The 142423-nt window shown below is 38.5% G+C and overlaps 1 long non-coding RNA gene across 1 annotated transcript; it reads right to left on the bottom strand.

The window, feature by feature from the left end:
• Positions 1 to 29610: 29610 nt before the first annotated feature.
• Positions 29611 to 114182, bottom strand: LOC145984441 (uncharacterized). Its single transcript, XR_014441313.1, has 3 exons — positions 114134 to 114182; positions 61091 to 61263; positions 29611 to 29750 (listed from the first exon to the last, which is right to left on the bottom strand). It is a non-coding gene; the product is annotated as an uncharacterized LOC145984441 (long non-coding RNA).
• Between the last annotated feature and the right edge of the window lie 28241 nt (positions 114183 to 142423).

Genomic DNA, 142423 nt, shown 5'->3' with positions numbered 1-142423 from the left:
ACATTTTTAAGAGAAATTCAATTTATGTACAACACAATTTGATTTATGAAAGTAGAAGTAATTGAAATTCTATTAAATTGTTTTATTATTTGAAGGAAAACGCATTCATTGTAATTGATGATACGAAAATACTGACATTTGTTTTACAAAATATTTTGTTATGAATTTCTCATTACATCGGTTCCCTTTTTGATCAGGTTTCAAATTCAAATCCTTCACGGATAATATAATACAGACAAGATTTCCCATTCAACACCAAACACCTATACTCTATCCTGGGAATCTCTGGAGCAATCCCGCGCATAACGGAAAAGAAGGGGAGAAAGCGAGCAAAGCAGTACACGCTGATGCAAACAGCTGGTAACTGCAGTCCCTTTTGCCCGTCCACGCAATCCCGTTTCGTGGCAAAATTTCATTGTTCGAGCCCCTCTTGGGCAGAGACTTACTTTCGTTCGCTTGCTCCATAGGTTCCCGGGATAGAGTATAGTACTCTGTGCTTGGTTGTAATGGTCTTGAGCGGAATGGAAATTACGAAGAATACGCGAGTCTGCTCACTTTATTTTTCGAGAGATAAATATATATATTACCATGAAAGTAAAGTTTTAAATTGTACTTTATAAATAAAACTTTTTTTTTCGAAATGTCATGAATCGTCTTACCCAATGATTGATTGATTGATTGATTTAGTTTATTTTACTTCGCGTTTTGTGCCTCTTGGCTATTTTGCGAAGATGGGGATGAGTGATGAAATTGATGAATGGACATTCACAAACAACCAAGCCCGACCGGGATTCGAACCCGGTACCCTTGGCGTCGCAGCGCGATGTGCTAACCACTCGGCCACAGGGTCGGGCATCTTACCCAATGCATCCATGCATTAAGTATGTGTGAAATTTGGAACAGGTGCAAGTCGATTAAGAGAGAAGATGAAAATAGTTTGAGAATGAATTAATGTCAAATGTAACCAGAATGGATATTTCGTTCAGTACGATGTTCTTTTTCAGTGAGGATAGCCTGGTCATGAAATCGTGAATTGAAAATTATTATTAAACCAGTCTTCCTCTTTCGAGAAAGAACTGCAACGATATGTTCGCAATTTTCTCCTGCCCCAACTTTCCAAGTACAGTCCAATTCCTTTATTTTCAAATAATTTGCGAGAAGCCGTTACAACATGAGGTGCATATGATCCAGCACTGCTTTGAAGAACCAGTGCGTATACATTAGTTTCGTCTGCGTTTTCCGTGTTATTTTTGCCTATCATAATTAAATACTTCGTTCTGAGCACAGCTTCACACTTCGTTAGAGTTCCTGTAATTCACATCGGATTCGCAATATTTAAAAATATCGCGTAATTTGAACGTTTCTCTACCATACCAGCCATGACAACACGCTGCTATTTCGTACTACTGCTGAGTGTAAACTACAGCGCCTGTAGTGTAAACAAAGATTTATCCTACATAGAGCGGCCATATTGGAAGCGACACTAGCGCTCAGGTGGATATTTTATTCGCGAATAGTTACTATGTAAAAGCACAAGTGTCTTAAAATTCCAGTACAAAAACGAGCGCTCCATTTCTTCAGATGCATTATGTCCGAAGAGTGGCAGCATTGATTATACGTAATTCAGCCACTCGGTGGAGGGCTTCTCCATTAAAATGACAGGCAGGGACACGAAGGTGGGATCCTCCGCCTCCACTCACCGCTCGCTCTTTATTCACCCTCTCACTCAGTGTCTTCTTTCTTCTTTGCTTAGATCTTCTTTCTTCATAAAAAAACTGAGTGCGGTTTTGACGTTCGTGTCCTGGTAAGAAGGGATATTACTTTAGGAGTGGGTTAGAAGGATTCCACTGTTGTCTCCTCTTGAAATATGATTGAGAATAGAATAAGACGAGTATAAGTGAAACTTGAGTCTTGGTACCTTTATGAAAACCAAGACGTATGAACTTTCGTGTTGGTTCTTTATAAGTTTGTTGAGTATATATAATATAATAAGAGAAAGATTATATATAAAATACAATTAGATGATAAACAAAGATAAGCAAAAAGATGTATATATATATATATATATATATATATATATATATATATATATATATACATTTATGTAGGAATATAATAATAGGTTATATGGGTACTGGGATGATGAACTATCCAGTATAATTAGGTGTTCCGTATTTGGTATCTCCTTCTTTCTTCAGCCTGGAGGTGTCGGTGGGAATCTCTGACAATTTGGATTCATTCCATTCCAGTCGGTCTCTTTCTGAGTTTAGTTATGTAGTATCTTCTTCTATTTATGGAAGTAGGTCCATCCTCATAGAACTTGATATTACCATCAGGATCCACCTCTTCTGAGTCCAAAGATTCAGGGTCAGTCCTCTCATGTCTTCTTGTAGATGTTCTTAGTTCAGCTGTGACTCTTCTCTCTGTCACTGGTTTCCCAGGATTTGGTTGGTTATTTTCGGGCACCCTTCTTCAGGTTCTGTATTCAAGCTCTTCATTGCTTGAAATTATTTCAGCCAACTTATTTACTATACAAAATATTGTTCGAGCAGTCATTGTTAGATGCAGTACATCCTGTCGAAGATTAGCCCTCAATTTCCTGATCCGGGTATCCTGGAATTTTGTGCAATGAATCAAGGCATGTTCAGGTGTATCTAATGTTTTGCAAGTTGGACACTGGTCGTCCGTGCCAAGTCCAAATCTCTTTAAATAAGTTCTGTAAGGACCGTGTCTCGTAATGTAGTGTGTTAGTCCCTTTGTGGGTTTTATATAAGATTTGGATGATCGAACTTGGGCCTTTGGTATGTATTCCTTGGTGTGATGTTCTCTCCACTCTGCATACCAGGCACTTTGGAGGTGTTGATCAATGTCTTCCAGGGAATATATGTTGATTCCTAGAAGTTGCTCTATCTTCCCATATTCCCTTTTCCTCTACCAATACCTGGCTGCAATTCTTTGGATTTCCATATCAAGGGGTAAAACTCCAGCTATGACTATGACTGCTAAGGTGGCTGTTGTTCTGAAAGCTCCCAAGATACGCAAAAGTACATTCCGTTGAGCTGCCCGAAGTCGTTGTCTTATTTGCTTGTTGATAGTGAGCATTTCCTATGCAGACGCGGCTTAACTTACAGTAGGTACGAATACTGATTTGTAATAATTCATCGCAGTTGCAAATGGGATTTTATATGCGGAATTTCCCATACTCAATATGGTATGCATGGCAGTCTTTGCCTTGGACAGAGCCTTAGTTATGTGAGCTCTTAGACTTAGCTGTTCCTCCATTGTAACTCCTAGGTATTTAATTTCCTTGACAAACCTTATTGAGCGTTGTAAAAGCCTGACAGTTGGAGCTCTTTGTAATTTCCCTTTGAGTAGGATCTGATATGTCCTTTCTTTCGCTATTTCAAGCTTAGATTCCAATGTCCAATGACAAAGCGACACTGCTGCCAATAGTCAATGACTGAACACTTGAACAGTATTGTTCATTGCCGATACATTGGTTCTGACCAGGGGTGGCGCCAGGCTGTCGCGAAGGGGTGCTCGCGCACCCCTCAATTTTCTTCCGCACCCCATTCAGCACCCTCTATCCAAAACCTATATTCTACCAAAAGTATTACCTCTTACAGTGCCATATTATGTCATGTCGTTGTCATATTGAGGGCCGAATGTTACGTTCTGAAGTGAGACTACTGTTATTATTTACAACAGGCAAGCATTGATCCTCCTCTCAAGGAGACTCCGCATTTAAATTCCTGTACTCTCGGCACTCTATAAGCCGGCCCCTCCGTAGCGGAGTTGTTAGCACATCGCGCTACGATGCCAGGGGTTCAGGATTCGAATCCTGACCAGGTCATGGACGTTTTCGAGTGTCCATTCATCAATTTCATCATGTCATCACTCATTCCCATCTTCGCAAATTAGCCAAAGTGGCACAAAAGGCGAAGTAAAATAAAGCAAATAAAAAAAATCGGCAGTTTATAAAGATCAGCGGCCCTGGTCTTTCTTTCTTTAGAATTGTTAAGAATAGTTTCTTCTTGTGTTTCAAGTAGTCTGTTTGTGTTTTTCGATAAATGTATAGCTATAGCTCAGTGTCAGTTGTTGTATGTTTTCCTTTGCACTGTTGATACACGGTTTTGTTGTCCACCTACTTGTTCCTCTTTTCTTCAAGTCGCAGTGGAACAAAAATTTCAGTTGGTTTCAAGTATCATCAGATCGTTCTCGGGAAATTATTTAACGCGAGTTGTATCATGACGGTAGTTTCCTTGATATTTCGGCCTATTTATTCTAGTAAACGTATAATTTCAGACATTTTCAAAGACTTTTACGAAGAGGCCAGAAATTCGCGAAAAAATATTATTGTTCGTTGCTGGGGCCATTGCGGCCCTGCTGCGCACTCAGCGTGACACCACAGCATCTGGGCAGACGGAAGGTATGCTATGTATTATGTAAAACGAATTCATATGAAAAGAGAGGTAACAAAGCAACGGAACATTTTCAGAAAAGTGAAGCAGTTAAAAAAGAGTGAATTGAAAATTACATGAAAGTGACTACACGATTTCGTATTTATTGCGTTGTTTTTCAAATTGCAGAACTTTAGGTTGCATAGTAGCCATTTATTTCTTTTACCCAAAGTACACAAACTGAACACTCAGCAGTTGTTGTCACCTACACAACGTATTTAACATTTGATTAACTGAATTTTGTACCTCAATTGGCTGTACTTTGTAATCAAGGGATCCCGGGTTCGATACCCGGTGGAGGGACAAAGTGGTTCGAATTTCACTTTAAACTGTAGATCCAGTCTCGATCAGCCTACATGTGCATAAAGTGGACTTTGGACGTCAATTTAAAATTGTACATTTTGGTCATGGTCAGTTATGTTAACTATGAAAAGAGCGTTGCAAGAACATGGTAACTTCAGACTGAAGGATTTTTTTTTAAAGAGAGGGAGTAACACTATTAGGGGGGGGGGTAATATACCTCGACCCTTGTCCATGGAAAAATGCCTTACCTTGCTTGCCTCCATGGAAAAAATCCTCCAGTCGTCCACATATGTCATTGGCCTCCCTTGAACAAATTGTTCTTCTCAAATTTCCAAACGTTGTTATTGTGCTAAAATCAGGCAAAAATGAAGCAAATCGCTATTATTCTTCAGTTTCATTAGCATATTATCATAGATACCTACTAAAAGTTGATTGATAGGCTATTTGATTTAAGGACATGCATGTTTCATGTTTCCTTTATTTTCAACGTCGCACCCCCTAAATTTCATTCCGCACCCCCTCAGCACCCCTAGATGATTAATCCTGGCGCCGCCGCTGATTCTGACTGACAAGAATTTATTGTTTCAAGAATACCTTTCTGGAATTACAATTATTTTCGTCACAATATTTTGTTCACAAATTTTTAAATAACAATACGTTTAGAACACTCGGATTTACACCACATTTTCTTCAATAAAAAAAAGTACGCGTAGTTTTTAATTTCCTGCAGTAAACGACGTTTACTTCAGTTAATATATATTTTGCAAAATTATGTATTTATCCTACTTTGACGTTGCTTTTCTGTAATCATAACTACGAGAACACATAGTTAATTTAGTATTCTCTTCTATTGCGTCACTTTTCTTGCCACTTTCGGATAATCTCGACAATGAAGATGAGTGACGATAAGCAGTGTTCGAAATAGGGGTGCACGCGAGTAACAACTACAATCAGCATCATTTATGTCTCACCAGAGAGTATAGTATTCTCAGTGGTTGGTATCACCCAACCCAGGCCCGTAGCCAGGATTTTATTTTTGGAGGGCTCATCCCTTATCAGCAGCCGCCATCTAAAGGTGAAAAAGGGGGCTAGAGGCCCTGAAGATGAATTTTTCAGAATATTACAAATTATTATACAATATATTTAATTCTGCTAATGAAGTAAAATTAATTACAATTATTCACTATTTAAATCAGATATTTGTAGGATTTCGGGGGACTTCAGCCCCCTTAGCCCTCCCCCTGGCTACGTACCTGGCCCAACCTGCCTCGTTGTGCACATAGGTAACTAGCGTTGCTCACGAGAGGAGTCGAGATTTTGATCTGCCCCCTCTCGTCTCGTGTATACGAAATTTCGTCTCGTGCAGGAGAGACATTAATGTTAACCGTATAAGCATCCCCATCTGTCTCCTAAGGATGGAGCAAGCACCCCCACCTAACAATGAAATAAGCCAGTGGCGAAGCGTCCTATGAGGCCAGGAGGCCGGGCCTACCCACGTCATCATTACTCTTTTAAAGGTACCTTACCTTATTTCGTCAAAACATACGTAATGAAATGCAAAAGTTTTCAATTTTCATTTATGATAATTAGTACAAAAACTTTCTAACCCTGTCCAGTATAGGAATTTTCTACGACGTGAGGCACATCTGCTGAGGCCTCTTCTCTCCACATTTTGTAGTATGGTCGTACATGCGGGAAGCCTAATCTTACGAGTATTGTACGTATGCTTATAACGTGCTAATGAGGCCGGCCTCACGGTGTTACCCACTAGGACGAATAAAAAGAATATCAGCAACACTGCATTTCCGTCAGTGTTGTAAATTTGTGGTATACCAGCATTTTATATAAACATTAGCCTGCTTTCGTGCAGAAATATTTGCATTTCATTGTACATTCTCCATATTTTGTACAAAACTTAGGTTTTTCTCCTTTTCATCGACAAGAGTAAGCAAAATGGAAAATTACGGAGTACTGTAGTTCTGACTGCGTTTTCTGGTCGGAGTGCTGATGGTCTTGTCGATTCACCCAACACCGTAGCGTAAACAGAAAGTCTAAAAACACTTATATTTGTAAAGTAAGTCTTCATACCAAATTACATGTATGTAAAATAAAATGCTAGTTACACCCTCTATTGACAAAGTAGTTTTACTTTTACTGGATATAGAATAATTTATTTTTATCGTGAACGGGGATTCCCTTGCTTATTCGCTGTCTGTGAAAACTTGCCCTGCCATAACGCTACAAGGCAGCGTGGCTCGCGACCGCTAGGTTCGTGGTGGTAGAGCTTTGTTTGGGATTCGTGTGGTGCGCAGCGATCAGATTTATGCAAGAAAGTGCCTGATTGGACTGAAATACAAGATCAATTGAGGTCTTAATTGAATGAAGATGTAATCATCGGTAAGGTAGGACCCACTTTTGTTCTTTCATGTTTCCTTCATATAACAATCATTTCTAAAATGTTTTCAACTCTATTTCCTTTGCAAGTAGCAGTGGTAAGTGACAGCAAAACATGAAAAATTTACAAGTTGTTGAAACGTTATTTAATGTGTTAACACTGTCGTCGAATAGATATTGCAAGCAGACATTTTTTTCTTATGCAGCCTACACAAGCGAAGGGTTATACCGTTTCGTTTACCCTGAAGAGGTAACAAGAGGAGAGGGCTGTAAGATTACAATGCAAGGGAAGACTTTTCGGGGTTTAGGACCAAGAGTATTACGGGGTTATTCTCGTGGGCCATGTCCAGCGGAACAGGCCAGTGTTGTCACATTGGATTGGCAGAAAAGAGCTAAATCGCGCCTAAAAATTGGGATTCTATTTCTCTCAAGCAACTAGATTTATTATAACCTGTTTATATGTTATATAGTAACCTGTCGTGTTGCCATCATAGTAGGGTCCAAAACAAGGATGTTATGTTCTATTATCACGTAAAGGTGTCCACTCACACGAGGGGCAGAACAAACTACAATGTGACGCTTTGTATTCACACTGAATGAGAGAGGTCACCTTTACCTTTGTATTTTCTTGAAAGCTTCTGGCCCGTAGTGGTCATCCTAACACGTTAGGAAACCAGGTGACCGGATTGTGGTCATGTCAATCGTTTCATGATCCTCTTCAAATCATTAATTCCATTCTCCATACATTCTCATCGTCACGATTAACCTAGAACAGAACAAATAAGACGAAAATAACCAAAATTTAAATTATGTTTATTTGCACATACAGGTGTCAGAAATTAATTTATCTGCAAAGCCAAGGCTGGATTTAATTACAACCATTACTTTGGTTAGACAACAGATAACAATGGTGTTTTCCTCGGTGCGAGGAAGTCTTGCTCCTAAAAACTAAGTTGGCAACAGTAGTTCGTACCAAATTGACAGTCGCTGAAAGTGCGCATTTCTGTCGTCTGCTCACGGCACATGCCGACCCGAAAATGATGGGGTTCTTCTTTCCCTTTTCACCTCAATTACAAAATAAATAAATAAATTTAGAAAAAGTGATGAAAAATTGACAACAGGGTTCGACCACTATTCGTTGGATTTTCGCGATGTCTCATGATTGGTAGTTCTTTCTAGAGGCATGTGCATAAATCACTCTCAGGTTTTTTAAAAAAGCAAAATGGAAATGAACAAAAATCTAGATCGGTGTAATCTGGTGGGCCGGAGGAGATAACGTCTAACAGACATACGTACTGATGGCACTGGCAAGTAAAGAAGTGACTTGGAGAGACGTTGAACCACTCTCCATGACATACCCCAGCCCCCTTTTACACATTCAAGCAACTAATGGATATTATCGCACTTTTATGCCTACCCTGCTAGCAACTCTACCCTTCGCCACTGGAAATAACATTCACAAAGAGGAACAGTCTACCCAAGTCGAGTGTCAAACCTGAAACATTTGTTTATTAATATGATTGGTACCCGGAATGGGTTTGTGAAAATCGAGACGAGACCGAGATGGGCTTGTACTAATCGAGACGAGAACGAGAACAGAACCTATGAGACACACCTCTAGAAAATCGAGGAGAGACTGAGATTCTCGATCTCGTTCGAGACTTTGTTACGATATTTTTAAAAAAATAATGTAAACCGAATTTCTTATACTTTACTAGGCGATTTCCTCAGATAAATCAGGAATTTTGTGTAATAATTAATAATTACTACAGCGTCAGTTTATTCGTTGTAATTCTGAATCGGAGGTTTGGTTTGCAAATATAATCAGAATAATATCCCGTTTTTTTCGAAGGCTGGTAGCGTTGACATGAGACGTCAAACAAAAATAGCCATTAAGAAAAGTTGTCTTAATAACTTCTATGCATTCTGAAAGTTTGTACTGTGTCCCAATATTTTTCTTTAAACTTGAGACGAGAACGAGAATTGCCCTTCGAAATCGAGGCGAGAGCGTTAATGAGACATTTACAATTGAACACGAGACAAATATTAACAACTCGAAACGAGTCCGAGACTGCCATGTCTCGTCTTGTCTCGGTACCATCCCTACTGGTGAAGTTGTGAACCGACCAAACCAACGCGCTAATGTGATGAGCAGCTTTTTCGCTGTACAAAATTGAAAATATATCGTACGATTTCAGCATGTGATCACATACACATTATTTCATTGTAGTCATTATACATAATCTAAATATTGAGATTTTCTATGCAACTGATGTAGTCTTCTACATTCTATTTTTCTTAACTGCACAAAAATATTTTATCATAATTTATAATGAATGTCTACACAGAAAGGAAACAAACTGAAATTGCCTGGAAAGAAAAGGAAAATTGGCTTTTTCAATAAAGGGAAGAAAATGAAAAGATTAATACCGTACTTTTATCTCATTCTTATTTTGCACTACAGGTTAAATTTCGATAAATATATGCTTAAAGTTTATTTTTGAACATTTGGTCAGCATCCAATTTCAGAAACTATTTTTCGCATGACCCACACTGGGGAGATCTCACGTGGACAGCAGGGAGAATAATAGAAGAATGCTCATTTCAAAGCATAATTTCTCTTCCACTATTGATCTTTGATCCATTATTTTAATCTGTACAGATCGTTCACGCTGTCTCTCCGTAGGCTACACGTAAACTGAACGCTCGAAGAGCAGACAACAAACCGGCTACGCATACATGGCGTCATCAACATGGCGGATCGTGTTTTGAGCGCAACTCTGGCCTCGCAACTTTATAAGTCTCATCTCTGAACACAGATAAACGCGGGAATTTGCAGGGGTAATTTTTCCAGGGTGTAGTTTTATAAATTACCGTAAAAAAATTGAGTGGAAATGTCCATTTTCCTTTAATCTTCTAGTTCAGGGGTTTCCAACTGGCGGCCCGCGGGCCGCATGCGGCCCGCGATGCATTTCTTGCGGCCCGCGAAGCCAGTTTGCAAAATACATTGATTTTATGTATTTTTATTAAAATACGTTCTATTTTTAGTGAAGGAACAGTTTCAGAGTATGGACTTCCTTAAACAACTGGCGTATATAACAGATATCACAGGTCATCTGAACGAACTGCACTTGAAAATGCAGGGAAGAAACCAGCTGGTGTCAGATCTAATGGGAAACATAAATGGGTTTCGTAATAAACGGAAGATTTTCAACGTTACTTTGGAGAGGAATAACCTGGTTCATTTTCCAAACTGTCGGCGGCTAGCAGAAGATGAAGAAACACTGGACTTTTCTGAATTCAGTGTAGATATTAAAGAAATTATGGATGAATGTGACTCCAGATTAAAAGATTTTTGAAAAACCTAAAAGCATCATCCAGCTATTTAGCTATCCTCTTGGCGTTAACATCGAAGAACAAGAAGCTTCTCTCCAACTTAAATTGTATGATCTGCAAGACGATGTGTTCCTTCAAACTAGCCAAGGAAAGGGGCCAGAGGTTTTCAAATACCTTTCAAACGAACGCTTTCCAAACCTTCGTAGTTTTGGGCAAAGAATGACGTCGATGTTCGGCAGCACATACACGTCTGAAAGGGTTTTTTCTTCAATGAAGTTCATGAAGAACCGCTACAGAAGTCGATTAAAAGATTCTTCACTGCTTCACCTTCTGAGACTTTCAAATACAGAAATTGAAGTGGACATTCCAACTTTAATAAACGAAGCAGATCGGCCTCAATTTTCACATTGAACACATACTATGAAGGATTCTTATTTGCATGGTGTGTTTTTCATTTCTTTCAATTCATCCATAAGTATTGGGTTTTTGTGAAATAAATTGTAATTATACAATTTTGATTTGTGATTCCATTGTTTTTAATGCCTCATTTTAGAAATTTAGGTCATGCGAAAGTAGGCACTACATTCTCAGTTCAGTACTTACAATTTTTGTAATTTTTAATCCCCCTCCCCCAAATGCGGCCCGCCAATCAACTGCTGCATATAATTTTGGCCCTCGGACCTTTTGAAGTTGGAAACCACTGTTCTAGTTGCTCTAAGCTTTACATCGGAGCGCAAAGCGGTGTGCTATTCAGACATCACAGCATGCAAACAAGTGATTCTTTGGGGCGCAACCACAAATTTTTGTCTCGCGTCGCCAGAAATTTTTGTAGTTGGTTTCAGGCCAACGATGAAACTCGAATAGTAATAATAATAACGATAATTATTATTATCATGCTGTGGCGCGTCTGACTACCATGCTAAAGGTCCCGGGTTCGATCCCCGGCCGGTTCAAATCCGGGAACTTTTCTAACGTTGGAAGCGGCCCCGGCGCCCGCCCAGTGTCGAATAACATGGGTACCTGGGGGGAACCCTGGGGGGTAAAGGCGATCAGGGGCGTGATGCTGATCACATCACCCCCACTCACGACCGGATCAAGAAAGTGTGGGGCGTTACCCCCACACCCCCTATACGCCTTCATGGCGTGGTGCTATGCACAGGGGAGCACTTTACCTTTTTACCTTTATTATCATCATGCTAATGCTCATTATTATAAAATAACTAGCGTGAACTAATAAAAACGATTTTATACCAAGTTTAATACTATCATCATTTTGGTGATAGTTAATATTATATCCTTGGAGAGACTATTCTACGCAATCCACTAGATCCAGAACAATTGTCTTTTATTATTTTTTGGGCACTTCATACAATAAGTGGACTGAAATGCACAGTTATTCTATTTTGTTATTAACTTTTACACAATTCGATCAAGAAAAAACTTTAAAAGCTAGGGAAAAATTTCACCCATAGTGTCTACATATTGCGTGACCTAGCACATATAACTCTAATTTTTCAAATTTTGAAAATTGTGAAACCATTTATTCTTTGGTAGAATTTGAAACTATAAACTGGTTCCTTGTACCTGTATTTCTAACTCATTTTTTTTTATTTAATGCGATTTTTACTTCGTTATTCTGTTTGAAAAATGACTATACCCTGTCCCAGCTAACTGTAGAGCAGGGCCGCGCATATCGCCAGAGGAGGAGGAGGAAAATCGAGTGGTGAAAGCGCAGCGTTGTCAACCGTACGGTCCAGACTTTAGTCCGTACGCTAATGCACGGCTTGTCAAAATTCGCTCTTGCAGTTTTATTCCTAATATTTCCCTAAGAAATTCTTAAACCAATCGGACGGACCTGGAGACAAAAATATGGTCCGTTTTCCATGTTCGTTCGGTATTATCCTTTTCAACAGTTTGCAACGCTTACAGATTTCCTCGAGGCAATCGAGTAACTCCCGTCGCCCATTACACAATCCCGTTTGTCTCACTATTCATTGGTGGAGCCGTCTCGCGTCACTACTTTCGCAGAGACTTGTTCTCGTTCACCTGGTCTACAGTTAGCTGGTACGGAGTTTAATTGAACTTTATTTCGGTCGATGAAAGTAACCTCTAGGTAGGATCGTGGGAGAGAGACTGGCTGTCGGGAGATAGGCCCAGGCCCTTTCGAGAGCGGTCGAGCCATGGGTTATTATTAAAAAGAACCTATGTACTAATAGCTCAATGCAAAAAGTTTACATTATTTGCAAACATCATTTTCCTTTCAAAAGGATTAAAGGGGTCAGTGGGAGATAGTCGTAAGCCACACGATGCAGTTTTGAGATGCAGCCGATTGAATGTTTCGCGTTCACCCATAAATCAGCATCGTAAATTATGAACGCAGGATTGAGATGAATATACCCGTGAGTGGTGAACTCGGTTCCTGCAAATTCAAGACGGTATTTTCCAATTTTCATTTCTATTTGGGCCGACACCTCCATGGTGGAGTGGTTAGCACATCGAGCTGCAACGCCAGGTATCCCGAGTTCGAATCCCGGCTAGGCATGGATGTTTGTGAGTGTCCATTCATCAATTTAATCACATCATCACTCATCGAGGATAGCTAAAAATGGCAGAAAAGCGAATTAAAATAAACCAAATCAATCAATCATTTCTATTGGGTTATTTAACGCCGCTTTTCTACCTCTTGGATTAACTGCAACGATGATTGTTTGATTTGCTTTATTTTAGTTCGTTTTTTTGTGCCACTTTTGGCTAATTTGCGAAGATGGGGATGAGAGGTGATATGATGAAATTGATTGATTGAATTGGTGTTTTAAGTCCACTTTATGCACAGTAAGGCTAATTGGGACTGGACCTACAGTTTAAAGTGAGATCCGAACCACTATATGCCTCCACCGGGTATGCAACATGCTACCGTAACACTAAATTGTGTCCGTATTTAAAGTTTTTTTAATACATGTATATAAACTAACTAACTCTCTAGCCTTCTTAAACCCAAGGTTCATGGCTGCAGCAATACAGCCCTTCCATCTGGCCCTATCTTGAGCAAGATCTATATACTCTTTTCCATCCCTACCGATTTCCTTTAGGCCCATCTCAACGTTGTCCCTCCATCTTCGACTTGGTTTTCCTACTAGTCTCTTACCATCAGGTTTCCAAACAAGAATCCTGTAAACTCCTCTTTCCTCTCCCATTCGTGCCACATGACCTACCCACCTAAGTCTTCTTGATTTAATTATTCTAATAATATCTGGACATGAATACAAATTATGTAGTTCTAAATTATTTAACATTCTCCACTCACCTGTCTCCTCATCCCTTGTAGGTCCAAATATTTTCCTAAGGATCTTATTTTCAAATACTCTCAATTTGTGTTCCTCTCTCAATGTAAGGGACCAAGTTTCACACCCATATAATACTACAGGCAAAATTACTGTTTTGTATATTTTAACTTTTAGTTTCTTAGATATTAAACGAGAAGACAAAAGTTTATGAAGAGAGAAGTAACATGCATTTCCTGAATTAAGCCTACTTTTTATTTCCTCTTCAATGTATTTTTCATTTGTTAATATTAATCCTAAGTATTTGAATTTGGAAACTGGTTCAAACGAGTTGTTATCAATAATTAGATTTTGATTATTACCTAACACTTGGTTTCGGCCTGTAAGCATATATTTAGTTTTCTCTTTGTTAACTTCCAAACCTATCTCTTTAGCAGTTTTGAAAAATATTTTAGCATTATTCTTAATTGTATTTATCATCCCCTAATAAGTCTACATCATCTGCATATGGTAACAACTGAGTCACACCATTTAATTTTAGTCCTTCTTTAGTTTCTTTTACCTTCCTAACAGCATATTCTAAGGCAAAATTAAAGAGCAATGGAGATAATGCATCTCCTTGTATTAACCCATCATGAATTGTAAATTTGTCAGACACATTAATACCCACACGAATTTTACTTTCTGTTTCACTGGTGCATACTTTTATCATACTAACAAGCTTCTTAGGTATTCCAAACTCAACTAATATATTATATAATTTATCTCTTTTGACCGAATCATATGCTTTTTTGATATCAATGAATAGCTGATGGACATTTGATTATATTCCCACTTTTTTTCAAGTGTGTGCCTGATGTGAAAAATTTGATCTGTAGTTGATCTGTTACGTTTAAATCCACATTGATAATTACCTATAATTTCATTAGCATATGAGGTTAGTCTTGTTAAAAGAATGTTAGATAATATTTTATATGTTGTTGAGAGTAGAGAAATTCCACGGTAATTATTGCAGTTCATTTTATCACCTTTTTTAAAACACAGGAACAATCATGGATTCTCTCCACTGTTGAGGGATTTCTTCCTTATTCCATATTAAACAAATTAATTTATGAATTTGACATATTAACGAATTTCCACCATATTTAATTAATTAACTCAGCTGGTATTAAATCAATGCCAGGTGCTTTGTTATTCTTTAGCCTTTTAAAAGCATCTTTAACTTCAGTCAAGTAAGGTTCTGCTGTGTGTACTTCATTTACTTCTGATTTATCTCCTACATGAACATTTAAAAGGTCATTAAAGTAGTTCTTCCATCTATTTAGAATATCGCTTGGGTCAGCTGGAAATGACCGTCTTTATCTTTTATCAAGTTTACTTTAGGTTGCCACCCCTTTCTAAATTCATTTACACCTTTATATAAATCTCTGATATTTTTGTTTTTGCTGTTTGTTTCAATTTCGTTAAATTTGCTTTTCAAGTAATCTCTTTTTTAATTCTAAACGTGCGGTTAACTTCTCGCTTTATTATATTATAATTGCTTAGATTTGTATCATCAGAGTTATTTAACCACCTAAGTTTAGCCTGATTTCTTATTTCTATTAGATTATGACATTCATTATGAAACCATGGCTTACTTTTCTTGGTTTATGGTATCCTATACTTTTTTTAGCTGCTGATTCTATTGCATTAAGTATGTGCTTCCAATTCTTATTTACGTAGATTTCCGTCCAAGGTTGGTGAGGGCAATTCCCCCCCTGTGGTTGAGCCACTGTTCGTAGGTAATCAGAGGGCCACTGCTAAAGCGGTCACCTCACCGGATGCAAGGTCGTCTGAGCTGTAGGGTAAAATTTTTATTTTGTAAAATGGAGGACCAGCAGCAGATTTTGGAGTGGGAGTCTCCCAAGTTCGGAAAAGATCCGGTGTTGTCCTCTCATAAAGCTCTGGGGCTCACCCAGCCTCAAATCCATGGCTACCTGGGACAATATACCGAGCAATATGTCGTAACATTTCCCGTCGACAAGCGCAGGAAGGTCTTAAGGTTAAGGTGGCGACCTGCACCGTCTTCTTTGTTTCATCTGATACAAAATGGCGTCTGGCATTACGTAGCCATCTTGATTTCCCTCGGTTCTACTGTAGGCAATTCAATTGCCTTATCCTTGAAGGTTTGAAAGTTCGTGGCGATATTTCACCCGGATGGTTCATTTCATTGTCCAAGTGTGAGAAAACACACCATGAACAGCTGACATGAGAGATAGTCTTATACAACAAGAAATAAATATTAACAATAATACCGCCTGCTTAAGGCACTTCTTACTAATGAATCGCGTTTGGTGTAGATATTTACTTGCTTTTCACGATAGATACCTCATATTAAGTTCATGTCATCAGGGAATTGTAACCATCAGTATATTATGCACAACATTAACTGTGGACGGAGATAGTCAAATCACAAGCCACAGCGAACATAACTACAATTGTTGTTCATTCATTACAGTTACCGAAGGTTCCTTACACCCTGAACTGCTAGTTGACGGGTGCAAGGAATCCTCACTATCACTATAAAAAAATCTGACTCATAATTTGCGTCACTATAGTCACCAAAGTGCATGTTTTCCAACAATGCTCGTTCTGCCGACGTAGCATTCCACTTTTGGATACCTCTTGCTTCTCTGCCAGTCAGAGTTATGTTATCGGTGCCCCCATCTCCGTGTGGCTTATGATAACACGGCCCTGCATTAAAAAATAATAATAATAAAATAAAAAATAAATAAATTGATGATTTCAAATCAATAGGTGATTCTGGAAGTATTTTGAATGCTGATCACGGAATTGACATCCATTTTTCCCATCACGTCTGGATTTCTCACAATTTCATAACCAAAATTCTCATATTCGCCATTCCATTCCATTTATTGTAGAACGATTGATTGATTTGGTGTTTTAAGTCCACTTTATGCACAGCAAGGCTAATCGGGACCAGACATACAGTTTAAAGTAGGATCCGAACAACTATGTGCCCTCACAGGGTATCGAGCCCGGGACCCCTTGATTACAGGGCAAAGACGCTACCACTGCGCCATCAGGGAGGCACTTATTACAGAATTCAACAAAATAAAATTATGCAAGGGAAATTTCGGTTGTTTTCAAACCAATAGATGATTCTGGATGTATTTTGAACGTTGATCACAACACCACATCCATCTTCCCCCATCACGTCATTATATTTCACAGTTGCACAATCAAAAATTCTCATATTCGCAATTTCATTACACCTATTACAGAACGAAACAACAATAAATTTATGCAAGGGAAATTTCGGTTGTCTACAAACCAATTGGTGATTCTGAAAGAATTTGGAAGCAGATCACGCACACGATATCCATCCCCCCCCCCCCCCATCATGTCAGGATTTTTCACAATTTCACAAGCAAAATTCTCATATTTGCCATTTCATTACGCCTATTACAGAACGCAACAAAGGAAATCTATACAAGTAAAATTTCGGTTGTTTACAACCTATTAGGTGATTCAGAAAATATTTTGAATGCTGGTCACAGAAATGAAATGACTTTCTTTCCATCACGTCAGAGTTTTCCCCTTGGTCAGGAATGTTCTCTACATAGGGTTACCAGACGTCCGGTCTTTCCCGGACATGTCCTACATTTTAGCCTTATGTCCGGCGTCCGGGAGGAATTCGGAAAATATCATAAATGTCCTACATTTTGAGCGTCACATAATATTAATTAGGAAAATACGTAACAGAAAAGTATCATGCAAGTTACAAGTCTATGGACTTGATTCAGTCATTGCCCAAAAAGAAAGAAAAAGTTTGTCCTGCTGTTACACATACGGGAAAACGGAAGCAATTAAAGAACAAAGTTTTGGGACCACTTTCTGCTAACGTCACTGTTCAATGCCTGAGCAGAATTTCTTGCATTAGGGTTTATACTGATGGAACAAGGTGTTGCCCATTCTTATTCAATATTCAATATAACTTGATTGTAAAGCAGGGGTATAGAGAACAAAGTTATGCAGGATGTCTGCCAGTCAAGAAAGTCATGGAAGTCAATAAAAAATAAAGAAATCAACAAGTAGGTCAAGAAAGTCAATAAAAAGGCAACAAATTATTCTTGTGGTCAAGAATTCTTGCTATCAAAATGACTGATTGGTTGATTTAGTTTATTTTACTTCACTTTTTTCTGTCCCTTTGGCTAATCGCGAAGATGAGGATGAATGGTTTTACGATAAGATGGATAAAGGGATAATCACAAACATATAGGGACAACCGATACAAGCCCCACATAAGATTATACTGGCTGTGAGTCCAGACGCCAAAGCCTCGCTTGCTGCCAAACACAGTTCAGGATACATTAATACGAGAAAGCAGATCTAATTCTCTTCTTAATTTCAGCTTCAGTTTTTATCTTAATTGGCCCTTTGGTAGGGGTTTTCATTAAATAAATATTTATTTTCTTAATTACTAATTTCCAACTTTACCTAAGTAGGGGTCGAATAAATAAAAGTTACAAAAAACGGAAAGAATGTCTAGAAAAGTCCAGAATTCTGGATGTGTTATTTTGGTAGACACCCTGTTATTGATCTAGAAACTACCCAAGATGAAACTTCTGGAACCATTTTAAATTACGGTAATTGCTGAATATTTGTTTGCCATTACAGGTCATAATTCAAATGTTGAGAGAGTTCATTCATTACAATCAACACACTCAAGAGACTCACGAGAGAAATTATTTTCTTCATAAAGTCTGTAAAATGTTTGGTACTGGTTCCTATAATTTCAAAGAGTTCGACTGTTTGACTAAACACGAAATTTTGATAAAAAATGTCTTCTCTGCGAAGTATCACTTAAATCATGTATTGATTAGTATGATTGCAAGTTTTGAAATTTTGCATTTAAAAATTCATTAAGAATTCATTTTTTAAAAAACTGAAAAGTGTCATTTTACAACTACTTTCTAACGTGTTCTATAGAAATATGTATTATTTATTGAGAATCTTTTGTGTCCTACATTTTGACTTAATGTCCTACATTTTGGGACAGCATGTCCTACATTTCCCTTACAGCGATCTGGTAACCCTCTATCTCTACATCACTAAATTCACTCAACCCACCATATTAGAACATTGAGTATTGGATATTTTGTGAATGAAATTTTCATGAGGAGTTTCGAAATTAGAACTTACGTAATCAAGTCCATACAATTTCCATGCCAATGTGTCTTCTGGAAGTAGAAGGTGGTATTCTACATGATTTAAAGTTCAAAATTCAAGTATTTATATTGTAGAAAACCAATATTTTGCCAACACTAAACAGAGCCATCTATTGGGTAAATGATGGAACTACACCATCTTATTGTGAAATTAAGGCAGCTAATATATTGCTGTTTTCTGAAAAAACTAGATGTGATGGGTAAAAATGGATTTAATTTTTGGAATCAGGATGCTGAAATTATTCAGAGAAAACAGTCATCTGCGAGACATCCAAACCCATGCAGACAGGTCTAATCAGGTAGTAAAGAAAATATTTATTCCTTTATAAATAGCACAGAACTCCTTCACAACATCGCAAGTATAATTATTATCTTGTACTCTGCCCAGATAGGATTCCCCAGTTGTTTTCAATTCAAGTGGCAAACTTGCTACGCGTCCCTGGAACTTTGGAAGTTACGTCAGAGCGATCGTTTGTTGTGTTGGGTTGCATACATACAGGTTAGATATTCAGCACTCATAGGTACGAGCTTTCGCGGTAATGTTTAAGAGGCAAAGTTGCTTGTTTATATAATTTATAATCTACCAGCACTCAACCGTTTTTTAAGTTAGTTGTTTTAGGACACCCTGCATGTATACATATTACATGGGGGAGCGAGGAGAGACGTGTGTGCCCATCCGGTGGAATATTTCTGGGGCCGCTCCTGAATGTGACACAAGCTACGACACAAATAATAAATTAGAATATAGCAAAAATATATTCAAAATCACTCGATTGAAAAATATTAAAAATATGAAACATAGAAGAGTACAGAATCACCATGTAACATAATTCGTGACTAAATACGCTGGAATAAAACATGCAATTACATAAATTCCTGCCTCTAAATAAAATTAATACTTGTATATTTAAATGTTTAAAATTTATAAATTTAATCCTTAAACGCATGAATTATTTTTGTCATTTTTTTCTTGTTTTGAGTTTAATATCTGTTGTTATGTACTATTAAGTGATTTGGAATCATTTTTTGAAAATTTTAATTCTCCGTTTTCAAATTTTGCCCTGTTACCATATGGTAACGCTATGCGTTCACCCATACAAATTGATTTATTATTGAAAACTTCGAATTTTTTGAATTAACTTTAAAATTACTTTCAAAATTTGATTATTTTTTAAAATAATACAAATATTATAGATCGATTGTACATTAATCTCACATTTTCGGAGCTAAAGGAGCTCAGGTATCTATTTAGTACGTAATGATTACTCTATATTCACATATTGTTTATCGTTCTTGAATATTCACTTGTCATAGAAACTTTGTATTGAGTTGAATTGAAGTTTTTAAGTCCACTTTATGCACAGAATAGCTAATCGGGACTAGACCTACAATTTTAAGTTAGATCGAAACAAATGTGCCATGTACCTCCACCGTGTATCGAACCCAGGACCCCTTGATTGCAAGGCGATGACGTTACCACTACGCCATCGGGGAGGCCCTTGTCATAGAAACGTATGACACATGGAACGTGAAGTCCAACCACATATTTCATAAGTCCAATGCGAACACTACTGGTGGACCACCAGCATACCACACATCTTTTAAAACCTTCATTTGTGTTGTAATGGGCCGCCAAGCTCCCGCAAGTCCAACACGAAATGATGTCATATAGTTTTGAGCGATATCCATCCAAATTCAAGCTGGGAGAACTTTTGTCTCGGGAAATGCATGTAGCATATGGATGAGAGTAGCTGCAGTCTTTCTAAATTTGTTCTCAATGTCAATGGAATCTTCATATCCTCTTGCGTTGATATATATCAAAACGAAAGAGGTATCCACGGAAGGTTTTCAAGCACCAGGCAGGCTTTGTAACCAAATCTTATAGGTTTACCTGTAATAAATAGCTTGCACGAATGTTTTCCATAATACGGGATCACAGACTCAAGAAGGCTGAGCTACTGAACAGGCACAAAATGTTCCATGAAATGGTCATCTATTATTACTATTATTTTAATATATTTATTATTATTATTTATATTATTATTAAAATAAAATATAAATTATAAGCAATATAAATAAATAAACTACGCAAAATACGAGAAAATCCTTTACAACTTAAATATCTTGCTTTACGTGCAATAATAAAATAATAAATAAAGTAATTGTTGAAAAGGCCTTTAGCTACTGTATCTGCATAGCGTTACCATATGGTAACGCCATTGTTATGAGCAAAATTCGAGCAAGTGATGCAAATTCTTGAACAGAAAACTTCATAAGTTTTTAATTACATGTGTTTACTAAATCCAGAAGACATTCAGAACTACATAATGAAAGACAATCAGAAAAAACACACTATATTTTCTCTCCAGTGTATGACATATTGAATGAAAAAATCGAAGGTCAAAACAAATACATCCTCTCGCAACAATGCCATTACCTGGACCGAAACAAATGGTCTCAAATGCAAGCTTTATGCTTCCTAGAGCGAATTCAGGCACTGGGTTTGCCAACACACTCAATACAGACAATCCTCTAGCACGAAAGTGTGCGAATCTTGAGCGTTACCATATGGTAACGCTATGCGTTTAAGGATTTATCTAATATTACTATTAATAAAACAAAAATATTTTGCATCGCCATCACTTTATTTGACATAAAATACGACGAAACATTTTTCATTTTTTATCGGGCGGCATCTTCTCCTCACATTTTGCCTCTCTTCTTAAAATATGCCGAAGTCATCAAATGATTGGATGACTGGGCCATCCTGAAAATGAAGAAATTCAAAATGAGCATAATAACGGGTTTTAAATAGGTAATGGATTTCCAAATGTAATAAATATGAACATTTTTTTAATTAATTAAAGGCGCATAGGTTTTAAATGAGGAGAAGAAAAGTCCTCATGCCCTACGAACGGAAACTAGAATAGAAAATACAGTCTTGAAATTACAGAATAAATTAAATGAACCTATGCATGTCTTTCTAATGTCAATACAACAGTAAAATATACAAAATCAATCAACCAGTCAATGGTGGAGGACGACATTATCGGAACAAAACGGATGGAAATTTGATTAATTGGTTGATTTGGTTTATTTTAGTTTGCATTGTTTTCGGCTAATGTGGAATGTGTGATGAAGTGATGAAATTGAAGGGACATTCACAAAGAACACCCATGTTCAGGCCGGGATCGAACCCGGGACCCTGGCATCGCAATGCACTGTGCTATCCACTCCACCACGAAGGCAGGCAAAACGGATGGAAAATTTGCTATTGCCTGCATAGACAAAAGATGTGTGAGAACATTCAGATACTTGTGTGGACACTGCAATGCCCAGGGTGTCTAGAAAATTGCCACACTTGCTGAAAAATGAGTGAGCTGCTTTTCTTTAGTCTTCCATCAGACATGGCCGTAGGCAGGAAAAATTTTCGGGGGTGGTTCATTCATAATTATTCCCAGGGCGTCGCCAGAAATTTGAATAATAGAAATAATAATAATAATTGTACAATAATAATTAAAATTTCATAATAATAAAACAATTTTATTCCATAATAATAATACTAATAATTATTATTATTATATTATTGTTATATCCTTGAGGGGGCTTACTCAATCCAGCAGATGAGTGAATATCCAGCATAAGTTTCTTTTTGTTTATTTTTACGTTTCATACAGTGTGTACTGTAATGCACAATTATTTTACTTCGTCATTAAACTTTAGATACCTTCAAGAAAAAACTTTAAAAGTTAGATGGAAATTTTAGTCATAAAGTTTTTGTTGTTTGACTTTAAAATTAAATTTTTGGAATTTTGAAAAGTGTGGAACCAGTTATTCTCTTTAAAAGCTTAGCCTGGTGCATGGATTGTAACCTCAATCGCCAACGTAATGCGCTACGAAACTGGAGGTACTAGGTTTGAACTCCTATCAAGGGGGATTTATTTTCGACTTTATCGGACGGGGAATTTAAAAGCCAGAAAGGGAATTTTGGGACGATCATAAGGGAATCTTTAGTCTATATTCCTTGTGACGCAGGAACAACACTGGAAAGATGACATCAGAAGTGATAATGGAGGGGTCGCCGGTGGGATGCGATTCCGAGAATAAATCCTGTTTCACTCAACTTTCAGAATTCCAAATGTATGAAAATTGTAGCTCGATCGTTTCAACATTGTCTCCTTGTATTTTTGTGATGCTTCGAAAAAAAATTGAAAATTTGTTACAGATTTTGGTTTCTGAACATCCATTAATGCAACATATCAGAAGTTTCGGGGGGGGGGGGTTTGAACCCTAGAAACCCCCCCTCTAAATACGGCCATGCCATCAGAATATCCCTAACTGCATTGGAACCTCATGTGAGGTTGTGGCCTTTTTAGGCATTTGTAGGCCCTATATATTGAAAAATCTATAAATATGCTTCTCCATTATGTATATTTGACCATTCACATAAATACATTTTGTGAACGACATTTTACTTTTTTTTTTAAATTCATGCATAAAAGGGTTAAAATCTGATGGGCCGTGGAATGGTTAAAATTCTACTTATCACCTATCATATATGGTCATTCGATGGCCGGGCAAAACAAGAGGTCGCACTCTTTCCATATTGTCGTCGATTTTCGAAGTTTAAGATCTTCCAGCACTGAGTTCATCTTTAGCAGATTAACTGTTCTCTGAAAATCCCTTGTGGCACTTGAACACTTGTAACCTCGACAAAACATGCTCCCCAAAGAAAAGCATAGGCGTAGTTTTGCCCGTCCACTTGCAAAAGGGGGGGGGGGGGGCTAGCTGACGCTAACTTTATTAATGCTTTTATCCATTACAAAAATCATAACGGGCATTTTCCTTGGTGATCCTCACATGAATGTTCTCCAAAAGAAATGGAATTAAAAGGCATAAATACGCTATTATAGATGGTTGCAAATTTATTAAAGAACACATTTCATCTTTAGAATAAGGAAGGTATAATTTTAATATGTGAAGGTATTCCTGAGTTTATGGTACTGAGCAAGTTATAATGTTGAAAGGCATTTAAAAGCACAATCTACATAGGCAATGGAATAGTAAAAAATTAAATTTTCTGAATTTCTTTGCAACGAAACTTCGCATTTTCCTAATTTTACTACAACTGAGAACCACTTGCGACTAGATTCGTGAAGAAACTTTAAGTTGAACTTAGAAAGGAGAGAGTTGGTTTCCTATCTTAATAACCTTATAAACGTTTACAAAGAGCTCCCCAGAATACTACTTAGTAGGCTCTAATTAGTTTCAATTCATTTAAACCTCACATACAAATTTTCTATTTTACCAATATACTATGCATACTTATAATTGGACGTTAATTGCTTAATCAAGGCCGCCGGCAGGATTCTTCTCAGGGGTGCTGCAGTACTTATAGTGTAGGAAAGGTGGGATGAGGGTGATGTTTTCCCCCAGTTAAGAGCATTTTCATATAGCATCCCCACTGTCACGTTATCCAGTGACGTATAAAATCACAGTTCGATATTTATCATTTTGTTTATTTAATCATATTATGACTTGTGTAAAGTGTGAAGTTTGGTTAATGTAATCTGAATATTTCCAATACATATATGATAAAATTTATATTCGAACAAGACATCGGGAGGTGGGGAACAGGTTTTCTGAGTCACAGCACGAACCGTCAACACGGCAAAGTACATGACATTTTTGCAACCGAAGCGGCTCGTCTCGGAGGAAAGATGGACTTATTTTCGTCAGCACCAACAGAGAATTCGCCGCGGGAGGGCAAGCTGCTTTTCATCAGAGCTGCACAGCAGACCACAGATTCCCAGATAAACGCCAGGCAGGCGAGAACTTAATTCCCCACACCAACCACAAAATAAAATTATGCAAGGGAAATTTCGGTTGTTTTCAAACCAATAGATGATTCTGGATGTATTTTGAACGTTGATCACAACACCACATCCATCTTCCCCCATCACGTCATTATATTTCACAGTTGCACAATCAAAAATTCTCATATTCGCAATTTCATTACACCTATTACTGAACGAAACAACAATAAATTTATGCAAGGGAAATTTCGGTTGTCTACAAACCAATTGGTGATTCTGAAAGAATTTGGAAGCAGATCACGCACACGATATCCATCCCCCCCCCCCCCCCATCATGTCAGGATTTTTCACAATTTCACAAGCAAAATTCTCATATTTGCCATTTCATTACGCCTATTACAGAACGCAACAAAGGAAATCTATACAAGTAAAATTTCGGTTGTTTACAACCTATTAGGTGATTCAGAAAATATTTTGAATGCTGGTCACAGAAATGAAATGACTTTCTTTCCATCACGTCAGAGTTTTCCCCTTGGTCAGGAATGTTCTCTACATAGGGTTACCAGACGTCCGGTCTTTCCCGGACATGTCCTACATTTTAGCCTTATGTCCGGCGTCCGGGAGGAATTCGGAAAATATCATAAATGTCCTACATTTTGAGCGTCACATAATATTAATTAGGAAAATACGTAACAGAAAAGTATCATGCAAGTTACAAGTCTATGGACTTGATTCAGTCATTGCCCAAAAAGAAAGAAAAAGTTTGTCCTGCTGTTACACATACGGGAAAACGGAAGCAATTAAAGAACAAAGTTTTGGGACCACTTTCTGCTAACGTCACTGTTCAATGCCTGAGCAGAATTTCTTGCATTAGGGTTTATACTGATGGAACAAGGTGTTGCCCATTCTTATTCAATATTCAATATAACTTGATTGTAAAGCAGGGGTATAGAGAACAAAGTTATGCAGGATGTCTGCCAGTCAAGAAAGTCATGGAAGTCAATAAAAAATAAAGAAATCAACAAGTAGGTCAAGAAAGTCAATAAAAAGGCAACAAATTATTCTTGTGGTCAAGAATTCTTGCTATCAAAATGACTGATTGGTTGATTTAGTTTATTTTACTTCACTTTTTTCTGTCCCTTTGGCTAATCGCGAAGATGAGGATGAATGGTTTTACGATAAGATGGATAAAGGGATAATCACAAACATATAGGGACAACCGATACAAGCCCCACATAAGATTATACTGGCTGTGAGTCCAGACGCCAAAGCCTCGCTTGCTGCCAAACACAGTTCAGGATACATTAATACGAGAAAGCAGATCTAATTCTCTTCTTAATTTCAGCTTCAGTTTTTATCTTAATTGGCCCTTTGGTAGGGGTTTTCATTAAATAAATATTTATTTTCTTAATTACTAATTTCCAACTTTACCTAAGTAGGGGTCGAATAAATAAAAGTTACAAAAAACGGAAAGAATGTCTAGAAAAGTCCAGAATTCTGGATGTGTTATTTTGGTAGACACCCTGTTATTGATCTAGAAACTACCCAAGATGAAACTTCTGGAACCATTTTAAATTACGGTAATTGCTGAATATTTGTTTGCCATTACAGGTCATAATTCAAATGTTGAGAGAGTTCATTCATTACAATCAACACACTCAAGAGACTCACGAGAGAAATTATTTTCTTCATAAAGTCTGTAAAATGTTTGGTACTGGTTCCTATAATTTCAAAGAGTTCGACTGTTTGACTAAACACGAAATTTTGATAAAAAATGTCTTCTCTGCGAAGTATCACTTAAATCATGTATTGATTAGTATGATTGCAAGTTTTGAAATTTTGCATTTAAAAATTCATTAAGAATTCATTTTTTAAAAAACTGAAAAGTGTCATTTTACAACTACTTTCTAACGTGTTCTATAGAAATATGTATTATTTATTGAGAATCTTTTGTGTCCTACATTTTGACTTAATGTCCTACATTTTGGGACAGCATGTCCTACATTTCCCTTACAGCGATCTGGTAACCCTCTATCTCTACATCACTAAATTCACTCAACCCACCATATTAGAACATTGAGTATTGGATATTTTGTGAATGAAATTTTCATGAGGAGTTTCGAAATTAGAACTTACGTAATCAAGTCCATACAATTTCCATGCCAATGTGTCTTCTGGAAGTAGAAGGTGGTATTCTACATGATTTAAAGTTCAAAATTCAAGTATTTATGTTGTAGAAAACCAATATTTTGCCAACACTAAACAGAGCCATCTATTGGGTAAATGATGGAACTACACCATCTTATTGTGAAATTAAGGCAGCTAATATATTGCTGTTTTCTGAAAAAACTAGATGTGATGGGTAAAAATGGATTTAATTTTTGGAATCAGGATGCTGAAATTATTCAGAGAAAACAGTCATCTGCGAGACATCCAAACCCATGCAGACAGGTCTAATCAGGTAGTAAAGAAAATATTTATTCCTTTATAAATAGCACAGAACTCCTTCACAACATCGCAAGTATAATTATTATCTTGTACTCTGCCCAGATAGGATTCCCCAGTTGTTTTCAATTCAAGTGGCAAACTTGCTACGCGTCCCTGGAACTTTGGAAGTTACGTCAGAGCGATCGTTTGTTGTGTTGGGTTGCATACATACAGGTTAGATATTCAGCACTCATAGGTACGAGCTTTCGCGGTAATGTTTAAGAGGCAAAGTTGCTTGTTTATATAATTTATAATCTACCAGCACTCAACCGTTTTTTAAGTTAGTTGTTTTAGGACACCCTGCATGTATACATATTACATGGGGGAGCGAGGAGAGACGTGTGTGCCCATCCGGTGGAATATTTCTGGGGCCGCTCCTGAATGTGACACAAGCTACGACACAAATAATAAATTAGAATATAGCAAAAATATATTCAAAATCACTCGATTGAAAAATATTAAAAATATGAAACATAGAAGAGTACAGAATCACCATGTAACATAATTCGTGACTAAATACGCTGGAATAAAACATGCAATTACATAAATTCCTGCCTCTAAATAAAATTAATACTTGTATATTTAAATGTTTAAAATTTATAAATTTAATCCTTAAACGCATGAATTATTTTTGTCATTTTTTTCTTGTTTTGAGTTTAATATCTGTTGTTATGTACTATTAAGTGATTTGGAATCATTTTTTGAAAATTTTAATTCTCCGTTTTCAAATTTTGCCCTGTTACCATATGGTAACGCTATGCGTTCACCCATACAAATTGATTTATTATTGAAAACTTCGAATTTTTTGAATTAACTTTAAAATTACTTTCAAAATTTGATTATTTTTTAAAATAATACAAATATTATAGATCGATTGTACATTAATCTCACATTTTCGGAGCTAAAGGAGCTCAGGTATCTATTTAGTACGTAATGATTACTCTATATTCACATATTGTTTATCGTTCTTGAATATTCACTTGTCATAGAAACTTTGTATTGAGTTGAATTGAAGTTTTTAAGTCCACTTTATGCACAGAATAGCTAATCGGGACTAGACCTACAATTTTAAGTTAGATCGAAACAAATGTGCCATGTACCTCCACCGTGTATCGAACCCAGGACCCCTTGATTGCAAGGCGATGACGTTACCACTACGCCATCGGGGAGGCCCTTGTCATAGAAACGTATGACACATGGAACGTGAAGTCCAACCACATATTTCATAAGTCCAATGCGAACACTACTGGTGGACCACCAGCATACCACACATCTTTTAAAACCTTCATTTGTGTTGTAATGGGCCGCCAAGCTCCCGCAAGTCCAACACGAAATGATGTCATATAGTTTTGAGCGATATCCATCCAAATTCAAGCTGGGAGAACTTTTGTCTCGGGAAATGCATGTAGCATATGGATGAGAGTAGCTGCAGTCTTTCTAAATTTGTTCTCAATGTCAATGGAATCTTCATATCCTCTTGCGTTGATATATATCAAAACGAAAGAGGTATCCACGGAAGGTTTTCAAGCACCAGGCAGGCTTTGTAACCAAATCTTATAGGTTTACCTGTAATAAATAGCTTGCACGAATGTTTTCCATAATACGGGATCACAGACTCAAGAAGGCTGAGCTACTGAACAGGCACAAAATGTTCCATGAAATGGTCATCTATTATTACTATTATTTTAATATATTTATTATTATTATTTATATTATTATTAAAATAAAATATAAATTATAAGCAATATAAATAAATAAACTACGCAAAATACGAGAAAATCCTTTACAACTTAAATATCTTGCTTTACGTGCAATAATAAAATAATAAATAAAGTAATTGTTGAAAAGGCCTTTAGCTACTGTATCTGCATAGCGTTACCATATGGTAACGCCATTGTTATGAGCAAAATTCGAGCAAGTGATGCAAATTCTTGAACAGAAAACTTCATAAGTTTTTAATTACATGTGTTTACTAAATCCAGAAGACATTCAGAACTACATAATGAAAGACAATCAGAAAAAACACACTATATTTTCTCTCCAGTGTATGACATATTGAATGAAAAAATCGAAGGTCAAAACAAATACATCCTCTCGCAACAATGCCATTACCTGGACCGAAACAAATGGTCTCAAATGCAAGCTTTATGCTTCCTAGAGCGAATTCAGGCACTGGGTTTGCCAACACACTCAATACAGACAATCCTCTAGCACGAAAGTGTGCGAATCTTGAGCGTTACCATATGGTAACGCTATGCGTTTAAGGATTTATCTAATATTACTATTAATAAAACAAAAATATTTTGCATCGCCATCACTTTATTTGACATAAAATACGACGAAACATTTTTCATTTTTTATCGGGCGGCATCTTCTCCTCACATTTTGCCTCTCTTCTTAAAATATGCCGAAGTCATCAAATGATTGGATGACTGGGCCATCCTGAAAATGAAGAAATTCAAAATGAGCATAATAACGGGTTTTAAATAGGTAATGGATTTCCAAATGTAATAAATATGAACATTTTTTTAATTAATTAAAGGCGCATAGGTTTTAAATGAGGAGAAGAAAAGTCCTCATGCCCTACGAACGGAAACTAGAATAGAAAATACAGTCTTGAAATTACAGAATAAATTAAATGAACCTATGCATGTCTTTCTAATGTCAATACAACAGTAAAATATACAAAATCAATCAACCAGTCAATGGTGGAGGACGACATTATCGGAACAAAACGGATGGAAATTTGATTAATTGGTTGATTTGGTTTATTTTAGTTTGCATTGTTTTCGGCTAATGTGGAATGTGTGATGAAGTGATGAAATTGAAGGGACATTCACAAAGAACACCCATGTTCAGGCCGGGATCGAACCCGGGACCCTGGCATCGCAATGCACTGTGCTATCCACTCCACCACGAAGGCAGGCAAAACGGATGGAAAATTTGCTATTGCCTGCATAGACAAAAGATGTGTGAGAACATTCAGATACTTGTGTGGACACTGCAATGCCCAGGGTGTCTAGAAAATTGCCACACTTGCTGAAAAATGAGTGAGCTGCTTTTCTTTAGTCTTCCATCAGACATGGCCGTAGGCAGGAAAAATTTTCGGGGGTGGTTCATTCATAATTATTCCCAGGGCGTCGCCAGAAATTTGAATAATAGAAATAATAATAATAATTGTACAATAATAATTAAAATTTCATAATAATAAAACAATTTTATTCCATAATAATAATACTAATAATTATTATTATTATATTATTGTTATATCCTTGAGGGGGCTTACTCAATCCAGCAGATGAGTGAATATCCAGCATAAGTTTCTTTTTGTTTATTTTTACGTTTCATACAGTGTGTACTGTAATGCACAATTATTTTACTTCGTCATTAAACTTTAGATACCTTCAAGAAAAAACTTTAAAAGTTAGATGGAAATTTTAGTCATAAAGTTTTTGTTGTTTGACTTTAAAATTAAATTTTTGGAATTTTGAAAAGTGTGGAACCAGTTATTCTCTTTAAAAGCTTAGCCTGGTGCATGGATTGTAACCTCAATCGCCAACGTAATGCGCTACGAAACTGGAGGTACTAGGTTTGAACTCCTATCAAGGGGGATTTATTTTCGACTTTATCGGACGGGGAATTTAAAAGCCAGAAAGGGAATTTTGGGACGATCATAAGGGAATCTTTAGTCTATATTCCTTGTGACGCAGGAACAACACTGGAAAGATGACATCAGAAGTGATAATGGAGGGGTCGCCGGTGGGATGCGATTCCGAGAATAAATCCTGTTTCACTCAACTTTCAGAATTCCAAATGTATGAAAATTGTAGCTCGATCGTTTCAACATTGTCTCCTTGTATTTTTGTGATGCTTCGAAAAAAAATTGAAAATTTGTTACAGATTTTGGTTTCTGAACATCCATTAATGCAACATATCAGAAGTTTCGGGGGGGGGGGGTTTGAACCCTAGAAACCCCCCCTCTAAATACGGCCATGCCATCAGAATATCCCTAACTGCATTGGAACCTCATGTGAGGTTGTGGCCTTTTTAGGCATTTGTAGGCCCTATATATTGAAAAATCTATAAATATGCTTCTCCATTATGTATATTTGACCATTCACATAAATACATTTTGTGAACGACATTTTACTTTTTTTTTTAAATTCATGCATAAAAGGGTTAAAATCTGATGGGCCGTGGAATGGTTAAAATTCTACTTATCACCTATCATATATGGTCATTCGATGGCCGGGCAAAACAAGAGGTCGCACTCTTTCCATATTGTCGTCGATTTTCGAAGTTTAAGATCTTCCAGCACTGAGTTCATCTTTAGCAGATTAACTGTTCTCTGAAAATCCCTTGTGGCACTTGAACACTTGTAACCTCGACAAAACATGCTCCCCAAAGAAAAGCATAGGCGTAGTTTTGCCCGTCCACTTGCAAAAGGGGGGGGGGGGGGCTAGCTGACGCTAACTTTATTAATGCTTTTATCCATTACAAAAATCATAACGGGCATTTTCCTTGGTGATCCTCACATGAATGTTCTCCAAAAGAAATGGAATTAAAAGGCATAAATACGCTATTATAGATGGTTGCAAATTTATTAAAGAACACATTTCATCTTTAGAATAAGGAAGGTATAATTTTAATATGTGAAGGTATTCCTGAGTTTATGGTACTGAGCAAGTTATAATGTTGAAAGGCATTTAAAAGCACAATCTACATAGGCAATGGAATAGTAAAAAATTAAATTTTCTGAATTTCTTTGCAACGAAACTTCGCATTTTCCTAATTTTACTACAACTGAGAACCACTTGCGACTAGATTCGTGAAGAAACTTTAAGTTGAACTTAGAAAGGAGAGAGTTGGTTTCCTATCTTAATAACCTTATAAACGTTTACAAAGAGCTACCCAGAATACTACTTAGTAGGCTCTAATTAGTTTCAATTCATTTAAACCTCACATACAAATTTTCTATTTTACCAATATACTATGCATACTTATAATTGGACGTTAATTGCTTAATCAAGGCCGCCGGCAGGATTCTTCTCAGGGGTGCTGCAGTACTTATAGTGTAGGAAAGGTGGGATGAGGGTGATGTTTTCCCCCAGTTAAGAGCATTTTCATATAGCATCCCCACTGTCACGTTATCCAGTGACGTATAAAATCACAGTTCGATATTTATCATTTTGTTTATTTAATCATATTATGACTTGTGTAAAGTGTGAAGTTTGGTTAATGTAATCTGAATATTTCCAATACATATATGATAAAATTTATATTCGAACAAGACATCGGGAGGTGGGGAACAGGTTTTCTGAGTCACAGCACGAACCGTCAACACGGCAAAGTACATGACATTTTTGCAACCGAAGCGGCTCGTCTCGGAGGAAAGATGGACTTATTTTCGTCAGCACCAACAGAGAATTCGCCGCGGGAGGGCAAGCTGCTTTTCATCAGAGCTGCACAGCAGACCACAGATTCCCAGATAAACGCCAGGCAGGCGAGAACTTAATTCCCCACACCAACCTGAATACACGCTCTTTGACCGCGTTTCGAGACAATACGGCCGATGCTGTTGCACCTCGCCCAAAAACAGAAGCCAAGCCATCTTAACGTCTTTTCAACTGACATTTTTGAATCTCATATAAATCTGCAGGACTTCGCCCATCTAGTGTCGAATAACATGGGTACCTGGGGGAAACCCTGGGGGGTAAAGGCGGTCAGGGGCGTGATGCTGATCACATCACCCCCACTCACGACCGGATCAAGAAAGTGTGGGGCGTTACCCCCACACCCCCTATACGCCTTCATGGCGTGGTGCTAAGCACAGGGGAGAGCTTTACCTTCTTTTTTACCTTTTTCGAGTTTGCCACACAGTTTGTCAGGATTTTTGTAGAGAGAGCATCTCCACGCTAGAGTCCCGTGAACTTATTGTTTTGTTTTCGCGGACTTCATTTTATTTGCGGACCGTCAGCAAGTGACTGCATCTGAATTGATCAGTGTGTGCTTTGTCCTGTGAAACCATTCGCGGTGATTTGTTTTTATGAAACAGGAACTATCATAACCATGGGAGGCTAACACGATAGAGAAAAGGGGCCGTCGCCCTTCCCTGAAACCCGCAACGACTCTGCGCCACCACCATCCGGCGAAGCCAGCCGACGCCAACGCGAGCACCACCGACGCACAATGCCGCGAAGCCAACCAACGCCCGACGCCAAGAAGGATAATTCCAGATCGACGCCCGACAGAAGCCCGATACCCGAGAGAGAGCTAGAGAGAGATGATTCCAGGACGACGCTTGATAGATAATAATATATAATAATAATAATATCGTCTCTATTGAGAGGGCGTGTTTCGGCCTCGCGGGCCGTTCTTACAACAAACCCTTAAAAAAAAACATATTACAATTGACACTTTAACACGTCTTGAAAATCATTGTTGCAGTAGAAAGAGTAAAAATAAAAAATAAAAATGAAACATTCATACCTATAATGTAAAACAATTAATGTACCGAAGGTACAGACTTAAATCTAAAACCACAATTAGAATAGAATTATTACAGCTAATACTACAAAAAACCAATACCTCATTCCTATTCATTACAGAAAAGACAAATCCAGACACTATTGTTTGGACAGTAGATGCTTCTTTAGATTTAATTTGTGAGTTTCAGGGTGGAGCTCCCCTGAGGTCAGTGGTGGGGGGAGGCCATTCCATTCTTTTATTGCGGTGACTATGAAAGAGTTTCCATAGAATGTTGTTCTGTGTACAGGAATCGTGAATTGGGTTTTTTGACGAAGATTAATTTGTTTTCCTCTCTTCCTGTACGGAGCAATTTTATCATATAAATATCTTGGTTCCTTATTGTACAGGATCCTGTACAATAACGACAATGCCAAAAATGTTCTCCTGTTCTTCACGTTTAACCAATTAAGTTCCTGTAAGTACGGGGAAATATGTTCTCTTCTTTTGACATTCAGTATAAATCTTATGCAACTGTTTTGAAGTTTTTGTAGCTTGTGATTTAGGGCACTGTTGATATTCATAAATACGGGAGAAGCATAATCAATTGTTGGCATTACAAGTGTGTTGACTAGGTGAGTTTTCGTTTCTTTCCTTAGCATATGTTTGAATGGAAAAAGTGATTTCAGTTTGGCTATCGAGTTTTTAATTATATGTGTGACATGAGAACCCCAATGTAGATTCTCGTCCAATGTTATGCCAAGGTTGCGTGCTGTTTCTACTTTCTGTATTTTGGAATTATTCAGTGCAGGGAGGGGGAGTTTTAATTGTTCTAACTTTTTGAGGTTACTCGTTGTGCCTAAAGTTAAAATGTAAGACTTGGATGAATTTAATTTGAGTGCATTACATTCAGACCATTTAGATATTGAATTGAGGTCCTGTTGCAATGCTTCTAGGGCCATTGCACTGTTTCTTAATGGTGTTTGTATATATATTTGTGTGTCATTCGCATACTGGTGGCATTTGCAGTGTTTTAGTGCATCATTAAAATCTTTGATGTATAGGGAAAATAGGATAGGTCCTAGAATACTTCCTTGTGGTACTCCTTGTTTGATATCAAGCCATTTAGACATGCACGATTTATTATCATGTACTAATTTTACACATTGTTGCCTGTTCGTTAGATAAGACCGAAACCATAACAATTCTTTATTTTTTATGCCGATAGATTTCAATTTCTCTGCCAAGAGGTTGTGATTTATGGAGTCAAATGCCTTGGTATAATCAAGGAGTACCAGGAATGAAATTTTACCATGATAAATGATGCCCGAACCACAAGAAAGATTCCGGACCGACGCGTGAGAAAGTACATCCGACGCTCCTGAGAAGAAGGGATACGCGACGTCCTGTGAAAGTGAAAGCGTCTATCGTCGCAACCACCCTTCGTCGCGGTCGACCTCAAAGGAACATTTTCGCCGCAAAGGAACCTTGTGCAAATCCCCTCATCCAGGAAAGATGAAGGATCCCACGATGTAGCAGTCTGGGTAGAGTATTCTTCAGCTGGTTCATGTCCATGTACTCATATATTGTTTGTATCAACGCCGTACCATAAAAGCCGAAGCCTCATTGATTTGCAAAGTGACACAGGAACTCCGAACCTAACTTCCGTGTCTGATATTTTTGAGTAATGTTATATAAAAGGTCATTTCATGTTCATATGTAATAATTTGATTGTCTGCATTTAGAGTTAGAAGCTCCTTTCTATTACGTTAATTTTCCGTGTAACTTGTCAAAGTGTGATCCATTTCTTGTGTAAGTAACCGCCCAGTCGCGTCAATTAGCTTGTCAAAGGTCGACTGATTAATCTTTTAATTTGTTGAAAGCGTATGTTATATTGCAAGGTCGTGCGAGTGTAGTATTCTTTATTGCATAGTGTTTTTATTGAAATGTTTGCTCGCGCCGACGATTAATTTGTGTATTCCGGCAGCTGGAGCCGATTAAGTTCTGCATCACTATGTAATGGTGTAATCGTTCTCAATGAACGAGAGAGGCTTGTGTGTATTGCCCCCGTCCGAGAAACTTAGTAAATGTCGTGCTTACGACTTTGATGCGTATGTTCATTCGAATGAAAGGTTTAACTACGCCGACCTAACTGTTTCAGATAATTGCTTTCCGAGGGCTAGCGCATATTTGATTTAAATGAGCACAGGAGCGGGCAGACTAATGACCTAAATTCACGTAAATGTTTAAACAAAAAGGAAGTGGTACGTTGATTAGATCCAAGATTTGTATGTATATTTCCATGTGAGATACTCAAGGAGTGAGACTGAGTGAGAGAAAGAGAGAGTGAATCAGGGGGACCTGTAGGATGTTTGTTATTCCAATATTTTCTTTGATACAATATATTCATATTTTACCGTCCGTCCGAGTTATCATTTGATGTTTTCAGGTATCAGGTATAATGCTATTTGTGTTTTGTTATTGTTCGAGTCGACACAACTAAGGTAAAGCCAAAAGTGTAATATTTCAAGGTATTTTATCTCCGCCTCGCACTAGTACGACAACAATGACCGTCTCAGTACCCGAACTAAAAACCTGGATCGTTTGCAATCACACGACTGGCATCCCCTACCTATTGTGACATCTGGCCCCGTGCCGGGGAATGAAAGATATGTCATCCGGGGGCCGGGAATGTGATTAATTACACCACCACTAGGATAATTTGCATAGGCACTTAATCTGCTGTCTTTCACGGCACCCCTCGTCCATGTTTTCACGTTACAATTTCAAAATGTTAATTGTGTGAAGTCTCTACACATATCTCCACCCCTCTGTGGGTGCCCTTGTGCTTAATATCTAATCGAACAGAAACCAATGCCATTCTAAGCTTCGTTGATTCAGATTATAGTCCAGTACCGCCTATTGGCAAATCCGAAACCAAATGAGAATGAACAACAACATATAAGTTTGGCCAACATTTAATGAGCAGCCATGTATAAAAAAGAAGTTAGCGAAATAATGTGTATTTTTATATGTAGATACATATGGGACTCTGAAATTAAGTGCACTAAACTGGAACACTTCAGGTATTATGACGCTTTCGGATCTTAAGGAATGTCAATTGAAGAAGTGAATTAAGGAAATGAAGAATTACGGACTATTACAAAATTGAGAACCTCGCGACTTACTGAATTATCGCGAAAGGTCTCTACTCTTGGTTTCTATGTAGGCTTAATGATAAATTCATTTTCTTATTAAAAAAATTACCATTTGTGCCTGAAAAGAAGGTTTGAATGAAACAAAATATTAAACAAAGAAGATGCGCTAATAAACGATGGCATGAAGGATGTAGAAAGTTGCTATCAAGGCGAAATATTATTTAATTATCCTGAAAACTAGACTCGTAAATGAGGATCGTTGACTAAATAACTTTTATATAACCCTGACAAAGTGACTTCAAAAGATAACCGATTATGACATTCGAAGCAGGTTTTATGTGATCACTTTGCCTATGCATTCTTTAAATTTCTTTTTTGAAATTCAATAGTCTAAACTTGTTTGCTCGAACCTCACTTTTACTATTAATAAACTCTCTATTAAAAAGAATGGTCATTCTATCGTCTGTGCTTCAATTTCACAAACAGTATGAGCAGAACATCAAAGAATGATTCTCCGATACTTTCCAATCTCCAAAAGATGATTAAGATTTCTTCCTGTAATGCAACCCCCCAGGGGTTACTATTGGTAAGTACGTGGAGTGGCGCCCACGGGAACCCGAGCTCCAAAGGCGGAAGAAGATGGATCTCAACAGCGGCAGAGGCGGAAAACCCAGAGGAGAAACACCTCTAAAGAAACCTCGATCCATCTGGCTCCGGATGGTAGCACCACAGACCATTTTATCCATTTCACCATGTGTTAGTGAGTAAGCAATTACTTTATAAATATACAGGGAATATGTAATCATAATTTTGTTTTCTCGGAATGATTCTCTACATGAGCTTCTCATCTCTTCTCTCTCTATATAAAAATGGATGTTTGTGTGTATGTATGTGTGTATGTTTGTTCCGGCATAACTCTCGAAATTCTGAAGCGATTTCAACCAAACTTGGAACACGTATCACTTGCAATCTCGAAAGAAATACTGTGGGTGTAAGACACCCCTGGCACCCCTAGGGGTGGGGGTGGGAGGTGGTTGACATGTAAAAATAATCGAAAATGACCGATATTAGTGTGGAATCCATAGTTTTCGGGATCGCTCCTAATGCCGTTCAACTCCAAGTTCATCACCTATCAGGATGGGGGCTGAGAGAGGGTGAAAATTAAAATGTCAAAAATGACTAAGATTAGTGTCGAATCCATAGTTTTTGGAATCGCTAAGCTAATTGTTGACATTCACGATGACCAAACTTGGTACACATATGACTTACAATCTGAATTTAAATACTGTAGACACCCCTGGCACGCATGGGGGTGGGGGTGGGAAGGGGTGACATGTAAAAATAATCGAAAACGACCGATATTAGTGTGTAATCCATAGTTTTCGGGGTCGATAAGATGAATAGGGGACACTCCCAATGCCGTTAAACTCCAAGACACCCCTGGAGGTGGGGGTTAGAACGAGGTGACATGTAAAACGACCGACATTAGTGTGGAATCCATAGTTTTGGGGGTCGCTAAGATGAATAGTGACACATCATAATGCCATTCAACTCCAAGACACCCCTGGCACCCTTGGGGTGGAGGTGGGAAGGGGTGACATGTAAAATAATCGAAAACGACTGATATTAGTGTGAAATCGATAGTTGTTGGGGTCGCTAAGATGAATAGTGACTCTTCCAATGCCGTTCGACTCCAAGACACCCCCGGCACCCCTATGGGTGTGGTGGAAAGGGGGTGACATGCAAAACTACCGATATTAGTGAGATATTAGTGTGGAATCCATAGTTTTCGGGGTCGCTAAGATGAATAGTGACACTCCCAATGCCGTTCAACTCCATGACACCTCTGGCACCCCTAGGAGTGGGGGTGAGAAGGGGTGACATGTAAAACGACCGATATTAGTGTGGAATACATAGTTTTCGGGGTCCCTAATATGAATAGTAACACTCCCAATGCCGTTCAACTCCAAGACATCCCTGGCACCCCTGGGGGTGGGGGTGGAAAGGTGGTGACATGTAAAACGACCGATATTAGTGTGGCATCCATAGTTTTCGGGGTCACTGAGATGAATAGTGACACTCCCAATGCCGTTGAATTTATTCTTGCTCTTGGAAGTGGAACTAAAAATGTTGTTCATAAATTGTTGTTAAATTTACATTATAGTGAATTTGTAAAAGATATTACTTCATAATTTGTTTACTGTACTTATACTTTTAAATACCTGTAAATAAAATTAGTTACATTTACGCTATAGTTATAATTCATTAAACACACGGGCAACGCCGGGTAATCAGCTAGTCGGTATTATAAAAATCCTAAAATAGGTTCGAAAAACCCTAAAATAGGTTCTAAAAATCCTGAAATAGGTCCTAAAAATCTTAAGTTAGGCTCGAAAAATCCTGAAGTAGGTTAAAAAGAAACTTAAAATAGTTCAAAATTTCTGAATACTGCTGATTAGGTAGTCACCGGCAATGAAAATGGGACACCTATATCCTGATACACGCACTATCTTGCATAACGTTATGTGTGTCGCCTAACCCTACCGCGATGGCATTACTTAACATTGGAAATTTGCTATTAAAATCCACTCTTCGCCGTATAGTTAGGCAACAATCTGTTTTCATGTTATCCACAGTCAAACTCCACAATTTTGTCTGTGAGGAACATTTTATATGCTGAAAATAATCTTTCAACAAAAACATAGTCAGTGGTGCAAACTTCAATGCTGAACTGTTAGTTTGCAAGGCGTGAATGCCACAAAGCACGAAAGTGACGGAAATGTGAGCAAGACCACACAGAGGAAATATACGGTTTCACCCGGAAATAATTGCAACACAAATACTTATTGTGCCAGATTGTGCGGAATGGTATAGTGAATAATATATTAAAAATCTGCCATCCAAATGTTTGGGGAAAATCCGCCATCTTGGAAAATGCCGGCAAAAATTCAACTTAATAATTAAAAGAATATAATATCTCGAAAACTGTGCATTGTACACAAAAAGTGAAGATAACCAAAATGAAAGAACAGAAAATTTTCTAAATTACTTTTTTATTTGATAGAGCTACAACAAATCTTAATTGAATTAGAAAGATTCAAATATTTTCCTTAATTTTTAGAATTAGCGTAAAAGTTTATTTCTGACACAAAAAACAGCAAATGTATAAGAAACTATGTAATTTACGTCCCAAAGTCACTGAACCAAATTCATAGCTTATGATTTCCTCTAGAGATTGGGTTTCGTCTCGTGCCTTTAGATTCAGGGGTTGAGGAGATATGTAGTTTAATGCAGAGTCATATGTTTCCCTAAATTTGCGTGTTCCATCTCCTATGATATTGGTTGGTTTATTGAGTGATTTGCTTTATTTTACTTCACTTTTGTGCCACTTTTGGCTAATTTGCGAAGATGGGAATGAGTGATGAAATGATGAAATTGATGAATGGATACTCACAAACATCCATGCCCAAGCCGGGATTCGAATCAGACCCCCCTGGCGTCGTAGCGCGATTATTATATTGATGAGAACGTAATACATTGTTTTATGCAGTGTTTCGTTCACGAGGCGTTTGTTACTTACATGTTGTTTTTGTTGTTTAAGAATGTATGCACACAGTGGCGGCGATTAGGTGTCTTAAGTGAGCAGCGGGGGGGGGGGGAGGGGGCAAGGATAGTTTACTTTCTACTGACTGCAATTAGAGAGAAGCGTATTGAAAATGGAATTCGGGCAGATGATTTTGGGTCAAATCCACTGGTAGACAAGGCTTAGCATTAAGATACCATAGTGCGGGGACAAAAAGTGTGAATAGGGGGGAGTACTCCCCATGCCCCCATCCCTAATCACCGCCACTGTCAATACATTGAACTAATATGATATGCTAAAATACGGTTCTAAACCAGGTTACTTTGCCTTAGAGTCCATTGCAGAATTTTTCGTAGATACCTGGTGCCAACGTGTTAAATTTCATCATTTCCTTGTAGCACAGGTGTTGCCCCTGATGTACCAAAAGGAGAAGATTCGCGTAACTGATTCAAGATGTAAACCCCACTTCCCAATACGCTCGGCTTTAATGAAATTCCGACGAATATCATCCTAATGTATTGCAGCCAAGAGCAGCAGTATCCTGTTATCTTTCAGAGTTGAACCAAATGTAGATAGAGATTCTTCAGCACGTCAGAGCTTGAACTTACATTTGTGGTTACTTCTGAATTGAGCAGGCCAACGATTTATTGAACGTATCTGAGAAATATGCTCATTTGCAATGCACTATGCTATTTCAAGATCAAGTAGCGTGAAGAGTGCTGCATAAACTATGAAATGACCCCTTGTGCATCTGGCTATGGCTTTTTCGGATTGATTTGATTTGTTTGGTGTGGAAATCTAGAGGTGCAGTTCAACCCCCAAAACAGAAATGGGAAGTTTGTTGAATACATTAGTTACTATTAGCATTAGAAGGCTAATGTGAGGGATGACTTCTTATCATACATTTTAGTCCGATGAGAAAGGCCGGAAAAAATGCAGATAGATTTCTCAAAATTCAATGCGCTGTTCTATTTTAGAGGACGACACATTTCAAGAAGGGAGAAGAAAAACCGATTTCCAATAATAAACGCGATTTATAGTGCTATGCATTTGCACTCAAAACACTGACTGTATCGAATACATTTTGAGAGTGTAAGGAATTAAGCTCGTAGTAATTTTAGGACATTTATTGCACCACAATTTTTCGATAAAAATTTAAAATATTATGCGTAGTTTAGGAGGTGAGATAATAATTATCCAGCTCGTTGACCGAGCGCCTTAAGATTTCCAAGTTCTCGGGTTTGACATGGGTCTTTCTTGTGAATATATCTTCATCAATCGCGATTATCTGAAACTGGCAACGCTAAATAACAAAAATAAAATACAACCTAGGGCAAATATTTTAAATTAACTATGTGTAAATACAAATACAAATATCTTCAGCAAATTTAGAGCTTTTAAGATGGAATCGGTTATATATACGTTCATCAACTGATCTCGTATTCGTTTGAGTGAATTCGGCTAATGTTCACGGTGGCGAACTTTAAATCTACAAAACCTATTTTCTTAAATATACTCAGCAGTTTTCATGTGAGGTGTGTTTTTCTTAGATGTTACTATTGTATGCAATAACATGTCCATGTATTTTATGAAAATTGTGTAGAGATACTACTCAATAAATGTTCATTCTCATGAAAACAAGGACGCCGACCTCCGAGGCGGAGTGGTTAGCACAGAACGCTATGACGACAGGGATCCCTGATTCGGATCTAGTTCTGGGCATGGTTGTTCGTTGTTTCACTTCATCATTTGATTTGATTTGATTTTTTGTTATTTAGCGTCGCTTTTGTGCCACTTTTGACTAATCAGGACGATGATTGATTTGGTTTGTTTCACTTCGCATTTCTGCCACTTTTGGCTAATCGCGAGGATGAAGATTAAATATGATGAAATTGATTAAGAACACCTACGCTCAGACCAGGAGAGATTCAAACCTAGGACAACTGGCATCGTAGCACACTCTGATAACCATTCTGCCACGGAGGTCGGCTTAATCTTTCATTCATCCTCATCTTTGCGATTACCCTTAAGAGGCAGAAAAGTAGTGTTGACCACGAAACGAGACCAGACGAGACTTTTGTCTGTTTCGTCTCACCTCGTGTCTCGTCTAGAAACAAGACGAGATGTCTCGTCTCGTAGAAGTAATACAGGATATCACACCAAGGGAAGTTAAAAGTGGGAGATATCACAAAATGTTATTTCCGAAAATGATTTCAATCTGAATACAATTTGCTCACTGTATAGTGAGAATAAATAAGGTTCCTTAGTCATAAGGCCATTAGTATTTAAAATACAGTTTGTTAATTACCAGTAACTCGGTAGTTTAAGGAATCTAACTTGTTGTTTTTCTGGCTTCCATGCACTGTTTATCCATCCTACACTGTGGGAGCTTTCAGACCGAAGCAACACGTGACGAGTCACAAGCGACATGGGGCGTTTGCGCCCAAAAGGCTGTGAAATAAATCATATTTCTAGCGACGAGAGCCCCTTTAGATAAGCAAGTATTCGTCACGTATGCACTACCATCAAATCGAGGCGACACGATACACGATACTGAGAAAACGGCTGAATCCGAGCGACAAGCGACACCATGCTCCTACAGTTCGAAAGGTTGCATTTATTACCAAGAATCCATTTCCAAGCGACAGGTGTCGTTCCTTGCTTGTCGCGTGTATTTTGTATCTTGGGTCTGAAAGCTTCTTAGCAACACGCAACCTCTTTGTAGCTCTTTCATGCGATGTAATAATTTGAACAGCTTTTGTGCCCCCCCCGCGCCGCCGCTAATAAAATTAAGAACGCTTAATGAAATTGGTATGTATCAGTGCAGTGTCCAACGTCCAACACACTGGAATGAGAACCAGTTCAGTCCTATTATAACTTCGTTATTTCGACCAACACTGCAGAAATCATGTATATGTTTTTTCGGGTTACTGTCGAATTTTATATGGTTCAGCAGATTCTAATGGCGTTTAGAATTCAGAATATACCAATAAAAATGACTGCTCTACCACTTTGATAGTCTAACGCCGTTCACTAGATTCAAAACAAGTGTAGGGTACGATACAGGGTTCCAAATCTTGGTGATGGAGGCACAAGGAGGGTTTCCCCCACCAGAAATCTTGACCTAAAAAATCTCCCCCACCGAAAATTTTCGGGGCGGGTTAGTTTTAGTTATAACAAAACATATTAGTTTTGACTTCAAATATACTTTACTAAGGATAATATGGAAAACACACACAAAGTAGTGTGGGTATGAGTGTTGGATTATTCCTCTCTCTCCCTCCCTCTCTCTCTCTCTCTCTCTCTCTCTCTCTCTCTCTCTCTCTCTCTCTCTCTCTCTCTCTCTCTCTCTCTCTCTCTCTTTCAAGAGATCATTAACAGATCTATACCAACAAAGCATGCACAGTAAAAGTGAAACGAGAATGCAATATCCTAATCAATTGATTTACGCTAATAGAGAGCAAAAACTAAAGAAAAGCTTGTTCACAATAAAACAATTTTAACTATTTTTGTAATTTATTGACACCTTGAACCAGTTAGTAAAGGAGTTATATATACCTTGTTTGAGTTGGTGTTTTAAGTCCACTTTATGCACAGTAAGGCTAATTGCGGCTGAACCTAGAGTAGTGGCGTAGCGCAGCCTTCTGTGGCCCCCCGTAAGTAGAATATTGGGGCCTCTTCAGTGGAAACGTAACGAGAATACTAAACGTATTGACAACGCTAGAAGGAATGGAATTCTGTTGATTCGAAGCAGGTGTTGACCTCAACTTATTGACTTTCTTATTTCAATTCATTATCATCACGTTGTGCAAAACAAACTGAATGATAATAATGATGGACACTTTGTTTATTGTTTCTTTGGCCGTTAGATGATTTTTTTTCAGAAAATACCCTTCCTTCCCAATTTATGTTACAGACATATACATAAGTGCAGTAGATTCTGGAAACAAAAGTAGTATATGAATCTCTAATAATAACTGGGAGAGAATATTGAAAACATTTGCTTTTACTTCAACACTGTGGCGCAGACAGGATTCTTTCTTGGAGGAGGGAGGACTTCATGCGGCCAAATATTTAGTGCATCAACTATTGTACGTATTTTTTGCTTGATAATTAACAAAACAAATAGGCTCTTACAAACCCAGATATTTTTTTAAAAAAATGTTGTTTTGGAGAATTGCTTATTTGATAGTTAAAACTTCTATTTTGGATTTTGAGATGGGTAGGACTTCAACCCCAAAAGCTATACTTGACTACGCCAGCTCAACGTCGCCATCTGTCAGTCGGCATCACAAGGTTACTCAGTGGAAAGCCTAGCGTAAGGGCAGTGCTCCAAATGGGAGGACGCTATCACCAGTTAAAAAACTTTCATGTGAGCATCGTAGATCATAATAAAATCATAACACACTGGACAAGATTCGGTTCGACAGAAATGTTTACAAATTTTCAATATGGGAGAAAATGAATTTCACAGAATCCCCCAAAATAATATACTCTGTGCGACAGAAGAGTGCGGCCCTCAGAGCAAGATAATAACTGCCCTCTGTGTAAAACGTTCTACTGAGTTATTGTGCCCCTGAAGAGTTTAACGTTTACAAGAAAAATCAACTACATTGTCACAGTATAGCAAAAAAAATTGAGAATGACGTGTAGCTTGCGTTAGGTGTGGATTAAGTGGGAATCCTTTTACTTGAATATGAAAAATCTTGGGGGCCCTTGGAAATATTTGGTGGGAAGCTCCATTCTAAATAACACCCGCAAAACGAATAACACGAATGGCAAAAGTTGAGCAACTGACTGTTCCTGAATCATAATTTTAATTATGCCATTTAGGTACACTCTATAAGCCTGTCCTGCGACAAACAATGTATAAATGTATGAGATGAGATCTCCCCCCCACCCCCTTAGTGATAACCATCTGCTAGCAAGAAAGTTCATTCAGCATTTCGGAGGGGACCTACATGTGAAGTCGCTCGACGCATCTGCTTATCATCGCAGTCATCGTATTACTAAATTCTACCGAGAACCAACTCGATCACTTCCTACAATTTTAAAAATAATAATGATGAAAAAAAGAGGTGACACGGTCGGGCCAGGTTCAACCATACGATATTAATAGCCATAATAATATATTTATCTCAATACAAATTGAGAATGAGCAACATGAGACTGTATATTGGTATACGCGTGATACCTCCCAGGCCACGGGAAAACATTAAGATTTGCAGTAAATAGAAACAAAAACACAGAACTTACGTTTTAACATATGAATTCAGAATCTATTTATCTTGATTATGCAATTTAAAAAGAACCAAAGTTGTACATCATAACGAAACTCACAAATACAAATCACAGTAACAGCACAATTTTTCTTTCGTGCACTTCCATTAATTTCGTAACTTTCAGCACAAGATTCATATCTATCAGGCGGGATGGTGTACTTCAACAGTCTGTTCATACGTCCGGGAAGGACATGTCAATCGCCCCCTTCATTGGGAAACAAAATCGTCGACGACTCGTGGAAGCACTCACAGTCTAGGAGATTTTGGATTCAACCTTCTAAAAGTATCTTCCTCATGTCTGGAGAACAATTAAAAATCTTCAGATTGTCGAAATTCACCTTGGAAACTTCCTTGCTAGTTTTTGTGTCCAATAACACTGCTGTGTTGAATTTAACTTGGGTAGCTATAAACGGTCCTGTCCACAAATAAAACAACTTGAAAATGGTTAGTTTAACAGCTGAACTTGGACGATGACTTCTTAGCAGCACCAGGTCATCCTCCTTCAACTGCAAAGCATGGCACTTCTGCTTCAGTTTCCGCCTCTGCACACCATATCGTTCCCTTAACTGCACTTGAACAACCTTACTCTGCCAGTCTTTCTCACCGTCTTCTGACTCAGGCCATGGAAAATCTCATAGCACTTGTGGTGGAACTGAATGGCGGAAAAACAATTCAATGGGTGAATATCCTGTAACTTCAGAAAGAGAATTGTTAATTAACCAGGCAACTTCATAAAGATGCTTGGACCAAATCTAGTGATCGTGCTGGCAATAAACCCTAAGTAAACGAGTTCTCTCTTGGCAGGCTCTCTCCACTAGATTTCCTTGAGGGTGGTAGGGCGTCGTACATACATGTTTCATTCCCATGGATTCAATTAAACTCTGCCATGACCGGGAAGTGAACTGGGATCCTTTATCCGACAAAATTAGTTTAACAGCTGGATAATGGGCGAAATATCTCTCCTTCATTAAGCGAAATATCTCAGCGGTACTAGCCTTCCTCACAGGATAAACTGTGACGAACCTGGAGAAAACCTCTATAAGGCTGAGAATATAATAGTACCCTGAAGAAGGCGGTAACTTTCCAATAAGGTCAATAGAAGCATCTCATGATGTTCCTTTCCACTCATGTGGAGCTTTTCCTTCATGATACCTAACTTGTCAGGCTTCACTTTTGCACAAATCAGGCAATCACGGATATAGATAGAAATATCAGGTTTCATTTTTTTTCCAACAATATAGGGATTGCAATTGCCTATAACACTTTCCCACACCAAAATGACCACCGTCATCATGAATTTTTTTCAGCAGCTCGGGACATCTGGAATTCGGAACACACAATTTGTACTGTGGAGCCACCCCACTGTAACTTCTAAACAGCAATCCATGATGAAGTTTAAAGGACTTCCGTAACCTGGTCATGCATGCATCTTCGTTTTCAGTACACTGCTGTAGTTTAGCAATCATTTCACTGCAAAAATAATCTTTAGCCTCGGCTTCTTTCCAATCACTCACTTCTTCTTCTTCACCTTCTTCCCAGAAAAAAATGTATGTGGTAATGCAGACAATCAGACTCCAGCTTGCTCTCAGTATCTGCCTTCACAGGATATCTAAATAACGTATCAGGAATAATATTTTCCTTTCCACTAACATACACTATTTGGATTTGATCCATATGATTGGATTTTCAAAGACCAACGAGTCAATCGACTATTCCAATTTTTACTATTTTGCAGCCACTGTAGTCCTTTATGATCAGTTCATTGTTACGTAACTTTCGGCTAGCATATTGGATAACAAAAATATCATGTCCATCTGTCTGGAACAAAACGCAACCAAGCCCTTTTCCACATGCATCTGACTGTAGACAAAATTCTTTAGTAAAATCTGGTTGCGATAACGCAGGTGCACTAACCAAATCAAGTTTCATCAATTCGAAAGCTTCATTTTTTGCTTCTGTCCATTGAAATTCCACATTTTTGGACAAAAGATAAGTAAGTGGTTGCACTTTCACTGCAAAATTTTCAATGTACTTTCTCGAAGTCCCAAAAATTTCCTAACGTCTTTTCTATTTCTAGGTCTAGGAAAATTTAAAATGGCGTCGTTTTTCTTAGGATCAGTTCGGATGGAATCCCCAGAAACAATATGGCCTAAATATAATATTTCCGACTTAACTAAGTCACATTTCTTGAACTTCACCGTCATTCCAACTTCTTCTAGTCTGGTCAAAACATAATTAATGTGCCGGAAATGTTTCTGCAAATCACAATCGAACAGTAATAAATCGTTAATATACTGGGTCACAAATGAATTAGTTTCGGGGCCAAATATAGAATGCATAGCCGAAACAAAAACAAACTGCGTTAGCTATTCCGAAAGGCATTTTTGTAAACATCTACTGTCTTCCTTTATACGAAAATGCAGTGTATGACTGGCATTCTTGCTTTACAGGAATCTGCAGATACCCGGATACCAAATCAAAACTAGTGAAGTTTTTGGCACCTTTAAATTTCTGAAGTGTTTCGTCTATTGGTTCAACAGAACTTCTAGGAACAATAACAAACTTGTTCAAAAACCGAAAATCTACACACGGACGTACAGACCCATCCGGTTTGTCCACAACAATTAGCGGGTTCAAGTACGGAGAGTTACAAGGCACAATTATTCCCCAATCTTTCCATTTTTGCAGCTCAGCCTCCAGTTTTTTCCACTGGAATCGAGTACGGTCTTTGACTCACTGGAACGTTACTAAAAAAGGTAAAAAAGTTAAAGTGCTCCCCTGTGCTTAGCACCACGCCATGAAGGCGTATAGGGGGTGTGGGGGTAACGCCCCACACTTTCTTGATCCGGTCGTGAGTGGGGGTGATGTGATCAGCATCACGCCCCTGACCGCCTTTACCCCCCAGGGTTTCCCTCAGGTACCCATGTTATTCGACGCTGGTGGGCGCCGGGACCGCTTCCAACGTTAGAAAAGTTCCCGGATTTGAGCCGGCCGGGGATCGAACCCGGGACCTTGAGCATGGTAGTCAGACGCGTTACCGACTGAGCCACCGCGGCCACTGGAACGTTACTGGACAAATGAATATCACAAACTAAGTTCGTGGCAGTGCCAGACCTCTCTAAAAACACTTTATTATGAGTAATAAATATCTTAAATAATTCGGCTCTTTAAACCTTAGTCAATAATTCACTGGAGTCAATCTTCTCTCTTATATCCTTAGCGGTGTAGCCCATTTATCGTAGCGACCTTCAATCCTCCGGACGCTCATCTGCTTCTCAACGGAATCATCATAATCTAGCTTTTGCTCAATTGGCTCTCCATCCACCATTAAATACAACTTTTTATGCTTGAGATTGATCTCTGCTTCATAATTCTGCAGGAACAAATAACCCAATAATAAGTCTGAAGGCAAATCCTTCACAACAAAAATTTCTAAAGGTATGGTGCTCTCAGCAATTTCCAGCACGATTCTGCGGTTTCCAACAACTAAAGTTTGACTTTTTCCAGCGAAATCAATAAGTCGCACCTCTGGAGTAGCTTGTAACATGGCCCCTGGCAAATTTTGCTTTATTTTCTTCCAAATATCTAGACTCAGAACAGATATTTCAGCTGTAGTGTCCACTATACAAGTGATATCAACATTTGCTACACGTGCCTTGAACTCAGGCGCTCTTCCAAAGTTTTTAGACTGACTAGCCTGACACAAATTGTAAAGAAACTCACTCTCTTCATGATTAATAACAAACACCAGCTTCAGTTCATTATTTACAGACTGGGAAATATTTTCTGCAGGCCCCAGTTCTATCAGAGACCGCCTGACATCAGAAGGGGACGTTTCTATGCCAGGTGTGGGGTAAAATCCCACACCTGGTCGAGATTTGCTCCATTCTCCCAGCAAAAATTTCTGGTCAGCTCGACGTTCTGTTGCTACTCGTAACTAGGCACTGCAGCATCTGTTTGTAAGCCACTGCTCGTCACTTGCAATCGTGCAGAGCTACGACCTTCCCTCAAAGGTTCACTGTGCTCCGGTGAAGATAAACAGTTCTCAGTTCGTGGTTTCTCACAAGGTTCGTATCTGGTAGCAGCATGCTCACGTCTCTGCCTATTTTGGCTTTGTTGACGATAACGATTGCAGTTTCTATATGAACCTGTAGAGCGATTTTCACGGTAATTATTCTGCCTCTGGACCATACGAACCCTCGGGTTTCTGTTTACCGAGTTGCCTGGAATATCTCGATTGTTCTGGTGAGTTGGATTCTCCTTCCTCCACGCAGTTCGCCAAGCATCCTCTCTTTCGGTTGCTCGTGTCTCTTAACAAAATCTGCAAACAAATCAACAGTTCAGTTACGGGAGCGTGGGCCATACACAATTGCTTCACTCTATAAGGCAATTGGCCGATTATGAGATTTACCACCTCCTGCTCTGTGCAGTGGCTACTCAGGTTTTTGTAAGCAGAGTATACAGACCAAACATATTCTTCCAAACTATTGTGATTGTTTTTGTTGTACCGTTTGGCCCTAACAGATGCCAACTCACTTTCTTTTGCCTCTGAAGAAGCAAATCGCCTCTTAAACGCCCTACGGAAATCTGAATATGTGTGGAAATCATTCTTATGAGAGTAGAACGAGTTGAAGAGACGGTGGCGGAAATACTTAAAGGCACAGAGGGTCCTAGAGAGAATGCTGAAGAGTGGAAAAATGATATGAAATCCAAACAAGGGAAGCTTTCTTCAGACATGCGTAATCTTTGTGACGAAATGGCTCAAATTTGAACCACTTTAAGCAAGTTGCCACTCTCCGGTGAATCCGAGTTACCGCGGGTGGACCAGCTGGGCTCGCCTTTTCGAAGGTTGCTGTCTCCTAGTCGTTCTGAGGTCTCTTCGGGGCAACGAAACCGTAAAAAAAAAAAAAAAAAAAAAAAAAGACGCCACAGAGAGATCGTTTCCAGTTCTTCAGGCAGCGAGTCGACTTTATCGGAAAAGAGAAAAGAAAGAAAATCTCGAACCAATGCTACGGCTGGCGGGATGACTCCCCGGATGGCTGACCTGAATTCCATGTGAAAATTCGATGGAAATATTATAGCCACTTCGGCTGAGATTTATCTGAAGGAATTAGATACCAACATTGAGATCCTTCCGATCCCGCATAGATACAGGCCGGAGATATTCCTCGTTTGCTAACGGGCATGGCTTATCATTGGTCATGCAAAGTCTTGTCTCATCTCGATACCAGCAAAAAAAAAAAAAAAAAAGTTAATTTATCCCTAGTACAGACTTCAGGATTAGTAATCCATTTTTTTATTTATTAAAGTTAATGTTTATAAAATTCCTAAATTCGAATTAAGAATTTACAATGAGTTTGTAGTATCATATATTGAAGAACATTAATATGACATAGCGAAGCATTCATTTAATAGTATTTACTTCTAGAACAACATTTCGTTCCTTTCACTCCGAAAATGTGTTTTGGCAAAACTATAAAGATAATTGTGGAGCACGATGCGTAACATACACAACAACGTCTCAATCAGCTGTGCATTGAGCATGCCTACCGAAATGATAGACGAAGCAGTAAACGATTTTTTAAGATATGAGCCTAGAATGAAGTGCTTTGGCAAAGTGATGAGAACATTTTCTAAGTATAAAGATGAAGTAAATATTTGTTCCAGGACGCTCATTATTTTGCTCTCTGATACTAATAAATTATACGTAGTTAAATGTATTATGGTTATATTTCTGTGTGTGTGTGTAATAAAAAGAACATTACATTCTGCTGCTTACTGCTTGTCTCAAGTGCTGTGACATCAAACGTTCGGAGTTAAAACTGCATGGAAATATTTTTTATTAACATTCTACCGTCAATTTCGTTGTTCTTCATTCAAGTCGTGATTAAGGTTAGAGAAGTATATAATCTCAAAATAAATAAGGATTATATGATGATGATATTTATTACTTTATTACTGGACACATGGCAGATCAAAAACATGGTGCATTTTTGCATTACCAACAGTTCTTCCAGTTGGAGATCATCCAACCAATCACGGGGTGAAGTGTGGTCAGCACGACGAAACCTCAATCGTTGGTGTAGGTTTCCATGACCGGGTCGTTACTCACTCGTAGCAACCCAATTTCTTCACGACGGTGCGGTCCCATTCACTGGCCGAAATCTCAGGAGAAAAGTTGTTACGCTTCCTCCCACGAGACTCGAACCAGCACACGTCCCATGTTCCAAACCATAAGCCTGACCTTAGACTGCGGAACTCATAATAGCATTACTCCTCCAATTAGTCAAAAGTGACAGAAAAACTAACTAAAATAAATCAAGTCAATCAAACATTGGTTTGTTGCAATCAAAGGCAATTATGGAAATAATAAATAATAAAAACTCAAAATAAAACAAAAATACAACAAGAAGAGGAGGAATTTAAATTAATTTATCGCCTACATCGTTCATGGTATTTCGGGATAAACTGGAAAATTCGATGGCGTTTTTAAAGGGGGAGGGCGAATGCTCCCAATATTTCAAATCAAAATATTTTTTCCTTGTAATTTTATTTTTAAAATGCAGTCTAGTATCTTCCTTGACCAAATATCGCGGAATCAGATTTAGGCTAATTCGTCGTGTGAGATGCAGAGGTAAGTAACTGCAATTTATCATATTTACAGGAGAGAGAAAATAACGTATTCTTAGGAATATGCCTGACTCTTAAAAAAAATCAGTAAATTGGAGATAAGTGACTCAACCTTACTGTTAAGAATTAGAAGTGGAGATATGTCGTTCTGACTCAAAATAGAGCTTTTAAGAGGAGTTTATTTAAACGAAACTGAAAACCGCATTCTTTAAGGTTACGTTCATCTGGTTCTCATACGACGAACTGATATAATAAAACTTAATACATGTTTTAATTTTCACCTCGCAACTGTTTATAATATTGTGACACAAAGAGATTCAGGCCTAAATAATGGAATAGCAAAAGCAACCACTAAAAAATATATTTAAAGGCTGCTAACATTACCCAGACGAAAAAAATAACGGAAAGTAGAAGAGCAACCACAATTTTTTGTTCGGGGGGGCAAGTATCAGGATAAACGTACCAATAATAATAACAATAACAACAACATCAACAATAGCATTAATAATAATAATAATAATAATAACAATAAAACATTATTATTATTAGTAGTAGCAGTAGCAGTAGTATCAAAGACGTTATTATCGTAAATTACGCAAAAGAGGGGTAGAGGTCGGTGCTGAAGTATTTGGGTTGGAACAAACGATTTGAAATATATTTTTTTCAAAACACTCAATTTCACATTAATAGTGGAAAACAAGCACACAAAACTGTATTTTTGAAAGAGAGAAAATGCATGATAAATACGTTCAGAATATAATTATTATTTTACATGTAACATGCAGGCCCGTAGCTAGAACTGACCTCAAGGGGGGTGGGGCTAATGGGTTATCAGGGGGGCTTTGTGAACCAAGTCCATTTTTCAAAACTTTAATAGTATTAAATGAAGGTAGAGTATGTGTGTCGGGCGTCATTAAGTAATTTAAAATATAAAATTTACAAATATCATACAGATACTACAGTCTTTTTTCTATATCTTCTAAAACAACTCTTGAAGTGACAATGACTGCTACTGACACCATCCGTTAATACAAACTCCATACTATTTGTGATGATACAGATATTTATATCATACATGCTAAAATATACAATTTTCACTTCAATCACAGTGCCTACCGTACATTCCACCCCCGGCCAAAGCAATAAAACTTGAGATCTGTTGACATTTGACCAGTGGCGTACGCAAGGGGGGGTTACGGGGTTTAAACCCCCCCCTTGAGCTTGTGAAATGTTATAAAAATGCTGTGAAAAAAATAATTAATTGGCCAACTTACCACAGTCAAAGATCTAGGACAATACTATTACTATCACTACTACTAATAATAATAAAAATAATAATAATTTGAAATATTATTTCCATGCAGCACGGAGAAAAGCACAGCATTCCAAACACATGCGTCTTTCAGAGAGAAAGCCTTGAAAATTAACAAGTTTTCTTGAAAACAAAATATGAGAGCAACTATGATTTAAAAGAGAGAAAACTTGTTTTGTATCTCAGTTGCAACAATGTTCAATACACTGGCGTACGCAGGATTTTTTTTTTCGGGATGGGCTGAAATAGTAAATGTGGACAGCACATGCCTTCGTTTTGGAGGGCAGGATGCATAATGAAATATTTCGTATTTTTCGAGCTTTTCAGTCTATTAAAATTGTATTCAAAGACAAAAATGGTAATGGGGACTCACTTTAAAAGAGGTTTCGCATTTACACATTTTGATTTTTTAAAGTTCTTAACGGATTTTTATTTGAAAATTCTGATTTTCTCAAAATTTCGGTAGGAGCTGTAATCCCACCAGCCACCCCTCGTTGTAAGCTGCTAATGTATAGACAAAGGATAGGCGGACAAGAACAGTCACCAGTCCGCCGCCTTCCCATTGTTTACCGCAGCATGTTTGAATGTCTCTCTTTTAAAATGTCTCACCTTGTTGACTAGACATTTATTCAAATGACAATAAGCTTAACTATTGTAAAATGTTTTGTTGGTAAAAACAGAGAGACAATCCAGATGTGAATTATCGGGGACATTTATGAGGGGAAGAAGCCGGAAAAATTCCAACCAATTCCGGGAATCGAACCCGGATCTCCCGAGTGGTTGTCAGACGCTGTACCAGCCACACCACCACAGCTCCTTGGATGAGTTCCATACTTTGATTATTTTAATTTATTTTAATATATTTTCTTGTTTTTATGGATTTTCTTCACACTTAAAATGTCTCACCTCGTTGACCAGACAATTATTTCGTAACAAAGAAACAAAAAAATGCTTCCAGAATTTGATAAAAATCGAATGACTAGAAAGTGATATTGCTCTGTTGCTTTCGTAAATACTATATTTATGTACATCTCTAGTACTTAATAGTAGTAGTGGTATTAGTAGTAATTCAGCTAATTAATTAATTATAAGTATTATTAATTAATTGTGATTATTATTATTTAATTAAAGTATAATAAAATAATGATAATGTGAATTTGGAGAAAGTTTTTGAAATAACCCCCCCCTTGATAAAATCCTGCGTACGCTACTGCATTTGACGCAGATGCGGAAGGAATGCGGATAATGACATCAAAGTCCCAGATTTCTGTCAAACGAGAGGCTGCAACAGGGGCAGGGAAGTTACAGATAAAGAAGGATTCCTATGAAAGAACTTTCTAAAGTCTAGAGAATCTTCTAAACACTTGCCGCTGCATAGACTTCTGCTCATAAACAAGATGAACGAACGAAGTTGTGAACAAAATAATATATTCTGTCTACATTTTCACTCTTCATCTCAAAGAAATTAGAATACAAAATAGTTTTACCTAATGTGAAGGGGGCTGGCGGAAGTGCCAGAGGGGGCTGGCGACCCTGTCAGGGGGGGATGAGACCCCTGGCCCCTGCCAGGCTACGGGCCTGGAAACATGTGTAACTTTCATATAGATCATATGTTTTACACATATGCAATATGGAGCGACTTAAAATAAGAAAATGCACCTGCAACTTTCTAACACTAAATTGTGTACCTAGGTGTGTATTCAAAGTCTCTAACATTATGCATACAACATATAGTATTTAAATACATTACATAATCGATTCATCTACCTCACAATAAAGCAACAGCAAAAATTATATAAATTGTCTCTAATGTGCACGCTCCATTTCCTCCAAACAATTGTTCATGCGTTTATGACAAAATCAATGAAGAGAAGTCTTTCTTCTCTCTCTGATAATTAATTTACAATGCATTACAGAATACAAACACAAAAATTGCGAGCGAAGCGAGCAAGAAAATATTTAGATCCAATTTTATGCAAACTGAAAACAATATTGATTTAATAGGGTGCAAATAATTTCACGGTGCGCCATGGCATTCTGTCTTTTAATTATTTTTTTTTCATTTAGGTCATCGTTTCTCAACCTATGGGGCGTGGGTCCCGAGGGGGCGTCTGATGGGTCGCGAAGTTGGGCTCGAAAATTTATTTACTGTGTCTTAAAAACCTATTGTCGGGCTTAGGCGCTGAATGATCTAAATTTTATATCGTCCAGAGCCCAGGCCCGACCCCCTCCGCGCACTAAAGATAACACTGAGAAAAGCGAAGCGAGCAAGATAATTTTACGAAATATATTTCTATTTGCATAAAATTTGAAATCGAGGGGAACAATTGCCCCTCTGTGCCCCCTGCAGGTACTCTTGGCCGTCAATATTTGCCTCCCTAGAATCAATTTCCGTCCAGGGTTGGGGGGCAATGCTCCCCTCTGCTCCCCCTGGGGTTGCGCCACTGACGGAGAGAGTCAGTTAATCGGATTAGTGATTGTCATCACGGACTCACATTTAGAGCTGCCGGGTTCTAAATTGATTCAACGGGATATTTTTCCTGTGATGTACTAAGGTAATTGAATGGGGCTGTTATTTACATTCCTGAAAACTTGTCGCTCTTCCTACTATCGCAAAATTTTATTGTAGAAATTAAAAAATAATGAACAGTTTACCTTCGTCATGTAGTGCAGTAATGTAACTTTAGGGTCTACTCAAGAATTATTTTCTGAAACCTCCACTGCAGATAACTTCACTTTTTCGTAACCAACAACAAATTACCAGTCCTTTACATTACTTGCAAGGAACATTAGTTCGACAACATTAGCGAACACGTTAGGTGAGTAAACCAAGTTGGAATAGACAACCTGCGTATTGGACAGTTTATCAAGTATATCGCCCATCACCAATGCAGGAGGGAAGTACGTTGGCGCGCATTCGCCATCGTTTATCGGTTCTGCTTTACTAAGCCCCGCGACAGGTTAACTTTGCAGCAGGTTTTATGTATCAATCCACTCTAGAGCGGCACTCAGCATCCCTGCTCCAGTCTCACCTTAACCGCTGAGCTGTTCATATCACAGACAGTGAGAAAATCCGCAGTATTGCAGCGGAACTATATTCTGCGCGCACGTTTGGGTCTATATATGCGAAAAGTTGCTGCAAGGTTAACCTGTCGCGGGGCTTAGAGCCAAGATGTTGGTTCCGTGTGAATGAAATGTCGCAGGGTATCCGACCCCCACACGTGACTGGTGCAATGTGTGGTTCAGATGCATTTCACGATTTCAGTTTAGTTAAAAGAAATCGTTCACGTTCTGACTTCGCTGCATATTTCTTCAATTGATTTGTTAATTCTTGCCTTTCACGTGAAACCTTCTCAGGTTTTACACAGAGTTGCAGAGCCACTGATGTCCACCAGGGCCGGTGGAAAGGGGGAGGGTCGAACTGTGCCACTGCCCAGAGTGGCAAAATTTGAAGAGAAGAAAAAATAAGCCTATTGAAACTTGAAATTTATAATATTATATTATATAACTTGGAAGTTAATATATGCCAACCCACCGTTTCGAAGGAACATATCAGTAGTCTCACTTTAAAACCACTGAGTGCCACAAGGTTGGGAAAGCAGATTCGATGTCTTAACTCCGTTGAGATATCATGTGGGAGAGGTCTATAATGCGCTCCTTCAAATAATTGGCGACAATAAAACTGTCCAAAGGATCGCACATGAAGCTCAGTATATTGCAAACCAGTTGTGTGGCTCTACATTTCTTTGGTCACTACACTAGTTATCTGGTATGACTTTTTACTCCAAGTAATGTAATCAGCAAATATGTTCAAAACATTAATCTACGATGTGTTAGATGCTGTTAGATAATTTCTTGCAAACATATCAGCGCTTTGTAAAAAGCAGGAGTGATGAGAAAAAATTCAAAGTTTCTTAGACGCCACTTGGCAGCCTGGCAGGGCCTCCCTCCCACCACTCGTGGAGGCGGCGACCTGTGAGTCCCGGTTGATGTGAGAGAATTGGCATCAAATTTAGATATAGATGATCCAAAGATAGGCAACACTGTACAGGGCCGAAATCGAAAGAAGAAGCAGTTTCAGTATGATGAAACTGTTGAAGATCCACAAAAACGGTACGAAGTTGATATTTATTACCAGGTCCTATACGATTATTTTAGCTCTAAGAGAAAGATTTGAGCAGCTTAAACATCATAGTGAATTTTCAATTTATTTTATGATATTAGTAAGCATCTCTTGTCAGAAAAGTGTAGAGAACTCCCGGAATGTTAACACATGAAGGCTACTGAATTAAAAGATGAACTAAAAGTGTTTTCGGCTATAATAAAACAATTACACCAAATGAGATCTTAAACTGATAAAGGGTCATGATTTTGCACCTAATGTGAGTGTAGAACTTCGAATTTATTAACTTTGTCGGTAACCGTGGCAAGTGGCGATCAAAGGTTTGTTTTTCTAATTAAGGCTAACAAAAATACTATCTTCGGCCAATCATATCTGAAACACGCTTGTTTCTATTTTATGCAAGATAGCATTATACGAAAAATAATATTACATGCAAAGGTAACGTTCTCTGTGATAGCACCATGAAATGAAGGCACATTTAGAGCAGGGTTTCTCAACCTTTTTAGGCCTGCGCCCCCCTTTGCGTCCACATATTAGTCCATTTTGATGTACAAAAATTCTACTATGCTGTTAGGGTTAATAAATCTAACTCAAAGAATATTTTATAATGTTTTTATTATTACAGATATTAAAAAATACTAATACTTGTTTTCTTGATACAAGATACATTTTCATTAATTAAAAAAAAATGCTTAATAGCCTACATTACAAAGGATTCTGCCCTCACTACAGTTAAAATTTCAAGCTACATCATTTGGTTTTATTTCTTAAGAACACAATTAATGAGAGGGCTGACACTGTTTTTCTTTCACAAGTTTTTGAATGTTTGGTTCCAACTGCGATAATGCACACCTCAGATAACTTTCAACATCCAGCCGTGCTCGGTATTTTGATTTGATGTAAGCCAGTGTAGAAAACCCAGACCCGCATAGATACGTTGAGGAAAACTGCACCAACAACCTTGCAGCTTCCGTAGCAACTTGTGGATACACAGGAAAATAGCTTAACCAAAGATCTTGAACAGTCATGTTTGGGAACTCCGCTTTTGCTTGAGAATCACATTTTAGGTCGATTGCCTGCTCCTGAAGGGAATCAGGAAGCAAATCCACTTCTATTTTGAACGGATCTCGTGTCAACTGAAATTGCCAGCTATCTGAAGAAATATCTGGAAAGTAGTGTCCAATTTCGGTTTTCAAGGATGCCAAATGTTCTGAAATCAAGTTCTTCAATTCACTTTTTGAATTTAGTGTAAGATTTTGTGTGTCATCAAGAAGCTCGTTGAGACGTGGGAAGGACTTAAAGTTGGGTTCTGAAAAAAACTCGCGTGGTTTGTCTTTGAAGCCGGAATGATTGGTAGTCAAATGGCGTTCTAAAAGCCCTGGTCGCATTGCGTCATTACTCAGAACATTGTGACAAATAACACACTGAGGTAAATGACAATCATTCTTCTCAATGTACGTAAAACCGAATCTTATATACTCATCACTGTACCGTCTTTTCTTTGGTAACGATTTAGCCATTTTTAGCACTACTACGCACGACAATCACTTGGAACACAATAACAAACCTCAATCGTCTTTTCTGTGCAGTGTAGCCACCAACCGGTAGTAAAATTACCCTAGACACGGCAAAAGTTTTCCCTAGGAACACTGCTCGTCTGCTTCCAACAGAGTTGCAGAGGGATCTAGCGATAGCAGGGCAGACTATTTAGGTAAGTATAGGGCAGTGCAAATAAGACGTGTGTGTGAATGCAGTTACATCTAGCGGTGACAGAGAGAACTATTTGCAGAAGTTTCTTTTCTGAGACCTACATAAGGGGTTTGTATTTGTAACATCTTTCTTTGGGGGGGGGGGGCGTTAATTCACGTATATTTTTCATTGCTCACCACGCTTCCCCTGAAATTCTCCGCCTCCCCAGGGGGGCGCACCCCCAGGTTGAGAACCCCTGATTTAGAGGATGTGGGGATAGGGCCACACACATTCTCGATCTCGGTCATTTTGGAGGTGATATGATCAGCACCACTCTCCGGCCGCCTTTACCTAGGAGGGTTGCCTCCAGGTACCCATTAATTTGAGGCTGGATAAACCTCAGAGCCGCTTTATGCGGGGACAACGCAGGAAAGAATTCAGACCTCAGATCATTGCTGCGTAATGACGGGAAGGGGAGAGGGGTTCGAAAGAGAGCGGCATCTGCCGCCACCGCCCATGGCGGCAAAATGACTAGCGCCGGCCCTGTGTAAGGTGGGTGTCTATCGCATGCTTAATATGCTTCTCTACTAATCAAGGAAATGCTATATCTTAACTGGTGTGTTACACTTAGTACAATGTCTGTGACTGAATGTATAAATTTGGGGCGAGGTATTTGCATACAGCATTCTGCAGCATTTAATAGGTACTCCAACTCAATTCATACTCGACGTTGGATTGGCAAAAATGGATCATGTTATTAACTTTCTAAGTGATTTTACATCATAAACCTGGGTTGCTTTTGTGGGTGATATGTCGAACACCAAGTATACCAAACTCGTGTGAATTATAATTTGAAATAAAGAATAGAAGACGTCATTGTCATTACGTTACATCCCGTAATTCTTGATCCGTAAGCAAGAGAACGGTAGTCGATAGGCACATAACTCAGATTGAGACGTATGATTGCACTCTAAGAAAATTCGTCGATTCTTCCTAAAACTAGTGTCTATTCATCTAGAATACATAATGTCATCACACTTCCAAGTTAAATATCATAAACATACGATATACATAAACATAACAGACAAAAGCCTCACGACACAAACGTGCTAATTGAACTCAACATCCGATAATTCAATTGTGATTTTTGACGAGAATATTACACGTCAAGTATGTTTTTTAAATGATTGATTTAGTTTATTTTACTTCGCGTTTTGTGCCTCTTGGCTAATTTGCGAAGATGGGGATGAATGATGAAATCGATGAATGGACATTCACAAACAACCAAGCCCGAGAGGGATTCGAACCCGGGACCCTTAGACGTCAAGTATGGATAGAGGGTGAATGAAAGTATGGATGGAATGTACCTACGTTTTACAAAAGGTGAAATAATAAAAATAGAAATTGAGTTGATGTATCGTATCACCTAAACCACATTGCCATTGTCAATTAGATTCCCATTAGGTTGTAAACAAGAAAACAACTTTCATGCACACCAAATATATTAGTTAACGGAGCCAATTAAATTCGTAACACTTACAAATGTGCTGTTGGCATTCGTATACATCATCTTGCGGACGTAGATCTGCAGGGCCACAATTATCAGGGCCAGGAGAAAGATGATGGTGAAGAAGAATGCCATAATCATAGCCTCAGCTCTGCTGGTATTTCCTTCTTCCATGTGCGGGTCGACACGTGCACCCGCAGCTTCATCTGAAAATATAAATGCAATATATATATTGAAGTGTGACTTAATTTAAGCTAGGGAATCTTAGAGTCACAAGAGATGTAACTAATTATGCAATGCGAGAGGTTTCATTTTATAATGTTGATTTGCCTTATTTGTCAAGGAGAAGAAAGAAGACGAATGACGACAGAGCTGAGTTCTCTCCACACTTACCTAGATCCGACCGTGTTATTAATCGATGTAATGTCCTTGGTTGAAGGTGCAACCTACTGAGGTGTCTCGCACCCATAGGCGCCGACTCCATGGGGCATGGGGGGCTCGAACCCCCCCCCCCAATGTTAATGATGTGGGGGCAGAGCCCCTCAAATAATTTTGCTTAAGAGGATCTAATGTATTATTTTGCTTCTCTTGTAAAGTTTACTCTGAATTGTGCAACATGAACTTAACTTTAAATACACATTTGAAATGTTCTAGACCATCAACTTTGGGGGGCTGAGACCGCTAAACCATCAACTTTGGGGGGGGGGGCTATGACCGGAGACAGCAAAACACATGACTTATTACTATATATTAAGTATCTAATTATGAGTATTGTTAACATTTTTACTAAAAAGAGTTTCAAAATAACGAAGTGATATGACAATTACACCAGTATGTTGTTTAGTGAATTCTGAACAATTTAAGGTCGTAAACACGACTTTCAGGCAATATTGATATGTACGATATTTACTTATCCTCGAAATCTCTTCCTTGAGTCCAAAGAATAAGGGGAAAATAATTCTAAAGTCTTTGAGTTTATTTGACACTGGCTTGCAGTAAAGTACGCAAGGAAAGCTTATGAAAAGTCTGTATTGCGAAAGCGGAAACGGCTATGATCAAAGACATTATTGCTAAAGCACAGCGTGCTGTGTGTTTTTTTATTATTACAAAATTAAATTTAAAAAGTAAAATATTGTAGCAAGAACAAAGAAGTAAAACTAATTTTACTGCGATTTGTGTTAGCATTTATGTAAATAATTAAATAAAACTGTTAAATATTGTAAATATTCGTTATTTTTATGGGTACGTCAACACTAAGGTTATTTGCACCCGTCACATGTCCTTTCTCTACAAGTCTGTTGCGGACATTAAAACACACCCATACCCTCGCCGGGACTCGAACCCGAGACATCCGGATCAAAGCGAGTTCAGTCGACCACCCAACACGCTCGGCTACCGAGGCCGGCATAAAACTGTTATGTTGGCCTGTTAATGTAAATACATAGCCTACTTTTAAATAAAAATGTTAATTGTTATCTAAAAAACAAATGAGCAGATAAAAAAGACATAAGGAGACTTTGAAACATTTTCTAAACGTTTTTCATGTTACATTTCATTTGCATGAGGAATATAATATAATAGCTGCTTAAAAACTGCTATACGAAGACGTAATTTTTGTTTTTAAAAAAGGGTGGGAGTGAGTCATTTATTCATTTATTTCAGTGATCAGAGCCCCCCCCCCAATAATTTTGACAAGTCGACGCCCCTGCTCGCACATTAAGTTATACGCGCCTCGAACTATTACGATCCCGCACTCACTGTAACTCGAAGAATTATTAATACCAACTGAACCTGAGTATTCCCTTGCAGGATGTTTATACTCCTTTCCATAACCTTTGTTCTTACCTCTCGATGACAGGACAAAGCCTCTATCCTGTACGGAAAATCCCCAGAGGAAACGAGGCTGGAATTACATACACAGCGGTATGCAGCTTGAAACAATGAAGCTATTCTGTGTGGAATGCGACATTGTCAATGAGTGGTCGGATCGTTGGTTAGAAGTGGAGAGATTGGAAAGCATTACTTTTACAGATTCGGCTCTGCATCTCTCTTCAATATATACACTGGTCAAAAAAATTAGGGGAGCAAGCAAGAAATCCCAAAACCAAAGTTGGTAAGTCAAAAGTAGCAATGTATTTTGATTAGGTGAGTGTGTCCTCAACCAGTACAATACATGTCTATTGAGTCATTAGCACAACAGAGTTCTAGGGGTGATTTCTGCAAGGTACTGCACAAAATCAGGAGAACAGCACGGTGATAAGACAACAGAAATGGACAGATACGCAACAGATCCATACCTCTAATAAGGTGTGTGGTCGCCATGAACTGCTATGACAGCTGCACATCTGTTTTGCATGGAACCAATAAGGTTATCAACGACAGCCTGCGGGATATTCACCCATTCCTCCAGAAGGGCCATTTCCAACTGTTGCAGAGTTGTAGGCGGCGCTGGCCGAGCAGCAATGCGTCTTCCGAGTGTGTCCCACACATGTTCAATGGGATTCAAGTCTGGGGAGGACGCTGGCCATACCATTCGTTCGATACCCTCATCCCGTAGTATGGCGTCAACCAGACGTGCTCGGTGAGGTCGGGCATTATCGTCCACAAAAATGAAACGATCACTGATATCTGCAGCCATTGGGACAACATGAGGCCTGAGGATCTCATCCCGGTACCGTAAGGCTGTGAAAGTACCGTTCCGGTTGGTCCGAGTACGTCGACCAACACTGATCCCTGCCCATACCATTAAGCCACCGCCACCATACTGAGACACTTCGCGCACATGTGCGGGATAATTGCGAGTCCCACGTTCCCTCCAGATAAGAATGCGTCGATTATCTGACTGGAGACTGAAACGCGACTCATCCGAGAAGAGAACTGAACTCCACTCTCCATGTCCCCACTCACGATGTTCCACAGCCCACTGTCTGCGGGCCCTACGGTGTTGGGCATGCAGAGGGACACACACCATTGGTCTTCTTGCATAAATACCCCTTTCCCGCAGGCGATTTCGTACAGTTTGGCCCGAGACTCTTCGTCCTGTTGCCAAAACAAGGCCGCGTTGCAAGTCAGTTGCAGTTTGCTGCCTATTCCTGCGAGCCGACAATGCTAAGTACCGGTCTTCCCTAACTGTTGTTGACCGTGGGTGACCTTGCCCAGGCCTCCTTCGTACTGTACCTGTCTGTTGAAATCGTGTCCACAACCTGGTAATGACACTGCGTGACACACCAAGGGCTGCAGCCACCTCACGTTGTGTTTGCCCTGCTTCCATCCTCCCAATGGCTCTCCATGCGCTAGATTCCCCTAAATCGTGTTGTTCTGCCATCGTTCCTATTCAACACTACTCAACTGAATCCCACCTGCACTTACGGTCTGCCAGCACCAAACAACCGGTGTTCCCAAATGACCTCGTGATTGCTCCTCATATCACAAATTCTGCCACGTGCCTTATGGTGTCACTAGAGAGCTCTTCATGCTGATTATTCATCACAGATGAATTGTACTGGTTGAGGACACACTCAATTCATCAACATATATTGCTACTTTTGACTTTCCAACTTTGGTTTTGGGATTTCTTGCTTGCTCCCCTAATTGTTTTGACCAGTGTATATATATAGAAGTAGGGTTAGGTAAGTTAATTTGGTGACAGAGGTTATTTGGTGATCATTCTTCTGGCTCGCGCTGCTCATCTTCACAAATGCATCATCATGTGCTTCATGTGCATCTGCTAATTCCCTTCCTCTGAAAAAATATCAGTAACTACTCAGAAAACGTAGAAGGAAATTGTATTCTTGTGTACATGCTTTGTAAATTTTAATGAAAGCTCTTAAATGTTAGTTACTTTCCAACAGTCGTCATGCCATTCTGTTCGTAAAGATTTATGTTGTTTTTGAGAAAAAATCAGATATCTGTTTGAGTACAGATCTTATGGTATTCCAGAGAAATTTAAGGTGTTTTCCTTAATGTATTGCGATTGAAAACAGCGTATTTGGAAGAGGTGTAAATACATGAAGGTGTTGTTAGATTGTAAAATTGTTTACTATGGTGTTCCTAATGGTGTTCACGATGGCTTACACCATTAGGAGCTATCGAATCTGGTGCGTACTTATTTCAAACTTACTATCACCAATTTACCTACTCCCGTATCACCAAATAACCTATCGAATATCACCAAATTACAAAACGAAAAGAAACTCTGCACAAAAAGGAAACTGTATCGACAACATACGAGAGGCGACATAGCAGAGGCTGCAAAATAAGCCACCGATGATTGACGAAGACATGAGTGCATAGCAAGCAGCCAAATTACAGAACATTTTCTGGTCGTAGCTGATACAGTGGAGAGAAGTAGTTCAGGTGAGTTTATCATAAGATGCTTGAACAAGGGTAATAGACTACATGTTTCAGATGGTCAGTGTTTTCTGGTTTCTTTTCTTTTTTTTACAACTTGTGTCAGAGTAATTAATGTGTTAGGTATATATGTGTCTCGCTCCTGCATTATATCATTACTTCAATGGCGTATTTAGAACACTGTCCAGTTCCCCTCAGTTGTCCAGAGTCACCCCAGTAAATCCCGTGACACTCTGAGACTTAAAACTGATGTTCAAGATCTGGAATTTTCCCCCTTCAAAAAGTTTATTTCTCAGTCAGTACACCAGGATTTTCGTGATAGTGTAATGCTGGCACTCAATACCAAGAAGTAATATTTGTACTCACCTCCCCAACTTAATGATCGCTCCCCTTCACTAGAATTCAAGAAAGTCAAGAGTTGTATTTTGCTCTCCCCCATGCAAAGTTTAATGCTTACTCCACCCACCAGATTTTACGTGACAATTTGATTGATTGATTGAGTTCGTGACATACCGTTTAAAGTGGGATCCGAACCACTATGTGCCTGTCTCTCCACAGCTACTAAAGATTGTGTCCTCTTCCGACAGGAAAAAGTGCTAGAAGAAACCATGAACAAGCAGCATGGCCGCAAGCACACAGGATTTTAAAAATGCTTTCTTTAGATCCAAATTTTTGCAAACTGAAAACAATATTGCTTTAATATGGCGCAAAAAATTAATGGGGTTCATGACATTCTCTTTTACATATTTCTTTCATTTAGATCGTTCGGCGCCCAGGGCCAACTCCTGATAAAATTTTAACCTTTAGGACGCCGCGCCGTCTGACGAAAGTAAGCCCAGTGTCGCTGAGGCTTTGAGCGCGAAATTTGAATTCGTATACATAATGGAGAAAAATCGTAATAAATCTGGCACTATAGAACCAATCTACTTCGGATAACTTTTGTTTTGCAGGTAATACATCGGTGCATGCAACCATGTAAAATTTGGATGCCCCAACCGCGGGGGGGGGGGGGGTTACGGGCGGGGGCTGCTTCCCCCGAATTTCAATGAAAAAAACATAAAAATAAGGAGTTTGCCCCCTATTCTCCAACTACTTTGGGGAGAAAACCGGAACTTTTGCTTTTTTTTCAAAGAATTGACCTTCCGCAACAGAATGAAACTTGATTCATGTTCGTGGGTACAATACAAGTTGAATAATAAGGCAAAACGTAAAACTCGAGCGAATTTTAGCCAATTTGCATTAGGAAACGATTGTGCAACGATTGTGCGTTAGGGAAATCGATGAGCTGTTATATGATACGAACTGTTTTTCCTAACAGAGGAGTGTTGGGAGCCTTTGCAATCGTTTGTTTTGTCTCTACTTCTGTCTACTTTGTCTCTTAGACTCACGCTTCTGCCGCCTCTGGCTATCGTCCAGCTTCATTGCATTTCTAACATAGACGCGACAGAAAGCTGACACCGCCAAACCTCTTCCAATACACCCTCTCCTTGACCCCCCTGCCACTACTTGCGGCTAGATCACCAGGTCTAAACACAAAGAAGAATGTGTGCCTTATCAGTACTAAATCACAGCGTTGGAAGCTTGAAGGAAAACAGCATCGTAAATACCAAGCATTCATTGTGTCTGTCAAGAGCCAACACGTGTTTGGGCAAACACGTGACATGTGCCGAGAAAGGAGGGGGGATTTGGAATTCTCGTAAACACATGTTCCCGAACCGAACTGTCAGTGTTTCAACCTCAATATACAAATATAAATGTGGCAAACCCTCGGTAATTGTATCTAAAGCTGTTTGTTCCATATATGCAACCGCGGCTGACAGGGACATACTTTTTTTGTTCCACATATGGAACGGCGGGGGACTAAAGGATAAATCTGTGCACCCGCAGGTACTCTTGGCCGTCTGGAAGAAATAATGCAAGAAGGAAGTGAAAACTAACACCATCTTGAATATCCTTTTATCATGCTACTCTTAGATTCTGCTAGTCTTGCTTTCTTTTACTTCAATGTTTGCTCCCTTGCCCCCTAGAATTGATTTTCGTCCAAGATTGGGGGGCAATGTCCCCCTCCCCCTGTGGTCGCGCCACTGCACCCTTTCCTCCTTAGTTTCTTTGAACTTTCATCGGGTTGAAAATTCTTCACTTTCTTTGAGAGTATAATATCGTTTAATAACGGTGATAAGATTCCTCTTCTACACGAAATTTCTAGATGAAAGTATAGGCGTAACTAGTCGAGGGTAAGGGGGCACTTGCCTCTCCAAACTTTTCAGGCTACTACATCTAAAAGTTAATGATACTTTTGTTAACCTCTTGGGATCTGAGTAGCAAGGTATTGAAGTGTACATTTTTATGATTGTGCAAATGTAAGCTATTCAGCAAAATAGTTCTGGACGCTATTTTTATGGGATAGAACACTTATTAATTCTGCCCTCCCCCAAGTTAAGTTCCAAGTTTGATCATGCCTCCAAAGGTAAGTCCCAACTTTATTCTGACCCTCAAAGTTAAGTCCAAAATTTGATTCTGCGTCCCCCACTTCAATGTCAAGTCTCTAGTTTGATTTTGAACCTGCCCCAAAGTTAAGTCCCAAGTTTGATTCTACCCCCCAAAACTAAGTCCCAAGTTTGACTCTATCCCCCAAAACTAGGTCCCAAGTTTGATTCTACCCCCCCCCCCCCAAGCTAAGTCCCAAGTTTGATTCTGCCCCCACCTCAAAGTCAAGTCTATAGTTTGATTCTGCCCCCTCCCCCAAAGTTAAGCCCCAAGTTTGATTGTGCCACTCCCTCCAAAGTTAAGTCTCAAGTTTCATTCTGCCCCCCCCCAAGATAAGTTCCAAGTTGGATTCTGCCCATTCCCCCCAAAGTTAAGCCTCAAAATCGATTTTTGCCCCACCAAAGTTAGGTCCCAAGTTACGCCCATGGGTGAAAGTATAATAATATAGAGGCGTGGACGTCTGAAGGGGGGCAAAGATGGCAACACCTCCCCTTTAGAAAACTAATATCAACCAAAAAGTATATATTTGACACGTATAATTTGATTTCAGTCATAGTGATTTGCATTAATTATTATAACGCTGATGCAGGAATGCGATAATTTCAAATTCAAATGGTGTCTTTTGATAGGGGCAACACTATTATCGGTGTAATATGCTCCATAAAAAGAATACTTTGCTTCTCCCTCCGTTGAAAAAAATATTCGGATGTCCATGATTAGGGGGGACAATTACCCCTCTTTGCCACCCGTGCGCACGCCTATGAGTGGAAGATATCTAAAATGTATTTCGCACTTCATGTATGGGAAAAATTATGATTCTCAACGTGATACGGCACATTCTGCACTTGTCGTGCAGAGGGAAAGGGTAGCCACGGATCCAGGTGACAAAATTGGAGTCCTGTTAAATGTATATTGTAGGCTGAGAAATTTTGTAAAAATTTCTTGCTCGCTGTTCTCCCAACACGTTCGTTTCGGCTTTATTTTTGGTTTGCTTTATTTTACTTCGCTTTTTGTACCAATTTTGGCTAATTTGCAAAGATGGGAATGAGTGATTATATGATCAAATTGATGAATGGACCCTCACAAACATCCATGCCCAGGTCGGGATTCGAATCCGGGACCTTTGGCGTCACGGGGGCCGGCTCATTTCTGCAAGTCACGTCAAGTTTATAAGTATAAGTATAAGTATAAGTATAAGTATAAGTGCTTAGGACTTAAAACAGTACTTATATGTGTTTTGATAATGATGATGTGTTGTACAATTTGTAACGACCCTGCGTGGTCGAAAGAAAAAATGAAGCAAAATATTTGGGTCTCATTTTAGATCATAAACTGACTTTTGAAAGACAGATCGCAGAGGCTGCAATAAGAACAAAAAATACACTACATGCACTATACAGGCTCTTTCAAGCTAATGGGATATCACAAGAAACAAAACTTCATTTATATAAAATGATTATTCGACCAACTATGACATATGCAACCTGGAAGCATGCAGCCCAGGACCACCTAAACAAACTGCAAAAAGTGCAAAATGAAGCAGCAAGAATCATAACAGGAATGAGTAAGAAAACAAGAATAAATATACTACATACTCAATTGGGACTCGAAATGTTCGAGGATTACATAGATAGAAATGGAAAAAAGAGATGGGAAAGAAATCAAGCACATGAGAACGAAATAATAAGAAACATTGGAAAAACAGTCACACATAGAACCATGTATAACAGGCCCAGACCTTAATTTTTTTTTAAATATATAATAATAATAATTAAAACAAAAAGGAGCGTAATCAAAGCTCTCAAAAGAAGATAATAAAACAATGAAATAAGAACAAAATTTCTTAAAATCTCAAAATACGAAAAGAGACAATGGTCAGACCTGATACTCTCCGATAATTAGAATTACCGCTACGCTCCGGAGCTCACAGACGTCGTTCCGATGTCGGTGAAGAAACACCTTGACCCTAGCTCTCCGCAGAGGTAGAAGAAAGAACGAAATTGTATGCGACGCTTTATGCCCAAACGATGGAACAGGGAGAAAGAAGCCTAAAACGTCGACAAATTAGCGAAGAAGACGATTCTACCAATAGCGAGTGCGACAACGCTGATTCTTCAGCGTCACGCCGAAATGGTACGACTCAAGGTGTTCAACCTGAAGACACTCCAACTGAGAAGACATACAGACCCCCCTGTATTTCCGCATTTGGTACGACAAGCGTTTTGATAGCTACTCAACTAGATTATCTCCTCAAGGGCAGAGCTACTTTTACTTAAGATTACAAACCAACTGTAACGAGGACCTGGAAAAAATAAGAGCTTTCTGCGACCAAACAGGCTACGAATATGCACTAGAAATGCAAAGGAATAATAGACCATTAAAAGTTGTAATCCGATTTTTATCAAGTGACGCAATAAAAGATGATATTGTAGAAGCTCTACAGGATGATGGTTTCACTGTAGAAACAGTTAACCAAATGTACAGAAAGGTCAAACAAACCCAAGACAAAATATACCATCCACTCTTCCAAGTTTGACTAAAGAGGGCGGAAAATGTTGCAAGAATATACGATGTGAGAAATATATATGAATTTCCATGTAAAATTAAGCCATACCGCTCAATTGGTGCAATGCAGTGTAGGAACTGTCAAAGGATCGGCCACAACCAACAACCAGCAACAGCCAATCGGCCAACAAGACTAAGTACAAACGACGTGAATATACACGGCCCAATCAGAGGCCAGCTCTACGCCGGACGGATCTTCCACGACCTCCAGCAACACGTCAAGTCTCTCGCCCAGCGGCAGTTCCGACTACGCAACAAGCTTCACTGCTAGACATTCTTCAACAACTTTCCCAGCCAGACGTTCTCCCAGGGCTCATCACGCTTCTAAAGGGATTACAGCAGATCCGAAAGGCATCGGACTCCACACAATGGCAACAGGTGATTCTACACTTGGCTGACGCATTCAAACCTTAATGTTTGTTGTGTTATTGTTTTGTCACCTTTTTATGTGAACACTAGCTATTTCCCGATTTGCGACTGTTTCAACTGGTCAATTATATCGCCTTGAGAACTAGGATAGGTAAAGCCTACTACCCAAATTCTCATATTATATTCTTTTGTTATGTTATGTAATAAAACATTATCAATGCAAGGTTTTAACTAATTGTTGGTACTTGAATAAAGATTAACGACGAGGTTGAAAGCCGAGGCTTCTTCAAAGCCAAGGTGAGTATAAAAAAAAGCCCAGAGCTCAGTCGACTGCCAGATGCCGACTGCGAAAGAGCTGGTTCCAAGATCTAATATGGATACCTCCCCGGCCAGGTTTCAATAGCCAAGCAGCTAGAAGGAAGGAAGGAGAAAAAGAAGAGAAGCAGATAACATATAGTGGAACCACGAGCAAAACAACCTGCGCAGACCCGCGACTCCTGTGCACCGTACCCCCGCGAGTAGGGGAGGGGGAGAGTGGACCATGCTTCCTTATGGCCCGAGGTGGAGGGAAGAAGGGAAAGCTGCGCGGGGACTTTTCGTCCCAAGGTTTTTTTCCTTGTGGTCGATCTATACCAACCAGGTCTTCCCAATACGAGCTTGGACGGTTTCCCTTAGGTCGTAGAGGCCTAAGCCCAAGTCACCTAGCCTTTGTACCTCGCCGTCTCTTGCTACTGTCTGGACATACCAACGGATCTGTCCGTTCCCTTGCAGTAGTCCGAGTGACCCCGCGGCCTCCACGTGCGTCCCCTCACCCTCCGAGATCGCAGTCGCCCTCGCCCTCCGAGATCGCTAGGTTGAAATCGCCACATATTAATAAATTATGCAATTATATCTCAGACGTTTGCACATCGTAGCACATGAAAGCACACTATTTATTTTAATAAGCACACAAATATTAATCAACTTATTAATGAGTTTATTGTGGCGATTCTGGCTTGATATCAAGATAAAATCGCCACAAATCAAAAAAATGTTTTTGAGTAACTAAATTGTACTTGAGCTTAGACATTCGTCAGCACACGAAAGCACACTATTTATTTTAATTAAAACGCAAATATTAACTAAGATATTAATGAACTCTGGCTTGATATGAAGATAAAATCGCTAAAATAAAAAAATATGTTTTTTTAGCAACAAAATTGTACTATCTATTAGGCCTTCGTTAGCACACTGTTTACTTTAATAAAAACACAAATATTATCCAAGATATTAATGAACTAATCATGGCGACTCTGGCTTGATATCAAGATAAAATCGCCACAAAGAAATTGAGAATCTATATTGTATTATCTTTTAGGCATTTGTCAGTTCACGAAAGCACACTACTTATTTTAATTATAATGCGAACCATGATATTAATGAACTCCGGCATGATATGAAGATGAAATCGCTATAAGAAAAAAATCCTTTGAGCAAATAGATTGTATTATCTCTTAGGCATTCCTTAGCACATGAAGCACACTATTTATTTTAATAAAAACGCAAATATTAACTAAGATATTAATGAACTCTGGCATGATATCAAGTTAAAATCGCTACAAGTCAAAAAATTACTTTTGAGCAACAAATTGTACTTTGTGTTAGGCATTCGTTAGCACACGAAAGCACACTGTTCATTTGAATTAGAACACAAATAGTATTCAACATCTATGGCAGTAATACCTGAATCTTCATGATTTTGGCGTGATATCAAGGTAAATTTGCTGCAAATCATTTTTTTTAGCAAAAAACTGTAAATATAGAAATTTTACCAATTTGATAAAATCTACCAATAGCGACAATTCTTTTCTAGCACTGGAAAAATAACGTATGGTGAACACTGATCTAAATTAATGCTACGTTATGTTTCTACTCGGATAGGCTAATCGACGCTGGACCTGCAGTTAAAAGTGGAAACAACCCATCTACAGTGAGTTTTTAACTGACAACAAACCTGAGACCCTTTTATAACGAAGCCACAGTATTGCCACCATAACATTTGGTACAGTTTTTTTTTTTTTTTTTTTTTGCTACGTACAGTAGGATGCACAAGTATTTCTATGCAAATTTCCATAATTCTCCTATGGCATCCTACTTAATTTTTTAGATTTGATTTCTACTTATGTTGCTCTATAGGTACACAAATCAACGTAAGAACAAAACACATTTTACAATTCATGAGGCTCGCATTATACAGAGTGATCAAAAAGTCACGCAACCCATGGAGGGACTATAAAAGATGTTGGAAATGGCCACCATTCAGTTCCTCACACTTTTTGATCCATCTGTATAAAACAAGTAGAACAAACATTATGATGGACAAAATTTGCTGGGTAATAATTATTCATCCCACTTATCAAACCTGCACAAAAGTTTCTCAATTTTATTAAATAGGAACAAAAACAAACGCAGTGTATTTTAGGTATTTAATACATTCTTTCATTGCAGTTTATGCAAAATGGATTTAATATGCACAATGAAATTTCAATATATCGGAACCTTAAATTTTCATGTTAATTTTAACCATCATAGGCACACATTTTTTTTAAAAAGGCATGAAGTATCAAAGTAAGTAACATATTACCCAGGTAAATATGATTTAATAATCGACAACAGAAATTTTGACTTACGTTGTTAAATTTATTATTTACAAAACTAATTTCATTTCTTTAATTAGGATAAATTAAGCCTATAGTGTGTCTATATATCAAATTTGAAAAATACAGAGTACAGGAGTACAAAAATTCTTAGTGACATTTTACAACGAATGAAAGCATAATTCAACTTCAGAGAATACTTTAAGTCTTGCTTCACAAAACATTTATAACAAACAATAAATGGACAAATAACACTTTTCTACACACATTTTGTTACTGAAATGAAAGTAGCCATTCTTTACTAATCTGAGAATGATGAACACGGAAATGATATTAAAAAAGTTCGATTGGCTTTCGTTTTGGCGTAACGGCAGGGAGATGGGAGAGAGGGGACACATTCCAGAGACCCAGCTCAACTGAAGTATATATGGCAATACTGCTGACGGCCTGGCACGTGGCATTCTAGTCTATCACGTCATCTCTTGCTGTTACAGATCGCCTGAACATTCGCCAGTTTCCATTTAGTTCTGCAGTGTTTCCAGAGTAATGTTTGAGTTTGTATATGCAATATATAGAGCTTCGTATCAACACAGGTCGCTTGACAAAGTAGCATTCTAGTAGCGTCGTCGCCTTCTAATCAAGGGGTCCCAGGTTCGATACCCGGTGGAGGCACATAGTGGTTCGGATCCCACTTTAAACTGTAGGTCCAGTCCCGATTAGCCTTGCTGTGCATAAAGTGAAAACACCAAATCAATCAATCAACAACGTAGCATTCCAACAACAGCACTCCATTCCGACATCGGCATGTCATGTATTCAGGTGGATGATGTGAAGCTACTACTTCCTACAGACAAAGAATTTCTTCCACTTCTCTAAACAAAAGGGGTACCTGACTGTGTGCCATGACAAAGGCTTGTTTGAATCGATGTATATATCACATAAGACCGAGGACTGGAGACTTTTTATTGATTCCTCCTAGCTGTCTTAAAAGAGTTTTGCTGTACAACGGTAATTTCGTAACTTCAGTTCATGATGTTAATGTAGTCGACGTTAACGAAACATGAAAACATGAAAGAAATTATTCGGTGATGATGAGCGAACTGCATGGAATGCATTTCGACAAGTGTGTCATAGTTTTCTGGGGAATGGGAGAGCAAAAAACTATGAAGAACTCGTGGAGAATCTTCTGACGTCTTACGGGAAGACGGATGGGAATTCAACATTCATGGTATTACTTAATTGCTTTTTTCTTAGTGCTTTAGTGTTGGTGGTTTCTATTGTTCACGGAATCTACGTATTTTAGTAAAGAAAGAGTACTATCTCCTGCACAACAGAAAAAAACGGTCTTGTCGAGGATTCAATAACCATTTATTTCAAGGGCCTTTTTTGTGCGGTTGGGGGAGGGGCGACAGTGTTTAAAGTGGAGGAAACAAACTGCTTTCCCCAGTTAAGGCTCGGCTGGACCTTTGGAATGTGAATGGGCGATTTTTTTCAAAATTTACTCTCCATTCGAAAAATGTATTGGATATTTCAAAATATGAAAAATTGCATGCACTTAGAATTCCTTCTAGAGCATTGACGTGAATTTTCGTGTAGTTTTCTTTCACTGTTATCTAGATATTATCAATAGTTTAATAGACTTACGTAATCGCGAAACTATTGAGAATATCATATTTTGAAATATCCAAGACATTTTTCAAATGTAGAGGAAATTTTGAAAATAATCGCCCATTCGCATTCCAAAGGTTCAATCTGAGCGAGGATTGTCATAACGCATCACCAGCACTAAGTTAGTATTTTGCATGGACGCTTAATCTGTCTTTCATGGCCCATCTCACCTATGTTTTCACGCTAATTTCAAAATTTGAATTGTATTAATTCTTCCCAGATATCTCGGGAGAGGACAAGTGTCCCCCTGTGTCCTCCTTTTCCGGGTGCTCTTAATATATCTATCAAGTTATGCCCGCGTTGCTTATGAATAATTGTTATGTAATATGAATTATGATTATCTTGAAAATAAGAGCCAATGCATTGCTTATTGGTAAAATGAATTATGTCGTAATTTCAAATTAAGAGCCAATCTTAGAAAATGAAGGGCATATTCGTGTTCAGGAAATCAATTTCAGTAAGAAACAGCTACTTACCTTTCTCTAACAGAAGAAAAATGAAAATTTGTAGAACAATATAAAATAAGAGTGTACGATGATTACCTGTACAGAAATGTAGAGAACAGTGAAATTGTAATAAAGCAATGGTTAACATCTCATAAAACGACACACACTCCTGAAAAGAATGTAATACATTTTTCAGTACATGGAAGGAACAAGTTATAGAGAATAAATAAAATAAAATAAAAACAAGTCAATTTTACAGAAGAAAACATTGAATTAGACAAAATTACGAATAGTTTATTTATGGTCGGAATACTATGAACATAAATTACCTTACAATAATGTATTTCGAAAATAGAACAAATATTATATCATATAAAGAATACATAACCTAGGTAACTTCAAAACATAACAGTATCAAGCATATATGTTATGTATACACTGCTAAGGATGAAATAAGTTGGATACCTCATATGATACATACATTTAAGAGACAGAGAAGACAAGAATACGGAACATTGGTACTAATGAACTTTTTTCTACATTGTCTACTAATTCTATTTATATTTTTACAAAAATTAGAGGATTCATTGATACATTTTAAATTAATGTTTGGATATTTAACGTCTTGTTTTCTACCTGTAGGTTAATCGTGACGATGGGATAAGTACATGATTATAGAAATGAAGACAATCAAACAAATATCTGTCTCCCATAGTTCAAGTCCAGGGCACCTCACCTATACATCGGATTCAGATTTCAAGTAAAACTCTAATTGCAGTCCTAATTATCGTTTTTTATGATTTGAGCAACTTTTTTTATTAGAAATATTTATTTTCGCTACATTTTGTGTGTACCAATACTAACGTGGGTGAAAAGTTGACATTAATGACGGGAGATGTCATGAGGGGTGCATCATAGACCTTGGGAATATTTGTCACCAAACCATGTATGTGACCCGAGGGCAACTCGTTCCAACAATAATGTGCCTAGCTAACATTCCAATGATGTTGAAAAATGTAATAAATAGAAGTGAGAAAAATAGATGGACAATAAAATTAAACATTCTGTTCTTATCTGGCTTTAAATTTTAGTTTAACATTTTAATTTAAATGAATGAATACGTCAAATCAGAGGCGTAACATACAGCCCTAAGACTAAGGGGGTCCAGAAAAAAAGTAAAAATTATTGTCGTATTTCTCACATGAAACATTTACTCAAAAATTGACGATGACATTCTGGTACATTTTTATGCATTTATTCTCCACCTCCAGCTGCCACAGAGCAAGGTGTGAGGCATTTAAATGATTGCCTTGTTTTCAACTCAAAGAGAAAGGGGAGGGGATAAGTAAATATTTGTTTTCTGTTGAATATATAAATGTCAAAGAAAGCTAAGTTATAATCTATACAAATTCACAAGTAGAGGTTCCATTTGTATAATTATTAAAGTAATTGTAGCCCTAACCAGCCATTCAAAGTAAATACTTAAATTTCTTGGAAGAATCTAACTATACATAGGAGCCACAAATTTGTTTCTTGCGGGCGCGTACATGACGATTTTGTTACGCCACTAGGCCAAATATTTTATGTTAGAAGAACATTTCAGACGTATACAACAAAAAACGAGATCGACAATTATTTCTAAGTCCTGATATCACGACTGGTACATGAATGTGCAACAAAGTGAAAATGGCTACATTAATAAAAAAATTAATAAAAAATAAAAAAAAAGTCAAATTTGCTGTACCTATTGAGTATACCAAAGATTCCACGCGTACGGAGCAAATGTTTATCGTTTTAAGGTTTGTTGATATTGCAACCGACTGTGTTGAAGAGCCCTAGGCAGAATTGTGGTTTAGTGTTCCCTTTCCCCTATTAACCACCGAAGTTGTATGTGAGTTCTTAGATATTTTCTTCTTATGTCATGGTTTGTGATATTTCTATCCTTCACATTTTGAAATGAGTAAACAAAGAAATACTCGTTAAAAATACTACAGGATACATTTAAAGATTCGTAGCTTGCAATTCTGATTAAAAAAAGTTTAGGATATTTAAGGATATTTCAGTTACATCTTAGTGCCTGAAGAACATTTTCAGAAATGTACTACTATTGCTTTGGTTAAATAAGTGTGCTACACTGTAGTACAGCTGTGTGTTACAATAATATACCTCTACCAAGTGTAAATTTTCCGTCGCGTATTATTAAATATCATTCTTGTCAGTAATTCATTATTATTATATAAATTTGATACTCTGCTGACGTATCTCTGAAGACTTTGTGTATAAATTCACATTGAGATTTCAAATTTAAAGAACAGAATGTATAATCTTGCCCACGATCTCGAGATATGTTTTTACGCCACTGCATGCAAAGATCGCTTACATTGCAAATAATTAAACGTATGGCACGTGGGAGCCTTCGAAGAATAAACACAAAAGATGCAGCAAGTAGGCCAAAGACGTAGCCATGCATGGACTCACCGACTCACAGCACCTGCTGAAACTTTTAAAAAATAACGCTCCTGGCGCAAACACAAGAGGCGTTCTTTATGGATTTGGGAGTGTTGAATTCGAAAGTGAAATTGACTTGTGTTGATTCGCTCTTGTCATATATCCTTTAAATTTTTCTACATTACGGGCGCACGTAGGATCTTTTTCAAGTAGGACACAATTTTTGATGAATAATTTTGAGGAAGGAAGTAGGCAAGTACACAACAGAAAAGAATAAAGAACTAAAGTTATCCCCTGTGAACTCTACCGTGTCATTAAAACGGTGAATAGAGGTATGTACATATTCTCGGCCTCGGCCATAGTGGATGTGATGTTATCACTACCAAGCTTCAACAGTCTTTAACCAATTGCTTAGAAGCTGATCTCACTTAAAATCACCGTTATCCCGTGACAGTAAGATACCATACCGAATGAACAACCACAACTGCACCAGAAAGAACCACCACTGGGTTGAACTCATATATAAACCTCAACAAACAACGCAACGCAAACAAACTGCACACAGACACACATATATCTGTGGTCAGAATGCATACATTATTAAAGATAAAGCATAAAGTTAAACTTCATAGAATACATTACAAAAAATAAATGTTTTTGTTAAAGTTATAAATGATCCATTAGACAAAATAGAATATATGAGTGATATGTACAAAGTAATAATTAGATGAGATGAAGCATGTAGGTAACCTTCAAGGAATACATTACAAAAAAAAATGTCGCATACATAAGATTTCAAAAGGAGCTTCAAATAATACTTCACAAAGCTAAAGCACATAGATAATGTTCAACTCACATAATACAAAAATAAAGCAAATAGGCTACCTTGAAAATACATTACAATAGATAAACATCATTGGATAATTTTCAAACAATACATTGCAAAGAATAAACCATTTCTATTATATTAATTAAAATATTATCTAAATTCTATGCTATCATTAGGGGACAGCACATCCTCCATGTTAACACCTTTGTTAGCTATATATACAGTATTGTGTGTGCTGCGAGATTATACTCTCACGAAAGTTTGACATCTTCATGACAGACACCCAATATGATTAATATCACATACTACATGATATTAAAAAATTGAGCAATTACTTACAAATTTTACAAAGTAATAATTTCGTATTATTTTTTTCCATACAAATATTGTTTTCTACGAACTGTTAAAATGATTAATAGTAATAAAAATCAACATGTACATTATTTTTGTAAGTTGATATTTCAAATTAATTTTAAAGCTTAGAGTGAGCTTGTATGTTCGCAAGAGATTATTAATTTCGAAACACATAATTTATGTATACATTTTCAAATCGTTGCTAGGTCACTAGTGGAAGATGGGTCGCGATTTAGCATTTTGAAATATTTGAGATAGGTTGAAAATTTTAAACAAAAAAGGTGAAGTGAAACGTCCAATAGATTTTCGACTTTCAAACAACGTCATAGCAAATATTTTTTGGTCTCTTCCACAAATTTCGAATTAGCACAAAAAACTGATCATTTCTGTATACTTCCATTCATTTCTGCATACTGTATTCATTTATGTTTTCTTGTATTCAGCAAATCTGAATCACACGACAGCATGAAGAAACTATGGAATCCCCGGGAAGGGGGTTAGTGGTATCACTCGATCCGTCTGTATTAATTGAACTTTTATAGGTATTCCTTCCCACCCAGAGGGACACCACATATGCTGAAAATACCACTCATACCATGCGTTTACGTCGGCTGGTATTATTCATTCTTTCAATTTTTTATCCGCTTCGAAACGACTAGTCCGTTACGAACTTATACTCATCCTGTACATTACTGTACATATTTTATTTGTATCATATATCATAATCAACAATGCATGAATGCGCCGGATTCATGAAGCTCTAGGCACTTTACAAGTTTTTAATACTGCGCATTTCCCTGGACTGTATATAACAAACAGTGTGGAAACATTTGTTCGCGGGCTCTTAATTTTTCCGCTTAAGTCATCGTATGATTCCCATTGGCCATCTTTCCTATGGCAGTGCACTACATAATGTCCCAAGGATGTTTTATCTACGGGACTAAAAAAGTCAATTACGCTCCTTAATTGCCAGTTTTTCCCTTTAAGTTAAAAATATTTTGGGATGTTGTGCAAATTTAATACTGCTTCTCCGTCAGTGGTAAAACCAGTGAAAATAGTGGACTCTGTTGCAGAAGTTGGAGGAATAACTTCCAGAAACAATAAACAGATATTCAATTGGCATATTGTCTTCGTCACTCCACTGCATAGAAAGTTTGCTGTTCCAGTTGCAGACACATCATGATGGTACGAAGATTCAGGAATATCTTTAACAGCATCATACGTCAATGGACAGTAACAAGCTGCGTAACGATCACTTCTGAGATTCAGTAACGCATGTGCAAGGTTAGTACCGTCGTTATTTTCTAAAAGAGAAATTCCTACTGGAATGGTAGGAAATATTTTCTGTCTGTCCTTTGCTGAACAATACTCCGAATTGCAGTTTGTAATCTCTGTAACTGTAGGAAAATGGACTTACAACTTACAAGAAAGTTTTTATTACATGAATGACGTTGATTCAGCAGTCTATTTTAGTTATTTTCGACGGATGCAAAGATATTGTAAAAGGCTGCTCAAGAACAAGCATGCATCTCAATTTGTACGTCAATCTCCCCACATTCGTTGTTAACAGTTGTTTGATGAGTTCCCCTATCGGTGTACTTAAAGCATCAACCCTATTTTTAAATACATCATTTTCGCAGTAAATAATAGCAAGGACCTGAACTAAGGACTCCAACGCACATGTGTTTTGTAAATAATACTGTTTTTTTCTATCGTTGCAGGTATACACACATTACCATTCTTCAAAACAGAAATTTTGCATGAGCTATTTTTATTCAAAGGGTCTCTAACTAACCACTCTGCTTTTGGATACAAATATGAATATCTAGCCCGTTTCTTTACAATTGTTTGACCTAATCCTCTCCAATTTTCTGTGGCTGTTGCGTCCTTATTGACATCCAAAGAGAGTCAAGATGATTCTGACATCCCTTCCTTGATACTGCTGTCATTTTGCGAGTTCATTGCACTGTTGTTAGGTGTTGTATCTTGCGATGGCACTGTAGCAGAATTGCCTATTATAACTTTGCTTTGTGTGTTGGATACCATACGTTTCTTTAATGGCAATACACTGTTGTCGGTTTGAATCACATCTGCTTCACTTGTATCGTGGCATGCCTCTTCTCGTACATTATACCTAAATTAACTATTATCCTTGACACATTCCACGCATATTCTTTGTTGCCCATACCCTTCCTCAGTTGCATTTGTTTAAGGTTCTGTTGTGATTGAGCAGCCTTCAAGTATATGAACTGCTTTTCCGCAAAAAATACAGTGATGGGCTCCTGTTGGATAATCGCCTCTTCAACAAGCAGGACAATTTATGTGGTTGTTTGTTTCATGTGTTAATTGTTGGTCTGAAGTGCACTGAAGTTCAAATTCTTTAACGTGTGTTGCTGGTGGTCCATTATCAGGCATTGCCAAAGGAGTGTTTTCCTTTTCATGCATGGCTGTAACTAGTGGCTGCAATATAGCTTGTGTTAAATTCATTTGTCCGCTAATTGACGAAATGTGGATGCGTAGAAAGTCATCCACTCTTAATGGCATGTCCTGTTTCTTTAGATAACTGTTCTTCAGAGTTTTAAATTAGGACTCTACGTCTGCACTCGATGCACGAAGATTTCCGTAGCCAAAATAGTTCATCATCCTTGACCATAAAGGCATGCTTGGAAGAATGTTCATTAGATGTTTTTCTAATGCTGGTAATTAAATGGGTTTATTCTATTCCCATCTTCAACACGGATTGTCTTCCCGAAGTTGTTTTTTTTTTTCCTCAAGCCATCCTATATTCTGATTTGCTACACATCCATTCAGTTCGCGAAAATCAACATTCTCGTCCTGTTCATTATTCAGTGGGCCTATTTGATACAACTCTTCAGGATCCTGGACTTTATGATTGATGTTAGTTGACATGACTGATCTTAGATATTTCTCTGCTCTTTCAGCTGCAACTGTCTCTCCTCTGTCGTTCCATCCGTTCGTTAATTTCCTGTAAGGAGCGGAAAAGTATAATTTGGCCCAGGCACCTCACAAAATTCCTTCATCATTTTTGTAGTAGTTTTAAAACACTCCCATAAACAAATAATTTTCATTAAGTGAGCAATGTCAATCCTAATAAATGTACCTGAGTTTTGTGTGGAATTTTGGTTGTAACTCCAGTCCAAATACGAAGATAGATCGGGGAATTTCGTAAAACTTCGAATGCATCCTCCTAATAATGCTACTGAAAAGTCACAAACTACCACCTTTGGAGGATGTATTCCAGATCGTACGCATTCTGTAAGCCAGTGTGTTATGGCTGATGTGCTATGCCTCTCAGACAGCATTTGTACCACAGGGACGGAACTGCTACCACTCACGGTTAGCACACCCTGATAAAGACATATGTGCCCTGACTTGTTGCTGAATGGACGATCCAATTTTCTAACAATGCCACCTGTTGCGTCCAGGCTGAGTTTTGTATGATCTGTTGTATTCACACTATTGTAAACTACAATTTGTTCATGACTCCAATAATGTACAAAAAATGTATCCAATCCTACGTCGTGAAATGTTGAACAATATTCTGGAGTGTATTTGGAAATTTGAATGGCAGAGATCGGTTCGACATGTAGCCTTCCTTTGTTCGCAGTCTCAGATTTTAACTGCCGAAGGACTTGCGCGCTGTATAGATGAGGCGGTTCAACATCACCAAATACCATCTCTTTGGCAGTCATTGCGTTTCGGAAACTGTATACTGAATTGTGTTCCAGTTTTTGTCCAATTCTTTTCCTTTCTTCTCCATATAACCTTCTTTTGCTTGAGTTTGATTACATTTTGGGTTAAGGAGCACGTCGCACTGAATCTTGACATCTGAAAAAGAAGTAGAGGGCAGTTCGTGGAGGATTATTTTTAAATTTCCACCACAATAATCACAACTGGCATAGGTGCTTACGTGTGGAGAAATATCTTCCCGTACCTTGGTACCTTTGAAATTCCACGGACATGATTTTTTTAACATCTTCCACAGACACCTGCTTATAACGTCAGTCCATCCACTTTTCAACTTCAAGTCATCTCTTGATATGCACAAAGGTCTCTGGACATCCGTACGTTTATGTACAATTGGCACTGGCGAAATATCGTTCCATTCTTCCGCAGTCAGATGAAAATTAACATTTTCATGTTCATATCAGGTGTGTCACAGCAGGACCAATAACTCAGACTGAAAGCACACGACCATTTAATGGCAGAATCAACCAGACGCCCATGAAAGGACTAGAGAGACTGTGGTGCCATCTCCAATGACGTAACCATGCTTCTCATACTTGATTCTATACACTCTAGCGTAGCATGTTCGAGCGTGGGAGACTCGAACGAGTATCAGCGAACGAAAGTGGTCCCATGCAGTACTCTAGTATAAGAAAAAGTTTTTGTATGAACTAAAAACAAACATGGATAAAAGACAGCTCTGAAGGCGCTTGAAAAACTTTTCAACGTGTATCGATGGTCTCTATGGAATTGATAAAAGAACAATAAATGTTTATGCATTACAGACGATTTAGGGGGTAATTATAACTTATTCATGAAGAAGCGTTTTTAAAAAATTACGGGGTGTACTGGCAACATTGATTGGGTCAGAGGGCAGTATCAGGTGTGCCTGACATCTGGTTATGATAGTCAGTGTCCAGATGAAAGAAAATATTTGAAATTTATTGTACAAAAAAATAGGTAGGTTAGTTTCTCATACAATAAATTTCAAATATTTCTTTCATTTGGACATTCTTTTATCAATTCGGTAAATACCTCCAGAGATCAACGGTACATATTGAAAACTTCTTGCAAGCGACTCCATAGCTGTAATTCATCCATGCCCGTTTTCACTTCGAACATTTTTTTTAAACCTTAGTAACTTTTCCCCCATACTGATTGTTCATGAACAGCACAATTTTCTAGTTTAAAGTTTTAAAAATATCCACATGGACAAAGTTAATACCTAGTAGAAGATTCATGTCTCTATAACTATTTGTACAAAAGTAACGTACGTTCAAGTCTTGGTTGCTTGACTTTTTGGACACCCTGTAGAAGAAATGGCAAGTATGTGTCTCTTTGTTGATACACTTATTTTGCTAATTGCAAATATGACATTACGAACCTCTAAACTCTTCTAACACTGCAAGTGAATGGGTTAGCCACAATTGGTAAAAATGCAAAATTTCAAGCAAGCTTTATATCGAAAAAAACAGTCCATTCAAAAAAGCCGGCTTTACACACACACACAGACACACACACCGTGCAAGCAAAAATGAGCTACAACGTAACGATAGGCTATCTCTCGTTAAGAAGAAAGTGCTAAACAAAGGAGGAACACGTACACATTTGGGCACTAGAAATAATATTAAAAAATAGGAAAAAAAATATATCTAGTGGGGGGTGTGGGATTCGGGAAGAAGGATGGACACATCAGTATAAAATCAAATAGTGACACATAATGGACATAGAAAAGAAATGGTATCGACAGTCGCACAATGGAAAAGCAAGGAAGTGGGGTAAGGCGAGTTACAACAATTTGGTAGGGAACAAGGAACGGGGGTGGGGGGGGGGGTGGACATGGTTCAGGAATGAGAGAAGAAATAAAAGTGTGCTCATTTTCCACCAAGGAGTGAGAGACGAATAGTTTGTTTGCTGCTTGACAAGCTCTTGTTTACTCTTACGGCGGGTGCTCTACATGCTGGCAAGGGAAGTGGGAAGCCGAGAATACGCAGCAAAACCAACCAGACAACAGCGGTGGCGCCGATAATTACTGCCTGGCGGGAGAAACTACTACACGTACCTCGTTCTACAGGCTGCTGCGTTTCTTATCGCGCTGGATTGGCCGAAACAAATGGGTAAAAATATAACGCAGTGGATAACAAAGTTATACAAGACACAAACAACACATCATCCTAACCGTTCCACAAGTTTCATATTGCAGACTATCTTAACAAACGAAGAACGCATTTGTTCATATACGTATATATATATATATATATATATATATATATATATATATATATATATATATATATATAATTATCAAAGGCACATAATTCGTATGTGCACTTCCTACGAAGAAAATGCCTAAAAGATAGTACAATTTCGTTGCTCGAAAATATTTTTCGATTTTGTGACGATTTTATCTTGATATGAAGCAATGCCTTGTAATCAATGGGTCCCGGGTTCGATACCCGGTGGAGGCACATAGTGGTTCGGATCCCACTTTAAACTGTAGGTCCAGTCCCGATTAGCCTTACTGTGCATAAAGTGGACTTAAAACACAAAATCAATCAATCAATGATATGAAGCAAGAATCACCACAATAAACTCATTAATCTTGAATAATACTTGTGTGCTTATTAAAATAAATAATGTGCTTTCGTGTGCTAACGAATGCCTTAAAGATAGTACAATTTGGTTGTTCAAAAATAATTTTTGGATTTGTGGCGATTTTATCTTGATATCAAGCCAGAATCGCCACAATAAACTCATTAATATCTTGATTAATATTTGTGTGCTTATTAAAATAAATAGTGTGCTAACCAATGCCTAAAAGATAGTACAGCTGGCAGCCGACGAGAAGAGCGCTGGCAGAAGAGGTGTGACGTACTGCCAGGCGACTCCACTCTTTCGCGTGGGGGAGGTGCTCTTCCGCCAGAACTCTTCTCGTCAGCTTGACAATGACCCGCCAAGAAGAAAACAAGACTTCCTTCTCCCCGACCACCCCCAACATATTTTTTTTTTTGATTTGTGGCGATTTTATCTTGATATCAAGCCAGAATCGCCACAATAAACGCATTAATATTTTGATTAATATTTGTGTGCTTATTTAAAAAAATAGTGTGCTTTCATGTGCTAACGATGTGCAAACGTCTGAGATGTAATTTCATAATTTATTAATATGTGGCGATTTCCACTTGACGGACGTGCGGCGTCCTTTGTTCCCAACACATTTGCGATTCCGCGGGTCCCCCGGCCCGTCCCTCGCAATTGCTTGGACGACTCCCGCGGGCTCACGCCCGTCCCACGCGATTGACTTGGGCGCTTTCACACGTTGTCCCCTGTCGGCGCGCACGTGACTACTACAAAGGCGGCTATTAGCTACACGCACAAATTGATGCCCTTAAATTTAATAAGGTCCCTTATACCCCCCAGTCATTTGCGAGGTCCAAATGAGTGGTCCCTGTCCTCCCTTATATTCTAGACCTTCAGAGCAGTGATGACATCTGGTGTAAGTGTGCTAAACAGGTAATTTACAGGTGCGGGTAAAGATAAATAAGGTTTTACTGGCTGACCTTTTACCTTTCTTTGCAAAACCCCGCAAGCCCTGAGATACTTTGAGTACATGTCTACGGCTGGTTACAAGCTAGCAAACATGGGTACACTTTTGCTTCGCCTACTGGTGTAGTGTGTAGCGGGCTGTGTGTAGCACGCCGGTGGAACGTTTCAAATTTACAAAGTAATGATTGTTTGTATGTTCAGGAGCGTCTTGAAAATGATAAACGGTCAAAATTTGAGATGAATAATTCTCATCGTGGAGTTCTATTATTGTATTTAAAGGCAAATGAGTTTTGTTACAGTTCACGTACTCTAATTATAGTAATGTTGTTGCGAATTTCTACTGCAATTAACATTATTTTACTTGCATTCTTCAAGGACACGTCTTACTGATCAGATTTGTCAACGCCCTCTTGGCACTTACACAGTGGAGGTGTCAGGCTTTCTGAATGAATAGCCGTCATCGGTAAACCCCAAATGTTATAAATAAATGTACGTTATGATTATTATTATTATTATGATTTGCTATATTTTATTTCGCTTTTTGTGCCACTTTTGGCTAATTTGCGAAGATGGGGATTAGTGATGATATAATGAAATTGATGAATGGACACTCACAAACATCCATGCCCAGACCAGGATTCAAACCCGGGACCCCTTGCATCGTAGCGCGATGTGCTAACCACTCCGACACGGGGCAATATCAGCAATTGTTGTCACATTGATTTCCAGAAAAGAGCTAAATCCCGCCTAAAACGGGGATACTATTTCTCTGAAGCAACAAGAGCTAGACTGCAAAGCCAAAGCTGGATTTAAGTACAACTGAGACCGTTTAATAAGACGAAAAGATAAGTACTTGATGCGATTCGGGAATTGGACAAACCTTGCTCCAAAAAACTAAGTTGAGGGATTAAAAAAAAGTACCGGGGCGGCGCCCTGGCCCGCCCTGACACCAATACACCCCTGGATAGAAGGGGATCAACATTGAGACAATGCACTAGGGGGAGTTACTTATTCAAATTGGCCTAGCAGGGACGGCGCTACAGGAGGGCTAGGGGGGGCTGAAGCCCCCCTTGTAGCCCCTAGATTTTTGTAGTACGGTAAACGTATTTTGACTAAAAAATGTTCCATTATAAAACTTCCATTTGTGCAAATACAATGTTCAATTACATTTTCTAGTTCGGTTAGATCACAAGGTTACTTCACTACACTGTGTTCAACAATTAAAGGGGGAAGGGGTAGTGCAGCTACAAATATGTCTGTATATCAGTGGCCAGTGTTCACTTGATAAGTAATTGGCTAATCATGAGTCGCCAAACTTACTACGAAATCTGCTGTCTGGTGTGTGGACGTATTCAGTGGTTGTGAAGTTGCTCTTTGATTACACTGGTCAACAATTATTTTTTATTATTTTTTTTGCGACATGGATGAAAATTCACTTTTTATTAACAATCCATGATGCTGAACACGAAACTGACAATAAAAATGCCACTCGACTTCCGGTTTAAGAATTATACGAGGTATTGTCGAAAAGTCGGGTTTCCCAATGTTGTAACGTAGTGGAATGACGTATGCTTGGTGTGCATATGACTTTTACGCTTTAACTGTATTATACGAACAGTACAAAACGTGGGTACATTTCCATTTGCCTTTTCCAAGTAAATTCATGAATCAAAGTTTTTACATTAATCACAAAATACATATATTCTACTATACTACTGTATGGTTTGTTCTTTACTATTTACGTGGGATTCAATCCGCTTCCTCTTTGCTTCCCTCTTGTAATGAAGTTCAGGATTATCCCTGCTTACTGTCCAGCAATAGTCGGCAAGCATTCCTGTACTCCATTTCCCTTGGTATATTTCTCCATTACAGATATTTGTTGGTGGAAACGTTTACCGTGTTCATCACTTACCTCCCCACAACTTTTCGGGAAGAAATTGAGATGAGGGTGTAGAAAATGCAATTTAAGGAGCATATTGCAACCCATTTTTTGATACGATGAAACCAAATGATTTACAAGTTTTTCATAGTCTTCAGCACGTTTGTTTCCAAGAAATTATTTGAGACTTCTCTGAAAGAACTCCATGTACCTTTCTCAACATCACTTAGCAGGTGTTCGAAGATCTCGTCCTGGTGAAGTTCATGAATTTGAGGGCCCACAGAAATTCCTTCCTTCATCTTCATTCTTCTGATCACTGATTTTTGGAAATTTGTTAAGTAGATATTTGAATGCCAAAGAGTTTCGATCCAACTTTTTGACAAAGTTTTTGATCAGTCTAAGCTTTATATGAAGTGCAGGAAGTATAATATTTTCAGATTCAACAAGAGGTTCATTTTGTACATTCATATTTCCAGTTTCCATACTTTGACGTAATGGCCAACTCTTTTCAATGAAATGAGAAGCTCTGTCTCTGCTATTCCATTCGCAGAGGAAACAGCAATATTTGGTATATCCTTGTTGGAGACCAGTTAACATAGCAATGACTTTCAAATCTGCACATATTTTCCATTTGTAGTTGTTGTATTTAATTGATTGAAGGAGGAATTTTAGGTTAACATACGATTCTTTCTTTTGAACAGAATAACCAATAGGGATTGACGCCAATTGATTGCTGTTATGAAGCAGTACAACTTTTAGACTTAATACCGATGCATCTATGAACAACAGCCACTCCTCGCAGATGTGCTTAATGCCCATAGCCCCCAATAAACCATTCATATCACTGCAGTATATCAGATCTCCTTCGGTAGAAAAGTAATCTTCCAACTTTTTCTGACGGTCACGATAAAATGACACCTTCACATTACTAGCCAGAAAATTCCTTTGTTGAAGTCTGGAGGCTAATAGCTCTTCCTTGACTTTTGAAAGTTCAAGATCTCTCACTAAATAATTCATTTCACTCCGGCTAACCTTGTGCTGTTCTATAAGTTTAACTTCACCTGCAAAGTCAGAATCTGTAGATGTGGAAGGTTGTGGATCGTACGGTTCGTCTTGTGAGACAACAGAATAGGATTCAGGGGTTTTTGGAACAGGTAGTCCCTTACTATGTGCCACAGGACGAGTAGCAGAACGAATATTTGGAAATACAATTGTCTTCTTTTTAGTATTGGACATACGTTGTATTGGTGGGCTCCAACTAAATCATGGAAATAGCAAATGGCATCGATGGTCTTTCGTTGAATTTGAATTTGATTTTAAAATGTTGGGTGCGTCAGCACTTAGGCTATTTTGCACCCGTCACATTATACGGGGTCCAGCCCCTTATCTTTACAAAGAACAACTCTAACGTTGAATAAGTAAAATCTTAAAAGCTTAAAATGTTCTGACTTTCGTTAAAAGCTGAGGCTGTAAAGGGGCACTCAGCACACACAAGGACAAAAAACAGGACAACACACACAAAATTATACTGGCCAGAGTGCCAGTCGCCAGAGCCTCGTTCGTCTGCAAAACGCAGTCTAGGGTGTACTAACGGATGGTCTTTCGTGATTCAACCAGTCCAGCAGATTCGTGTAGCAGGTCTTACAACAGAAATGTGGATCCCAAGTTTTATCTTCATCTCAGAATTTGCAGTATTTACCGAAATACAGATAGTAGGCTCTTCTTACAGCAGGGGTAATATTTCTCCGCTGTCCAGAAAACACAATTTGACCACAAACATAACATAAATTGTTAGCATTGTTAATGCATTTACGTGGCATTTTTTGCCAAATCACTCGGCAATTTAATTAAATGCCAACCTTACCATAAACGGACCACGTAATACGCAAACACGATCTTCGATAAATGCACACACTCAACCTATTTTACAAAGCCACAATCACGTCTGCACAAATGAACACCTCACAAAACAATGAATAAAGAGGTTTTGTGGCTGGTCTTGAACAGTTCCCCCTTTCCTTACAACAAAAAAATAAAGATAAGATAAGAAAAGAAAAACTCGCATTAATGGAAACGGATGGGTTCTCTGAGAGGTTAATTTACAGTGATGAAGCAACTTTTCACCTTTCAGGGAAAGTGAATCGCCACAACGTAAGGATTTGGGGAACTGCTAACGCCCATGAATTTGTGGAACACGAACGCGATTCTCCCAAAGTGAATGCCTTTTGTGCCATTTCCCATAATTAAATCTAAAGAAGCTTTATATTACTTTCCTGTTTGTTAGTTCCGCTTTCGAGTACCGACATTTGCATGAGTGTTAGTGATGTTCTCTTATTTGTTTCAACATTTCAGCTATCCTTATCGTTGCAAATATTCGAGAGAGAGAAATAAGATGTTAAAGAATCAAAGAGTACACAAACTTCTTACTCACCAGGGATTCCGGATTCGAATTCCAGCCAAGGCATGGGTATTTGTGAATGTCCCTTCATCAATTTCATTGTATCACTCATCCTCATCTTCGCGATTAGCCAAAAGTGGCACAAAAGCGAAGTAAAATAAACCAAATCACAAACACTTTGAAATTATAGGGACCCGTACCAAACAAACATTTTACAGACTTCATGAAAAAAAAATTTCTCTCGTGAGTCTGTTGTACTGATGGTAATGAAAGTACTCTTCCAACATTTGAATTATGACCTGTAATGGCAAACAAATATTCAGCAGTTACCGTAATTGAAAGTGGTTCGAGAAGTTTCATCTTGAGTAGTGTCCAAAATAACACATCCAGAATTCTTGACTTTTCTGGACTTTTGTATACCTTTTTTCCGTTTTTATTAATATCTATTCATTCGACCCCTACTTAGGTAAAGTTGAAAATTATTAATTAAGAAAATAAATATTTATTTAATGAAAAACCCTACCAAAGAGCCAGTTAAGATGAAAACTGAAGCTGAACTTTATAACGATAAAATCTTGCTAATTATCAGGTAAATCAATTAATCATCGTAATAAGCAATAATATGCATTGGATTGTTGCTATTCACCGGGACTTGGACGGCAGAGAGCGAAGGACTAGCCTGTTTCCCGAGAGAAGAGGCCGAGCCTCGGGTAAAGAAATATAAAAATACAACTTTGTTACCAATGGTCAGATTCAACTGAAATTAAAGACAGCCCAGCAGCAGATTATCATCGACGAAATCCCCAAAGCAGAATTTGATAGGAGATAAATTAAGCCCGATATTAAAGGTTAAACAGCTAGACTGGATAACAATAGCTACAGACTCCCTGGCACTGTCTTCGGAACGAACGTGCAGGTTACAATGGGCCTGGTCTTTGGCTAACCTCTACTCAAGGTGCTGCTCGAAAAGGGTCAAAGAACTCCAAATATACGGGCAAAGATAGCAGGACAAGAGCCTACGATTTGATGACAATTTAGCAACGCTTGGACAGAGAGGGTACCGTAACAGACCTTTTGAATAGCAAATAAATAGACGCGCAGAGAAGGGAAACCACCAGTTTTTACTCGGGTTTTCTTCGACGCGCTATCAACCAGTTTTACTCAGATTTTTTCGACGTGTTATCATCGTCAATCTCTCGAGAACCACCCGCGAAAGTATCCGCTTTGTGTCGCACCGTTCCGTGTTGTGTTATTTCGCACGTGTCTGTGTACTATCAATATGGAGTAGAGACAGAGAAAGGCCCTGCTGGGGGGCGTCTGACCCAGTTGCCACCTTGAAGATGCGGAGATCCTATCTTATCGCCCGGAAGCCATCTATTGACCACGCCGCAAACATCCACGACTTCACCACGAGGACTTCAGTCAGAGCCGACAAAGGTAAGCCGGAATGGACGTGAAAATGGATAAGCTTCGTTCGCCCCGTCGTGACATCCAATGAACTCGCTAATTACGTAAACATTACCAAGACATTGCTTATTACGGTGATTAAATTGCATCAACTATCATTTAACATGTAAAACCGTACAGCGTTCAATTATCCATTCATCCAAAGTATTTAACATTCAGATTGTACGACGCTATAAATTGTCAATATAATTATATATCAGTGATCCTTGTTAACCTCAAAATTAACAATATATAGATTAACATTCATTCAACAACAACAACTTAAAAGGAGTAGTGTTTTGTCGTACAGGTAAAGCTCCGACCGGAACATGTTTTTCCGTAAATGCAAAAGTAAAATGTCAAATTAAGAACAGTTTAAATTAATGTAGCTAACTTTAAACATGCCGCAGAACTATTATTGTATTAATTACTCATGTCTATTGGATTGCCGAGAAATGAATGCGAGTGTGACTGTGAGAATGAAAGGGGCAATGATGTAATGTTTATGCATGTGCTCTTTTATAGAAATTACAGTATATATATATAGAACTAACCCTGTAGTGTGATTCGTTCTACCCTATGTAATCTCTTGGGCTCCAACTGATGGCACTTACCCTGGGACAAAAGGTAAATAGGTTGTTAATGATTGCCTTTTGTTTATTTGTTTAATTGTTTTTGTGGGTTTGACATTACCATTGTAATGTAGAACCAGAGTGACGTCAGGCACGTTAAATAAGTAGCCGTGGCCGAGGCCTTAGTTAAAAGATGGCGCCCGAACATTGTGACATGTAGGTTCGACGAGTAATTCCGAACATGGCGACATGTAGGTTCGACGAGTAATTCCGAACATTGTGACATGTAGGTTCGACGAGTAATTCCGAACATTGTGACATGTAGGTTCGACGAGTAATTCCGAACAGTGTGACATGTAGGTTCGACGAGTAATTCCGAACATTGTGACATGTAGGTTCGACGAGTAATTCCGAACATTGTGACATGTAGGTTCGACGAGTAATTCCGAACAGTGTGACATGTAGGTTCGACGAGTAATTCCGAACATGGCGACATGTAGGTTCGACGAGTAATTCCGAACAAGCGACATGTAGGTTCGATGTGTAATTCCGAACAAGTGACATGTATATTCGACGAGTAATCCCGAACATTGTGACATGTAGGTTCGACGAGTAATTCCGAACACGGCGACATGTAGGTTCGACGAGTAATTCCGAACAAGCGACATGTAGGTTCGATGTGTAATTCCGAACAAGTGACATGTATATTCGACGAGTAAGTCCGAACATTCGACGTGTAGGTCCGAGTAGGCCCGAATATGCGATAATTAGGCCCGAGTAGGCCCGAAGTTTAAATAAGTGTCGATAGTTGGAAGGAAGTTATTAATAGTCGCAAAAATGAGTTTATTGTGCCATAATTGTTCAGTTATAGAGCTATGTGCCTACATGCCTTCGACAGGAACCAAGAGATTGATAGAGGTAGAAAATCAAATATTAATCACTTATTGCAGTTAAAAAAATACCACGCAGGACGCCTAGAGTATGAAGCGTTTAGTTCTTTGTGTTGCTATAATCCGTAATTTTCTAGTTTAGAGTATTTAAGTGTATTTACGCATAGTTAGCATGTGAATTGAGTATTTAATTGTTTGTGCAATATATATAGTGGGCGTGAAGTAACAATGGTTAAAGTAATTTACATAGCGATAGATTTTGGATTTTTATGCGGCGATAAGGATAAAGCATCGATCAAGGATGGTAAGGGGGGAGACGTAAAACCCCGTAGGGTCTATTTATGAAAAAGAAAAGAGAAATTTATATCTCGCTGCGAGAACGCATCGAATCCAAGGAAGAAGAGAGAGAGAATAACGACCGAGGAGAAGGGTGATGGAGAGAATAACTCGACAAAGGAAGAAGATTGAAGAAATGGACAATCTAAAGGAAGGAGAGGAAGTGACGTTACTGGAAGGCGACCAGGGAGGAGAAAGCAACCGTGCTCCGGAGAATACCGTTATCCCTGAAAGTGAGCAGCCAACGGCAGTGTTACCAACCCAAGGCACCATGGATGTTCAAGCGATAATGGCGCTCTTCACTACGATGATGAAGCAACAAGAAGAAGAGAAAGAACGTCGAAAAGAGGAGAAAGAAAGGAAGAGAAAATTGGAAGAAGAAGAGAAAGAGGAGAAGAGAAAATTGGAAGAACAAGAGAAAGAACGTCGAAAAGAGGAGAAAGAAAGGAAGAGGAAATTGGAAGAAGAAGAGAAAGAACGTCGAAAAGAGGAGAAAGAAAGGAAGAGGAAATTGGAAGAAGAAGAGAAAGAAAAGCAAAAAGAATTGCGAAGAAGAGAGAAAGAACAACAACACCGAGAGATGATGGATCAGTTTCTACAAGCATTAAAAAGGAATGATGAGAAAATAGAAAAAGCCCAAGAAGAGTGTGTTGAAAGACATCGTGATAACTCGAAAGACATTGAGAACCTGGAAAAAACAGTGGAAACTGAAGTCAGGCAGATCCATGAACACCTGGCACACCTGGGAGAGAAGATAGAAGAAAAGAAGAATGACGTAGAAAAGAGAATAGAAGAGGAATTCCGAATGGTTGATCGTCGACTTGCAGCGGATTCCAGAATGGTGGAAGAAAGATTTGGACAAATCGAAACAAAGATGACCTCGGAAGAACAGCAATGGAGGAAGATAAAAAACATGACGCAAGACTTACGCCAAGACGTCACGCGAATCAAAGAAACGATGCAGAGAGAGACTTCTTCAATCGTTATTACGTCACCACGAACAAGGAACGAGGAAGACCAGCGAGAAACAACGCCCCTGGCGACATTAGCGCAGCAGCCATCTCGATCGGGGAGTCAAGCCACAGGCGATGACGTCATGGAGCAGGATAGCAGTTGCTCGCGAGTCCACTCCGTGGTACAGACCAGTGTAGCCACCTCGGAAATAGGCAGGCGTGCCATCTTCTCGAAGTTTTCACTGGACAACTTTATGATTTTCGACCAAGAGAAGACAGAAACTTTGCCATCCACGTTTCTTCAAGAATTCAAAAGAGATTGCATTTTATATGGGATTCACGAAGAGGACCACCTGAAGCTCATCCAGAAACTTCTTCGCGGTTCCGCACGCATTTGGTTAGACCACCAGGTACCAGCGTTCAAGACCTTTAGCACCTTCGAAAAAGCTTTCATTGAACAATTTCAGTGCAGATCATTGGTAGAGAGGAAGGTTACCCAGTTAAGAAACAAGCGGTACGACGTCAACGGAAAGCTCACATACAAACAGTTTTTCTGGCAGAGGGTGAATGAATTCCGTTCGCTTAAGCCCGGAACCGAAGTGATAGAAATCCTCACGGCCATCAGAGCTATGTACCCGAGCTACGTACAGAGACAGCTTACAGGAGATGTGTTAGAAAATTTTGACCGAATGTCGCTTATCCTTGAAAACATGGATTTGCTGAAGGAGAACGAAAAACATCGATGGGAAGATCAATCAAGCAGAAGAGGGAATAATAATTTTGATAGGAAGAGAGGAGAAAATTTTCCACGAGTGCAAATGGCGACTACACGTAATACATACAATGGACGTCGACAGCAATTCAATCGACAAGAACAATCGCAGTACAGTCCTCCAAGACAGCGAGACAGGGATACCAAACGCTCGAATCGAGGAAACTACCGTGGAGGCGGAAAGAACACAAACGCAGGTTACCGAGGGCGTGGCGACATACGATTTTCACGCGGGGAGGAAGACAATCGTATGGAAGAAGGCAGAACACAAGCTATTCATTTAGTAAGAACCGCCTACAACAATGAGAAGCAAGAAACTGAAGAACAATGGCCTCAACCATCAACGAGTAGGGGACTCAATCCCAACGCGCCAGATTACCAGTAGAGCCTTTAAACTTGTAAATTATTCCGCATACTAGTGTAAATAATTTAACACAATTATGATATTATTCTTATTAATATTCAAAAAACTGAGAACTTATATATATATATATCTATATACATATCAATATCTGAGCATATATCATGTTATGTTTATGCCAACATTAATAACGTATTATTTATATTCTTATTACCCAGAATAGATATTATTTAGTAAAGAAACATGTATTTTAAAAGGTTTGAATTGATGATAAGAAATATTTTATGTAGTAAGTCAATAATTTTGAACTATATCTCAGAGTGAATTTTCATCATAACTTAGAGTGTGAATGTAGTAAGTTTACATATGTATATGCATACATAATAGGATAATTCTCATAAGTGTTAGCAAGGTGTTTGTTAAATGATCAATGTTACAGAGTCAAGAACTACAAATGAATGTTGGGTAATCCTGCAATTTTATGTTTGGTTAATATTAAATGTAATGATGTAAAATTAATTGAAAAGTGCAATTTAGTCTGTAGAGAAAGACAACTATATATTCCAGGGTTCGAGTCCCTATTCGAGCGCCTATGTGTAACAATTAGGCAAGATTTAACGTTAATTATTAATTGTGTTTTGATGAATTTCTCCTTCGCGTATAGTCTTAAGCTCAGAAAAAATTCATGTGTAAGGAGAGGGGAATGTTATAACGATAAAATCTTGCTAATTATCAGGTAAATCAATTAATCATCGTAATAAGCAATAATATGCATTGGATTGTTGCTATTCACCGGGACTTGGACGGCAGAGAGCGAAGGACTAGCCTGTTTCCCGAGAGAAGAGGCCGAGCCTCGGGTAAAGAAATATAAAAATACAACTTTGTTACCAATGGTCAGATTCAACTGAAATTAAAGACAGCCCAGCAGCAGATTATCATCGACGAAATCCCCAAAGCAGAATTTGATAGGAGATAAATTAAGCCCGATATTAAAGGTTAAACAGCTAGACTGGATAACAATAGCTACAGACTCCCTGGCACTGTCTTCGGAACGAACGTGCAGGTTACAATGGGCCTGGTCTTTGGCTAACCTCTACTCGAGGTGCTGCTCGAGAAGGGTCAAAGAACTCCAAATATACGGGCAAAGATAGCAGGACAAGAGCCTACGATTTGATGACAATTTAGCAACGCTTGGACAGAGAGGGTACCGTAACAGACCTTTTGAATAGCAAATAAATAGACGCGCAGAGAAGGGAAACCACCAGTTTTTACTCGGGTTTTCTTCGACGCGCTATCAACCAGTTTTACTCAGATTTTTTCGACGTGTTATCATCGTCAATCTCTCGAGAACCACCCGCGAAAGTATCCGCTTTGTGTCGCACCGTTCCGTGTTGTGTTATTTCGCACGTGTCTGTGTACTATCAATATGGAGTAGAGACAGAGAAAGGCCCTGCTGGGGGGCGTCTGACCCAGTTGCCACCTTGAAGATGCGGAGATCCTATCTTATCGCCCGGAAGCCATCTATTGACCACGCCGCAAACATCCACGACTTCACCACGAGGACTTCAGTCAGAGCCGACAAAGGTAAGCCGGAATGGACGTGAAAATGGATAAGCTTCGTTCGCCCCGTCGTGACATCCAATGAACTCGCTAATTACGTAAACATTACCAAGACATTGCTTATTACGGTGATTAAATTGCATCAACTATCATTTAACATGTAAAACCGTACAGCGTTCAATTATCCATTCATCCAAAGTATTTAACATTCAGATTGTACGACGCTATAAATTGTCAATATAATTATATATCAGTGATCCTTGTTAACCTCAAAATTAACAATATATAGATTAACATTCATTCAACAACAACAACTTAAAAGGAGTAGTGTTTTGTCGTACAGGTAAAGCTCCGACCGGAACATGTTTTTCCGTAAATGCAAAAGTAAAATGTCAAATTAAGAACAGTTTAAATTAATGTAGCTAACTTTAAACATGCCGCAGAACTATTATTGTATTAATTACTCATGTCTATTGGATTGCCGAGAAATGAATGCGAGTGTGACTGTGAGAATGAAAGGGGCAATGATGTAATGTTTATGCATGTGCTCTTTTATAGAAATTACAGTATATATATAGAACTAACCCTGTAGTGTGATTCGTTCTACCCTATGTAATCTCTTGGGCTCCAACTGATGGCACTTACCCTGGGACAAAAGGTAAATAGGTTGTTAATGATTGCCTTTTGTTTATTTGTTTAATTGTTTTTGTGGGTTTGACATTACCATTGTAATGTAGAACCAGAGTGACGTCAGGCACGTTAAATAAGTAGCCGTATTCGTAGCCGAGGCGACAGTTAAAACTTAAGAAAAGAATTAGGTCTGCTTTCTCGTATTAATGCATCCTGAACTGTGTTTGGCAGATAAGCGAGGCTTTGGCGTCTGGACTCACAGCCAGTATAAACTTATGTGGGGCTTGTGTCGGTTGTCCCTATATGTTTGTGACTGTCCCTTCATCCATCTTATCTTACCACCATTCATCCTCATCTTCACGATTAGCCAAAGGAACAGAAAAAGTGAAGTAAAATAAACTAAATCAACCAATCAGTCATTATGATAGCAAAAATTCTTGACCACAAGAATAATTTATTTCCTTTGGATTGACTTCTTGACCTACTTGTTGATTTCTTTACTTTTTCTTGACTACCATGACTTTTTTGACTGGCAGACACCCTGAATAATTTTGTTCTCTATACCCTTGCTTTACAATCAAATTATATTGGATATTAAATAAGAATGGTCAACACCTTGTTCCATCAGTATAAACCCTAAGGCAAGAAATTCTGCTCAGGCATTGAACAGTGACGTTATCAGAAAGTGGTCCCAAAACTTTGTTCATTAAGTGCTTCCGTTTTCCTGTTTGTTTAATAGCAGGACAAACTTTTTTTTCTTTTTGGGCAATGACTCAATGACTGAATCAAAATAAATTTCACTATTGAGTTCGGAAGCGTAGTCCATAGACTTGTAACTTGCATGATTTCTTTCTGTTACCTATTTTCCTAATTAATATTATGTGACGCTTAAAACGCCGGACATATAAGGCTAAAATGTAAGACATACCCGGGAAAAACCGGACTTCTGTTAACCCTACGTATGTAGAGTAGATGCAGTCTTCATCTGTTTCCTAACTACTCCCACTCCCATGTTTCGCTAAATCCACAAAAATCTCATATCTGACACCACTACTTTTTCGTATATTTTACGTTCCTTGCTACCTTTAAGGCTTTCGCTTTATATGATAATCGTAATGGATCATTCGACACCCCTGAAAGATGTTCCCTGATATTTGGAAGAATGGCCACTCTCTCCCTTCCCCCCGAGGCCAAGGTCGACACCACAATGCTGGGGCTGTAAATAGTTTTCCTCCCTCCCCGCCTGGCAATGAGTCGCCACCCTCCGTGACGTTACACAGGCTGAGCGTGGCAAACCGGAGATACCTTGCAAACTTGTATCCGCACGTAGAAGACCTTGTTTCCCCGAAAACGCAGAAAATATCACGGTGGGCCACATCAATATTAACCGCCTAAGGAACAAAATAGATGAAATCGCAGCTTCACTTGTAATAAACTTCACATGCGTTGCAATCACCGAGACTTGGCTCGATGATTCCATTCCAGACAGACATGTTGAAATTGAAGGGTTCAAAATGTACAGACTTGATCGAGGCTATCCTAAGCAAGGGGGAGGTATTATTGTTTACGTAAAAAAAGCTGTAATATCGGAACTTATATATTCTGTGTCAGATGTAGATATTGAAGGATTGTGGGTGTCTTTAAAACTCAAACAGAATGACAAACCTTTAATTCTAGGATGCGTATATAGACATCCCAAGGCCCCCGTCACTTTTAATGAAAAACTAGAAAATATTTTGCAGTCGTTTCCGGCTTGCCACGCTTCGGTTCTCGTCGGGGATACAAATCATGACGTCATGAAACCAACTGCAGCGGACAATGCATTTTTCGATACGATGGAATCAGGGGGGTACAAGCAGCTCGTTCGCCTGCCGACACGCGTCACCGACACGAGTGAGAGTCTCATAGACCACATTTTTACCAACAAGAAAGAATTGCATGATAAATCCGCCGTAGTAATGCATGATTTAAGCGATCATTTTCTGATATACACCTCAATTAACCTAAGGCCACAAAGATCTCCAAGAATACTCGTAACTAAGCGTTCTTTTAAAAATTTCCCTGAACAACAGTTCGTTGATCATTGTTCATATCTACCCTTTCACAAAACAACAATGATGCCGGATATAAACGATAAGGTGACATATTTGCAGTCATTAATAACCGAAGCTCTGGATGTCTATGCGTCAATAAAAACGTTTCGTGTTAGGGGCAACAAGCGTCCCTGGATCACTGGCGGTCTTCTTAGATTGATATCACTCAAGAACCGGATGTTTAAGCGCGCACGTAGTTCAAATAATAATAATTACACGTGGGAACAATATAAGACCTTAAGGAACTACGTAACAAAAACAGTAAAAGATGCAAAAAGAAATTATATCCTTACGCAGATCTATTCCGATAAATAACAAATTCAAGATTTTCAGGTTTTTAACTGGAAATGATAGCAAAAGCCAATCCATCGCATCTATTGAACATAACAATGAAACAATTACGGAAGATGCGAGGGTGTCGAACGTCCTCAGTGACCACTTTGCTAACGTCGGCTCGTCAATATCCAACACATTCACTAACGATTTAAGGGCGAAGAAAAATGAAAGTAACAAACAAAATGAAAAAGACGCTAAATATCAAGAAACCAGCTTCAGTTTTAAGCCCGTCTCAAGTGATGACGTTATGAAAATTCTTCAAAAACTTAACCTCAGATTTCAATGAAATAAGTAATCGCATAATATATCTACTCGCCCCATGGATTGTCGAACCTCTCACAGATATAATTAATTCATCCTTAAAAAGCGGAATCTTTCCTAACACTTGAAAACACGCAAGGGTCACACCTATATCTAAAGGGGGGTCCCCGACGCAAGTAAATAATTATCGCCCCATATCAATAACTTCCTCATTAAGCAGGATTCTTGAAAAGGTAATAGACAAGCAATTATAACAATACTTACATTCTAACAATCTACTGACAGATAGACAGTTTGCTTTTAGAAAAAATCGATCGAGAGAATTACTCGTGCATGAACTGATACATAACTGGAGAAATATATTAGATCGCAAAGGAAAGCAATACATTGGCATTATTTCTCTAGACATCAGTAAGCATTCGACAGTGTTCAACCAAATTTATTAATACAGAAATTACATCAGCAATTTAATTTCTCTGCCCTTGCATGCAACTGGATCGAAAGTTATTTATGGAATAGGAGTATCGATACAAAAGTAGGCAACTCGATTTCAAACAGTTTAAATGTATCTTTCGGTGTACCACAGGGATCTATTCTAGGTCCTAAACTGTTTAACATGTTTGTGAATGACATCGCAGACAGGGAATTTGGGTTTGAATTATATTTGTACGCAGATGACTGTCTCCTGTACTGCGCGTCAAGCAAATTAGAAAAAGTAATTGCAAATATTGAGGAAAATATGCCCGAAGTTATTGAGTGGTATCAATCTAACATGTTGAAAGTGAACGAGTCTAAGACGCAAGTATTAATACTATCCAGTGAAAATAATAACAATACGCTAATTGACAACATTAAAATAGGAAATTTCAATATAAAACCATTTGAATCCCTAAAATATCTCGGTATGCACCTAGATAAAAGTTTATCCTTTTCACAACATGTAAAGAGAATGTGTTCACGCGCAGCACCTAGAATCAAACAGTTTCAATTTGTCTGCAAATATGTACACCTTGTCCACAAATTAGCGTTCTACAAAGCATTTATTAGGCCGTTACTTGAATTCTGTTCCTCTGTACTTTATGGGATTAATAGAAATAACACCACGAAACTAGAGAAAATGCAAATTTGGGCTATTCGTAGCATAAGAAATACAGCGCGCACGACCTCACGTGCAAGCAGAGAAGAGCTCCAATTACCCACGCTGGAATCCAGACGAAAATATGCATTTCTACTAAAAATTCACCAGGCAATTAACAAGCACCACCACTTATTAAAGGACAAAGTAATGATATCTAGTAATATACATTATCCCAATCTGCGATCCAACAACACCAACAGTATCCGAGTACCAAAATGTAACAAGGCAAGATACGGATCAAAATCCCTGTCATCACTGGCAAGTAAAGCGGTGGAATCAACTACCTGTAAATTGCAGAAAGGAGAGAAATTTGGCCAAATTTAAACAACAGATTAGGACATTAATCTATGAATACTGACACTGTGCCTATTCTACCTCATTGCCTCCTTCATAAAACGTAGCTGCAAAAAATGTTTATTTTAGTCTATTTCTTATATTTTTCAATTATATAAATTTATAATATTCCATTTTATGTATACTTATAAACAAATAGCATAACTGTATATTAATTCATGTAGGGCAAAAAGCTGTTTTTGTAGTTCAGAATCAATGTAAAAAAATGTAAGCTTAATTGTAACCCTACTTTAATAATAATAAAAAAATAATAATAATAATCGTGACTATGAGGATGCATGGTGAATTATTGAAATAAAATTATTATTATTTTGTGCATGTAAATATTAATTTTTATAATTATGTAAGTAAAAGAATAACAACAAACATTGAAATAACCATTTCTTGCTGAGGATTCTAACCTACGACACCTGACACTTCAGAGCATGCTAAGATAACAATCGGGAAATTATGCTTCTAAGTAATGGTTTCACCCAAAAACAGTGCTTCAATCTGAAATTATCGCATTCCTGTGACAACGTATGTTAATCTCAATCGGCCCTTTCAACTATTATCACAAATTCCTGTAACCGAAATAATATTATATGTGTGAAATAAAGAATTTTAGGTTGACATTTTTAGAAGGACAGCGGATCCCTTGACCATCCCCATCCCTCTCCTCTCCTTCTCGCCCATCATGTCGAAAAAGGTCAAAGAGGACTTTGGTAATCGCTGATATTTAGTGTAAATACAAAATATCACTTTGTAGTTTGCTTTCCCCAGTGTGAGTGGACACCTTCAGAGTAAGATGGACCCGATTAGGTGTCTTAGCTCTTTTCTGTCAATTGAATATGGCAACACTGATCTGTATCCGGTAAGGATCACCGGCAACTGTGGCGTCTAAACAGGCATGGCAATAACCCGCCTCCTCCTTCCGCCGTAACAGTCTTTGTCGCGACGCGAAGTCTTCCTTGCGTGGGCTCAGGGCACTTTCCTCATGTTGCTTCACGAGGTTACCGGAACAGTCCTCCTCTTCGCTTTTGCCGGTGTCAGAAAAAAATGTCAGTTTGCAATATTTACTTTACGACAATATTGCCAGTTTATGTATGTAATAATATTTTAAGACAGGTTCTTCAATTCTTTATATTTTGTTGTTACCTGCGGTAACAGCGGTTACATGCACATCACGCCTCTGCCACGCTAAAGATTGTGTCCTCTTCTGACAGAAAAAAAATGCTATTGGTTGTCCAGCGAAAAGAATAGACTGTTGGGTATATGAGAACAGCGTTGCCGCTTGCCGCAGGGGCGAGTAACGGACCTGCTGGCAGTGAAAGTACAAGACCAAACAAACGTGCGTGGCGCTTGAATCGCAGGCACGTACAAATTGAAGAAATAAGTTCACGGTGAGCTATTATTAAAAACAAGAAACAAATTCACAAAATTACATAAACTGAAAGAATAATTCTTAATGAACTTACTTTTCTCTCACATGTCACTCCAGGGGGTTAATACCTTCCATTGCAGAATCATCACCAGAATCATTTTCTTCTGTCAGATCATCACTCTCGCTGGAATCTTCACCCAAGTGGATTATTATCTGATCAACGTCATCCTGCAATTCATCTGCATTCCACATTTCCTTCTCTATGTCCATGACATGTTTTACGTAATTTTGCCAGTTTTCAACTGTTACTGTCTTAAATGATTCAGTGATTAAATTGTCAATGTCTTTAGTTTTGAATGTAGTGTTGTTACACCGCACATAATGCTTAACCTGTGACCACACAAGTTCAATCGGGTTCAGTTCGCAATGATATGGGGGCAAACGAAGCACCGTATGCCCCATCTGTTTTGCCATCTCATCGATCTTATACTTATCGTACTTAATTTTATGAATATTTGTAAGTTCCAGAAGATCTCTCCGTAACATGTCGTCATCATAACGAATGCAATGAGATTTCAATCATTCTCTTAAATCATTCTTCTTCCACGGGGTTGTCGGCATTGGCTCTTGCTTGCGGCTATGATAAGAGGCATTGTCGACAACAATAACAGATCCCGGAGGGAGATTGGCGAGCAACTGTTCCCGAAAATACATCTCGTACGTTTCTCCATCCATTTCATCATGGGCATCTGCTGTATTCTTTTTGCACTGAAACACAAGTTGGACGTTTTGCAGAAAACCGCGTTCGTTACCCGCATGCACTAAAGCGTATCGCGCTCCGCGAGATGTTGGATTTTTTAAACCAGTGGAAAGACCTGCCAGAAACGCTTGTTTTGCAGTTGTAATTGTCTTGTCTTTCCATTCATAATTGACTGAGGTTCCGGTGTTCACCCAGGATTCATCAGTGTAAACAATATTTCTATTTTCACGCCTAAACTTCCTAATCTCTCTTAAATATTTATGGCGAAGAGAAATTAAATATTCTCTTTCCATTAACATGGATTTGTTGCCCCTTTTCTCATACGAAAAGCCAAGTTCTTTGAGAAAGACATGAAACGTTGATCTTTTAAAATACGGTAATGTGGAGTCAGAATTAACAGCAACAAGAACGGAATTAGGTGTTGAAGGTTTGTTTTTAAAAAAGAATTCGTGAACTTTACGTCGCACAGCACTTCTGAGAAAATCATTATATTTTACATTTCTACTTGTAATTGGCGATCTTTTCCTGGGTCGTTTCTTACCTGGTGTTTCAAGAAGACCTTGAGAAACCTCGCCCCGAATTTTATACACAGTAGCCCGAGAAACTCCGGTTGCTTTCGCCTTCTCGCTGGCTAACCAACTTACACTGCGATCCGGATTTTTCTGTTTTAAATAAACAAAAATATTCATTACTATTTGCCTTTCTTTACTTTTGAGAACCTCACCACGCCTTCTCTTCTTTACACTACTTTCGCTCATATTTCAGTATTAAAACCAACGGTTTTTTACAGCACAACGCGACACAATCCAAAGCACAGATCCGCCACAGTCATTCCTCGTCGAAACCAACGGTGAATCACCCTCTCCTTCCGTGAAATTTTGTTTACCGCCTTACTGGCTGAGGGGGTGGGGTGGAAAGGAGTCGACAACGCTGGGCTCGCCGTTCCCCTCCGTTCACGTGCCCCTGCACAAACAAAATTAAAAACACGCGCTGCTGGAAGGAACTTTTGCTGGTCTGAAAGCTTAACCAGTTCCAGAATAGCGTTTTGCATTCGAAAGAAAAGCAAGTGTGTGTTCACCTTTGCGCTCAGTTGTGAAAAAAAATATTTAAAAAGAGGGGGGATGTAGGGAAAGTAAAAGCCCATTTGAAAGAACAGTCTATTCTTTTCGCTGGACAATCTATAGTAGAAACCATGAATGAGAAGCATGGCCGCAAGCACGCAGGATTTTAAAAATGCTATGATTTACGTATTTTTCTATAGGGCTGACGTGGAAAGAACAAACTGTTATCAAGGAAAGTTGTTCGAATTGTCGTCCTCTGCACACCGTGAGTGTTAGTTGGAGGTTCACAATGTAACCTTGTTATTTAGGGTCCCTTTGTGTCACTTTCTTCTAATCGCGACGATGAGGCTGAATAATATGATGAAATTGAGGAAGTAACACTCACAAATAACACTCATGCCCAGGCCGGGATTCGAACCCGGGAGTTCTGGCGTCGTAACGCGCTGTGCTAACTACACCGTCACGGAGGTCGGTGACGTTCTATATCTGTATATCCATATAGTTACTACATAAATGTGTGTGATTTTTATCTAGTCTTCACACATTGTCATTCGTATTGTAAAATTATGAACATTCCGTATGGCTTTGTTAACTATCGTAGGGGAAAATTCCTTTGGAGAACATGTAGAATACAATAAAAACAAAAATCGTCTAGTTTACCTTTCATACTTACAATTTCTCGCCTTATGTGTATTAGTCTTCAGTCACGTCATATAGTCGAATTTTGACATCACATCGCTTTCTAATCGTAACGTGCCCGCCCCAGTGGCGAAGTGGTTAGCACAGCGCGCTGCGACGCCAAGAGTCTCGGGTTTGAATCCCAGGTAAGACATGGATGTTTGTGTTTGTCCTGATGAGAGAAACTGAGAATTGAGAAAAACCTAGATATACGAAAAATTGAGAAAAAGTTAAAAACGAGGGATACTTCTGTTTAGGGGTATTGCTTTTAGAAAAAAAAAAGTGGTTTGCACATCGCGCTACGACGCCGGGCTACCGGGTTCGAATCCATCAATTTCATCATATCACCATCTTCGCAAATTAGCCAAAAGTGGCACAAAAAGCGAAGTAAAATAAAGCAAATCAATCAATCAATGATAACGTGACGACTGCTGGTGAGCGTTTCTTTCAAAGACATCGTAGGCAAATACGTTTTGATTGATTTCTAACACAGAAGTTTATTTTGCCAATCACTGATTTTATCATCGATGTCAGCCGGTTCTTCTTTTTACTGAAAATGGAATACTTCGATGCAAACCGCACGAACTATTGTTTCAAACGATAATGACTGGACTCGAAACATGTTGGCGGAGGTAAAATCTGGCAAAATCCCTAAACGTCCCTTCTCTAGGAGTGGTTTTGAGGAATAAAGATAAAAGTATCTCCTGATGTTTATTTCGATTTCAGCTGCGGCCGTCTTTCACAGAAAAGGGAATATCCACCCAGGACAAGTTTCTCTGCCATGGTCAATCCCCCTTTTTTCTCTCTCAATTTTGCGCTACTATATAACAGGGTTTCGGAGCGGAGCGAATCAACGCTCCGGCTGTTGCCCACCCTCCGGAGCGAGATTCTAAGAAATGTCTCGCTCCGCTCCGCTCCGGAGCGGAGCAGCGGGAATCGGAAAATTTCTCGCTCCGCTCTGGAGCGAGGAGAGAAATTTTAGAAAATGGTTCACTCCGCTCCCGAGTGGAGCGCTACCTACGCACGCTCCGTTCCGGATCGGAGCAGAGGAGGTTGGAAAATTGCTCGCTCCGCTCCGGAGCGAGGAGCGATATTCTAAGAACTTGCCCACTCCTCTCCGGAGCGCTCCGAGGTTGGATAATACGAGTGTATACAGAAAACTGACGATCAAAGGTTCCGAGTACATTAGTAATTTTGTTTGTAGAATTTGTACGGCATTTGAAAATCGCCCGTTATTGTTGTTATAAAACTGATTATTACTACAGCTAACGCCACGGAAACAGTCCAGACAAGATTACGTCACTCACCTACAGTGTTGCCAATAAGCAAGGAATATTCCTTACACAATACACCAGGAAGGCATAATCAACCGCATACGTATAACGCGCAATGTGTCAACTGTGAAGCGTAGAAGTGTGGCAAACCTGGAGGGCCAGGGGTGTGGAGGAGGCAAGGGGAAGCTTCGATCTTCACTGGACTGTTTTCGTGAAGAGAGCGATATTATTATTATTATTACATTTTCATTTATCACTTTTACTACTCTACTACTACTTCTGGGGACAATATATTTCAATAGCAGGTGTGCCACCTGTGGTTTTATAAGTTGAGAGAATGGAACCACTCTCTCATTTCCTGCCACCAGGTATCGCGACTGAAACTCATTTCGGTTCAACTTCTGGTTCGGGCTAAGCACTTCGGCATATCGGCCCGACGTTACAGTCCACGCCGCGGGAGAAGTGAGTTATTCCGGAATATTTGTTCAAGTAACACTGGCGAAACTTCTGCAGAGAATCCATTCGACCTTCTAAAGGCCAGGAGCGCGTAGAGGAAAGGCGAAGCAACTTGTACGGAGGAAGATAAAAGGCAGACAGGTGTTCATGCAAAACACTCGCTGGTTCATGATTGCCATATCTGTCTTTTACGCTAGTTATGTATGATACTTTGAATGTAGCGAAAGGGAAAAGTTTAAAGTAAATGGAAATTCAGGTTGCTAATTTTAACTTTTCGATTTTTGAATGTATGAAGTTGAAAATCGGAATCATGTTTATTAATGTTACCGTAAACACGGCTAATTAGGAAACGTTTTAATTTGAAATACAGAGTTTTCATATCTAGAAAACATGACACTAGAAAGTTGAAAACCGGCTTAACCAAAAATGTAAGTTGCCACATTTGGTTTAATTTTATGAAGGTATAAAGTCGAAAATCGGAATGCTGTTTGTATACAGCCGAACAGGGGAATTTAAATAATATGAAATACAGGGTTGTCATATCGATTCTTTTTCCCAATTTTAAAGGCAGGAAGTTGAAATAGGTATTTAATGGTTACATACGTATACTACTGCAAAAAATTACAAATTGTCTGGTTGCCATATCTAACATTTCAAGTTTGTAAGCAGTAACCTGGAAATATGCATGGTGGTTATAAGAAAATTGCAAAAATTTTGGAAAAACGACGAATGGAATGTTGGTTTATTTAACTTTCTGAGTCTAGAAAGCCAGAAAACGTATACGTATAAAATTAATATTTTTTTTGTATTAAGTACGTTGTACACAGCAAACTGAAAGCAAGTTTTCAGTAATGAACAATGTGTAGTCAGCAGATAAGTCGAAAGAAGATGTATAAACCTTAATAACCGTGATATACACAAAATGTAATATTATCTACATGGATAGGGGCATGTCCTGAATTTTATGGTTTCATTTTGAAAAACAGGGCTGCGAGCAATACGTGCCTTCCTCACTGATGGCATTTGATTTGATTTTTGTTACTTATCTTTGAATTTTGGCTAATCGCGACGATGATAATCAGAGAATTGATAAATGTGTACTGCAAAAAAAAAAAGTAGCGAGCTGTACCCCTATAACATAGTGGTAACAACGTCGCCTTGTAATGAAGGGGCACTGGGATCGATACCCGGTGGAGGGATATAGTGGCTCGAATCCCACTTTAGGTAGAATTTAAACTGGAGGACTATTCTCGATAGCGTATTATTGAGTTTTAAATCCACCAAACGTCCATAACAAAAGGCATTGTTTCAACGTATATTGAATATATAATTGCAATGTATATTGTGATAAATTAATTCTTAAGCAAATATACATTTGTAATTCTGTTTAACAATAAGAGACTTCACTTTCCTTTACATCTATTCACAAGAGCATAAAAATACAACTTGGAAATTAATTTCCAAATGAACAACCTCTTATTCATATCTTTTACGTATGTGTGTGTGTATGTGTTTTCTGAAATCTGGCAAAGTCCTAATTATGTATTCACTTCATAAGTGTCTATTACATAACAGAATGCATCATTGGGTATTCAATATCAGACGAATAAGGAATTCCATGGGAATATTTCTGCGAGTTCGTGGATGTGAGTTCAGCTCTCAACGACAAATGGTGTTGGTTTGACCCGCGTTAATGTCATTGGTGTTTCCTTTGTGTTTGTTTCTCTATCACAGTATGTTTCTTTTCCATAGTTTCGGTGTCCTATTTTTTACCGATTTATCTAGGATTTGTTTAAAATTACGGATCATGAGAAATATACGATTAAAGGCAAGGCAAAGGTAATAGTCCGGAAAAGACATATTGAATCTTATACTTAGTTGAAAGGATAATTGGTCATTGTTGATTACAATTATAGAGTGTCGTACCCCGCTCCGCTCAAGAGCGAGGAGTGGAGTAGAACTGACTAGGGATGGCCAAACGGATCCGGGTCCGAAAATCCCGGATCCGGATCCGAAAGTTCCGGATCCGAGAGTCTCGTATCTCAATCCCATTATAATATTACCACACCTTAAAAGGTATTATGATCTTCGATTACAAAAACAATTTTTATCAAGATTTTTTTTCAAGTGTTGTTCCTAAAATAATTTGCTACGCATCGGCTAACACACTCGTGCACAAAAATAATCTTACTTGTTTAACATAAAATGTCAGAGGTGATTTTGTAAAGGCCATTGAAACGAATATGTATTCATTCGAATGTATTGGAAATGGAAACACACATAAAGATGAGACATTCCATTCCAGGATGAAACCCTTAACACATTTAACAAGATAGAAATGTTATACAAAAATTATACAATTGTTCTACAGTTACAGTTTTAAAAATTAAAATAAAACATTATAATATATGCAGTGTTATATAATTACAAAGTGTAAGACTAACAAGGGAGGTTATATAAGTGTCCCCCTCCGATTTCCATGAAACTTCGCAGGTGTATAGAGGAGCCCAAAGAAAGAAATAAGTGTTTTTTGTTTCAGCTAAAAAACTGTTTTAGGGGGCAAAACCCCTTCAAATGTCAAGATGAGACAAATTGAAGTGAGAATCTGACCCCTGTGTCCCCCTCCGATTTCCATGAAACTTGGCAGGTTTATAAACGGATACAAAAGAAGAAATACGTGTTTTTTTTTGTTTCGGCTAAAAAACGGTTTTAGGGGGCAAACCCCCCTCAACTATCAAAATGAAGACAATTTAAGTGGGCATTTGACCCCTGTGTCCCCCTCCGATTTCCATGAAACTTGGCAGGTGTATAGAGGGGCCCCAAGGAAGAAATACGTGTTTTTCTGTTTCAGCTAAAAAAAACTGTTTTAGGGGGCAAAGCCCCTTCAAATGTCAAGATGAGGACAAATTGAAGTAAGGATCTGACCCCTGTGTCCCCCTCCGATTTCCATGAAACTTGGCAGGTGTATAAAGGGACCCAAAGGAAGAAATTCGTGATTTTTTTGTTTCGGCTAAAAAAAACTGTTTTAGGGGCAACCCCCCCCCCCTCAAATGTAAAAATGAGGACAAATTTAAGTGGGCATTTGACCCCTGTGTCCCCCTCAGATTTCCATGAAATTTGGCAGGTGCATAGAGGCGCCCTATGCCCCTTGTTTCTTCCTATGCCATATTTACGTGGTTTCGGGGTCAGATCCCCACTTCAATTTCTCCTCATCTTAACATTTGAGGGGGGGTTGCCTCCTAAAACCATTCTTTAGCTGAAACACAAAAAAACGTACTTCTTCCATGGTGCCCCTCTATACACTGCCAAGTTTCATGGAAATCGGAGGGGGACACAGGGGTCAATTCCCACTTCAATTTGTCCTCATCTTGACATTTGAGGGGGGGGGTGCCCCCTAAAACAGTTTTTTAGCCCAAACAAAAAAACACGTATTTCTTTGGGCCGCTCTATACACCTGCCAAGTTTCATGGAAATTGGAGGGGGAGACTTAGACCTCACTTGTAAGTGTATTAATTACAAATCGCGCACACACACACATATGTGTGTGTGTATTAACAGGTAACAATATGTTATAAACACATTCTTACTTTCCAAAGCGCTCATGTGGGATGGCAAAACGGATCCGGATTTCGGATCCGCCAGGATCCGGATCTGGCCATCCCTAGAACTGACGCTTCGAAATCGCTCCGGAGCGCTCCTTTAGTACGCTCCGCACTCTGCTCCGAAACCCTGCTATATAAACCAAGAATCATGTCATGGCGCCTGTACTCTCTCGGGTTATAGTTTATGACAGGAAATCGGTCGAAGGTTGTGGTCACAAACAAGTAATTCAACTGCGTTCCATCGTCGGACAGAACGTGCTTCCACCTTGCAATCCCTGTTACAAAATTCTGGTGATTAGCTCTATCGCTAATAGATGTTTGCTGTCTTTCTTTCTTCTATTCTAATGTGATCAGGTCTGCACAAGAAATAAATGTGTATAAAATATTAATAATATTGATGCGCGAGGCCCTATGCGGTGGCACGTGTCGCACACCCCTAACGCGGTCCTGCCACCGGGTATCAAACCCGGGAACCCCTTGATTAGAAGGCTACCACTGCGCCATCGTGAAGGCCCTCGTGACAATTTGAGAATTAATACGCATTTAGATATTGTTCTCTCACAAATTACTCGTTATAATTACCTGTGCGGTCTACAAATTACTCTTTACGTATATTACAGTGTTGCTTAAGTGATAACGTAGTTCAGCTATCGTCCAATGCTGTATTGTTTATTCCACCACAAAAAGTCTCAAAAAGTTGGATGCATGCTAACTGTGTCGACAAGCATGCCCTAAATACTCTGCTTGCGTTTGCCTTTGAACGTTTTCCCATCCTTTCAGCATCATTTTCGTTTAACAGAAGAGATGTTTAATAACAAATCCTAAAATGTTAAAAACATTGTGGATTGGTTATATTGTTCAATAAAACTTGCCTCTTAATATTTTCTTTGCAAGGGCGAAATTAGCTACTTAGCGCCCCTAAGAAACGATGCCTCCCCTTATCTCGAAACGACTATAGTGTACTATTGACTAACTACATAAGCTTCACAAATAATAATAATAATAATAATAATAATAATAGCAATAATTATAATAATAATAATACATGTACGTACATTGAGCTTACCCAGTACTTGTCAAGCAGGGAATGTTTTGTAGCGTATCGTGTTCGTCTATTAAACAGCACATCAATTTTTGCATTCTATCTCACTACTTCAGCTTTTTTATTGCTTTGTCTTTCGCCAATTTTCAGTAATAAGAACCACTCAGTTTTCTTTTCGAATGTCACTCATTCTTCAAGAATCAAAACTGTTTAAATCACACAACCTCATTCTACTGAATCCACGTTGGACGACCGCTAAAAATTGCATTGCCGCTTGGCTTTTGCTCACTTCAAATTTATCAAGTCTTCATTATTGTCGGCGGTAATTCCATGCTAATTCACCTAGCCCATGTCACCATGTCAAACGAAATTTTGTATTTGTATTAGTGCATTTATTTTAACTCTCCATAAGTGTGTTCCATAAATTACTCATAGCATAAATTTTATACATGAGCTATCAAAACTTCACAACTTTTTTTTCCATAATATGTTAGAACATATTTAGAGGATTAGTGAAACACAAATACAGATAAGTTCAAAGGACCACCTTTGGCTCAAATATTAATTTATAAAATTTGATGCTTTTTGCAGTAAGAAACATGTTTTGTTTATGCAAAATCATTTTTTTCCAAAGATGGGAAAAAACAGATAAGTCTTCGGGTATTTTTTATTTGAATCTGCACACTTTCATTGGTTTACAGAAAATACCGTAAACAGGCCTTGGTCTTCCCTACTGCACTCCTGCAACGAAGAGTGCGGAGTGATATATACTTATTAGAAAAACCTGCTAACATTGACCTTCCGTAACTGAAAAACTGTAAGGTCCAGGGAGGAAAAAATTGAATGGGTTTCTTACCTAGGTCAAAGCTACAAGTATACAAAATTTCGTTGGAATTCGTGTCGGTGGGGGACATTTCAGTTCTTCATTGAGAGAATTGACATGGAATGACCCAAGGAGACCAGTTTGATGTTTCTAATGTTGCCTAACAAGTGATGAAATGCAAAACTGGTACACGTGCTATATTGTCTGTTGCAGTTTACAGAAAGGTAGTGAGTAGGCTACATTGCCTCTGACTTGATCAATATTAGTTCATCTTTCTTTACTCTCAAATCACTACTTAAAGAAAGAAATTTTAAAAATTATATAATAATGAAACGTACTAGCTTAAAAGCCGCCAAACCCTCTAATCTGCCGTCCTAGGCACCTGCTTATCTGCCTAGGCTAAAATACGCCCCTGCTTCAAAGTAATGTGGTGGAAGTTATTGTGAGCGGGAGGGAAGAATTTTGAACTCTATAAAACAGACAACCTTGAAGCAACTGATAATAAGATGTAAATTTTATTGAGAAACATGACGAACCTAAGACAAGAATAACAGCCATGATTGTTAAGAGAATTGGCAGATACTCTTACTTACCATTTGCCTGGGCTTCCATTGTTTCTGCTTCAGCACTGCTAGAAACGTATTTACAACACTAACACTGCTAACGCAATGAGACTACGAAGTAATTGTCTGCACGTATACAATAGCCTGTGCTAGGATACGGCCGAAGGAATGTATGACGTAAAGCACAATCGTATCCTTTTACACTGACCACGATCCTTATCATTTCCATAGCTGTCTCATACATTGTTTATTCCTGTCAACGGTATGCGAAACATTCGCAGCTACCCTTAATTGTGGGTTATAGACAAGCTTTTGAGTAGACGATGAAACTCCGATCAGTACCTCATACGCTTTACATAGAATTCAACGATGTTTGAAGTACGACATCCAAATCCAATAAATATTTGGAAATATTGTCATTTCTTAAAATCGACCTTTATGTGCCGACTCAAGAGAGCTGCATATCGGTCAGAATCGCTTAGTAGGCCCGCCTGGCTGGTGGGCGGGCGAGTAAAACTATGGGCCCGTTCCGAAAGTCGCACGAGTTTAACGCGTTAAACGAGTTATGGTAACTGGCCTTTCCATAAGTGCTTCCGTGCGTTTCGTGAGTTTCATTATGCTGTCCCAAAAGTCGCATTCCGTGCGTTTCGTGCAAGAACGAGATTCACCAAACGCACGGGCCAGGATGCTGGTTTGTTCCGTGAAAATCGTCTGCTCCTTGCAGACAAAGCGCGTGCTGATGGATTCAAACTGCACTAGTTCGGAAAATGTATTATAATTTTAACAGATAGCGATATGAAGCAACATGCACAAGATAAGTATGCCTTGACCGTTCTTAGAATGTGATTAAAATGAGTAACAGTGGCCATAATAGAGTTTATTTTTGCCATAAGGACATTCCTTCCGCTGACGCCATGCGGAAACTTTCTCTAAACAAAACGCTGCGCCTGCGCTTTCGCCTAGAGTGTCCCATAAGTCTGTAAAATAACTGGTTTCACCAGATTCACGAGCCCAGTTATTTTCGTTGAATGCGTTCGTTTCGTTAAGACTTTCGGAACGCACCCTATATAGCCTACCTGAGTTTTGACCCGTCAAGGGTCGAAAGCCCACGGGTAACTGCAAGGCCTTGCAAGACGAAGCTCGCTTATCTTCAGCGAACGCTCATTCCGGTTTTGCACCGTCTCCAGATACATGAGTCACGCAGTCACCGTTGCCAACTTTTCGATTCTAAACTGTACTAGGAGCACTTAAAATGTTCATCACTTTTATCAATTTGAAATTGCAGACATTTATTCCTTGGTAGAAAACATTTGTATCACTCACACCCAGTGGCGGTGATTGGGTTCCAAAACTAGGGGGCCAAGGTGCAAAACTGGGGGGGGGGGGGGCAAGGACAGTTTAATTTCCCTTGATACATGAGGTTAGCGTGGTGCAAAAGTTTCAAAAAGTCGGGGGGGGGGTGCAACTGCACTCTCTCGGCCCCGCCCCTAATTGCCGTCACTGCTGACACCTGGAAAGGAGTACGAACCAAGTGTCGCAAAAAGTGCCATCGTAAATATTTTGGAACTTTGTGTTACTGGTGGTTGTTGTACATTATACTTTGGGGGGGGGGTGCTCCCCTATGGCGCAGTGGTAGTGTCGTATAATCAAGGGGTGGTTCGATACCCGGTGGAGGCACATGGTGATTCGGATCCCACTTTAAACTATACGTCCAGTCCCGATTAGCCTTATTGTGAATAAATTGACCAAATAAATGAATCAGTCAATCAAACAGATTTTCTCTCTGGTGTAATTTTGCCAATTCAATATCCGAATTAGTTGCTCAAGATCCCCCCCCCTGAACACTAAGGCACGATGGTCCATAATATGGAACATGAAATCAGAATTTGCATTATGAAAGGTTTTTCAATATTGTCATCTCTTTCAACAAATCGTCCTTCTCTCATGTTGTTGTAACACCATTAAGCCTTGTTTCCATGATATTAAAAACTCAATATGCTGACCAACGCAGAAATTTATTTTATTTTAAAACATAAACTAAACGAAACATTTGAACCTTCTACCAAGGTCTTCTTCAGACTCTGTACCCAGTACAAAAAAAATGTTGTTGCTAAGCCCCGCGACAGGTTAACCTTGCAGCAACTTTTCGCATATATAGACCCAAACGTGCGCGCAGAAAATAGTTCAGCTGCAATACTGCGGATTTTCTCACCGTCTTGTGTTATGAACAGCTCAGCGGTTAAGGCGAGACTGGCACGGGGATGCTGAGTGCCGCTCTAGAGTGGATTGATACATAAAACCTGCTGCAAACTTAACCTGTCGCGGGGCTTAGTTATCTAGTTCTACAGACAGCATTGATAGTAATAAGATGCAAAATATAATTATTGTTAGCTTGTATCTTCATACGGGTTCAAATAGCAGGCAATTCCATTTACACATTTCAACAAACGAACAACGAAAAAATAAACCGAGAGAAGATTTACGATTTCAAGACCAGAAAAGTGGCATAAAATGAACAAAACACACAAACCTATTTCAAGACCTTCGAAACAAATTTGGAAAATATGTGCTAGTTGGTTTGACATAATAATGAAACTAATTTGAGAAGTTACAAAAATCTTAGGTACTGTGGCGTAGCAACATATCGCGAGGCCCTGGGCGAGATTAGAATGCAAGGTTCTTTAAGTTTGAAATATGGATGTGAATCGATACACAGTCATCAAGGAAACGTCAGCAAATTATTATATTTATATAATAGCCTATAAAAATAACTCATTTCTGATGAAAATTATATTTAATAGTACGCGACAGAGAAATTTACACTTGGCAGAGCTACATTAACACGCTGCTGGAATTTTCATTAACCATGGCAGTAGTAATAGTACGTTTTTTAAGACGTTCTTTAAGCAGTAAGACAACTGAAATATCCTTAAATATGCTAAATTTTCTTTAAAAAATTCAGAAATACAAACTAAGAACCTTTAAATATAACCTATATATTATTTAATGACTAGTTCTTTGTTTCCTCATTTCAAAATTTGTAGGATGTAAATGTCACAAACCATGGCTTAAGTATAAAATATTGAAGGGCGCACATAAAATGTCTGTGCTTGATAGAGCGGGGACCTGGGTCTGCGCTAAACTACAATCCTGTCTAGGGGCCCAAAGTATCTACCTACTCTTCGACACAATCGGTTTCAACATCAACAAATCATAAAACGATAGTCATTTGCCCCATAAGTGTGAAATCTTTGGTGTAATCAATTGATACAGCTAATTTGACTTTTTTTAATTAGCAATTTTGACTTTGTTGCACATTAATTGTACCAGTTAACTTTGAATTTTAGGGCTTAGATTATAATAATAATTGTAAATCTCATTTTGTTGTTACGTCTTAATGTTCTTGTAATATTAAATATTTGACGCAGTGGCGTAACATAATCGTAAAGTACGCGTCCGCAAGAAACAAATTTGGGTCCCTCAAGTACAGTCAGATTCTTCCTGGAAATTTATGTAATTTCTTAGAATGGCTAGTTGTGGCTACACTTACATTAATAATTATACAAATCGATGCTGTAGCTCTGAATTTTCACATATTACAACACATCTTTCTTTGACATTTATGTATTCAAAAGAAGAAAATACAAATACTTACTTATCGCCTCCCCCGCCCCTCTTAACAGCTGGGTGGATAAAAATAATGTTCTTTATATTTTTTTATATTTCTTATTTAAATCGATCTTTTCTTTGGCAACGTACATATAGACATATATATATTTTTTTAAATAGAAAGGCTTTTTCTGATAAACGGCCCTGTAAAATATTTGAAAAGTTTGATTAAAGCAAATAACAAATTACATGTAAATATGCATTGCTCTGTTTCTTGAACTGAACATAATGAACCTAATATGAAAATGTTTGTTAAGTGTGTTAATGAAACTATTATAATTTCAGTAACTTTTCTTACAGTGAAAATAATATATTCTGGATGTACTTTATAATTTTAACTTAAAATAATATTTACAGTCTTTGAAGCCGAATTTTAGAGGTTTTAATAATAGTTAGCCAAATATCAGCTGCCATATTTATTTACAGTTTAATGAAAATTACACTACTTACGGTTTAACATGATTAGTATTTTGAATATTATTTTATTTTATTTAAAAAATGTGCTATTTTTGCTTATAAAAATTATTGAATTTTAAATCAAAGGACATTTAAGTGGGTATTTTTTCAGATGACATATTACATTTATTTTCGTATGAGCTTCACCCCATCAGTACATATATTTTGTCTCCTTTATTTCCTTTCTTAGAGCATAATAAACACCATTAAATGAATACGAGATTAATATACTTTCACAAAAAGTGATTCTGATATCTACAAATTTCTTATGTACATTATTCTGTAATTTTATTTAAAGTGATTTCAATAAGTGATTTTTTTAAACAGAATTCTCCAATTTAAATCTTGATTTAAATCAAACCACCTTGCTTAACAGAAAGCTGGCTTCTGGGCAGCGAATAACACTTTTACATTAGATCTTGCCCTTTCTCGTTCAAGAGTGAGATTACTGAGTCCGCTAAATTTGGACTGAATCATACCATTCGACACTACCTTCCAGAAGTTTTTCCTAAGTTTCAATTTTGAGAAAGGTAGTTCTTTTTTCGTGGTTGTTACTTGAAGAGTAGGAAACAAACAGAAGGCGGTACAGGATATAGAGAACACTGGAAGCTAGTGTAGAGCTATCAAGGAGAAGAAACTTTGCCAAGGCACTTGATTTCAGATTTAAGCACATTCCTGAAACGTGGAACTTTATCAGGATATTCTGAAGATAAATCATCTTCGTGCCCGTTACAGAGGGCAATAGCTACATCTGAAGTTGTAGGAAGGAAGGAAGAACAGCTAATATTATCCATACCCTTCTTCAGCTTAAAACACCAGAAGCATTAAATGCTCCATACTTTGCTCTGTGGCAGTTTGAGGTGCTTTATCATGAACATATTAAAATCGGGTAGGATATACAAGGTCACGAGACAAAAGAAAAGTCAAGACAAATATATATATATATATATATATATGTGTGTGTGTGTGTAGGGTGACTAGACGTCCTCTTTTATCCGGACATGTCCTCCTTTTTAGGTATCTGTCCGGCGTCCGGGCGGATTTTTTAGAAATCGGTAAATGTCCTCCTTTTTTGGATCGAGTATAGCAGCGACCATAGCAAATGTGTTGCATAGAAAACACACAACGATCTTCATTTAAGGCATATGCTCACCTAGCATCGGGGAGCTGAACACGATCACTTTCTCAGCTGAGTCATTAGTAGGGTGCGGATTTATATGCACTAAAAACCTCTGAAATAGGCAGTCAAATAGGCACCAAAATGATAAAAATAGGCACTTACAAACACTATAAATTTAGAAAAGGTACGAAAATAGGTACCCTAAAATTTTTTAAACTACATTTAAACAGACAATGAATGTGAACTTATTTCAATTCTCTTTTTACAATGCACAGTTATACTGTATTAGCACTTCAGTTTATACATGAAAGTGGGCTAACGATTAACAAACTCACATTTATACTCTTTTGATCGAAATTCACATTTGCGGGGAGTCGTCAAATAAAGTAATTCTCACAAGAAGAGCTTGTGCTAACGACTGTGCGAATTTAAACAGTTAATGAAAAAGCAATTTGCACCATTGTAAGAAAAAAAATATTTTGTACAATGTTCCAATTGAGACCCTCTAATATGTCGAATACCAGATTTCAGTCAGTACAACATAAACAAAGCCTTCTATCCTTCAATGTAGGGAAAGCCAAAGGAACATAACAAAAGCTGAAATATGCAAAAATTGCAGAATCGCCATTTTTTAGCACAATAAAGCAAAATAGGAATTTATAGCCACTATAAAAATGAGTTTTCGAACTAGAAACACCATGAAACGAACTTTAGACATTAAAGCCTGTTTTACTACAAAGCGATATAAAAGGCAAATAGACAAAATTCCGCACCCTAGTCATTAGTATTATTCTAACCCATTGCTTCGCCCTCTGAAATGGCTGGAACGCACGTAGTCTGTGCAGTTCCTTTTCAATTGATTGATTTGGTTCATTTTACGTCGCTTTTCTGCCACTTTTAGCTAATCGCGAAGATGAGGATGAGCGATGATATGATGATTTTGATGAAGGGGCACTCACAAAGAACACCCATGCCCAGGCTGGGATTCGAAACCGGGACCGTTGGCGTTGTGGCGCGATACGCTAAAAACTCCGCCACGGAGATCGGCCAGATCCTTTTCAAGTTACACATACACGATACAGAACATATAGTGAGAATTTTGATTATTAAGTAATATTTACTTTCATGAAATAACTATTGGTTTGGGTAATTGGTGTTTTAAGTCCCCTTTGTGCACAGTAAAGCTAATCGGGACTGGGCCTACAGTTTATAGTGGGATCCGAACTACTATGTGCCTCCACCGGGTATCGAACCCGGGACCCCAAGATTACAAGGCAACGGCGCTACCACTGCGCCATTGGGGAGGCCCCATGAAATAACGAAGCGAAAGCAAATTCAACAATGATCTTGCAAGATAATATCCAGCTTTTAAAGGATGGAAAAAATTAATATGAGATAAAGTGTAAGGTGGCTGTCACTTTCCCCTGCTGTTGAAAGAGTGCTAGAAATGTTCTTGGCATTAAAATCATATTTCTTTATCCAATCTAAACTATCCAAAATTTTAATTCGGTTTTTGGAAATAAGTTAAAGCGAATCTTACTTGTTACATTTGCATTCACTTGTGGGGATATTTCATTCTAATATCCAAGAATTAGAAATGGAGTAAAATTCTGTGCTTCAAATTGTAGATAATCTTTGTCATTTGTGTAGTAACAGATTAGAAGATTCTTTCTTTGATTAAAGGTAAAAGGAAAGGAAGTTATTGAAAGAGATCACCTGAAAAGTATATGTGAGGAAAATGTTAGTAAGATTTTTTTTAATATTGATTACGTTCTTATGAGTAATGGCAAATGTTTTGCCATATTTTTGCGGTGTCCTCTATTTTATGGCTTTGTCCTCCTTTTCGCCATTCCTCTTTTTTGAAAGTATGTGTATGGTCACCATATATATATATATATATATATATATATATATATATATATATATATATTTACGTATATATATATATGTGTGTGTGTGTGTGGGTGTGTGTGTGTGTGTGTGTGTGTGTTTTATTGATAACATTGAAATACTTCGATTACAAGTAAAATTGATAATTTTCGAAATTGTGTATTCAAACACAGCCCTTTTACATCTTGGAGTGAGCTTAGTTCCACCACTGGTTCTACCAGAGAATATTGTGGTTCTACCACGCCTGACCTAACAACAGTTACATCTTTTAAATTTGTTACATCAACATATTCCCGTTAATTTTAAAACACGTAAAATATTTTATTGGGTATATTTACCGGCGATGAAGTGTCGAATCCCTCGTGTTGGTTTCCAGTCTTTTCGCTTATCCACTGATTTTTCCGTATCAGGTCTGTCAGAAAATGATGCATACGTAGATACTTCAGTAAAAATTTTCGTTCCCGACCTCATATTGAAACCAACAGCAACACAAGAATTGTCACCTTTTAAGTCCACTTTATGCACAGTAAGGCTAATCGGGACTGGACCTACAGTTTAAAGTGGGATCCGAACCACTATTTGCCTCCTAATCCGGGATCCCTTGATTACAAGGCAACGACGCAACCACTGCGCCATCGGGAGGCAATGATCAGTATTGAATCAGTAGTTTTAGATGTGCTTCAAAAATTGATTTCCTTATTCCTCTGCTGGGCACGTTGGAAATAATACGTGGATGGGCACTTGGGTTTCTTTAAGACCCCAGCTTTATGTTTTAAGGAAATTGAAATTGGTGGATAATATATTGCATGCAAATCATTACTGTAACTCAAATAAGTGTTTTCACCTTAAATTTATTTTATATTTGGGATAACACTGCAGCGAGGCCAACCAACAATTCAATTCTGAGGAATTCTCAAATCTCCCTTAGAAATTTCAGATAACTCCTATTTCTAAACCTACAGAAAGATCAAGATATAACCTTCCTTTTTTATATATTTGACAATAACAACATAGTTTTACCTGTTTTTAACAAATTAGAAACATTACAGTCTATAATCATATTTTCAGACCTTAGATTAACCACCCGGGAATCTAACCCGGCTCTCCCGCGTACAGTCAGACGCCATACTGACTGTACCACCGAGGCTCTGGATTGGAGGTAGGCAGGGCTTTATCCATAATTTTCAATCGAAGATGGGGAGTGTGGCCTTTTGTGAAGAAGTTGAAATGTAAACAATACATTAGGTTAGTTGGTATCAATAAAAGATATCCGGGAAACGGGACTTGTTGCGTAATACTGGGCAGCCAGACCAACCGACAATCAGAATTCTGGAACCAGCAAATGATACTATAATAATAATAGTAATAATAATAATAATAATAATACGATAATATAATAATAATACTAATAACATAATATTAATAATAATAATATCGAGCTGTAGAAGAAACAATAAATCGAAATTATCATTGGGGTCCTCAAAGGCCCCAAGTGCCCGTTCGAAGTGGAATTATATTTAGGACCAATTAACGAAAAAAAATAGTTTTTCGGTTATAATATGACGATGTTATAGAAAATTAATCAAAATAAGATATTTCAACCGTTGGTGACACCAGTATATATAATTTAGTCGTTACCCTTGAAAAAAACACATACCCCACGTGCCCAGCGGAGGGTTAAACAGAATCCAATTTGTCCACTCTGACGGTACTGCAGAAGTTGTTTTCTAACCTTACAAATGATAATTAATTAACATGTAGGACTATGACTGCGAGCAAAGAAAATTGCCCAAGCATGCTGATTTTCACACCGCATTGCAATGATTGTCCTCCTCCGTAGCCGAGCGGGTTAAGAGTGGGCTGGAGGTTGGCATGAAAGTAGTTTCCTGGCCCGATGCGATACAGAGACACCTAGCGACATATCAGTGAACTAGCAATTTTTCTCTGTTGTGTCCTAAACTAGAGGAAGAGCACAGGCCGGAGGGCAGAGGACCTCCCCCCCATGGTGGAAAGACTTGCCACCAAGTGTCCCCCCTGCCTTCACCACCCCCTCTCCTTCGTGACCGCTGCGAAAGGGCACCACCTGTTTCATTTCATTCTGGTTCCGGCTTGTTTCAAGATTTCTCCACTGGCAAAATATTCACTGCTGGCTGGCCCTTGCTTGGAAAGTCAGGACCTTCACAAATGAGATTTGGATTGAATAAATTTTGTTGATTACAGTGGCTGCTATAATTATGTAGAATTTCTCTTTGTGCGGTTGAGATTATAAATTGAGAGTAAAGAAGGTGGTAGAGATTATCAGTTGAAAGTAACGACGAATCAAGTAAGAATAACTAATTGAAAGTACGCTGTGTAAATGTATAGCATACCAGTGGCAGTGATAACAAGGCAGAGGCATACTAGTCGCCATTTACTTTCTTTTTTTTGTAGGGGGTTTCATGTTGATACAAAATTTGTATCTAATAGTAATAAGCACAAACAATACTAACAGTTATTATTTTAACTACTACGAACAGTGCTGATAATAATTCGAGATGGACGGGAGCGAGACTATTTCGAATTTAAAGGAAAAAGTCTTGGATATGTGGAATGACCTAGGGATAATCAGAAGAGGCGAAAGACAAACCAATGGAACAAAATGTACAACTACAGTAGTAGCAATGATGTAAGGTAACGAATAGGTAAACGTTGAACTTACACTTTATGTATTACCCATCTTAAAAACAGCTCAAACGTATTTGAAACTTTCTACATGTTATCATTTTGTATCATTATGACACGTGCTTCCCCTCGAACTAATATTTATTGTTGTTAATTTCCTTTGTCGTTGCACAAATGTTTATTGCTCTTTCCAATTCTAGAAATATTTTTAATGTTATTCGTAATACCTTTAATTTGCTGCGTGATTTTTGTGTTATTTAATATTAAGACCTATTACTGATGATGTCACAGAATAGTGACTCACCTGTATGTATATATCTTGTAAGACCTGATGCTATGGTAATTATGGACTGTGTTTAGTTTTTAGCTTTGGCTTTCGCACCCCTCAGGATAAGTCACGTATCATATCTGGTCATCTTGCTCCGAAATAACTACAAGTATTACGGTCACAATGGCAGTCTTACGGATGACGTCAAGATGGAATGTTTACTGGAAACCGAACAATTGAAATGTAACACCACCGAGAGTGTAGATACGTTGATTGATTGGTTGATTATTTTTCGTCGCTTTCTGTCACTTTTGGCTAATCACGACATAAAATGGTGATTACATGGAATTGATGAAGGGATACTCGCAAAGAACATCCGTGCCCTGGCAACTTATAATCCCCACCCTACCATTAATTTCAAATGATAATACGCACCTCACCATTACTTTCAATTGATAATACCCACCTCCCCATTACTTTCAATTGATAATACCCACCTCCCCATTACTTTCAATTGATAATCCCCACCCTACCATTACTTTCAATTGATAATACCCACCTCCCCATTACTTTCAATTGATAATACGCACCTCTCCATTACTTTCAATTGATAATACCCACCTCCCCTTTATTTCAATTGATAATACCCACCTCCCCATTATTTCAATTGATAATACCCACCTCCCCATTAATTTCAATTGATAATGCCCACCTCCCCATTACTTTCAATTGATATCCCCACCCTACCATTACTTTCAATTGATAATACCCACCTCCCCATTACTTTCAATTGATATTCTCCACCCTACCATTACTTTCAATTGATAATACCCACCTCCCCATTACTTTCAATTGATAATACGCACCTCTCCATTACTTTCAATTGATAATATCCACCTCCCCATTATTTCAATTGATAATACCCACCTCCCCATTATTTCAATTGATAATACCCACCTCCCCATTATTTCAATTGATAATACCCACCTCCCCATTATTTCAATTGATAATACCCACCTCCCCATTACTTTCAATTGATAATACCCACCTCCCCATTACTTTCAATTGATAATACCCACCTCCCCATTAATTTCAATTGATAATACCCACCTCCCCATTATTTCAATTGATAATACCCACCTCCCCATTATTTCAATTGATAATACCCACCTCCCCATTATTTCAATTGATAATACCCACCTCCCCATTATTTAAATTGATAATACCCACCTCCCCATTACTTTCAATTGATAATACCCACCTCCCCATTATTTCAATTTATAATACCCACCTCCCCATTATTTCAATTTATAATACCCACCTCCCCATTACTTTCAATTGATAATACCCACCTCCCCATTATTTCAATTCATAATACCCACCTCCCCATTATTTAAATTGATAATACCCACCTCCCCATTACTTTCAATTGATAATCCCCACCCTACCAATACTTTCAATTGATAATACGCACGTCTCCATTACTTTCAATTGATAATATGCACATCTCCATTACTTTCAATTGTTTATCCCACCTATTACTTTCAATTGGTAATCCCCTTACCTCACTATTACTTTAAATAACTAATCCCTACCCCCCACGTTATATGTAATTCCAATTGCTCACAGCCCCATTATTTGGACTTACTAAATTTCGTGTCTCATTATTTTCAACTTTAACGCCCTATTATTTATTATTTGGATTTACTAAATTCAAATGGAATTCGGTAAAATTTTATGTATAGAGCTCTTAAAATATTAAAAATTTAAATAATGAAACAAAGCATTTGTGGTGGTTGTGCAAAATGCAGCAAACGTATGACGAAGATTAATATGTACACATTCATAATTAACAAAATTCATCAATTAACAAGAATTGTGCAAAATACAAAGAAAGGTAACTAGAAAGAGAGAATGAATTATTTACAATTAAACCTAAACATATGGCTTGTCCTACAACGTTTACATCAATATTACAATAAATAAATTAATTAAAATTCTATATATTACAGGTATGATGAAACAACGATATTCTAGTTGACAACTTGTTAACAAATGTCTGATTGTAGTTATTGTGGAAAATGGTTAAATAGTACGACGTACATATGGGAAAATTACATGAACTTTCAAAACATTGCAACAGATCAAAGAGTACAAATCCACAGTCAATAGAACATATACATTATTAAAAAAAGATTCACATATTAATGTTATTAAAAATCACATTTTCTAGCACTATATTTCGTACAATAATTGAAACTGTAGATAGTTAAACCAAATAAACACTATATTTTATGCAATAATATAAAAAGAAAATAGTTAAATAAAATGTATCACAAATACTTGTAAACAAATCCCTTCTCAAATTTAACATTTTATGAGGCTAAGCCTTTTTTCATCCTTGCTTCCAGTATATAAGAGGGATCTCGGATTGACATTGATCTACTCTGGCGTGGATCCACCAGCTCTGGTAAAAGGCAATTCATGTAGAATTGCTCGAGTTTTGGAAGCATTTTCTCTTCCCAGAACTTATCGTCTCGGTCAATTCTTGCTACTTTTACGCCGAGCGGAGTCCACATTGCATATATGCAATATTCTCTCTTTGTTACGTGCAATTGTCCCTGGACCTGGTAATAGTGGTTATGAGTTGTCTTTATTTCTTCAATTGTGCCTTGTTTTGACAAATTCCACGCAGTAGATTTCTTGGAGCGGATTGCTTCATCAGGTGTTAGCGTAGATGCAGACGAAGGACACTTCACTTCCACTATACCCTTGTCTCCAATTAGGCCATCAGGGGATGCTCCAAGGAATGGTATTTCGGCATCAATGAAGAGTCCACAATCCACCACTGCTTCTTTGAGTTCTTTCTCCACGTCTCTTTTCGCTCTTTCTTCGTTTTCACGTCCATATGCCATTGAAACACAATCAAATTTTGAATACAGAATTTCTCTGACAATTGACTGGCAGCTAGTGGTGGGCAACATCTTGCAGACTCGTCCAAAATACGAGGCAGTCAGAAGTTTCCGGCGTTGCTCCATCCATTGACCACTCCTGGATTGAGCTACAGTCATTCGCTCTATTTTGGCACGTTCTGATTCCGACTTCCGGATGCTGGCGAGAAAGTCCTTGCTCTCTCTCTCAAAATCTACTTCTGGCATGTCGGGTCTCTGTGCATGAGGTCCGTAATTCTCGTCTTGTTTGCCATTCAGTCGCGGGAAAATTGATCTGCGACATTTCTTGCTCGTTGAATGCGACTTTTGTTCTGCCTTCCTTTTTCTGCTCCATTCAGTTTTCTTGGCTATTTCACTAGGACTGCAATTGTACATCTTCTTGTGCAGTTTGTAAAATGCCAAACCAGTGTTATGACGAACAACTGCACCCACACATCTTCCTCCATATGAACGACCAGCAGAATAATTAATCCTCTTTCCTCCAACGAACTTTGCCACAGCAGAATTATAATGTTCCACACGATTACTGTCCACGTCTTGCATGAGACTTCTACTGTGCAAACTAAGTTGCCTCACTACACTGTTTATTTTCTCGAGCAAACCACATTCTTCCAGTTCCTTGATAAAGCACTTTTCATGCAAATCTTTTCTCTTGCAGAAATATTCAGCGCAGCTGTTGTGATTTCCAAATACATGATTGGTTATGTTCAAAATGTCTTTTCTAACATTTTCTGTTTTGTTAGCTGTTGATACATTTTCACTTCTTCGATACTGAACAGCCTTGACAACTGCTGTTCTAAATCGCAGTATGTTCTCGCCCAACTTCTTCCTCATCACTGTCGTGTTTCTCTGTTTGTCACTTTTGATAGTGATATCACGGAGTTTATTGCAGAAGTCTGCAATAAGTTTTTTGTGAGCATGAAACTCTTAATGCAAACAACAAATATTTTGTCAGTCATTCTTGATCATTCGGCTCGGATGTTTCATTAATCTTCCATTATGGAAAACAACTTTTCACCAAGGCAAGTAAAACCAAAATTAATAAAATTTCTTCAGCAAAATAGCTTATTCGAGGATACTCCTATGGGAGATATGAGAAAAATCAAGGATAGCCCACCTCGCGACATTTATTTTTCAATACGAGTTGCACTGCAATTCAATAAGTTCCATTCGAAGGCAGGACTTGCACACTCATCATCAAAAGAAAAGGGAGCAGAGCAGAACAAGAATATTGCCCTTCGCACCCTCTGAAGTCTTGAAACCTGTTTCCAAATTCATCACGTAGTATTTTTACTGTGGACAAATATTCCTGCCATTCATGGTATTCCTGAGAAGTTGAGAAGGACAAATTATAACTTTATTAAAAAAGTTTTAATATAACGGAAGACTGTAACTTTGCAAAATGACCTCCACTTCCTTCAAAATATCAGCCCTTGTGTCACGGGGAGGAATCATTCAAGTAGTTTTACTGTCATATCGAGATGAGAATTGCATCCACGAATGAAGGGAGCTAACCCAGCTAGCTCGCAGACGTTCGTAATTTCACATATTGTGAGCGAAAAGGCAACAACACGAACAATTTCTGCTTTCAATTGTTCGTTGACTAAGTTATCAATCCTCTCCTCAACTGTATTTCTGATTTTTTAATATTTTTTTATTAGCGTTGCTTTTCTGCCACGTTTGGCTAATGGCGACGATGAGGATGAGTAATTGTATGATGAAATTGATGAAGAGACACATACAAAGAACACCCATGCTCAGGCCAGGATTCGAACCCGCAACCTCTGGTGTCGCAACGGGCTGTGCTAACTACTCCTCCACAGAGGTTGGCAAATTTATTTCGTGATATAGAAATACTTCTGAATGAATAAACTTTATCAGGGTACAAATTTTCTACGTTTTTCACTATTCACTTCACAACAAAAGTAAGCATTTCACTTGAAAAATCTACATTCCTCGTCTATAGTCCTTTTCTTACTCCCACGAAGTTTGGGCAGCCATATGGTTCCCTGAAACTTTTACAGAAACTGACTTTTCTTCCAGGTAAATCCTTGAAAATCAAGAAACAGACTCATAGACGACAGAAAGTATGCACGCTGCCCTCCCCCAGCTGGCAAGATATTTTCGTACTTCAGAAGTAACATGTCCATCAGCTTGCTTAGTTGACACAACACCTACTCTATAATGGAGTGTATACCTGTGTAGGGAAAATTGGTCAATGTGTTCAAGTTTGGATGAGTCTGGTCTTGTATCACGAGAAAAGAGAAAACGCGATAACTACAAATGTATAGATAATTTCAAGCATGAAGTGTTAAGTGGGGCCAAGGCGGGCCGCATTAACAGATGCTGGGGCCTACATGCGGCTCGCGGGCCGCGAGTTTGACTGGCCGAAATATCAGGAGAAAAGTTGTTACGCTTCTTCCAGGAGACTCGAACCTGCGCGCGTCCCGTAGCTGGAGAGCCCAAAGCATGACGCCTTGGACCGGACGGTCACGATGCAGGACAGCAGGCCCGTAGGCAGAATTTTTTTTTTTGGGGGGGGGGGATGCTCATCCCTTATCAGCAGCTGCCATCTAAGGGCGAAAAAGTGAGGGAACCTCTGAAGATGAGTTTTTGTTTCCTAATTTTAATTTGGCAAAGGGGAGCTCTCTCACTGTACCAAGCGCCGTCAACCCTATGCCGGTCGTTTGAGTATCTTGAGTTTGAGTTTCTGTAAGTCTTCTTTATGTATAGATAGGCTAACCGGGACTGGGCCTACATTTATAGTGGGATTGAACTATTGGGCGTCCACCAGGTACCAAACTCGGGACCTTTTGACATTACGAGGGTCATCTTTACCATTACGCTATAGGGGAGGCAAAAATATCTGAAACTAAGAAGACATTTTGAATGGACATGTAGAATGTAGGAGGCAGGGTTCGCGCTGAAGAGGAAGAAGACGGAATTCTCCCTCCCCTTTCCTAACTTGTACATCTCTAATGTAATTCTCAATCAAGCCAGGAGTCTTGTCCTTCTACATTTTATGTCACTTTTATTATTGTTAATGAAGAATTCAAATTAATAATTTGTCTTTAAATCTCAAGTTAGCAAGTCAGCCAAAATTATGTTTTTATACTAAATTTTAGATTAATTGAAGATTTGCAAAGAAACAGTAGACCTTTTCATGATCCTTCCACTCCAAAAACAAATGTTTTGTAAGAGTCACATCAAGTTTATGTTTGGAAATAGTGAAGTTCTAGGAACCACACACACACACACATATGTAAGCAACAACGATAGTAGGCTATTGTAATTTGGAGAGGATGTGATTTGTGAGCGGAACAAGCATGGGAATTTAACGAAGTTCCTTTGCGAATCATCAATTATGTGTGTGTGTGTGTGTACACGTATTTCCTACCTGCATCGTTGACTCACAAAGTACTACATGTGAGATAAAACTATCGAAATGTAAAAAGAGGAAGCGCTACCACCCTCCCCGCCTTTTCTACATTTCATTCAAATCGAACACCAGGCACGTATCGAGATATATATTTCGGAGGGGCGTCCTAACGTAATGTCTCAAAATAATAATATTAATAATGTTAAATTAAAATAAGTATAATTATATTAAAATAATTAATCTATTTTTATTACATTAATAGATAAGAAGGCGATATAACAACAGTGATACAGTATAACATCACGTATTCATTATCTAGCTTACGTGTAGTTAAGGTCGGCAAAATTTGTAAATAAATAGAAACTGCCCTGGCAAGGAAATTAATGTCAAATAGATAAAGAATATAATATTTATTGAGTATGAAAAAATGATGTTAGATCCAGTTGACGAAAGTAAAATGCCTGGTAATATTTTGCATGTTATTATAAGTAGTAATAATTCTTGCATAAATCTTCTTTGGTACTGTCATTCAAAGTCGTATTGCTTTCCAATATTTTTGCGGAAATAAACAAATTGCGACTAAACAACAACCTTATTTTCATTACTTAATTGAAGTTATTTTATGATCTCATTATTTAATTTTTGTACTTGGTAAGTCTTTCGCGGGGAGGTTGGGACTCCTGGACCCCCCTGAATACGTTCTTCGCGGTAGGAATCGAGATAAAGTTACTGTGTCACTGGTTCCAATTCACGGTAAATATGCTCTGCTTCTCTACACTCAAACATACACAAACTCATGGCCTTCCTGCTTTCTTGGTTTCTTGCCTGGGAAAGAGGCAATAAATCAAGCTGTGACAGCTACGGGACCTTCTGACGAGGGGACGGAACCCAGCTGTGCAGAGGATTCAAACACCCGCGCGAAACAGCCCTCCCTTCAGCCTGGGGCAATTTTCGAACAGAGACATCTAGTGGCCAAGTGGCGAACTATGATGAATGAAATTCGGCTGAAGCGGCCGTATCTTTCGCCGTCGATAATACATGACATTTTTAAACAATCATTTTAGGCTGTGCAAGTGACTTTTGAAAAAAAAAGCCCTCCCTGGCTTAGTCATAAAAGGATTGAGCATTACGTTAGTATGCATCATAATGGCCATTTTCGTTGGTGCTACCCACAAATCCTATAACCATTCTGTGCTTATTTACGTATTTCCTTATGGGAAATTGAAAAAAAATAATGGTATTTGTGCACATTTATCGAACTGAAATTGCATAAATGTGTCATGTACTTAAAGTTTCATAAAGTAAGTTCACATCCACTGCGTGTTTTCCGGCAAATTTTTGTCCTAAAACGTTATATTCAACAAAATGCAAAAAAGCCCATGTTAAATTTAAGCGCTTTCCACGGCGACCTTCGCCAAACTCCACCGCCCTCTTAAGGCGTTCACTCGTCTTGAGATCGTTCGCTGCGGGACGGCGTAGGTTCGAATCCGGCTCTGGTCGGAATTTATTCGGCCTACGTATAGGGCCGGTGGCGACCCACCATCGTGAGGAAATTGGGAAGCTCCGAATGAGTGAGCGTAATCCGGTCACGGAGACCTACTATAACGGCTGGGGATACGTCGGGCTGACCCCCCGACTATTCCAATACTGGTTGAAGATCTCCACGCTTAGAGGTGACGAAGGAAAGCGTGGGAGGGAGATCGGCAGTCGGTAGGTAGGTATGCCTAGGCCCTTCATGGGCTGTTGCGCAACGGATTATTATTATTATTATTATTGCAATGATTAGTTGATTTGATTTGTATTACGGTCCACTATATGCGCAGAGGTCCTCCTCCGTGGCCGTGCGGCCTAAGGCGCTGTGCTTAGAATTCCGACTGCGGGACGGCATAGGTTCGAGTCCGCCTGGGTTCTCGGCCTGTGTATAGGACTGGTGGCAACCCACCATCTTGAGGAAATTGGGGAGCTTCGAGTGAGTAGCGTAATCCGGTCTCTGAAATCTCCTATAAGCCTGGGGATTCGACGTGCTGACCCCACGTCAACCCATTACCACACCTCTAGAGTAGGATTGTGGGAGGGAGACTTGAAGTCGGGAGTTAGGCCTAGGGCTGTCGAGCCACGGATTATTATTATTATTATAGGCTAATCGGACCAGAGCTAAAGCTTCTAGTGGAATCCGAACCACTTCATGGAAATGCTACCTCCACAGGGGATCAAAACCGGGACCCTCGATATCAAAGTAACCGTTTTATCGCTAGACTATCTGGGCTGGGAGCCCAATTTTAATATTTCAGAATTACGTACTTTGTGTACTCTTTGATTCCTTAACATCGTATTTCTCCCTCTCGAATATTTGCAGCGAAAAGAATAGATGAATAGATATAACGATAAAACCAATGAGGGAGCATCGCTAACAGTCATGCAATTGTCAAAACTCGAATGAGGAACTAACAAACAGAAAATTAATACTGTATAACGCTCTTTAGATTTTGAACGTCGTCATAAATATTATTTTTTTTATGCTTGTTAGACCTATTTCAAAATATACTGATACGATTTTTAGAGGCTAATAATGTCCCAATGGAAGTTTTATAATGGAAAATGTTAACTTCTACTTTTAAAGTTTTAAGTCTCCACACTCCGCAGGTCGTTGCCCCAAAGATGTTTTTCCCTGATTGTATTATTATCTGTTTGATAATAAATAATATCGTTATAATGTATAATGCATATTTTTAACACACACTCATGTACGCTATATATACTAATTATATTTTACATTGCAAATTTTATGTGCAAATGTAGCTGTTGATCAGTGTGTGATTGGGTTCCAAAACTATTGTGCAAGGTGAAAAGTGGGGGAGGGGAGGGCAAGATCAGTTTACTTTCCCATGGTATATAAGGTTTGGTATAGTGCTAGGGTAAAAGTGGCAAAAGGTGGGGGGAGGGCAACTGCTCCCCTAATCGCCGCCACTGCTGTTGATACATAAACAAAATAAAAGTTCACGAAAAACAAATGGAAGAGGATATATCTCTTTTTGTAAAAACTGTGACTGACGACTCATTGCGAATGCAATTATTTAACCTACTCTAGGCCTATTGCGAAAATTGTTTTTCAAATAATTGTTTCATTAAAAATAGCTCAGCATTGTATGTAAAAATATAGCTATATGATATTACAATTATAGGACAGCCTATTGCACTTGCTTTTGTGATGTAAAGCCCGACCCTGTGGCCGAGTGGTGTCAACCTCCTTGTCGAAGTGGTTAGCAGAGCGCGCTACAACGCCAGGGGTTCTGGGTTCGAGTCCCGGGTAAGGCATGGGTGTTTGTGTTCGTCCAGTTGATAAGAAACAAAGAAAATGTAAGAATTGAAAAGTGTAAAAGTGAGAAAAAGAGTGAATGGTGGGGGATACCTCCGTGTAGGGGGTATTTCCTTTAAAAAAAAAAGTGGTTAGCACATCGCGCTGCGACGCCAAGGGTCCCGGGTTCGAATTCCGGTCGGGCTTGGTTGTTTGTGAATGTCCATTCATCAATTTCATCATTTCATCACTCATCCCCATCTTCGCAAATTAGCCAAGAGGCACAAAACGCGAAGTAAAATAAACTAAATCAATCAATCAATTTTGTGATATAAAAATTAAAATAATAAACAAGGGGTAAAAAAATGAGTAAATTCTTCAAACTGTAATCGTTTTTTTTCATAAGTTTGAAATATTTATTTTACATATTACGCTGTTCATTAGATAACATTTTTGTAATCTGTAATAAAATATTCCAAACCATATCAAGGGTAGAACTACACGTATTGTCAACTGACCCCGAACATATGGTCAACTCACTCCACATACGAGGTGAATTGACATTACTGACACTATTCGAAAATAAAGAAAAACAATAACCTTACAAGTTTTAGATGTATGATGATTTTTTAATTCATAGTGATCGAAGAAACTAGAGATATTGTTCATAGCATTTCGTCAATAGTAGATCTTATTTTTTAAGAACTGCAAAAACAGAAGTGTGACTTAGAAAAATTGTTAAATGTTTCAAATTTTGCCACGACCGATAGATGGAAATAATGGCGATACACTTGAAATCATGGAGTTTATTGTTAGGAATATAGTCGAAGTCTTACTTTCAAGTAAATTTCAATAATTGTATGGCATGTTTGTTATTCTGATTTAGCGATACACGTGTTGCAGAAAACATATGCTGCACTCATGGGAGTCCGGAAGGGGGGGCAAGAGGGGCCGTGTCCCCTTCCTGGAATATGAAAGTCAACAAAAAATATCTATTTTTCACAAATAATTTCATTTCAGCCACAGTAATATGTGTTACTTATTGCATGAATATGATAAATTCAATTTATGCAATATTTTTTTAGGGTACAACACTATTATAGGCAGTGGCGTCTCGTGGCCTCAAATTTGGCCGGGGCTTATTTTTTAAAGAATTTAAAATATAATGACAATTCACATGAATTACAAAAAATAGGTATTTTTTCTTCTAGACTACAAAACTGGACTTACTTTCTTGAAAGAATTTAAAATGTAATGACAAATTACATGAATTACAAAAAACGGGTATTTATCTTCTAAACTACAAAACTGGACTTATTTTTTTTAAAGAATTTAAAATATGATGACATTTCACATGATTACAAAAGAAACAGGTATTGTTGTGAAACATACCTTTCTACGAACGTTGACTCCTGTTCTTCTGCTCAGCAAATTTTGTTATTACTTTTTCGTTGAAGCCCTCTATGTTTGAAATATATTCTATCTCTATTGTAAGCAAGTGCCAAGGCATTTGGTCTGTCTTGTCCCATTGCATTTCTTAAGCAGGTTTTAATACGCTTCAATGTGCTGAAACATCGTTCAGATTCAGCTGTTGCCACTGGAGTTATTAAAACTATGTTTGTCATTTTTACTGTTTTTGAAAAGGTACCCTCTAAATAATTTTAAATAAAAAATGAATGCAATCTACTGATAGAGTTCATGTTTTTAAACTCTTCACTACAATAGAGAACACGAAGTTACCTCTTCTATGAAGGGATAATAAATCTGGGAAGATGCCTCTGTTTAAAGATTGTTCTCTTTCATTATGTCCTCGTAGAGCAAGTTCATGTCGACCACAGAATTTTAAGCAATCGATAATTCTATTTAATATATGCCTACTTTTCCGGACAAATTCATTGTGTCTTGTAATTGACAGCCTATGTCCTTCATCAATTTGTGTTCGAACATCAACCCTGCCAAACTCACTCAAACATAGCGAATGAAAGCCACCAAAACACTACAGAACAACACGCGAGATCGAACGCGACGCAACGGAAGTAGCCCTGAATCAGCACTCAAATCCATTGCACTCTCCCCTCCTCTCTTTTCTAGCATGTGACCTTCACTGTAGCATAGGTGGGTGTAGGCCACGCCTTCCTTTGCGACGTGGCCCGGAAAGCGATAATTGACATCAATGCCGCTAGGAGCGCTGTCGTATCCATTGCAACAGACGATGAATTTATGTGGGTAAAAATCGCCTTTTAAAAGACTGTGTGATAGTTATGCGTTATGGTGATTGATAATTTCGTGAATACGTCCGTTTTTCTTTAGGGGCTAAGCCTCGGAAGCCCCAAGGGACGAGAACCCACTGATTATTGGGGAAAATGTGCTTTGTTTGCCACACCCCCTGGAAAAATTACCTTCCTTGCCTCTCCCTGGGAAAAAATCCTGCTTACGTCCATGACTGCATTCAATATTTTTAAAATTGAATTTGAATTTGAATTTGAAGTTAAAATTTTGGGTGCATCAGCACTAAGGTTATTTTCCACCCGTCACACTATACGGGGTCCAGCCCCTTATCGTTACACAGAACAACTCTAACGTTGCATAACTAAAATCATAAAATATTAAAATCTTCTGACTTTCATTAAAGCTGAGGCTGTAAAGGAGCACTCAGCACAAATAAGGACAAAACAGCACAACACAAACAAAATTATACTGGGCATGGGGCCAGTCGCCAGAGCCTTGTTAGTCTGCAGTCCAGGGTGTACTACTTGGAAGTGAGGTTGACTAATGAAAATTTCCATAAGAGAACTTGAAATATTAACATATATATATATATATATATATATATATATATACACACACACACACACGTATATATTTTGAGAACTGAATTTGAAAATTCAGGCGGTAGTTGAAACTCCCTACATTTTACATTACCAATAATTTCGTCTTCAAATAAGCACTCAGAGAAGCTGTTATTAATTACACAGGACAGGCAAGGGCAACCTTACTTTCACGAAAAGATTCGGAAGAGTTTTGTTGCTGTAGTTTTGTGGTGGATGACACGCATCGCACACACCACCCCACAGCTAACAGCTGTGCTGGAAGGGAGCCCCTGCCATTAGTAACCGGCTTCGTCGGGTACAAGAGATCTGACCAATAAGGATGTTTGGAACCCACGTGACTGTCCTCGAAAGAGCTATCCCCTCCAATTTGTGCTGGAAACAGCAAAAGTATACCGCCGCGCCATCTGTTGACCACCGACGGAACTGCAATTTCCAAGCACAGCGAGGTTTAAATATAGGTTCCCCTTCCATACCCTAACTATTCTATTGTCACATTACCCTTACACCTTTGAAATCCATGTTATTTCTTCAAAACCGGAGGCAGTGTCCCCGCCTGAACCGAACACGAACGAAAATGTAAACATCCGGTGCATAGCCTCATACCTTACCCGTATGGGTGTGTGGGATCCCGAAAAGTTGAGAAATACCGAATGGTCATTTTAAAAAGTAGTTTTCTGCATTGTAATTGTAAGTTTCTGGAACTTATCCGAAATTGTGAGTCTTTATTCCAGAAATGCAAAAACTATCACTTAAAGTGAAAATGACGCGTAGAATTCGAGATTTCCAGAGCTTCGGGAAATCTTGAACATTTCCCGTTCCGAAAATTTCCCGATGGCGAATTTTTAGGTGCGTTTCGAAAGTCTTAACGAAATAAACGCATTCAACGAAAATAACTGGGCTCGTAAATCTGGTGAAACCAGTTATTTTACAGACTTATGGAACACTCTAGGCGAAAGAGCAGGCACAGCGTTTTCCTTAGAGAAAGTTTTCATATGGCATCCAGGGGAAGGAATGTCCTTATGGCAAAAATAAACTCTACTGTGGACACTGCTACTCATTTTAATCACATTCTAAGAACGGTTAAGGCATACTCATCTTGTGCATGTTGCTTCATATTGATATCTGTTAAAATTATAATACATTATCCGAACTAGTGTAGTTTGAATCCATCAGTACGCCGCGCGTTGTCTGTACGCAGCAGATGATTCTCACTGAACAAACCAGCCTCCTGGCCCGTGCGTTTGGTGAATCTCGTTCGTGCACGAAACGCACGGAATGCGATTTTTGGGACAGCACATGGACGTCCGCAGGATTTTTTCCAGGGAGGGGCAACGAAGATATTTTTTTCCAGGGGTGGGGCCAACATGGCATATTTTCCCCAATAATAGTGTTCATCCCTCAGAAAACATTGCTTAAATTTGAATTTATCATGTTCGTGCAATAATTAACACACATTATTGTGGCTGAAATTAAATTGTATGTGTGAAATATGTAATTTTTGGTTGACTTTCGTTTTCCAGGGGGGGCCACGGTCCCCCCTTGCCCCCCCCTTCCGGACGCCCATGGGACAGCATAATTATACCATAGAAATTTCTATGATGATACTCACGAAACGCATGAAAGCACTTATGGGACAGCCAGTTACCATAACTCTTTTAACGCGTTAAACTCGTGCGACTTTCGGAACGGGCCCTCTCTCGTCCCCAGGGTTGACATGTTTAAATCAAAAGTGTTTAAAACACTTTGTTTTAAACGTTTAAAACACACGGCTTTGTTTTTTTTACAAATGTTTTAAACGTTTAGAACAATGTGTTTTAAACATGTTTTTTTACAAGTGTTTATTGATTGATTGATTGATTTAGTTTATTTTACTTCGCGTTTTGTGCCTCTTGGCTAATTTGCGAAGATGGGGATGAATGATGAAATGATGAAAGTGATGAATGGACATTCACAATCAACCAAGCCCGACCAGGATTCGAACCCGGGACCCTTGGCGTCGCAGCGCGATGTGCTAACCACTCGGCCACAGGGTCGGGCTTTTACAAGTGTTTAAAACACATTTTGGTTGTATATATTTTGTAGTCTGTGATAATTTTTTTGTTAGGCAACCCTGCTTTTCATTGAATCTGTGTCAATTAATCCGTGCTTTGCAGGTCTCACATATCGCACAACACTTGAGCAACCTTATGTTTTGACGTCACGAGAGAAAGCTTTTTAATTTTAGGCTAATTGCCTATGTTGTTAGGTTAGGCAGGCTAGTTATGTATGCACAAGGTAGCAAAATTGTTGTGCGACAAGAAAGACCGTGCTTTACTGTAGAAATCAAAACCTCTCAGTTTCTTGTTTCGTATCGTCCTGTAAGTTTGAGACTGGTGGAAGCTGGAAATGGAAACTAATATCTGAATACACAATGCGTGATTTTGATCATGACGTGATTTCTTTTTCTTTTGCGATACGATTCATTGGTCTGTATAGACCGTGTTAAAAATGTAAACATAAACATTGGTGAGGTCTTGCCCGGTCCCCCCGGAACTTCCGGTTTAGGCCAGTCCCCGTTATTACCAGTGCAGATTCATTGGCATACGAAGTAAGAAATGGGCGCTTGTTTTCATTAGCTGTGCGACGATAGTCAAGAAAGGTATTTGTTAAAGTTCTACTATGAAGGAGTGGGCGTCTAGAATCCGTCGGATGATCAACTGCAGAGCAGATTATTAAAATATGACATGTCTTTGTGGCCGCCAGTTGTATTTAGCATACAAGTATCTCATGTACACGCACGACGAACTCAAAACGTACAAAAGTTTAGATATATTCAATTATTTTGTAAATGGAAAAGTGAGGGAAAGATAATTCTATGAAACTAGTGATATTATTATATTACAAAGTATGCTTAAGTGAATCTTTGCCAACAAATCTGCAGAAGTAATGAAATGACACATAACAAATGCTAGTAAATATATGTGCTTTCAACGTCGCCTTTCCGCCTGAGGGATTTAGGGAAAACCTATGATATGGCATACCACTTTCACTCGCATGAATTTACTTCAAGCAACAAGGCAGTTTTCAGACTGAAGCGACAAGCGATATCGGTTTGATTTGATTTAGTTTATTTTACTTCGCGTCTTGTGCCTCTTGGCTAATTTGCGAGGATGAGTGATGAAATGATGAAATTGATGAATGGACATTCACAAACAACCAAGCCCGACCGGGATTCGAACCCGGGACCCTTGGCATCGCAGCGCGATGTGCTAACCACTCGGCCACAGGGTCGGGCTACAAGCGATATCGGGATTTCGCACAGAAGCATTCGATCTAAAGCAAACCATTCACCAGTCACGCTTGCACAAGTAACAGGCCGGGGCAACACAATGCACGGTATTGATAATACTGCCAAAACTGCCTATTCCTAGTGACAAGCGACACCTGCAATTTGTCGTGTCTCTTTGATTCGGAAGGTGTTGTTTATTTTTGAATGTTGGTTTCCAAGATACACGTATCGCTGCAGCCTGAAAGCTTCCTTTCGAACCAATTCACCACGAGAAAATGCACATGTCGCTTAGACTGGGCTGTTGTTTTCCCAGTAGAGTAGTCACAAGAAAAGCTTGCCACAAAAATCTGCGCGGACTTTCGCCAACATTCGGGTCAACTCGGTAGCTCCGCCCTTCGTCCGAACGAAGGTTGCCGCGTAGACGGATGTTTGCAACGCAACAGCCGATCTAGGGGTCTCGACCGACTGAATGTTAACACACAAATTGAAAACTGTAAGAGGCGCAGCGAATTTAGTACTTTATTACAATTATGAATAATATGTCATTCTTCTTCATTAATATTCTGCGCATGTCTTCTGTTTTTTTCCATCGAAATCGTAAGCCTCGAACTTTCTTGCTTAGTGTAGTTACACCACCTTGAAACTGTATATCTTCAAACAACTACCTACGAATATTTTCCAGCGTTGGTGTCTCGGCATTGGTTTTATGAAAATTGTGAATTGTTCGCCTTACTTATCACACTTATCAAAATTATCCAATTCACACTTTTTGGTCTCCTTTTCCCCGGCGTTGTAAACGATTCAACTTCCCCACTTTTAACCGTTCTCGCTTGTTGAAGCACACTCTGCACCGACCTTTCGGACACACCCGTTGCTTTCGCCACTTTCACTTGAATTTCTTTTACATTGAGAGGAGCACCTATTTCATTTCTCATGAATTTGTAGACGTTATAAATAACTTCCCTCGTTTGACTATGTAATGTTTTGGCACTTCCTAATTTAGACTTATGTGGGGCCATTGTTACGCTCTACAGCACATACACAGTCACGTAGAGCTGATATTTAAATATTTTAACACAGAACGCCACAAGCCACCACAATTCCACAAGAACACTAACTCGCTCTTGCTGTGCGTGCACCCGCGGGACGATACATACCACTCAAGCCGATGTTGAAGACTGTGCCCTGCAACGAGCGTATTATCAAGCAGAGCAGCCCCGTGATGAGCATTGGGTCACACAGGCGAAATCGCGTTCTCTGCGCATCGGTGATTGTGGCAAGCTTTTCTTGAGACTACTCTACCATGCATCGTGTCGCCTCGATCTGTTGTACACGTATGCAAGTTGAATTGTTTCCTTTAAAGTAAAGGGTCTGTTACTTGTCGCTTTGGTGTGTAATCTCCGTGCCACTTAAAAGTGAATCCTCAGTGATCAATGATTTTCTTTCGAACCGAAGCGACACGACAAGCTGCACGTGTCGCTCAGATTTCTAATGGTGTGTATTGTGTCGCCTGAGACTTGATTTTCCATGAGCGGTAAATGCTTATTTATAGACTAAATGGGCCTGTGTCGCTTGTCACCTTGGTACGAACCACTGCTGTCGCGTGTCGCTTCGGTTTGAAACCTCACTAAGAGGCGTTCTTTTCACCACAACACAATACGCAGATAAACGATCAACATGTTTGTAACAAAATGCAAGTCGTACAAATCCTTTCCGGGTACCAATCCTTTCTTCGTTCTGCTTGTATCAACAGGTTTCGTCTCTCTACGTCCTCGGAAACCTACGATGTGATACTTGACTCAATAAATTTGTTCCCGATCGAACTGTACAACCATATGCCACACAGCTGACACCCTATTTCCTTGTAAAAGAATCTCCACTTTGCCCTTTCATATTATCGTCCATAGCACCGTAAGCGTAACCGGATGTTCGAGGGGGACCAGACGAGTGCGCATGCTCCGCAGTAGCTCCGCCTTTAACACCGTCTATAACTGAATGAAGCGCAGATGCTTACTTTTGGAAACATAATTTTGTACTTTGAAAGATAAATTGTAGATTGAAAACAAAAACCGAGCTAAGTGCCAAAATCTAAGTTCCGAGAAAAACAGAAAAAACATTGTCTGTATCACATTTTGTGATTTTTGCTTCCAAAAAAAGCGTAAGAAAGTCAGAAGCACTTGCATAGAAACACTCATGAAAGCTTAATGTTACCTATGGAATATTATTCCTGTAATTACCTCTTTTGTCTGAACATTTTATGAAATGAGGTATGTGCCAACTCCTTTGCCATTAAAACTGGGCTAAGTGCCCTAAAGTATCACATAATGAAGGCAAGATGTACAAGTGCAGAGTTAGCAAACAACAGGTTATGGATAAGAAAATATTTTTTTAAATAAATTTTATTCATAAAACATAAAAAACAAGTACTTCAGTCTGAAATAGTACACCCTAAGGAAAAAGTAGAGTGTTCTTGAAAACTTTGTTATTGAAATAATTAATGTGAAAGAAAATGTAGGGTACAGTACTTTTCTG

The sequence above is a fragment of the Lepisma saccharinum genome, chromosome 2, assembly GCF_977018435.1.
Source record: "Lepisma saccharinum chromosome 2, izLepSacc3.1, whole genome shotgun sequence".
Lineage (NCBI taxonomy): Eukaryota > Metazoa > Arthropoda > Insecta > Zygentoma > Lepismatidae > Lepisma > Lepisma saccharinum.
This window is presented reverse-complemented; position numbering and strand designations above follow the sequence as displayed.